This window comes from Megalops cyprinoides, chromosome 8 (genome assembly GCF_013368585.1).
Source record: "Megalops cyprinoides isolate fMegCyp1 chromosome 8, fMegCyp1.pri, whole genome shotgun sequence".
NCBI classification, from domain to species: domain Eukaryota; kingdom Metazoa; phylum Chordata; class Actinopteri; order Elopiformes; family Megalopidae; genus Megalops; species Megalops cyprinoides.
The window spans coordinates 31,098,394-31,242,572 of NC_050590.1; the positions used below are offsets into that span (position 1 = coordinate 31,098,394).

The following is a 144,179-nucleotide window of genomic DNA, read 5'->3' on the forward strand; positions in this document are numbered from 1 at the left end:
TTCGTAAAGACTGCTCACCATATAAATGTGCAAGTAAACAGTCAAACAAGAGACTTTTTATGCTGTACAAATTTTAATAGAATAGCTTAACTGTTCTGCACAAACTGAAACACAGCATTGAGTAACAAACTGTGATGGCTGAGGCAGAGCCACGGCATTCGCGCAGTCTAAAGAGGGCTGAGGTTCTGCAGCTTGAGGACCTGACCTGCTAGCCACAAGCAAAGGCCCACTTTACAAAGGCTGAATGTATACTATTATTGCATAAACTGATGTGGGGTATGAAACCTATACAATAGGCAAAAAAGGAGAATGGTGCTTCCGTTCCCCACAGCTGAGCACCAAGAACATCCGCAGTGCCCTGTTGTCATGGACCATATGAAACTTACACTTGCATGGAGGCAGAACGTGCTGCCCATTGACAAGGAAATTACTGCTGTCCTGGAGTAGAGGGCAGTGACAAAACAGAAGGGAAAAAAAAACGACTCCTATAACGACCATGAAGTTTTCCATGTGGAGACTGTGCTGCATCCTTGTTCTGCGATTCTCACTGAAAAAAAAGTCAATTTGGCAATTGATACTTTTCATTTATGAAGCAAATGCTTGGGCACCAGAGCGATAGCTTTGGTGGGGCTGCTACAATGAGACAAGAGCTACACTGGATCTGCTCTGCATGGTGTGCTTTGTACAGGGAAACAATCACATGCACAGCTCCATCAGGCCACATAAAACTAGTATACATATTTTAAACCAGTTTTAACACAAAATAAACTAATAAATAACTTCTGAATAACTGAAAGTTGCCCTAAAATGGAAAAAAATCCCATTGAGGTCAGACACGGGAAGACATCTCCCAATAGTCAGGCTCTGTTACCAAGGACATAACTACTGCACAAAAAAACTACAAAAAATTATGTCTCACTAGCATTGCAAAGAGACTGGACCTCCCATCATTATAAATCCTGTCCTAGTAAATGTGCACAGGAACTGACACAGTAAGTATTCAGTTATTTTCCCCCTGGAGCATCTGATCAATGTGCTCATAAAACCTGAATACAAAATTGACAAGAAAGCAAAAATGACCCACCTACCACTTCCTCTGTCTTAATAATGCTAATTTTATTATTAATACTAATAATAAAGACTTGTGACATATTATTTAACTGTTTATTATATTGTTATTTTTATTATTATTTTTTTAAATGCCCTTGTACTCAAGCTTTTGTAACGTCATCACTCATGTTCATACTCACCTTTCTCCCCTTCCTCTAACTCCTCTTCAAAATACACAGGAACATGAGTAACAGAAACAGGAGAACATACACACATTAATGCTTCATATGATCAAATGTGTGTTTAAATGGCCATTTTAAAATTATTTTTATACTGTTCAGACAATAAATGTGTTGCTGCTTCTTAATCTTGACTTTTTTGACATAGTTAATAAACAGCATAAAGACAGTAAACAGTGAATGAAATTTTGTTTTCAGTCTGCTTCTTTTGTCAGGAAATGCCTGAACTGCATTTAGCTAATATTGCATTTAGCTAAATACTGCAGTCAGAACCACATGTCTGTTGAAAACGACTCACCAGAATCTATGAGGTACATTTTTTAATTCACAAACTTCTAAATTAGTTCACACTAAAATTTTGACTTTGTTGCCTACTCACCTCATCCTCACTACTGATTTCCTAACTCCAATAATAAAATAAATCCTAATTAATAGGTTGCCTTGAATTTATCAACTGTTCTCTAACTATAAAAAGGGTCTTTGAGTAAACTGTAATCAAGCAAAGGGATTAATGATCAGTGGCTTAAGGCAATTGGCAAGGAGTTGTGTACACTCTCATCATCCTCTAGGACTTCTCTGGTGAAGCAGAGCACTGCAAACAAGACTATCTGCTCATGGAAAAATGGCCAAAATCTGTGGCTAGACTGAAATGAGCTTCTTCATCCTATGGTGAAACAGACATTTAAGAGATGGTGACATCAAAACACAACAGAACAGGGCCCAACTGACTGATGTACAAACACTAGAAACATGCACAACATTAACAACATGCTCACTAGTGAAGGCAAACAACCCTTGGAAATCAGCTGGGAAAATGCTGATTTCATTTATTTTAATGCATCTCTAGTGAGATACTGCAAAATGGCAGTACTGGAATGTGCTAACAAGTTCATTTCATGCATGTTTATTTCAGCATGCATTGCAACCCCCCCCCCCCCCCCACCCCAAACTACATCTGAAACTGAAAGACAAAAAGATGACACTGTTAATCTGTAGCACTTTCCATCACAAATCATAAGCATGCCTGAGCCACAAGTACAACTGATGTCACGGGTCTGCAACCCATCTAATGGGTGTGTCTGAGATTGCACAGTTCACCATTAGTAAGACGTGGAGCACCCTGACATAAACACACAAGAGAGCACTACTCACCATCATGTGTGTCTGCAGCATAGAGTAAGACATTTGATGAATTTATATTCATATTAATATTTTACACTTAACATACAGTTGCAGGAGAGAAAGAACAGGTATGAAAAGTAAAATGCAGCTAAAATATAACCAAACACATGGTTTTATGTCAATGGTTTAACAGTGTCTTGCTTTACATGTAAATTGTATATTGAAGAAGAAATTACCCCTTAACACCTATCTACAGATTTACCTTGGTCCCTCTAACAATCACCACTGGATTATGATCCACTATTTAATACCTAAGCCCTAGTAATGACCAAATTCTTGTGTATTTAGCAGCCCACATTCCCAGCAGTCTCCTCATTAGAAAAAGAAGACCTACACCTGCGGTTTCATGGTTAGACTTGTTCATTGCATCATTCAGGTTTTGAGCCCTGCTCATTTCCCTGAGATTAAATGCGGCGACTGATGATAATGGCATCGCGCCACCAAGGAAAAATTCTGGGCAAGTCACCTCACCAACAGTCAAATTAAGGTGACTGTTCACATCCGGCTGGCTGAGGGAGGGTTTATGAATGGCATGCGGGCGTGTTGCCTGTTACACTTTCCCACAGTCATGGAGCTGGTGGTGCCACATTCCTTCCCCGTCTCTACCAGTAACGTGGGCTGCTGACATTCCCATGTTGCCAACTACGATTTTGTGAATGGGAGGAATCAAGTGAATGGAGAGAATGGATGATAAGGTGACTTTTTTTGGTCACAAAAGCGGTCACATTTTGCTTTCTGGGATCTCGAGATCCTTATCTACCTGGGCTGGGCAGGCATGAATGTCATAATTCCCCTCCAGCGAGCCATATCTTTATGACTTTGTCCAGGAATGTGACTGTGGGGACAGTAGACACCTGTAGGTCTTTTATACGTCTATACTTAACAGGCAACAGTAAGCCTAACATCAAAGACATGCTCAGACAAGAGTTGCGTCAATGGCGTTCCTCCCACTCCCAAAGTTCTAGCCAATGACAGTGTTTCAGATTTTGATTTGAAATAAAAAGCTGTGAGCAGCTACATGGCTCAGGGCTTGTAAGTTAGGAGGAAACAGTTTTGCTCTTGAAATCTGATTTAAAATTTAATAAATGTGTTATATCAGGGGAGCTAATGAATTTCTAGAATAATCATCATCATCATCAAACTTGAATGCTTATGTTTGGAACTAATAACACGGTTGAAGTGAAAAACAGTGAATTTCTGCCCGCAAAGAAATGCACGTGGCATGTAATGTTTGAATGATTTGTCTGATGGCAACACAGTCGTATAGTCTGAACTGCACTAACCCTGCTGCTCATTATGGGAAATGAGCCACAGAACTGGTCTTCTCACCCTGATACACTGCTGTGTCACCCTGCTAATTTCTGCATTTCTGATTCCCCTTTTCATCCTCCACTTAAATCAAACATGCTTCCATCATTTTCGGTTATGGTGAAAAAGTCATCAACCGTTAAGAGAACCCATGCCATTTATGATCTCACCAAGGGCCTTAATTTCATTATAAAACTGTCAGGTTTATAATTCATAAAATGTCTCTTTCAGCAATATGTGATCTATTAACAGTCCCTCTTATATACATCCCTCACTATTAACCATTACCCACTGTAACTTAAACCCTGGCCACAATTACTGTAAAACTTCTATGAAATGCCATGTCTCTTTAACAAGTGCCGGTCTCCTTTAGTGACTTGGCATAAAAGATCATTGTAGTGAATTCCCATAGCTGGGTCCACCCTTTTAACATTATCTTTAATATTATTTTTTACAGTTTTTCATTTAACTGTCTTATATTAAAACAGTTGAACCTTACATTCTAATTTAGCAGCAGCCTACACAAAAAGTATTGGTAGTGATTAGTCTTCTAATGTCATGGTAGAGCTTTTGTTTACCTTGAGAATATTGATTATTGACAACAAATGTAAATGAGCAAGATGTGAACAACAGTATATCAGATATAGAGAAAAATGAGACAAAACATGTTATGCTACCCTACAAAACACCAAATTATGGGAAAATCCAAAATAAAAAGATGTGGTCCTCATGTTCTATTCTCTAAACAGACTATGAGCCGATGATACAGACAGAATGTGAAAATCTATATTTGCCCAACTGGTAGTTTATTCGCATTGGGTAAACTTGTCCAAGAACAACTGATGTGTGGTGGCATAAATGATACAAGGAAAACCGTGGCACTCACACTGGAGAGAAAACGTGACACATCTGTGAGGGCAAACTGGGGTCACTAATGATGAAACATCATGCTTTCTTTTCAGGAAGAGACAGACATAGCAGTGTTGTAACTATCATGATTTGTCTTTTCTAGTCATGATTTCCCCCATTTTAAATGTGAGACATTAAATGCCTGTTTCCAACAGTAACCGGTCTCTTATAGATGGTGGGGCTAATCTGGGCTCTAAACTCCAGGAAACCTCACAGAAGTTTTATGGTAAACAAGAATAACTACAGTCCGTTTTTCACCTCTGGCCTATTTCACTCTTGACCCACTGCAGTCTCCAGTGGAAACACACAGTTCACGGCCATGTACAGTTTCAGACGTGTTTTTGTTTCAGACGTGTTTTTAGTATGGAAAAGTTTAGACATCAAAGTGACGCACTTGGGTTGAAAGCAGATCTGAAGGAATTATTGCACTTAGTGTATGAACTGTGATAGCTTCCCAAAACTAAGTGCATGCAGTTCTAACAAACATCAGTCCAGAAAAATGAAAGTCATCGGGTTGAGCAAGCAGACAAGGCTGATTTCATGACAGACAGCCTACCTACAGGGGAGTGCTGCCCCCTGCTGGTTGTATGGGGATTACTGTTTCAGATCAAGGGCTCCATGTCACCAAGTATCAAATAAGCCACAGAATTTGGTGTCCTAACACATTCATGTGACATTGTCATAAAAGAAAAGCTGGAGGTCACAGTGAAAGCAACATGCCTTTAACAAGGCTGAAGAGGCTGAGGGAGTCAATGGGCACTTGTTTGGTCATGGTCCTCACAGGACCCTCCCCTTTGTGTTTCTGTTTCTTCTTGACGGTTCTCAGAGTCATGTCTTTGCCTTTGTTCATGTCACAGCTGAGTGGAGACAGAAAGAAAAGCCACAGGAACCCTCCTCTAAAAAATGGCCACCATTTTATCATAAAATTACAAGCCAATGAGCATCTCTCAATAGACTTCTACAATATTATTTTGCATCTTAGCTGTAAAAAGACATTAAGTCCTTGAAAATGAGCTCCAGGGAAAGTACTGTGGAGGGACTAAGCACACAAGTCAATAGCCCTTGACATTCTAGGCACACAGTTATGGTTGGCACCTTTTAACACACAATGATCCAATTGTTTTCTGTACAGTAAGAATAGATCTTAAATTGGATGCAATATTTCTTCTGTAGAAATCTGTCCCCTCTGTCCCTCTCTCACCCCCATCAAAGCCCATGATCTCAGGCCCACCGACTCAAAGGACTGGAAGGGTCAACCTCCACTTTCAACTTGTACAGCTTAGTCAGAATAGTGTAGGTGAAGAAGCAGTCAGACTCACAGTGGAACTCTAAAGGAAATCTCTGTCAAGGTAAATAATAACTATTACAAATTGAGTAATGGACGCGTAACCTGGCTTAAAGGTCAGTTTATCGGATAGACTGGGGATGTATCCCCCATCTACTCACCGCCAGCTCCTCCTTGTCCTCTCTGTCAATATGCCATTTGCGCTCCTCTTCTGTAGGTTTCACTGTTCCCAAGACCATATCTTGTGTCTACGAACATGCAGACAGACACGTATGTGACCCATGTGCATTGAAATTCAAAAATATTTCCATCCTGTAGTACATTTAGCAATGTCCATGAGCCTCTCAGACCCACACACAATCACACACCATAATATGCATGCTCAGCTGCCCACTCCCACACTGTGAAGAACCTAAAACAGGTTCTGCATTTGAGTTTGCCATGTTGCAATGCCTGTTTACAATACTGAACTACCAGCTAGCTTGTCCCCAACTTTGGAAGCAGCCATATCTGACAGGGAGCAGCTGGCCGCTCGTTTGCAGTGGCTTGAATATAGCACTGAAACGGCACCCACTGTCCTGAGGTAAAAGGTCAGGGGGTCAAGCCAGTCCGAGTGCAGGGGAACAATTGGACACTGTGCCCAGTGCTATGTAGTGGTGTACCTTGCTGAAAAATGGCTGGTACAGGGAGCTGTACTCTGCAGCTTGTGGACCTCCTTGTAGAATTTGGCTTTGATGTGTTGGCACTACATGTGCAGCTGCTTCAAGGCACTCACGCTTCTCCTACCAGACCTGGGTAAGGTGGAATGGAGGGAAAAACACACAGAAGGAGAAAACACGGCTGCTCACAGTTCCAGGATACCAAAAGACCTTACAGCAGAGTTAAGAGAGATATGGACCCATAGGATAGTGAATACCAACTTAAGATCTGAGTTTAGATGTTTAGGCTTTTTTATATGGTTAAAAACCAATACCATAAGGTTCAGGTTTGCAAACAAAAAAGATATTTTGGACCTCTGTCTTTGGCAGAGAGAGGTACAATGTTTTTTAATTCCATCTTTTTGTGTACGTACTGATAATAATGCCAAGACAACAGAAATGTATGTCTCAATTTCAGCAGAGCATTGGATGTAGATAGGACAGCTCACCTCTTGATGATGGCAGAGGGATTGCAAAATGAGCAGTCCAGTCTTTCCTGAAGTCCTGCCACAACCTGGGGAACCTACATTATCTAATCTGTCCCGCTTGCTGCAAAAAAGACCAGTCATAAATCAACGAGATACTCAGGAAGCAGTGACAAGTGCATCAACAACATCAAAGGATAAATAACTAAGGGTCACACCATGCACTGAATAAATGCACGGAGATTGGGTCATTTTTCCCACTACACAATCCCCTTCTCCCAGCTGACACCTGTGGGAAGGAGCCTTTCCTCTGCACTTGAGAAATAGATGATGAGCTCTCTCAGTCTTACTGGCAGCTGAACTAGAGACCCAACTGCAGCTTGACAAGGGTCAAGTGGTCCATGGTAATGAAAATTTTGACACTCAATACAGCTCCTGCCAGGGTGGAACTGGATTTGGCACATATCAAAAGACAAGGAAGGTTTCACAGGAAAAAAAAAGCAGAACAAAATAAAATATATATATATGGTATATCAAAACTAACTGGCTGCCATGCAATTAATGGGTATATCTCAGCAGACTAAAGATGCAATTTAATCTGGCGCAGATTAAAGGAACACTGTTTAAAACACTCCTGCTTGACTGCTTTTACAATCACACTCTGTTGCATTTGGTGTGGAGGTAGGCTATCTATGCTGTTTCTTGCTAACAAACAAAAGCAACGGCAATTCCTTTGGGCAACTGGCACTGTGAAAAAGACTTGCTCTTCATGGGGACGTGACTTTGAAGCAACCTTGATTCCCAAACTGCTTAAGACGACATGTAATGTTCTTACTGATTTTATCTACCAAGGGCCGTGCCACTTCCATTTACAAGTACTGAAAGATAGCCAGCAAATGAGAAATACAGCACTGCTTTCTCAATGTGGCAGGAAGACTGGATTTAAAGAAGACTCAATTTCTTGGAAAACTGCAGTTTATCAGTATAAAAGCTTTTAAAAAACAATTACACAGTAACAGCTAGGGGAGCTAAAATGAAAAGGGAACAAGGGTGACTACAAGTGAACAAAAAGCATACTTGGCACCTACTTGGCTAGGACCGACAATTGGACATCGAGTCTGAGTACCATGTCCATGGCTTGAATAAATGTATGTGATTTTTTTTGCTCTCTGATAATTGGACCTCAGTCTTTTACTTTGGATTCTAACTGTACCGTTAAGGCATGGTAGTGCTTTTTAGTAGATTTTTACACTAGTAATCTGGTAACGTGCACAATTTCGTTTCACCTTCTTTGTTTGCGGAGTTTCAGCCAAACTGAATTAGACTCTTAACAGACAATATACATCTTTAATAGTTCCGTGATGAGGCAGAAAAATAAAAACAGAATAAACTGTAACTGATGTAAATCGCACTAGATAAGAGCGTCCGCTAAATGCCAATAATGTAATATATGTAATGGAGACATCTGCAGTTGTATCTTGTTTAAGGAGTACGAACAGACTTCAACTGCTATTGATACAACACCGTGCAAGATACCTTCTAATCTTATAAAGTAAACAGGAATGAAAACAAGTTATGGAATATGCACGCCCTTCGAAAAAGTCATTGTTAACAGTAGTTATAGCCAGCTAACGTTTCAAAATTTGTAATCAACATTAGCATTATCCAATGGTAAACTTCTAACATAACGTTATTTTACAGCGGCTGTTACATAAAATTAGCATGCCAACAGGAATACTTGCCAGAGGATTACCCAGACAACTACTAATGTGACACCAGCAAAATAAAGCTAACCAGCTGACTGGCTTTATGACATTTATTTTCCACCTGACCGGTAAGGTAGCCAAGTTGGCTGTCTTGAACCGTGCAACAACCTCACACGACTGACATACAGTTAGCTAATGGCTGATTCAACTGCTGATTTACGTCGGCTCAATAACGTAACCTAGCTGGCTAGTTTTTATTATTTTGAAATAACGACAAAGTTCGATCTGCAGCTGAGACCAAATCACACCCAATGACGTATCCCATCTTCAGGTGAGTTTGTCCCAATGTGTTGACTTTAATTGATCTGGCAAAGTGTGTCATTAGGGTCTCTGGGCCCTCAAACGACTGTGCGCATTGTTAACAATGAGAAAAGAAACTCTCGCTTACTAACACTAACTGACATCCACCATTTTATTGTGATAAAAATGCCGGACTTAATAGCTAATTAACTGCTTCACACATATATGATTGTAAAGTACAAAGCAAAAACTGCCCACATAATTTTGGGCAAGATTCAATGCGTAGAAAACTGGCTTGCTTAAGTTCGGAGACAGACGCATGGTGTTTGAAATGTATGATCTTCAAAGCTTACTAGCACCACATTAGCTCGGTAGCCGCTCCCAATAGTTTGCTCAGTCAGTGACAAGTCCACATGTTGCGCTTGCAAGATACCTACCTCCGAAATTACCAGCCAATATTACGCAGTATTAGTGAGAGATCGTGAGCCGTTTATTTTAGCATTTGCCCATATGTTGATTGAAAAAAAAAATACACGTTTGATTTTAAAAAAGTATCATCAAACTTAACAGCACATTTAGCATAGTTCCGCTGTCTATACTCAGACCTGCCTGGTGCCTGTGTCCTAACCGACAGCTACGCAACTTACACTACTAAATCGACCCCTCATAGGTCAATTTTTCATCATGACCCAGAGCCATGTAGAGCCTCTACAGGGCTCTGTTATGACCGCCCTCGCAGAACGGAAGAACCCCTAATAACGTCTTACGCCATTGGATTCTTACTCTCAAAGGCGTGTCCAAACCAGAGCCATACTAGCCACAGTATGGAGTTGTTTGAAAAATTCCCGGGTAACATACAGTATATCAGTAAATAGGACGCTATTTGAAAGCACTCAAAAGAAGGGCTACTTATGCAGCAGGGTGAAGAGAAGGTAAAGAGAAGAGACTGTGATCGCGAACCCGATGATTTGTCAGAATTCAACACAAAATTATGCAATGACGGTGCGGTGACATGTGATATGTTCAGCGTTGGAAACTTCGAATTGAATTTCTTCATTCAAAATAATTTCTGACTGAGAGCACACAATGGCTTACCCTTATCTGTCAATCGAAGTATAGGGATGGCAAATATACCTATATAGCAAATGTTAAGCCCTTTTAGGACATTACACTTTTTCTGCTGCTCCATCTTCCACTTTTTATCACTACATATCCTCATTACCCCTCGTACTTTCCCCCAGTGGTCCATCCTGTCTGAACAGCCTAAACTTCAGTTTAATTAGCCTATAGCAACATAGCATGGTAAGAAACTGCAGGTTATCGTCTTCCTTTGGCACACAATGTATTATGGGTAATACTACAAATGTGGTTACTGTGGATGTGATTCATTGTGAAAATATTGATTGTTGCATCAGTTTACAAATGTATTTTCCAGGAACAAGAACGCACTGCATTGAAAAAGTGGGGGCCACTTAAACAATCCAGTTTTCTGTAGATAGATATTTCGAGAAAAAAAAAGGGTCTGCAGTGATACTGGCATCTATAACAAAAATGTTTTCCATGTATAAAAATATCAAGATCCTTGCATTAAAATCACACATTCTTCTCATGCCACTACATGCGCAGTTGTAAAACAAGTGCCTCAAAGTATTGATATCAAACAGAGCACCACTTACTCTTTACTGTACGTGTTTCATGTTGTTATTAACTTTACCATGAGAAGAGAACGTGGTCATCTGACGGTTGTCATCTGTTGTAAAGCAGCGGTAGAAAGCACTGGCAATTATGCAGCTAGAGTGTTGCGGACCAGCTATACAGGTATAATTACTAGACAATATGAGTCTGACCCTATCTCTTCCAATCCACAGTCTTATGTAGTACATTCTATCAGTAACATGGTTGTACATATAATACAATGTTTTACATTTACATTTATTTATTTAGCAAATGCTTATATCCAAAGTGACGTACAAAATAACATGATTCTACTGGGTAGTATCATGAATAGTATCATGAATTTTCAACTCAAGCACTGTTAACAGAAGGTATAAGATGAAGCAGAAGAGTGGAAAAAAGTAATAGAAATTAACAACAAACCAAAACAAAAATGAATTCCTGATGTGCACATTTCACATACTATAAGTGTCGTAGTGTCTGTAAGCCACATTTTAGTGGCTATTCCTTTCCTGCCTACCACAAACAAGGACAGCGTTTTATCACACTTCATCTACACATCAATATATAGTAAAATTTTCACTTTCACAAGAGACATGATCTTTTTGTGGTCTTGTGCATTTGGTGTCAAGGTTGATTGAGATTTGTTGTGATTTTTTGGACTAGGTCCTCATCCTTTCTTGTCAGCAGAAGTCCTTAGTCACTATCAAAACAACAACAAAAAAGATTGCCAATGTGCCTGACTCAGGACAGCTTGACAATTCTAATCAGGAAGCTTCCAGAGAGGATGGCAGATGAGGAGGAACAAGTCTGTCCTGTAGACAGTGTACCCTGTCCAGGCTCAGACACACTAAATAACACTGGCAAATAGAAATGTCACTGAATAAATAAATAATTCAATAAATTCTCCAAGAATATGTTAACGCTCAGCAGTCATGATTTTCTCTTGGGCCTGGGTGTTTTGTTAAACAGTGCTGCCGTGCAACCAATTCACTCAAGATCTTTCAATAGCACTAAATCTCGTTCCACTACACTGACAGATCAGCAGTTTTTCTGTGATTGTAATACATACCTCAAAACCACCTTATTCACTGTTCAGACTTGGCTGTGGACAAATTTGTCATGAGTATGCAGATTGATGAACTGAGAGTCTAACACTAAATATCAGTACAAAGCCATAAATATGAGTAAAACATCTCATGGCACTTTGGCCTGCAAGTCTGAGAGTGATGAGATTAAAAAGGGATTGCTGAACCTGCAATGCAGACCACATTTCAGAAATTCACTGATTGCACAGAATAATGACTTTAAATATGTGCACAAAATAGTCAGTTTATTTAAACCTTTAAATTATTGTATTACAAAATAATGGATTGGCTGAGCAAATACAATTGTTTTTCCCTTTTTGGATGTCCGGATATGTACCCAGAACACCAACCCCACCAGTCACTAAATGTCTCCCTCCTGCTCCGTTTGCTGACTGCATGGGACCATTTGACAGTCTTATCTCTCAGAGGTCACAACCCAGATGGCATTTAGAAAAATGAATGTGGGAAAAAAATATGTCAGTAGTGGTTGAACGTCTGCATTTTTTTTAATGCTAGAAAACATCTCCTAAGATACTGACAACTCTGACAACTATGCAATTCACATCATCACAATTTTTACAGCAAAATAAAGGGGGATGATATCATTTAAAAACAGACCCTGTGGGAAGGAGTACCACAAATACCAAGCTCAGTCCGAGGTCCACTACTGGGGCATGTGGGGATCCACCGACCGCATTTTGGACGGACTGACGCTGTGGGCGGAACGCAGGGTTGCCTGGGGGACGGGCAGGAGAGGGGATCAGTGGCCAGGATCATCTCCCAGCAGCCTCAGCTACCATTCTGGCCCATCTCGAGGTATGCCTTGTGCAGCTTTTCCTGAGCCTCGTACAGCTTGCGGAGCTTCTTGGTCTGTCCTTTGCTGATTTCCTTTCCCTCCAGGTCATGTGTAGGAAAACCCTTCAAAAACACACAAAAATGAAACAATGATTTTCACACTGAAAGGACCAACCCATGCTCTGTATTTGAACTTGAGACTGTCTCATATTTGAGGCCCATCCCCTGATGTGATAGTCTGAGAAATGACATCATGGTATCCTTACATTTTCATCAAATCTGGAATACTTGTCTGTTTCCAAGCGGAACATCTCACAGGGTGGAATCTTCATCTTTGCCAGCTTAGCCGCCTGTGTAGAAAAGAAAAAGAAAAAAAGCACATCAATATCCATCCACTCACAGCATTCTGACACCAATGCACATATTCACCCTCCACTTCCCCAGGACTCATGACTTACAAGGGACTTTTAGTGTGTGCACTGAAAGTAATGACAAGTACTACTACTGGTACAACCCTACCCCCATCTTCCTTTAAGAGGGATCACTTAAGGCAACTAATTGCATAATTAGAATCAGATTCAGAATCAGAATTTATTGGCCAAACATGCTTCTACACATACAATTTGATTCTGGTTCCAGTGTCTGTCGTAGTGTTTGCATACAGTGTCAAAACAACAAACACAAAAAAACAGCAGTGTTACAACAAACAACAACAGTAGTACAGGACACATACATGGAATAAGTATGGAATGAATGAGGTATATATGAATACCTATTGCACAATGAACATGAGTTAAACCTTAAAAATTTGACTGCAGGCTATGGAAATATACAACTATTAGTTATGTTCAGCTATTGCACAATAAGCATGAGTTAAAGTGTACCTGATTGTAGGCTATGGATATATACAACTATTAGTTATACAACTACTTCACTGTGCACACACAATAGCAGAGATACTGTGTGGAGGTCCTACTAATCTCAAATTCAGTGGTGAAATTTCAGAGGTGAAAAAGAACGGCTCAGTTGGAGGGATGATGCAGTCAGCAGCTGCAGTGTTTTTGAGCTGCAGTCGGGCACTCACTTCCTGCTCTTCCTTCTTTCGTGCTGCTTCCTCCTTCTTCTTTTGCTTCTCCTCCTCCAACTAAGAGAAATGAACAGAGCAGTGTGAGGCTTAACACGGGTCTGCACTGGGCCACAGAGAAGCATGGACTTGCCAATAAAATGCTGCATATTTTTATATTTATGTTACATTAGTATTTCTGAAGGTTAAATGTCACCAGGGCCTGTTCTCTGAAAGTCAAAAGTTTACCATACAATTATCGTTGAATGAATGAATATTTCATTGAAGGTAAAATGTGTGTAGAAAAATGTGTATTTAAAAATAAATGTCTCAATATGTGCTTAGACAGACACATCATGCATATGTCAATAACCATACAAGTCTTACTGAGAAACATCTGACACATTCAAACAGAAGATTTTCCTTGGGATTAATTCTCTCACAGAACAACCCAGGACACTTTTGAAAATAGTTTCAGTTGTTAAAATAATTTCTTCACTAAATGCATTTTGATATTCTGAGATGTTTTGACACTGTGATTTCACTGCTACCAGCAATTCTTCCAACTGACTCATAACTTGTGTGATGACAATATAATCTGAATCTGCTCCAGTCCATCGGAATTGTCTGCAAATCGAGAGTTATCTGCATCTCCACCAAAAAGTGAGGTTGTGGATCACACTCCAAGATGGAGACATGCCTGCACTTATAGTAACATGCAGAAGAGTGTCACAAACCCTGCTGTTGTTCAAATCAAAATCACAGCTTAAACCCAAAACATCACTTGGATGCAGACTGTGAAAACTGCAAATTCTGCAGAGGGGAAAACATCTCTGCTAACAACAGCAAAGGGCAACCTGAATATCTGAAACTTTTTTCACAACATGCAAGCATCCCCTACAAACCCAGCCCTCTGGGAGCTAAGAGAGTGGTGATGATGCTCCGATGGAAGCAATAGAGCTGTAACTCAAAACAGGTCCAACAATTGATGGACACAACAGGATTCTCTATTTGTCTGAGAAGTACTATCCATGTTGTGCTGCTGGCAAGATGCCACTGAAATTTTACTGACTACAGGAGGAACGGCTTGTTCAATGATGCTGAGGTGTATATTCCAATGAGCACCGCGAATCCACTTACTGTGGCTGAGATGACCTACAGGACAAAGGGCGAGCACTGTTGACAAGGGCAAGGTGCCAGACAGGGTGCCAAAAAGCCGGCACCCTGTCTTTGATCAATGGGCCTGCCATCTCTTACCTTCTTCTTCTCCTCCTTCTCCTTCAGCAGAGTCTCTCTGTCCACCAGCTTGACCACTGTGGGAAGGCCTGGACAGGGACACAGAGGGGGAGAGGGGAAGGGGGGACCGTGTGATCTTCTGCTTTGTACCTTACTGCTCATGAATCAGAGAACAATCAATGGAGTAAATGGTGTAATTGGTCAGACAGAGAAAGGCAGCATTCTGAAACAGGACAGGGGCTCCATTCAATCTCACTTCAACTCTGAGTGCACATTTTTATGGGCCGAACCCTTCCAGTACTTCAAAAATGCTTTAATTCATTGCAAGAACACAAACAGGGCCGCTGTTTCCTGTAAATAGCACCCAGAGGGTCACCTGATAGCTCAAGGAATGAAGCCTAAACCGCCGGGTACTCTACTGCACGCATGTGAGCCAGTAGTCCATTCAACACTGGTGAATGTAGGCCTCTGCAAAACTGAAGCAGCATTGCACAGTGCCGACCAGCGAACACAACCATTGCTCAAGCACAACGTGTGGTTGGCAATGTCACCTCTGAGGGGTGACTGGGCAAGCAGGCAGACAGCTGTGTCCCAGGAAATGGCACAAACCTCCCTTACCACTGTGTTTTCTGGAATACTGTGCGCCAATTCCCTAATAAACGAGTGTCTAGGTCAATAAAGACCTGTCAGCATAAATAAAAACCAGCCCAGAAAGACCACAAAGCATTTAATCACTGTGGAAGACCAGGGATGATGATCCTGGTACACAATATATTCAACAGAAGGCTTTTGGCTGACTGCAATTTGATGGGTAACGTACACAGAATAATCCAGGCAGTACTGATCTTCTAGTTCTGTTCCTCTTTGTGAACGCAGAGGAAGTCAGATCCAGATCCATTCATTAGTGTCCCTTGCAATTACCCATCAACCGCTGAAAGTGACTGGGACTTCAAATAAATGTCATTTTTCATAAAAAACCCTCAATATGCCTTTTTAATGAGCTACAGCTGTGCATGTGAACTCAAAGAGCAAATCAATGTCCTCTACCTGACCTGATTTACTAAAAAAAAAATCTTGGTGTGTCCAGCCGAACACTTTCCCTAGGTGCATTTTAAGAGTAGGTGTGCTGTAGAAGCTGAAGTGGTGTAAGAGCACATTCTACATCAAGACACCACCAACGACAGGAGTGCTGGGGTGGTCGACCAGTGAACACTCACCTTCATGGTCCTCCAGGCGCACGCCCAGCTCTGGCAAGATGTCATCACGGACTGCGTCACACAGCTGCAGGACTTCTGTTACTGCAGAGGCAGGGAGGGATCAAACCACAAACTATTACTCATCTACTGCTCCAGAAACGAGGCAGCACAGAGATCTTGCAGGTGAAGACCACAAACTGTAGCACCACCTTGTGGTCAATCCGAGACAAACACCCTCTGACACACACCTAGCATTTGAAATGATAATGTGGGCTTGTTACAATGTTGACCCTTGTAAGTCACCTCAAAGATCTATGTAGAGCATGCAGGGGCAGTGCTCACCTTTCTGCTCTCTGGAAATTTTCCGGACGCCTTCCCTGAAGTCTGCCAGCACCTTCAAGTAGGGCATCACAGTGCTCTCCAGCTGTGAATAAAGGAAATGAGGTCAACCGAACTGGTGACACACCATTCTGTAATGGCAAGACATCATACAAGAAGTGTCTGTGAGATGGGTCACTCCCCCACGATTCTTCTGACTTACATCCACGCTTTGCCCGTTTCCTACCACAGGGAATCCGATAGGCTCAGCTCCCTCTATCGCTCCGAATGTCTAGAGGAAGGAGAGAGTAACAGCACCTTGAACATATATCTAGAGTGTGCCCAGACCTTTCCTCTGAAAAGTATCTCTAGTTTTCTATATTTACATTATATCTATGCCATGCACATAACATGAGCAGTATTATATGGGGTGTGATTTGAACAGGAATTCAATGTTATTCAATGGCAACACCACCACTTATTCATATGTTTCAAAACTAATTCATATCCTACTCACTTAGCCTTATCAATAATCATAGTGTGCAAGACAGCAAATGCATCTTCGACCAACACACACCATAGTACATAAAAAGCATATCAACTCTTAAGGATTACCCACTTCTCAAACTAGCAATTTACAGGATCAACTCAACACTAATGCACATAGAAAAGATAATAAAAGACAGAGCATCGCCATAGAAAATTACAGAGGCACTATTTGGCTAAACTTTTGTAATTTAAAAAGTGAGTAGACACAAAGAACAAAGCTAACAAGCTGCTAGCCATACACTTTTCCATTTTATGGATTGTTAGCCAAAAATTCCATAATTTCAAGATAAGTTTAAAACCAGTGTTTGGTTGTAACAAAAATGTACCTATTAGATGGGTTTCACAAAAAGCCCAGGTATCTTTTTAACTGGAAGACATTGGCAGCCATACCAGAACCATACATCCAACACAATATTTCAGCTGGGTCTTGTGATTTTGTGTGTCCCACTAATAGCATTGCTGCACTTCCCCCATACCTTGAGAATATCTGTGAGGTAGACAGCAATGCTTTTCAGCAGCATGCGATTGGGCAACAGCTTGGTGCTCTTCCTGCCAGCGATGTAGGTGTTACTCTGGCCAACCAATGCTCGCATCTCATCCAGTGCCGTCCTTGTATCGATGTTGTCGCACAGCGCCTCATGCACAGCAGCCTTTTGCTTGTAGAAACTGGGGGCATGGACAGAAGGATATTAGCCAAGCTAACTGCCTTGGATGAGATATCCCACAGTCTCCCACACATGATTTAAATTATTCACAACCCCAGCGATGAACAGAAGTTGAACAAAAAAAGTTGAACTGAAGGGACATGCCTTTTTGAGTTACAGCAGGGATGCTCTTTCAAATCAATTCCTTACACTGGACTGTAAAGCACACAGTGGACACTAGGGGGAAGTATACAACCAGATCAGCTCACATCAGATCAATTTAGCCCTCTCAACACAGCACACAAATATTCAGTATACCTCTGGTTCAGCTCAATCTCTGCTGCCTCCCACTTCTCAAACTGGCCAGTGATGTCTGTTGGTGTCCTCAGGATATCCTTGACATTGAGGAAGAACTCCTTCATGCAGTGAGAAACATACACGCAAAGACAAAAGCAAGACTCAGTAATGGAAGCAAACTATAACATTAAGTCAAGTGACTTCAACTGATTCAAGAGCGGTCCGTTTCGCTCACATTCATGAACCTCTCATACTGGATGGCCGACTCCATGGTGTTGTTGGAGTAGTCCAGCGTGTCCTTCCAAGAGTGCATGAGGAAGGCGAGACGCAGCTGGCGGGCTGAGGAATGACAGAGAGACTGGGTATGGCCATAAACCGAAGTGTCCTACTCCCACAGGCACAATCACACTTTCACAGGAAACACCCCAGTATTGGAAACAACAGAGCTTCATGCATTATCTCCCGCAGTACTAAGCAATTTAAGTCTGAAAGGTTTAGCCATTTCACACACAACAGCCAGTATAGGCTAATACCACTTAGCTGCCACTGCTGTCTACACTAGGGGCTCCACACACTTGGTATTCTTTGCTGTTCTACCTAAGGAGATTCACTCCCATTCAGACCATAGAACCTAAGGAGTTCCTGACAGATCTTTCAAGCCACCAGTGCAGAGACCAAACTTTGAATGTGAAGTACAGTGTCTGCCATCCCAGCAACTGTACCCTGTTTTTAGGGTTGAGTATTAGTACCGCACAGAGAGATTCTACATTAAGATAATAACCTAGCGCTGGTGAAGTCACCTGAGTGTTTTGCCAGGGCATCCTTGATGGTGATGAAGTTCTTCAGGGATTTGGACATCTTGCAACCAGCGATGGTCAGGTGACCGGTGTGCAGGAAGTAGCGGACCCAGTGGTCATTCTCAAAGAAGGCCTGCGAGAAAGCAAACCCTCATGAGGTAAGCCTGCTGGACAGACATGGAGTTCTTCACCCTGTTTTATACCCCCATCCCTCACTCCTCATTTTAACCGTGACCTTGGAATGACCAAGGAGTACTGAGGCGTCTTGACTGCGACCCACAGCTGGGGTCACCCATCTATATACTTTAAATGAGTTTACCCAATTAGCTGAATCAACACAAGCAAGGGCACAATCTTCACTTCCTTACCTCAGACTGTGCTAACTCGTTGTCGTGATGGGGGAACCGCAGGTCAAAACCTCCCCCATGGATGTCCATTGACTTCCCCAATATGGAGCCAGCCATTGCAGAGCACTCAATGTGCCAGCCCGGCCGTCCCTTTGAGAATGCAAAAACAGGCAGTTCTAGAACCAGCACATAAGCAATTATAGAAAGGAGGTCACGAAAAGATAAGACGTAAATATGACACTAATCGTGGCAGCTGTGTAAATGGATGACCTGGTCTCCTTGCTCATGTGGTTAAGAGGCAGAAGTTCACCTTTCCCCAGGGGGAGTCCCAAGAGGGTTCTCCAGGTTTGGAGGCCTTCCACAGCGCGAAGTCATTCTGAGATCTCTTCTCACTCAGCCTGTCTGCTGAGATGCTCAGGTCTCCTGCAAAACAACCAGAGTTTCAGCATAGCGGCAGCTCCTCTGTACTGCTGCCATCCATCACCAAATAAAGCAACCATTCCCTGTTCCCTCTTCCTTGTTCTTACCCTCTCCTTCCTGCAGGGCCTTCTGGTCCCCCACAGCCTCTGGGACCAGCTTCGCATATGAGTGCTTGTCACTAGCATCAAACTTGGTCGTGTCAAAATATACTGAACCACTGGACACATACCTGCCAGGAAAAAAAGACATTTCCAGAGGCTTCAGAGGCCTGTGAGCAAAGAGCAGGAGACAGACAGAAGCTGAAAGACAACGCTCTTTTGCTCACCCATAACCGTTGTCTATGATCTTCTTCACGAAGTCCACAATCTCAGGCATGTACTCACTCACTCGGGTGAGAACGTCAGGGGGAAGAACCTGAGGACCACAGCATGGGTTTGTCAACCAAATGGGAAACAAGCTGAAATTACAGCAGATGAGAGTCTCTCATAACAGTCTCTTACATTTAGGGCATCCATATCCTTGTGGTATTCTCCTTCCCAATACTTTGGCAGAAGGGAAAAGATGGAGTTTTCTGTGACCTGACTGCCAAACTGAGAATCTAGCCAATCAGACAACAGATCCTTGGCCTCTTCTAGTAACACCTTTGAGGATGAACATCAAAGCAGTGAAATTAGTACACATATTAACACATAAATCTACAAAACACAGATCAAAGTATGTTGATTATTTAAATATATACTAATGATAATAAGATAATGGGAGTAGCACCAAATGTTGGGTCATTGTGTTAAGCCCCTACCTGAGCCTGGCTCTGTAAGACAGTGTCTGTGGCTCTGCTCTGCACTGCTGCCTGTAGGGGGCCCACAGCCATGGTCACTGCTACATCCAATCGCTCCATCATCTGCTTTTTGTCAGGGTCTGTTGTCTCTGCAAGCTTGGCCTGAAAGGGCTGATGATTGAGTGCAGTTCAGTTGGTTGAACACTCCAAACACCCACACAGGGATCTAAACAAGCTGCACTGCAAAACGGTGTATTATAGGCACATCTCAGTCTATGAAGACGCCGTACTCCCCAAGATCACTTCAGAAATCCTATGAACAGATATAAAGATAATGTAATACACCCAGGGATGTATTCTACCAATTAGCAAAATATTGTTACTACTCAAATGTACCTTGAACATGAAACATGCATTTAATAAACGTATGTTTAATATTTATGGATCATATTGACTAACAATTGAACTCATTTCAACACTGCTAATTTGTTTGGGATAATCGACCAATGACTTTGCTCTGGTTCTGTATGTCCATAACCTCTCACCATTCTTGCAGTCAGTACGTCCAGCAGAATCTGGGAGGGACCTGGCTTCTTCTCTTTGTACTGCTCCAGCAGATAGTTCTGTCGAGCTCGTTTGATGATCTGTTGAGCAGGACATGAGGGCCAAAAAGTGCTGAGCAGACCTGTTTGATACATCTCTAAATGATTCCAAACCAAAGCTGAGATGGATGCAATCTACAGACAAAAGAGCTCTTACTTTGTCATCAATGTCTGTGATGTTCATGCAGTAGAGGACATCATATTTGAAATAATTCGTCAGTATCCTTCGGAGGATGTCAAAGGAGATGTAAGATCTGAAGTAAAAAGAAGTCCAGGCTAAGTTAAGGGGAATCATTAAAGGCCTCCTCGGACTGTTTTCTGACAAATGTCTGAGTGCTTTATCAGACAATTCCATTTAACACTTCATGTCTTATAGGTAAATCAAAAAAGGATTTTCAAAGAAATCACATAATTACAAAGATAAGGACAGGCCATCACACATTAAAGGTTTTATGACGGATGCAGCCTGTCTTGCATTAAACCTAACAGCTAAAACACACATACACACACAGGAAGGTCTACACTTGGGATATTGTAAAAATTCTGTTGTTTCTTTTTTAGTTTTGTTTCTTCAAACAAGCGGAACAAGGAAAGTTCTTTCAACACACAGGGAAAGTCCTCTGTCAGAAAAGTTGGTGTCCTTCCTCTTGTGCAAAAAATCCTCTTCTTTGCTTTATATATATAAATGAACCACAGGGAAACTACTTAGTCAGACATACAGTGGCTTCGGAAAGTATTCAAACTGCTTCACTTTTTACACACTTTGTGGTGTTATAGACTTAATCTAAAATGGATTAAACATCTACACACAATAACCCATAACGACAAAGCAAAAACATCTTTGTAGAAAATTTGTTAAAAATCAAAAACTGATGTTGCCTCATTTACATAGGTATTCAGACCATTTGTTATGGCATTCCAAATTGAGCTCAGGTGCATCCTGTTTGCTCTGAATATCCTTGAGATGTCTCTCGAACTTGATTGGTGTCCGCCTGTGGCAAATTGATTTGATCTGTGGAGATACCTGAAGATGACAGTTCATACACTCCCCATCCAATATGACTGAGCTTGAGAGGATCAGCTAGGAAGAATGGGAGAAACTGCCCTAATCCCGGTGCGCCAACTTTGTCGAGACTTACCCAAGAAAGCTATAAACTGCGATTCATGCCAAAGGTGCTTCTACAAAGTACTGAAGAAATGATCTGAATGTTTGAGATTTCATTTTTTAATAAATTTAAAATAAATCTTTTTGCTTTTGTGACGGAGCGCAGTGCGTCCGTCACTGGGATCGGTGGCTTTTCCGCCTCCGTATGAACAATGACACGATGAAACCGCAAATAATGCTTTACCATCGGTTTCTATGATGTTAATGTGTTTGTTGGTAGGTCTGGGGTTTAGTTAGTCTGAGATAGCAATTAAAAGTTGTCATGTATCAGAAACAAGGAAAGACGCAAAACACGGTACATTCATTTAGAATCGCAGTTTATTTAAAGCGGCTATGTAAGAGTTCTTTTAGTGCGCACATTGAACATCAGAACACTTGCTGGTTGCCTGTTTATGCTGTTTCTAAATGTATCGATCTACTCACTGGTGGTTCCTGTACTCCTGTTGTCTTCTGCATGTGAGCGAGCAAACTGGGGTGCAGGACGGGGAAGCTTTTTCTGCGCTCTTTTCGCGCTCCGATATGGAAGCGCTCATTGGTGCAGGGGTGCTCCGTGCGAATTTATTTTAATCGTCAAAGAAGTGTATAAGGGCATTGATAAAATAAACACCTGATTGTTTGTAAGGAAGGTGTTCTGCCTAGGTGCTGTTAGCAATGAAATATGGTGTGTAGTAATTAATTGATTTATCTATGTGCAATGGATGAGACCGGGGTTTTATATGGCTGCTGTGTAGCTCAGACGGGGAGATGCCTCTGAAGTGAGAGGTCATGCCATGGGACCTGTGTAATAGGGCCTAGTTAGAATATGGGCATTGTCTCAGTTTTCTTTTCCTTTTCTTTGCTGAAGTGTTTTGTTTGTTTGTCTAGTGTGTTTGCATGCTTGTAACCCTGCCGGTAGCCTAAAGGAAAATAAAAAAAATTGCTGTGCTTTTTAAATTGTGCTTTTAAATTTGTCTCTTGTTGCCGCCTTTACCCTGACGCTCATTGTGCCGTTTGAAGTTGTTGAAGTTTTGCCGTTCGAAAGTGTATCGTACTAGTTGCCCTTTAGGCTGTAATTGTACAAATCTGATAGTACTGCGTCCTCAAACAGACCTTGCTCTCAGCTGAGAACTGTCTCATTGTGGAACTGTACACATCCTGTCCCCGTACTGTCGCTGTACCTACTATATGCACTTTTGTAAGTCGCTTTGGATAAAAGCGTCTGCTAAATAAATAAATGTAAATGTAAAAAGTTTGAAATTGGAAACTTTTGTCTGCAGTTGTCCCTCCTTCAGTCTTGACCACCTCTCCGCTCGGGCACACTCCGTTACAGCTTTGTCATTGTGTCTAGACTGACAGCCAGGAGAATACAGTCCATTTTAGATTAAGTCTATACAACAAAAAAGTATACAAAACACGAAGGGCTCTGAATACTTTCTGAAGCCACTGTACATTGCCAGCCACACACCCTCATGAGGCCGACTTATGAATGTGTAACATGCCCCAAAAAGCCCACTCTCCTTCAGTTTAGGTTAATAAATAAGCCAGCCTGGATGCACAGGAACCATCTACCTTGCTGTTGTCATGTGTCAAGACACTGTGTGGAGAGGGTCTTGCTGGATCACGCAAGGTTCCACACTCTGCACTTGTAGGTGTCTAATTATTGTCACGTCAGCCACACATATTTCTTGGTGAGGGCAAGAAAACGCACAGACCTGCAGAAACTACCACTATGATTGAGCTGTTCCCCAGAAAGGTCACAGGCAAGCAACGCTCCAAACTCAAGCATCATGACCTTGAATCCTAAAGTTAAATTCTTCTTTCCAGTCTGAGAAATAAGCACCTACACAACACATTTGTCTGCTGTGCAGGCCAATGATGCATGCCATGCGTGTTATAGTAGCAGAGGTGCTAACTTCCAGTAACAAAGAGGACAGCAGCCAGTATTAACTTCCTCAACACCTAATTTCTAATTTCATGTTCTCCAAAAAACTGGCTTTTATGCAACACGTAGCAAAATGGCTACATTCTGAAACACTGCTTCATACCCTGGATGCTGCATTGAGTCTTACCTGGCATGGCCCATGTGAGAGGCGTCATACACCGTAGGTCCGCAGCAGTACCACAGCACCTTCTTCCCATTCTGTGGAACAAATGGCTCCTGCAATAAAACGTTGCATCAATCAGCAGAACCCTCACCTACCACCTCCTGTACCTATTAACCCTTTACATTACCATGGTGAGGACTCATCAAACAGTATAGCCTTGGGGAAACAGCACTGCCTCACCTTTGTTCGAGTAAGACTGTTATAGAGGCGGAGTTTAGGTGGGTCTGTTCCAGCTGGTGGTGACCACGGGGGCTGGGCCCTCTTCCCCTTTGCTGAAAAAAAGGGACCGTTTTCAGCAGCAAGCCAGAGGACATCCTCAAACACATCCAATCGGACACACCATTGCAACACAATGGACTTCTTTAGGACACGTGATTGGTTCAGGGGAGAGGCACACCACGAAAGACATGTTTTTAACATTGCACACCTTTGCCTGGAGAAGGGGTCAACAGCAAACCCACTTTCCACACAGGCATTGCGACCCCCCCCCCAAACCAAACAACATGCGCTTTGTATGTTTAGGAGTAACTCTACTACAGCAAAACATGTTAATCATTAGCGGACATTATGGCGGATTGTAAGAAGCATAGTGGACTCTTATTTAACCCTTTTCGATTTAATCAATAAATTCACTGAACAGCAGATAGACCTGTTAAATCCACAAGCACAGAATTATAATTAAGTCTAAAAGTGAATAAATCGGTAAAAGAGAAAGTGAAACCCCACTGGTGAGCTTGTCCTCGCCTTAAAAATGACAGAGCTAACGGTAAGGCTATTCAGAACAATTAGAGTGCCATACCTTTTAATTTAATTACATCAAATACCTGGCTAGCTATACATTACAACGAATGACAACGGATCGCTAATTTTATGAACGGAAAGCTTGACGAGTCGTTTAATCGAGCTAGCAAGCAGCACAGCAAGCTAACTAGCTGTAGGTACAGCTCCATCTGTCAACGGCTGTTTGAGGCCAAGGCGACACATGAAACGTGTTTTTCATAGTAGAAAAAGGTACATATTGGCTGTAGCATTAAGGAGCCACTCCATTTGATAGGTGTAAGAATGGAAGATTTCCTTCAGTACTAAATATATTCATTTACAATAGCTAATTACAGGGTAACATTCCCAGCTTACCCGACTCTCCTGAATCTGCCATGTCTGTGATCAGATTCTGATGCAACGCAACGTGTCCGGAAGAGGTGTGCGTGTTCATATCCTCCTCCATTCGCCGGCTCCACAACCCCGTAGCCATATTGGTAAGGGCACTGCTGAATGCGTTTTTTAAAAGGAAATTAGTAGTGTAACATGAGATATTTACTTACAAAAACTTAAACATGACCTCTAAACTGTGAAATAACGCTTACTGATATATTTAAAGGTTCTTTGCGTTATAAGTATTTCTGAGGTTTACATAATTATTTACCAACCACATGAAGTGAAAAGCACTGTGTATTGATACAAAAGGGCCATCATTAAAAACAGTTTTGCTATATGCTTGACAAGAAACATGTCTGGAGTTGCATACATTTTTAAACACTTGATTTGACATGTGGCAACTACCCGAAGACTGACCTGGGCTTACCTAACATTATTTTGAAGTTAGATATCTTTACTTGATTGAATATGTACCCAACATATACGTCAAACTATATATTTAACTGCTCAAAGTTAAGGGGAAAAGTCATACACCGACTCGAACATTGGATCAAAGGGTAAACATTTTGTCGTAGTATATGAAAGTATTGTAGAAAAACTGATGCATATCTGTGGACGAAACTCTACGTTGTGTGAACTTTACCTTGGGATTTCATGTACTCCAGAGCCATCTACATGGCTCTAATGTACAATCTATCGCATCCAGTGAGTCTGAGTCTGGTTCCCCTCCCCCAACGTCAAAGCAGGCTGAGGGGAGTGAGTTCATTCTGCATAAATTATAAAAAACATATACATGTGACGTCATTTAAGGGGGCGGTATTTTGAGCGGTCCTCGCGCTCCCATTCATACAGTGGTAGCTAGGGCTCAGTCGTCAGGGTGCGGAACAGTCTCTCCAGTTGAGCAAAAAAATCGCAGTATTATTAAAATACATCAAATATCACCTGTTCTTGGCGTGAATAGACGTATACGGGAAGATACCTGGTAAGTAAGATGCTACAGCACTTTGTTTTAATTTTCTGAAGACTAACGGTACGGACTGCGAAGTAAATAAACATGGCTGCTGTACAATATTGTAGCTCAGTGCGCAGAGATGAGACACCGGCATACGCGCCGCAAACTTCACTTTTGTTGTCGTCTAGTGGTGGCGTATTCAGAACATTGACCGAAGTTAACCTTTATCAATTAGATGTGCAGTCAGCGTAGTTGGGTAGAGGTTTATGAAATAAAATAACAGCTAGCTGAATACTTACTGGTCCAGGAAGCCCCGATCTTCCTTAATACACTTAACACACAAATTATTATCTTAAGTATTAGAGTGAGCAAAACGTTTCAGGTTTAATTCGTAAGTTTTGGCAAGCACACCCCGTTCACCTCTTACTTCTAAACATTCAACTGACCTTATGTCCTTGCTCGGCTTTGTTAGGCTCCGCTAGAGGCTCTGTAAATTATGAGGGTAGAAACAATAAACACAGTTATATTGCTCAATACTTTAAGGTGTAAATACTTTCCTTTACACGGAGCGTACTCGACCTCGAGTTGCATAATCAATTCGAGTCAGCAGGTGTGACCACCACTGTCACAGAAGGTCACCTACATAGCTCGTGGGGACAATTGTGAAACTGTTGCGTGGAGTTACAGTCGTATGAATTTGAGGAAATGAATTCACCTTGTCAAATTAACAATACAAAGTTATTTCGAGATGGAAGGAAATTATCATTTACTCAGGGTCAAAACTGTAAACATTCAACAAGTGCCAATGTTGACATTTGCATCTGAAGCGAGAGGTTATCTTTACAGTTAAGTATCAGATATGGGGTACAGTTATAAAAGAATAAATATTTTATAGCGTTTGTATTATCTCACTTGGTAAAAAAAAATAATGCTGTGAACCCAGTTTTGCGTTACTATGCAAGGTGAACGACGTCACTGACCCAATACATCTGGGTAACACGTGGACAAACCAGTTAAGTAGAAATTATGTATTTCATTATATGTATTTTGGTTTAAATTTACTGGAAGGAAAAATTATTCGTTGTGCAAAGTAGCAGCTAAAATGACGTGAATGTGCAAGTTAATGCATTTCAACAGTGATTTACCTGGCAATTCGAATCGAATCGAATTATTTCGAGACATTGTAAATTTGTTGTTTCGTTTCAAACTTCTGTCTAGGTTTTAATTAGTACCAATGTCAAACCCCTGCTAGGATCGGCCGATTCAAAAACTGATGTAGCTTTGTTTTTACCGTACAGGATGGTTTTCGTTGCATAGTAATCAAATAAAGCCTTGGCTCGAGCCGGCTCGCTTGCCGCGTCGCATGCCTGTTTTGCTGTGACCTTTCCCCTAGTTTCCAGTAGCGCTGGCAAGTCATGTGATCACGCGAGTGCTGGGGGATGGGAAGTAGTTCTGAAATGCGGCTGAATGGGAGCAGCAACGCAGGTAGCGCGGCTGTGAGACCTTCAGATGACATAACTCGGCACATTTACCACGGTTGTAATCAAAGTCTATGATCTATTTAGCACCATGACATAATTATGTAGAAAAACAGCTAAATACATGCAAAATACCGAATTTCTTCACATATCCTGTACACAGTTAATCTTGGTGAGAGCAACGATACCATTATTTTATGTCATAACCGAGTTATGTGGAAACAGATTTAGTACTGTGTTAAGAACAGAACTGTCCAGGTCATATTATTTTTGTCGCTGACCTAATAAGTGGGCAAACAGTGCGCTTTTACGATTTCAGTGTCCATAGTCACGCGGTGGTGGCGTTTCCATGTTGAGGAAGTATGTCGAACCATCTGGTCGATTGCATGCTCGCCCGAATGTACTAAAATACTAACTTTTTTAAAAAAAAGGTATGGCATGCTCTAACTCCATCCAGTGTTACACAGGGTATATAGTACACTCGAGTATGGTATGGATTGATCATCTGGTGAGATCAGCTGTCTGATAAGAGGGTGCAAGAGAAGACCAATGCTTATGATGGTTCTTATCTGCCTTTATAGGACATGTACTATACACTGTGTGGTCAACAAATATAGCTTGTAGTAGGAGTATACATCACTGTATTTCTGAGAAGTCCATCCCTGCGAAGTGTTGTTTACTTTCTATCAACACAATAAACATGGCAGTTATAGATAATTTGAGCAGGCAAGGCACATCTCTTCAAAAAGTGAGTACTGTACTCCTGACCATTGTTCGCATCTCTTTGCACCTCAGTTGTGTCTTTAGGACATTTGTCTTGTTCTTGTCTAACCTGTTTTGGAATTAGGCAGGGATTGTTTTCTCACCACAATTTGGGAATCAAATGTCATAGCATTTGTTTTAAGTTAAGATGGAATTTTTAGTTTTCAATGACATGGTGCAGTTGTTACAAACACCAAATTAGAAAAGCCTGGAAGAGACCATTATTGCTCAGAAGCGCGAGTGTAGTACATTATAGTAGGCTGATTGTGGTGAATTCAAGGATTCTGCAGTTGTATCAACACAAAGCAAAGCCTCTGTTTATATCTGTCTAGTATGTAAATTCTTGAATAAATACCAAGTTTAAAAAAGCTTATTGGGTGCTTCTGTGAGAAGTGAAACTCCTGCTTTGTTGGACACATCACACGTTGGGAAATCAGCACTGGAATGGCCATAGACCTCCCATGGTTATACCAAACTAAACCTATTCACTGTATCTTATTTTCAGATATTTTATAATTACTGCCTTTTCTCAGCAAAGTTAATATTTATTTTAAGGTCCAGGTTTGTGCTGGCCTACATGAGATAATTGTGAAGTAAAAGCATTGATTATTTGTTCTGAGGATGACCTTAGTTGCCCTTTAAGATCACACATTAAATAAGCAGGTCTCTGCATTCCATTGTTTGCGGTTCTCAGATCTGTTTACAGACATCAGAACAGTGACTTTGCAGAACAAAGAGTTTTCTTCAAAGTCTACACTTTAGGAATCCATTAATAACATATTAACCTATTCGTTTGATGCATCAACTCTGGATCTAAATCTGGGTGCCCTTGCCAAATCCCTTCAGAGTGTGAAGATACTGAACTGCTGAATAAATGAGTTGGTGTGACTGGGCAATTTATGGTGCTACCAACTCTTCCTTTTGTGCAAAGGTTTGCACATACCATGTGTCTGTATTGATAAAAAAATTGTGATAATGCCTATTTGGAAGCTTGTAAAAATGTATCAGGAAGGTCTTGTTTTTGAAGTTAATAATTAAAGACTGGTTGATGAGTTGAACCAGGATGTGAAGGGCCACTCCGTCTACAGGAATTGATTTTTTTTTCATCACGCCCTTATTCCTGGAATAGGCTGACTGAAGGGGATTTTGTACATGCTAGCAATTTTGGTAATGCTATGGGTGAACCTATATTAATGTATAACAAGGATTCAAGGTCTGCAGTCACAGGGGTGTGAACACTGAAACGTTGGAAGAGAGCTAGCTTTCACAAGGAATGCATTCTTGATGATACAGGCCTTATTGTGGGTACATTATATAAATGTGTGTTATCATACATGGTGGTAATACTCACTTCTCAGTCCCCATATGAACTGTGTGTGCGCAGTGTGTGGTGGTAATGGTATAAGGAGCACTGAGTCAGCATGTCATAGTGGTGTCTGGCTGCAGTTGAGTCAATAGCCTATTGGTTGTTTGTGGACAATATGAATCATTCAACAGTGCATCCTTATAGGAAGCAATTTAATTAGGTCCTGTCTTATTTGTCTTGCAGCACATGTCTGTTTCAGCCAAATAGCAGAATGATAACAATGCCACATATTGAAAGGGCATTCAGAAAAATGGAGGTAAGGAATAGTTAGAATTTTTGTCTGCCATTGGGTGGTGCTGTCTAAATGTAGATTGTTCTTTTCGGCTTGCTGAAACTTCCCTGGCTTATATAGACACATACAGATATTGGGGAAGAGCACTCTTTTGAATACCGCCATCGATTAAGATACACCAGAATGAAGTGTGCATGCGTAGGCCTTTGCAGGGAGCTAGACTGCAGTGCGCGGACTGTGCTGACTGGCACTGTCGCTGTCCTCTCCCCCTTCTCTTTTTCCAGTGAACCTGCACAGCCAGCATGGCAGAAGCACATCAGGCAGTGGCCTTCCAGTTCACCGTCACTCCCGATGGCATTGACCTGCAGCTCTGCCACGAGGCCCTGCGGCAGATATACCTGTCAGGCCTCCATTCCTGGAAAAAGAGGTTCATCCGCTTCAAGGTGATTGCCTTCTGCCCCCATTTCTGTATCTTCTATGTAAATATTATATTGAGTGCTCAGCTACATCTGTTGGTTTTATTTGACATTATTTTGTGAAGATGGCAGAAGTGGCAATATATTTAACAGTCAGTGAGGTTGCCTGTACATTCAATGCATTTGTCCTCCCTGTGTGCATCTCTTCAGAATGGGATCATGACGGGGGTGTACCCGGGAAGCCCCACCGGGTTATTTGTGGTGGTGGTAGGGTACATGTCTTCAACCAAATACGCCCTCGTAGACCCCACGTTAGGACTGACGGCCAAATTGGGGGCTCACATCCCGCTCAGGTATGGTAACATCAACTCCAACATTAACTTGGATTACTTCTGTCAGTGTGCCCTCATCTGGTCCAGTAGAATGTCAAACACTGCACCATAGTTTGACATTTTGCAACTAGGCCAAAGGGAATGTGTATGATGGACTCATAGCTGCTGCAGCCATTCATTATAAACCTTAGGTCATTAACATCGACCATGAGTAGAAATAGGCTGAACATGGTACAACTCTTTACAATTTTACTGAAGAACTTGTTTAGCATTTGTTGAAGTATACACAAGGGCTTAGCTCAGGGCTTGCATAAAATACCATTTATTGATATTGCCCATGATGCATGTAGGTTGCACTGCTTTTACACTCAGCAAGATTAATAAAGTTATGTTTGTTGGCTGCGAAGAGAAAATAAGAAAGGTTCATGTTAAAACTCAGATGAGCACCCAGGGCTGTAATTAACAGAGCTGAAAATAGCACAAATTCTCACTCACTAACTGATTGACTTATTAAATCAGCATGATGGTAACTTATTTTATTTTAACTTATAACGTGATTAAAGGCACTGACAAAGGGATCCACCAAACTAGTCCAAGTAGCCACAGTCTCAAAGCAGTGTAACGTTAGGAAACGGGCAAACAGACCTCAAATGTTTCTGAAAAACTGACTCCAGAATAGCAGGGTGTAGTGAAACCTGCAGGCAGTAAAGTGTCACAGGATATCTATAACAGCGTGCTTTCTCTGTTGACAAATCTCGTCAGAATCACTGCAGATGTAGCCACATGCTACTTTAGGTCTTCATTAATGCCTTTAATACTAAATGGCCCTTCAATAAAGTGAACATGAAGAGCTTTCAGAAATGTTTGTTTTTGGAAATGTCATGCTTGTTTGTGAGAAAAAAGCTTATTATTAATGTCCTGTTTCATGCAATTTATTTGAATAAGTGCCAGATCAACAGATAAATTGTAACAGAACTGGAAAGTTTTTCAGGTTTTAATTGGTAAGCAGTTTGGGCCATTAACAAAATTAACATCTTATGAATTATTTAAGTGCCCCTGTACAGAAAGGTGAGAGCAGTCATCCCACCCTACCTCGAACCCGAGTCTACGGGGTACCAAACATGCAACTTTGACCACGACGTCAAAGAGCCAGGCTCGTTGGTATGGCAGTCAGAGCGCATGCTCAACCATAGTGACTCCACTCCGTCACACTGCCCTCCCCTTCAGGAAGCGCGCCCATGCACTTCACACATCAAGGCGTCCCTCACGCATCCCCCACCATACTTCTCCCATCCCAGGGTGCCCCACTCACTGGTGCTTCACCCATCTCTGGGGACCTTCACACCATGCTTCACCCATCTCTGGGGTTCCTCACACCGGGGTCAACCTAACCTGGGGGTCCCTCATACGGCTCACACACTGGGCACTCCTCAGATGGCCTCGTGTCCAGCCATCCCACTGCTAACACCATTTGTAACAAAGGTCGAAGCTGCAGGTTGGTACCCCATAGACCCGGGTTTGAGGCCAGGTGGGGTGACTGCTCTCGCCCTTCGCTACAGCCCCATAGAGGAATAATATCTAGAATGATCACATGGTTTTAATTTTGAATCATTAGCTTCACGTACAAACTCGCTGTCTGTTTTTATTAGGTTCTGACCCAAAATCTGAGATAATTGTGCATTACTCCAGTGCTCCCAAAAATGACAATTTTTTTGATCTTCCAGGATCTTTGACAGAGTGTATTGTGGTAGTGCACATAATCTGTTCCTTCCTTTAAATGAGCAGCTGGTCGAGCTCCTAAAAGCGGCATGCCACTCTCAGCACCTGACCCTCTGATACTGTCCCTTCCCCCACTGCAGCAGGTACATGTCTGAGGACAGCCAACGCCTGGTGGGTGGCGTCCTGGTCGGCACGGGGCTGTGGGTGACCATCATCTTCATTATGAGGAATGCGCTGAAGTGCCTGCTGTCATGGCATGGCTGGATGCATGCCCGCCACGGCCAGGTGTCCTGGAAGACACGCATCTGGATGGTGGGTCAGCAGCCAGGCCCCACAGATCATCATAGTACTAGCAATGATTAGGTTATCTCAAGGATGACATGAACATGGAAGAACATGGGGCCAAGTTACTAGAAAGAATAATAAATACATCTGGTAGTGAGTAGTGCTCATTAGTTTGTGCAACGTAATGTGGCCCACATTGTTTAGTATAACTTGGCTTCCTTCTGATAGCAATCATTTTAGTAACAGGCCTGCTTTTGGGATTTTGTGGACTGCAGAGGAAGTCCTTTGTGGTGTTTGTATCTTGATGCTTTTGTACACTGAAAGCAGTTTTTGTGGAGATTATAATATCAAGGGGTCTCATAGATTTAGGCTCACTAGCCCCAGACTACTTAGTGTTAATAGTGGTGACCTCATTCTGGGCTGTGTAACTGAGTAACCACAGCTCTGACTGTTGCAGTAAGTGTTTACGTTGATGTCTGGTGATCAAATTTCCTCAGTCGTGCGCACACACATAGGTCCAGAAACACTCTGTGACGCTTAACAAATTCAATCACTTATCTTAAGTAGCTATAGTCTAGACCAGGATAGACAGGAAAACCTGTCTCATAAATACAGACCACTTGGATGTCTGGACTACGAAGTGAAATGGTCAGTGCTAATTTAATTTCTCCCTCTTTCTCCCCCTCCACCCAGGTATTTGTGAGGCTGTTTTCAGGCAGGAAGCCAATGCTGTACAGCTTCCAGAGCTCTCTGCCTAGGCTGCCTGTGCCCCCAGTGAAGGACACAATGAAGAGAGTGAGTGGCTTTCCTCAGCTTTCTGATTGGTTAATGCCTGTTGTCCATCCAGCATGTGTATCGGCTCTGGGCTGCATAGAAATGGGTGATATTGGTGGTTTGTGTTTCACTTGAGTACAGCCCTAGCAATAACTAGTTTGGGAACTGTCTTGCAAAAAATAAGCTGATTGTGTATGATATCTTGCCTGAGAAGGTAATAACCTGTTCTGAGTCATGAAACGATTACCACTGGAATGCATAAAAAACAACGGTTTATCAGTCTAATCTGTAAATCAGTATTAACATACCATTGCATTGCCCATCAGTACAAGAGAAAACAGGATATGAAATGTGCAATGAGCAAGGTAAGATAAGTGGAGAAAGATTAGAAGTGAAGACAAAAGGCCACAGATTGGTTTGTCTTTAAGCCATGAATCGTGTTTTACAGTTGGAAAGATGAAATTCTTGGACACTTGACTACAGTGAAGCCTGATCAACAGGTTTGCAAAGTCAGGCAGACAGGGTGCTAAGGCTGGGGACAGCAGAACACACTGCGAAATGAAAGCAGCTGTCCAGAGCCCAGCCGTTTTGTCTGCTAGTAGAAACTTAAATCAGTGCTGCCCAATGAAGGGTGATGTTGAAATCATCCTCACACAGCATGCTGCAAGTATAAGCCATTTTGTGTTGATCAGTACTTGGGATTTGATAACTGGAAATAAGATCATGTGAGCTTTGCACCTTTTTATGTCCAGACAATCCTCAAGGTTGCTCTCTCACTGTGGAAAGTTTAAATTTCCCATGATGCTGAGTGACATATGGAGGAAGGTTGGCATGTGTGTATGTCAGAGGATTGCATTTGCTACACCCTGCACTCCACTATGAGCACAGAGGTCACAGTGGGGAGGGGAGCCCAACATGCAGTTGCAGATTACAAAAAGAAAAAGTTAAAAAAAAAATCTGCTCTTTCTAATGGGCTCAGAATGTATTTTTTGTGAACAAGAGATAAGTTTAGCTTATCATGACTAATTATTACCCTGAATTGATTAGCTAGGTGCTTTGCTTGTGCTTGTATGTTGATCAAATAGCCTTGTATTGACAAGTTAGCGCATTGAATATGTAACAAAGGTTTGGCAAACCAGGACATAAATGAGTGAATTTCAAGGAGTTGATGGAAGCACCGTGTTTGCACCACATATAATATGTTATTTGTTATATCGCATGCTGGATGTCAAATTTCATAGCTAACACAGTCAGATTTGTGAAGCTGTTGAAAAACGTGAGTGGTGAGAAAACAGAAATAAGAAGCTGCAGTATTGCTGGTGTTTGTTTTGTACAGTTGACCTATTTTGTGCTTCAGGTCAGTTTTCTCAGTATGTTTGCCTGTGTATCCACTCTAATCTCCTTATGTTTACGATAACACTATTGTGCTGATCAATGGGAGCCCTGCAGCATTCACTCTTTGTGCACAAGTGTTGTTAATGAGGGCCGGTTCTTCTACCACTAACAATAATGCACATGCTCAACCTCCACTGTGGATTCATTGGTTCTAAGGCAGAATTTGCAGCCAGGATTTCCATTGAAGGCTCCATAGTTTGAACTGGGGCCTAACTGACAACAGAGCCCTGTCAACACAGCAACAAAAGAGAATAGTTGTTCTGGCTGCTTTGTTTAGCTTTGGAAATGACGTCAGACATGGAAATGGCCATTTTTCATTGAGTAATCAGTTCATAATCACGTAATAAAATATACTTTTCAATGCACATTTCTTGCATTTCTTGTCACATGAATTATGCAGCTGCACCTGTATAGATTGTCTAGATCAGGGGTTCCCAACCTTTTTTGGCTGGTGACACCACTTTGGGGTCGCTAGAGTTTTGTGACATCAATCATTCATGACATAGACATGTTTTGATTTGTATGGACTACTTTGAAATATTATGTTACGAGTAAACGTTCATTATACATCTTATATTTATCTTACCCTAGTTAATGAGACTGTTGGGCCTGCACATTGCGCTGCAACCTGTCAAAGTTTGGTAGTGTAGGAGAGAGAGCGCATCTCATCTCTGCAGTCACATCCAGTCGGGAACGGCACTTTGACTTCATGCACACAAGTGCACTAAATCCGACCTCACACAAATACGTGCTTCCAAAAGGAACCAAGACTTTTAACACACACAGTGCAATCTCTTACTCCAAACCAGAATTCCTCCACAGCCACTCGCGAATGCAGTCCCTGACACTCACATGATAGTTTGATCAGCTGTTCAACAGCGGGCAGCAGGCGGGTGCACAGAGCCTGCATCACAGTGGAATGGGTCCCTAACCCAGTCAAGCTTTGACATATCCATGTCTGGAAAGAAAGTGGCAAAGTGCTCCTCAAGGTGTTTCAGGTGGTCACTCATCATCTGTGTGGGACATTCATTGATGCTGTTGTCTGTCAGAAAGTTGCACAGCTGAGGGAAAGGGGTGAAGTTTGCCTTTGAAAGGCTTTCTCTCCAGAATGCGAGTTTCCTTCTGAATCCATCAATGCGGTCACTCATCTGCATTATATTCTTGTTTTTCCCCTGCATGCTTATGTTAAGATCATTACGTTTCCCGAAGATGTCGGTCACATATGCAAGGAGACACCTTTTTTAAGCTGAAAAATTCTGTTTTTTTTTTTTTCACATCCATGGAAAACGCCACCAGTTCATTTCTCAGCAGTTGTCTCTCCAGCACCCTGCCTCTAGACTACTACCGTGCTTCTGTGTGAAAGAGCAAATTCATGTGTTCCAAGCCCATATCACTGCATAGTTTTGTTAGACGTGCACGCAGTGGATGTGGCTTGATATAGTTCACTATGCTGATGACCTGCTGCAATGCATTTGTGATTGGTACACTAAGTTCCTTACATGCCAGTTGCTCTCGGTGAATCATGCAATGAGTCCATACCACAGAGGGGGCCACATCCATGATCAATGTCCGCAGGCCTGCTCACTGTGTAGAATCTGACCATTCAGTCCCATGAAATTTTGTTTTTTTCCATGTAGCGATGGAGGACATCTTACATTGCTTTGGCAGTTTCATGTTCAGGAAGAGGAAGGCAGTACAAATTATCCTCATGAATCGCATTCTCCTGCATGTAACAAACAAATGTCAAAGCATGGGCATTTTTTCCTTCTGTGCTGACATCCATTTGAAGAGCATAGGCAGGGGAATTCCGAAGTCGCTCTGTTAGCGAGCTTTCTTGGTCTACTGCCTCTACCCTTCTTTTCACTGTGTTATCAGACAGTGGTATTGTCTTCAGTTTTTGAGCCTCTTCCTCCCCACACACTGTTTTTACCATTTCAACAGCAATATCAAAGTCTCTGCAATGGTGTGTGGCTTCATAGCCTTTGCAACAAGATAGCTCACCTCAAACGATGCTTTCAAAGCTCACTCGTTAACTCGTCATTGCTCTCTTGAAGTACATTCGCTGCTTGTTCAGCTCAACACATTTTCTTTCAAAGAAAGATTTTGGCTTGCCCACATAATCTTTATGTGTTGTCTCAAATGTCTTTTAAGTTTGTTTGGTTTCATGCCCTCACTGGATAGTACAGTTCCACATAGGAGGCATTTAGGCTTTTCCTTGTTGTTTTCCATTGCAGTGGTAAATCCGTACTGCAGGAAGGCTTCATCATATTTTCGCATTCTTTTTTAATGGATGTTTCTCAGGTTCACTTGCAGATGTCGTGGTGGTCGCAGGTGGACGAAGAAACCTCTCCATTTTTACAATGCTTCCTAATTTCTGTCCTAATTCATTTGATTTTCTGTCCTAATTCATTTGTTTTGCTAACTTTGTGCGCCTGCTTCGTGCGCCTTGATTTGAACGTTACATAGCTTGGTCAAGCATGGTTATGTCAATTAGACAGGCCGCGCGATCATTTACCAGTTTATTTTAAGTCGATTTTTATGAAGGAAGATACGATTAGTTGGTTAATTGTGCGTAACATTATTTTTAAATTTAACGTACATATATTTTTTTGTGCGGATCAGTTGTAAGGTATGTTGTTGGATTTTGTTCTAATTTTAAAAGTAAACGAACCGGACCAAAAGCGCGCTTGGAGAAAAAGCTTTATTCGGCGATGGAATCCGGCAGCATCTCTGCCTGCGAAGCTTTAACTCAGGGAACTGTTACCGTGATCGGCCTTTTATACCATGAAACAAATGGCAACAAACAATAGGTTTTACACTGTTGCAGCATCAACCTATGTTCCCAATGCAAAGCGGGATCCTTTGATGCTGACCGCGTCTTTGTGTGGTGATGGTTGCCAATTGCCCACTCCCGGTTGTATGCTAGACTTGATGTCTGCTGCCTGCCTTAATCAATTGCTCTTGGCTCCAACTGTAGCGTGGCACCAAGGTGTGGAGCTTCCTTTGTAACTATGATAATAAGGCCATCAGGTTAACAGTTCTCTGATTCTGAACCATGTCTGGTCAGAAGTTAGAAGCACTATAATCTTACATTCCCCCCTTTGATCATAAAAAAAATATGATCACAAAAATAAAGAAATAGTGGTAAGAAAATACAGGAGCGGAAGGAGGGAAAAGAAAAAGAAATCGCAACATGTACACAGTCTAATACTGAGCACAGGCACCTCTGCTTACAGTATAAAATAAAAGAATATAATTTTGTGATGATACACGGATACATTGAAAGATGTACAGAGAAATGACATTGGTGGCATGGTGGATGATCGCATTCCACACATGCTGCTGGATTGTGCTGGTGAATGAGGTCTCCTGAAGCAGTCTGTGATATTGTGGGCTTGGTTGATGCAGATGTGTCCCGTGTCCCGTGGTTTTCCAGCAGATATCAGCCAGGTGTCAGGTACAGTCCAGCGCAGGTGTCTGATGACAGCCAGGGCACCCTTCTCTCTCAGCTGTTAGGAACCCTGCTCTTCACTGGAACATCTGCAATGACACACAAGAGAGAAGGCGGGAACGCATCTTGCCAAAGTACATAAACATTTTTAAAAAAATGGATCGTTATTCCTAAAAATGCCTAAACTGTCCCTAATGTAGTTTCGGCGGGACGCTACAGTATTTATCAGTGGTGGTATGATGACCTCTTCATCCTCAGACGACAAGCTAGAGCCTAGACAACTCTAGTCCCGTCATGTCTGGACTCTGATAAATACTACCGCCATTCTATCCCTCATCTCTAGGCGGATTTGCTAACTTGCAGTGGCTTACATGGTGCCACTTATCTTTTCCCTGCACCTTAACTGCTGCATTAGTTACTAAAAGAACCTGATACGGACCTTCCCACTTGGCTTCCAATGCTACCTTTTGAGGTTTGTGTATCATTACCCATTGACCAGGCACCAGACTGTGCCCCCCCTCTGGGGGTGGTTGCCAAGCACTGCAAACTTGTTTCTCAGCAGCCTGTACTGCAAAACTGAGTTTTTCACAGTACTGGATCAGGCTGTCTGAAGTTAAGTGCACGTCGGCTTTGCGCAGATCCACTGTTCCGGGTAGGGGCATGGGCCGGCCTGTGATGACCTCAAAAGGGCTTAGTCCAGTTTCCTTGTTGTGTGTTGCTCGGATGCTGCAGAGCACAATGGGTAGAGCTTCGGGCCAAGGGAGTCCTTCCTGGTGGAGTTTGGACAGGCGTTCTTTGATGACACGGTTCATCCTCTCTGTTTGACCTGAAGCTTGTGGTCTGTAAGGGCAATGTAATGACCATCTTATATTTATCATGCGACACACTTCTTTACATACTGTGGATGTGAAATGTGTTCCTTGGTCTGAGTCTATGCATTCTGGCAGGCCCCATCGAGGAATGATGTCCTTCACCAGTGTTTTGGCTGTGTGGGCTGCCGTTCCATGTTTAGTCGGGAATGCTTCTACCCATCTGGAGAATTTATCAACTATAACAAGCACATCCTGAAACCTCCCACACTTAGGCAGGGTTATGTAGTCCATCTGAAGGTGCCGGAATGGACCCGGCGGGGCTGGTGTTCCCCCAGCAGGGGTCTTAATTCTGGTTCCAGGATTGTTCTTTTCACATGTGACGCAGCTTCTGATCACATGTCGGGCTTGCGTTCTGAACTTGGTGTTCCACCACACTTGACTGAATCTGTGGGTCATTTTGTCCTCACCCACATGACCCAGCGAGTGAATTTGTGTTGCTAAATAGGGCAGAAGGCATTCAGGGGCCACTGTTCTTGTACCATGTCGCCAGATGTTGTCATGGTGCAGTTTTGCTCCATTTTCCATCCATACCCATATTTCTTCTCTGGATGCTTCACTTTGCATCTGTTTGATGTCAGAGATTGATTCTCTATCTCTTTCCAGTGGTCTCAGTGCCGCTGTGTGTGCACCCCCCTCCTTTGCGGCTTGTTTAGCAGCAGCGTCTGCTAGGGCATTGCCTTTGGCTTCATTTGTTACATCTTTTGTGTGCGCTTTTACCTTTAGGACAGTGACTTCTTTTGGTAGCCGAAGAGCTTCTAGTAATTCTTTCACCAGTTGTCCATTCTTTACTGGTGTGCCAGCTGCCGTCATGAACCCTCTTTGTCTCCACAGCTGTCCAAAATCATGAACAACTCCGAACCCGTATCTGGAATCTGTATAAATATTTGCAGATTTGTCTTGGGCTAATTTGCATGCTTCAATCAGGGCCTTGAGTTCTGCTTGTTGTGCTGATGTACCTGGAGGCATTGATCCTTTTGCCAAAACTTCTGTGTCTGATGTCACAGCCCATCCAGCATTCCTTATTCCTTTTTCCACAGTTGATGACCCATCTGTGAAGAGGACCAGGTCAGGGTTGTGTAGTGGGGTTTCTTTGATATGCTGATCAATTTCCAGAGTACTGACAATCTCTTCACACTTGTGATCATTTCCATCAACCTCTGCAGGCATCATCATTGTGGAGGGATTGGACACACTGGCTTTCTCAATGACAATGTTGCTTGCTTCCAGCACAGCCAGCCAGTTTCCCCATCTACTTGCTGTTACTTGTGAGGCCCTGTGCATTGTCAATAGGGCATGTACTGCATGTGGGCATTTCACAACCAACTTTTGATCCAGCACTAGACTAGAAACTAGTCCGACCGCCAGATAAACTGCTTGCACTGCTCTCAGACAGGGCCCAAAGCCCAAAGCCACATTATCCAGTTTTGCCGAGTAGTAACCCACAGGCCTTCGCTCACCTCCATGCTCTTGTGCCAGCATTGCTGTCATATACCCATCTCTTTCATTCACAAACAAGGTGAAAGGTCTTCCTGTATCGGGTACTCCTAAGGCAGGTGCTTCACTTAGAGCTTTTTTTAGCTTCTGAAATGCTGTTTGGGCTTCCTGACTGAAAGAAATCTTTTCCTTGGGATGTGGATTTCCCTTTAGGAGGTCGTATAAGGGCTGAGCGATTTCAGTGTATGAGTCCACCCAGGATCTGTTGTAGTTGCAGAGTCCCAGGAATTTTCTCAATTCCTGGACTGTTGTGGGTTCAGGTGTTTCTCTGATTGCCTTAGTTCGGTCCTGTGTTATGGTCCTTTCACCCTTGGATATCTTCTGTCCCAAATAAATGACGTCTCTCTGCATGATTTGGGCCTTTTCCAAGCTGGCTTTGTGGCCCTTGGAGCACAAGTGGTCTAGCAGGGCTATGACATCCTTCTCATGTTCCTGTTCAGTCTCCGAGGCAATCAGTACATCATCCACATATTGTATGATTTCTGATGTCACATGTGGCATGTCTGGGGATGTCAAGTGCGTTCTGAGAGCTTGATGGTAAACAGTGGGGCTGTTGTGGAATCCTTGTGGCAATCGTGTCCATTGATATTGTTGCCCAGCAACAGCGAAAGCTAGCCAAGGTTGGGACTCCGCTGCTAGAGGCACTGACCAGAAGCCGTTGGCCATGTCTATGACAGTGAACCATTCATGTTCAGGTTTCAAGCTGTTAAAGATGGTTGCAGGGTTAGCCACCAAAGGTGTCAGCTTGTCTATACACTTGTTGGCTTCTCTATAGTCTACTGTCAGGCGCCATGTGCCGTTAGCTTTCCTTACAGGCCAGACTGGGCTGTTGGATGCACTCTGGGTTTTGACTAAAATGCCACGTTTTTCTAGCTGTTGGATGATGGGGAGGATACCCTGAATGGATTCTTTGCTGATAGGATATTGTTTAGTACTAGGTGGTGCTTTTCCAGTGAAAGATACAGGAGGCATTTGTAACAGTCCACAGTCATCCTTATCCTCTGACCATATGAGATGATGCTGCATGTCAGTCTTTTCGAGCCTCCTCACATTCCACGTCACCTTACCATCTTCAAAGTTTAGTGAAGAGTTTAATTTCAACAATACATCCAGCCCTAACAAAGCTTGTGTAGTTTTTCCTACCCAAACTTCAGTTGTTACTTTGTGAGGTCCAATGCACAGAATAATGGGTTCTGACTTCCTCAGGGTAATGTTGTCACCCCCAGCTCCACTAGCTGTTATGTGTTCTTGGCTTAAGGAAAATGTCATTTCGCTAGCAAATGTTGTGGGTATAACAGTCAGTTCGGCTCCAGTATCCAGTAAGAAGTCAACATCACAATTGTTTATTTTTGCACACACATAGAGTCCGTCAGCCTTTTGATGGACTGCCGCTAGCAGGTGCTGCAGAGAGGGGTGCTCTAGTTTCCCTGCGGCTCAACAGCATTTAGAAGGGTTTGTTTTTGTTCCGCAGTTAGCTGTTGAAACTTTTTGTCCAAATCATCGCCATGTTTGTTTCGGTCTCTGTACCTCATTTTGCATTTCTTACTCCAGTGTCCTGGCTTGTGGCAGTATCGACAGCGTCCATTTTTTGTTTTGTTTGGGTCGTGTCTCCATCCCCTCTCCATTTCTTTGTGTTCGCTTCCAGTATTGTTGTATTTCAGAGCGTTAGTTTGTAAGGCTCTGAGTTTGGCGTCCTGTGTTCTTTCAATCCTCGCTGACCATTCCACAACCTGATTGAAAGCTGTCCCAACACCATCCCAGTCATCATAACGGACTTTAAGGGCTTTGGATAACTCTGGCTTTAGTCCATTCACAAATGAAGTTTTTAAAGGCATGCCAGTATCCTTGCCTATATCGTCACTGTTGTTCAGACCAGCATGTTCCAGCCAAATCTGCTTAAAGCGTTCCTCATATTCTGCAACACTCTCTCCTGCTTTCTGTGTGCATGATGTGATTTTGGCCCAATTGACTTCTGCAGGTTTAAGTTCATATAAAAAGGTTCGTACGGCCTCCCATCCTGCATCAACATTGTCTTGAGACTCCCCTGCCCTTGTCTCTACACTTTCAGTCAGCTTCTTTTGATCGCTGTCCCTTAAGTTTACATTGAGGATCATAGCAGCATCCAGTGGGTGTAGAGTGTAAATTTTTCGTAAGCGTTCAAGAACTTGCCATGCCTTGCGCGGCTGTTTATATGCATCTGGTAATTCCTTGGACCATTTATCAATTTGTTCTGGTGTGGCTGGTTGGTAAGTCTTACATGGGAGGTATCTTTTGACCTTCTTTGTCACAATACGAGTCCGTCTCTGGCCATCCTCCTCAAACTCCTCTTCACTTTGAACTTCCACTTCAGTTCTACGGTGTTTGATTACGACAGGAGCAAGCCTAGCCTTTGTGCTTGTTGTGGAGGTAGATTTGACCTGTGCACTGCTGTCCTTTGTCACAGGTGCAGCAGCAGGTGTGTCATTGAACAATTCCTCACCGTCTGAGCTGCTACCATGGTCATGTGGCAATTCCTCCAGCAAATGACGGTGTTGTTGTTCCTCAATGGCTCTCAGCTCTTTGAATGGGTAGAGCAGTTCTGGTCTCCTTTGCTTAGCGCCTCCTTCATGTGTATTGGAAGAGGCTGCTGCTTTATCACAGTCTTTTGATTGTAGCTGTTTGGAGATTAGATCTAGCCATTTTTGATTTTCAGCTAATAGTCTCTCTTTTTCCTTTTTCTCTTCCTGTAATTGAGAGGCTAATGCTTTAACTTTTGCATTTTCCGCAGTGATTTCACGTTTCAGTCTATCAATCTCACACTTTTCCAGATGTTGTCGAATTTGTTTGCACAAAATAACAGACCATCCGTCTCGTCTGCTGCTTGCGAACATGCGCTGTGTCTTTCCCCAGGCCTTTTTGATGTCCGGCAAGGTCCAGAGTCTGTCCTCGGAGGGTTTAATGTTGTATTTCCGTTGGATGTCGTCATTGCATTTCCTTAATCCAAGCCGTTTTTTCCAAGTATGAATTTAGGCTGTCCATCATCTGATCGATGGTTGTGCTTGGAGGAGCTGTTCCGTGACGTTCTGTCGTAGGTTTCAATGGCCCAGCCCCATGAACACGGATCTGCGCAGCCGACGGCAACTCAGCAGCCATGACAACAGATTCCCTCAGATACAAAGCAGACAGAGCAGGTGTTAGTGGAGCTGTTTAGACTGTTTATTCTAAGTGTGAATACCCACAGCTATCTTTACTTGAATGCAAATGTTGTGCACTCTACAGAACAGAGTTAGCTAAAGGAAACTGGAATTATTATACTTTTGTCTTAACGAGGAAAAGACTACAGACAATTTTTATCTTCAAATGCGCAGCCTAGTCAAAAATGTAGGCTATTTTTCAAAATACAGAGTACGCCCACAACCAGGAATACTTTGAGATAAGTGGATATGAATATACTTTAAAAATACAAAATCATTCAGTGATATAGACTATTTTCTTTGTCTACTCTTGATTTCCTCTTAATAATATACTGCGTTTATCTTAACACTTTAGTTAAAGAAAAGAAATCACGTGTTTTTTTTTTTTCTGCTTAGCTGCACAAAACAGAAAATTAAACTTTGGCTCGCCAGTTAGAAAAATTGACTCTTTCCGGATCTTAGTCGGAAGGCTTATCACTTTACCGTTTAAAATGCTAATTCTTTCCGAACCTCGGTCGGAAGGCTATGCTTACAGTTTTTTTACGGTATTAAGGAAACAAGATGTCATTCCAAACCAAATTTGGAAGGTTAAAGTGCTTACAATTTCAGCGACTTAAAAACAAATACAAATTCTTTAAGCATATAGCTTTTAAGAAAAGTATTCTTAAGTATGCTTTTACTGTTATAAATTTATATATATAAATTTATACTGTTATAATTTTTCTAACGTTACTTAGAACATTTACGTATTACTTACAGTCGGAAAAACAACGCTCGCGTAACAACTTATAATACTAGTATGATGCACTAATTCTTAACTTTCTCACAATCAAGAAAAGTACAAATTTTAGTTCTCTTACTTAAAATTTTAATTATTCAACCCGTGCAGCGAAGAATAATTATACTTAATAATAATATATAATAATTAACCAACAGCCTTCCTAACCATAGGAAGGTGTCCAGCAACCCAGTTGCTTATACTAGTCTCTCCATCAACCTCCGATTAGTCTGATAACCGGCACGATGTGAGATGACTATATTACTAGTACACACTCCGTCAACCTCTGATCTAATCGAAAAATATAAGCGTGTCAGTAGCCTGTCACAACTAAATATTTTAAGGACTAGATAGCACGACGTGAGCTGACTATCCGAAGCTCAATTAACAACTTACAATACCAGTATAATGCACTACTTCCTAACTCTCTCACAATCAAGAAAAGTACCAGTTTTTAATTCTCTCACACTTAAAAACTGAATTCTCCAACTCTCTCACAGCGAAGAATAATTATATAGTACTGAATTCTGTTCCAGAGCTTACACCAAAAACCTTTCCTAATCATAGGAAGGCGCCCAGCAACCCGCAGTTGCTTACACGAGTCTCTCCATCAACCTCCGATTATGTCTAATAACCGGCACGATGTGAGATGACCACGTTACTATAGTACAAACTCCGTCAACCTCTGATCTAATCGAAAAATATAACTAAATATTTACCGGTTAGATAGCACGACGTGAGCTGACTATACCAAAAACCTTTCCTAACCATAGGAAGGTGCCCAGCAACCCGCAGTTGCTTACACGAGTCTCTCCATCAACCTCCGATTATGTCTAATAACCGGCACGATGTGAGATGACCACGTTACTATAGTACAAACTCCGTCAACCTCTGATCTAATCGAAAAATATAACTAAATATTTACCGGCTAGATAGCACGACGTGAGCTGACTATACCAAAAACCTTTCCTAACCATAGGAAGGTGCCCAGCAACCCGCAGTTGCTTACACGAGTCTCTCCATCAACCTCCGATTATGTCTAATAACCGGCACGATGTGAGATGACCACGTTACTATAGTACAAACTCCGTCAACCTCTGATCTAATCGAAAAATATAACTAAATATTTACCGGCTAGATAGCACGACGTGAGCTGACTATACCAAAAACCTTTCCTAACCATAGGAAGGTGCCCAGCAACCCTCAGTTGCTTACACGAGTCTCTCCATCAACCTCCGATTATGTCTAATAACCGGCACGATGTGAGATGACCACGTTACTATAGTACAATCTCCGTCAACCTCTGATCTAATCGGAAAATATAACTAAATATTTACCGGCTAGATAGCACGACGTGAGCTGACTATCCGAAGCTCAATTAACAACTTACAATACCAGTATAATGCACTACTTCTTAACTCTCTCACAATCAAGAAAAGTACCAGTTTTTAATTCTCTCACACTTAAAAACTGAATTCTCCAACTCTCTCACAGCGAAGAATAATTATACAGTACTGAATTCTGTCCCAGAGCTTACATCAAAAACCTTTCCTAACCATAGGAAGGTGTCCAGCAACCCGCAGTTGCTTACACGAGTCTCTCCATCAACCTCCGGTTATGTCTGATAACCGGCACGATGTGAGATGACCGCGTTACTATAGTTCACACTCCGTCAACCTCTGATCTAATCGGAAAATATAACTAAATATTTACCGGCTAGATAGCACGACGTGAGCTGACTATAAACTTAGGCTTTCCCTAGCCTAGACTTCGGTACCTCGGCCTATTTTTTTTTAGAGCTCTTATCAACAGTGTTAACCAAAACACTGTCAGTTACATATACGTATATTTACTGGTTTGTTTACTTATAAAATAGCTAGGTTCTTCAAGAGGAGTGGTACGTTTCTTACCGAGTTAAGGTCTTTGCGATGTTTGCGGACCCGCAGACTCTTGTCTTGCCGATCTTCGACTGGAAAGTTCAACCGGAAAAATCTCCACGATTCTTCTGCTGAATTGTTCCACTTCGTAGATGTGTCGGTGAGTTTCTCTCGTATCAGCTCCTCCTGGCTGGCTCGCCAATTGTTGGATTTTGTTCTAATTTTAAAAGTAAACGAACCGGACCAAAAGCGCGCTTGGAGAAAAAGCTTTATTCGGCGATGGAATCCGGCAGCATCTCTGCCTGCGAAGCTTTAACTCAGGGAACTGTTACCGTGATCGGCCTTTTATACCATGAAACAAATGGCAACAAACAATAGGTTTTACACTGTTGCAGCATCAACCTATGTTCCCAATGCAAAGCGGGATCCTTTGATGCTGACCGCGTCTTTGTGTGGTGATGGTTGCCAATTGCCCACTCCCGGTTGTATGCTAGACTTGATGTCTGCTGCCTGCCTTAATCAATTGCTCTTGGCTCCAACTGTAGCGTGGCACCAAGGTGTGGAGCTTCCTTTGTAACTATGATAATAAGGCCATCAGGTTAACAGTTCTCTGATTCTGAACCATGTCTGGTCAGAAGTTAGAAGCACTATAATCTTACAATGTCAGGCGACCCCATTTGAATTTCAGGCGACCACACCTGGAGTTGGAACCCCAAGGTTGGGAAACGCTGGTCTAGATAATAACACTTAGGTCCCTTCTCTCCCGCTACTGACTACTGTATCCACTTCGTAGTGGCATGGTTTTGTTGCTTATTGGCAGAGTGGTGAATTACTGAGGGGCATACTCTGTGACTCTCTTTTTCTTGCTCCCCCTCACTCTCTCAGTACCTTGAGTCTGCCCGCCCTCTCATGGATGATGAACAGTTCAAAAGAATGGAAGGTCTGGCAAAGGATTTTGAGAAGACGCTGGGTCCAAAACTCCAGTGGTACCTGAAGTTGAAATCCTGGTGGGCCTCCAACTACGTAAGTGGACGGTTGCCAGAATGACCATTTGGTTATTGTTTTTTAGCTTGAGACTTCACACTTCACTTATTCTCCGCTTATCATTCCTGCCTCTCCGATCTCTTTTTAGGTCAGTGATTGGTGGGAAGAGTACATCTACCTCAGGGGGCGTGGACCCATCATGGTCAACAGCAACTATTATGCAATGGTAAGAGAAAGGCATGTGTGAAATCTCAGGTGGGTTAGCATTGCCATACCCTTCAGCAGAGCACTCAGTTGAATCACCTCAACTGAATAAATACAAACACTACAAAAGGCACTCAGGAAACTGGGGTTTGCCAGAATGGGGTAGTACCCCATCCTTTATTTTTTAGTGACATTCAGGGAAATTTTGTTGGTCAGAAAGGTGACATTAAAAACTGAAGGAACGACAAATAGGGGCTGTGCCAGTAACCAACTGTGACTGGGAGCCTGCTGCAGTGGGACACAGTTGGTTATCCTCCACTGTGGTAGAGTGGGTTTACATGGGCCAGGGTTCCTCTTCCTAAAGCACATCAGCACTCTCCACCACTTGTAAGGCAGATGGAAGTTTCTTGGTTGTCATCAGTGAGAGATTTACTCATTCTCCTGTCAGAATTCATTTTCCTGTAGAGGGGGATATAATGTAAAAAATAAGAAAAATTGCCATGTGTCAGAACATTGTGCTAGGCTCACTCCAACCCTTCTGCATGTGTGCAGAGGGTGCTGCTGCAATGAGGAGAGCTCTTTCCCCAAATGGCAATCCCAAAGCTGGGTTGAAATGCAGGGGCTTGCTTTGCAGTGACACACTCTCACTCGGGTTATGCTGCACCTGGCATTAAAAGCACTTAACTGTTGGATGTCCTCACTGCAAAGCAGCTGGACCCACCTGCCGGGTGCATTTTGGGACAAAGACCACAGGGCTGCTCAGCTGGTGGCTCTTTCCAGAGTGCCTCCCATTCTCATCAAGAGCCAGGCATCCAGCTCCACAGAAGCCTGCCAATCCAGTGGGCACACTTTGGGCATCACTAAACTCACACCATCAGCCCTCTGCACTGAAGTATATAGACTGCTGTCTTCATGCAGATATATTTCATTCACCTTTTTGGTGGAGTTCTAAATACACTTACACAAATACACCACTGTGTTGTGGTGTCTTTCATTTTCATCTGTAAATCTTTCTTTGATTTGCAAGTGCAAGGGGAGCTACCTTTATGTGAAATTGGCACAGTTTTCATTCACTTGGAATAACATTTTCTTCTCTCTTTGTAAATTAATATGTATGTTTAGGGACCCTGTGTTTCAGATGGGGTGGGGAGTTGTAGTTTGGGGTTTTGTGTCCCATGTTTTAAACCATGTTTACTCCTGTTATTAGTTATTTTCATCCCTTGTGCCTGTTTTTGACCTGTTGGATTCACTGTAATAAATCAGCCACTTTCCTGATATTCTTCAGTCTTGTTATTAAAGAAACCATTTATGTGTGGCCAGCTTTTTCACATTTTAGATGTGGCTGAGCCAATAGTTTAAGGTTGGAGTATGGAAATACATATATATATATATATATATATATATATATATATATATATATATATATATATATATATATATATATGTATATATTTGTTGTGGGCTTGGGACACTGCCTTTTAGTGCTCCTGGCACCCTGTGACTTCTCAGGTGCCTATGAGTCACTTACATGACATCAAGGAGACAATTGGAGAATGGATCACAGAAACCCTGAAAGATAAAGGATTTCTTTATGGGAATAAGGAGCTTTAATAGTAATTGCTATAACGCCTGATCTAATATGACTGTGAATTTGTTGCTACAGCAGTGCATGTCTATTTGAATGTTAAAAAAAAAAAATTCAAAGTCCTTTGGTATGAGCTGTAAACTATGTTGATTGCACCAAGTCTGTGATTATTTCACTGTAATACCATCAGGTGTCTTTAGTTAAATGCATGATCATGTCAGCTGGGGATGTGTGTATTTTCAGGAGAATTTTAAGGTCACAGCTGGACCTTCAGTGTGCTGCACAGTAATGAGTATTTTGCCCTGTTTAATGGTTAATGATGAAAGCCCCCAGTGTTGGCAGTCCTTGCTTTGCCCGAGGCTGTCCATGTGCATAGAGAGCACAGAAGAGAAAGCCAACTGCCTTTGGCTCACCCTGCGGAATGTGTGCTCAGAGGGCCATGGCATCTCTGTTCACACGGGTCAGCGCTTGCAAGGACAGGGACACTGCAAGGCTCTGTCCACAGCTGCTGGGCCACCAGTAACCCGGCACAGGCCCTCGGGCATTTGCTTTTGTTGGGAGGAGATTTGTAGTGTCAGGGTAAAGCCGCTGTGGGAAGGTTCTGCAGTGGGCTGGGTCGAATTCCGTCTTGGCTAGCGGGAGCAGTCTTTCGCCTGTATTGATGTTCATCAGTCTGCTTCTTATCTGACTGAGCTGATGGCTCGTGACTGAGGCTGTTGTGGTTAGACATGGTTTCGTACACTTTACTTCTTTATTGGGCATGTCTAGATGCTAGCCACCCAAAAGTAATGACCAGAAAATATTTGTTCCTAACTCCCTCTACTCTTCTTCTTTCTTTCTCTGGCTTTCTCTTTCTTTGCTTCCTTTCTGTCTCGGTCGCTGTCTGGTCTTTCTGGTCTCTTCTGCTCTCTTTTCTCTCTCTTTCTCTCTCTCTCTCTCTCTCTCTCTCTCACTCCTGCTCATGTTTTTTTCTCTCTGCCTTCCTTTCTTGTGCTTGCTTGCTCTCTGCCTTGCAGGACTTCCTGTATGTCTTCCCCACAAACCTGCAGGCGGCTCGGGCTGGCAATGCCATCCACGCCATCATGCTGTACAGAAGGAAGTTGGACAGAGCACAGATCAAACCCGTAAGTGTCTCTCCAGGGTGCTCCTGCTGGACACCTGACCTTGTCCCCTCTTACCTGACCAGTGTCACCTGTGAGCAGGCTGCGATGCACCATTTTGCCTGGAGTGTGTGTCTTCTGCTGCAGCTCTTTTACAATCCAGAGCAATCCTGATTTTGTATGCGAGTAAACACAGATACACTTGGAAATGGATGTCAGATGAATCAAACCTTTTCTCACATATTGCATAAAAGTTGATCTTGGATTCTGCATTACACCAGAAGAGGGTTTCCATAAAAATGCACTACAATCAGATGTCTGATGTAAATTGTAAATTTTTTCATTTCGTTTTCATGTATTGGCATACCAACAGTATAGATCACTATTTTAAAATTCGAACAGAACCAGAGCTGCAAAAGTAAACTCCAGGCAAAACTGTGTATCCCACAGTGGAACGCTCCTTTTATGCTCAACGCCAGTATGGCAGAGGGGGCTTTGTATCTCCAGATTTCCCGCATTTTGCCCTGTGTGTTATTTGTGTCTCACCTGTGCCCCCCCCCACGTGGTCTCCCTGACCTCAGCCAAATGTCCAATGCAGCTGGTGTGTGTGGAGGATCAAAGAGAAGAGGCACAGGGTCTTGTTGCACAGGAGATAATCGCCCACTGATCCAAAGCAATGATCAGTTTTCTAAGGGCAAGCAACAGACCATTACCCTCAAACAAGCCAGTGTATTTATATATAGCATACACATATTGTGTAAAATGCATGTTTGCACAAGTTGGTCTTATGTGCTAGCTGGGATTGTGTAGGAAGCAGGCTTTCTGAATAGCCCTTCTATTTACATATTTGATCCCAGCGTAAAGCTTGTGTCTGTGTATTGATGAGCATGTGTGATTGCTGTGCTTTTAGTGTGATTGGCTTATTCTGAACAGCTGTGACCCCTGTAGTCATGGTGATAATGGATGTGCCAGGTTTTAGGTGAATTTCTTCCATCTCTGTCTGTTTCTTTCTTCCCTATATCACACCTTGCATGATTGCACAATGCCAAAATGCCCCCCATGTAAAAGGTTGTTGTTCTGTTTTGTCTCTTGCCCTTTGCCGTGGTGTTTTGCGTTTGTGGTACAGATTTACATTCTGGAGAACAGAGTGCCACTCTGCTCAGCACAGTGGGAGCGGATGTTTAATACGTCCCGCATCCCTGGCGAGGAGACAGGTAAGAGTAGGGCGTCGCGGTGCCCCACGGGCACAGGAAACCCAGCACCACCCCCCCTCCTCAGTGGCACAATCATGTCTCCACAGATGATTCCCACATACCCCCAAATTGGCTGTTTTCAACTGTTGAGGATACCCTTTAGATTGATTTGGTCAGTTGAAGACTGGGTTCCCCCGAAGAGTAAGAGCTTAACTTGTCCAAACAGGTTTGATAGTTTTGCACCCAAGAAAAAAGTTGGAATCTCTTTTTGATCAGATTCATGTGCTCTTTAGCTGCCTAAAATTGGAGCTAAGCATTGCCTATGGAGGCACAGCGGAGTGCTCCCAACCAAATTGTCCCAGATTACCCCTGCCCCCCTTTCAGAAGTGGGTCATATGTGCTTCTGACACCGGGTACCGCGTGCTGGTTTCTGAAATCCTTGCTCACTCCTTTATGATGATCTGCCAAATCCTCATCCATATTTCTTTTTTTTTTCCTTTTTCCATTTTTTTTGGAAAGTGAATCTTATTCTTTTTCTCCCCCTATAATTTTCATCCTCACTGTGTTTAGATTCCAGGAGCTCTCCAGCCACCCTGCATACCCCTGCCCCTTGCTAACTCTTTTCATTCCCATCAGTCTCCCTCCACCTGCTCCAGAACTCCCCGCCCCTGCTGCTATGTTCCATGTTTCCTCCTTTAGGTGTCTCCATGGCGTCTCATTTGGGCTTGGTCTCTTGTCACTTTATCTACTTTTTTGTTTTGTTTGACTCTCCCTTTTGCTTTTCAGCTTATGCTTCAAAACACTATTCCAATGTGCTCCTCCCAATATGAGCGTATGTTCAACACCAGTCGCATCCCAGGTGTAGACACAGGTAGAGTCATAGTGCCGCCTCCCATCACTCCTCTTCAGCACCTTAATCAAACTCACCTTATGAGTGCTGCATGCGATTTCAGATTTGAGGCCCACCCGCCCGCCCTTTCACACCTCTGGAACATGGAGTCTCCTCCATTGCTCCTCCCCTGCTAAAATGTTACTGTATAAAATGGGCGTACTGATGATAGAGGGTGCACTGGCAGTGAAGGGCAGCAGGGGTATGATGGTGATTCTAGCACGATTGCTTGCAGGGTGAGAAATATGCTGTGGCCTGGAGTCCTTGGCATTTCCAAGGCATCCTTTCACACCTGGATCCATTTTTTTTCTTAAAAGGTTGTTGTTGATTAATATGTATGTACATTAATATGTACACAAAGTGCCACAACAGCACTTGCATGGTTCAAGGAAATTATGTTCAGATAAACAAAGAGGTGGGGGTTCCCACAGAAAGCTCTCAGTCCCTTACCGTTGAGCGGTTATCCCAACAGCTATTTTTAAATGGGCTGGGAAGTGGAGGGTCAGTGACCACTTGCTACTTTTAAACCCTGCTATCTGCCACCAGGACAAAACAGTGAAAGTTGTCCCATTTATAATTCCTTAACTGTACCAGGAACTAACACGATAACAGCATGCAAAGAAAGCCAACAACCTGCTGGCATGACACAGCTTGCAGTAACTTAACCCCAGGGGCGTGTTAATTGGAACCTTTGGGAATGTTTGACACTGTCTCACAGTGTTGCACATTGCTCAATGCATGGAAGTAAACCAAGTTGTAATCAAACCCCAGGTGTATTTATACTGGTGTAACACAATGGCCTTGTTAGAACTATAAAGATTTCACAAATTACAGAACATATAAACAACAGCACTGAATGTAGTCAGAGTTAAACTGGAGATATTAGTAATGGTAATTCGCTATAATGAAATGGTGGCCTGTTTTCAGTTGAAAAGATAGAGTAATAACAATAATGTATATTTATATTTATTGATTTATTTCTGTAAGAATGGAGGCTCCTAAGGTGCTTATGATTAGAGAATGTCATAAGTAGCATGTTACACTTAGCTCAGATGCAAGAATGTTATTTTTGGACCAAAGCTTAAGGGAGAGGTGTCTCAGTATAGATCCCCTTTGTTTTCCTCCATTCCTCTAAGGGCAAGCACTTGTTTCATGTCTTCAGAGCATTGCTGTTAAACCTAGCCATTAGTTGACCAAAATGATGCAGTGGAAGATTCACAAAATCACAGCTCTGGAAGAGTGTTCACATGTATATGAATCTCATGAAACAATGGCTTTGACCTCCTCAACTCATTCCGCCCACATTGCTCTTTAACCTCATTTTATTTGTCACACCTGACCCTAGTTTGTCGATTTCTGGAGTCTTCTCTTCTCTGTAGTGTTCAAACATTTCACATCATTACAAATACTCAAATTGTGACCATTATGCAAACATCTTAAGAATGAATTAGCCTTTAAAGCATGGGTAGCTCACAGCTTGTTTTGCACTATGGTGTTTCCCAGCCTTGATGCTAGGAGGGCTTGGTGTGCTGGCTAGTGTTCCAGGTGGCGTCTTTGTTAGGTTTACTTGAGGTCTGTACTGATCTGGGATGCAGCTCAGTGCTGATCTGGGTTTGCCATCTCTTGACACATATGTGCTGTTAAGTTAGTCCTTTGTGAAAAATGTGTTGTGTGATTAGTGTATTTGTGAAAGATATGTGTCTCGTCTAACCTCAGATCATTTGTACCTGCTCAAATGTAAAAAAAAAATCGTTTAGATTGGTGAATAGTTTTTCAATTAAGTATTTAGCAGAACATCTAATCAAATAGCCACTTGAGCTCAATTTTGTTGGCTGGCCTGATTTAGTTTAAGGGTCAGTTATATGTAGTTATTTAGAAAAATATGTTGAATTTGATCAACACTTTCCATTGCAACCTTCTGTTTTTATAAATGGACATCATACAGCATATGCCACAACAAAATTCAATGCACATCTTGGTCAGTGTTCAGTCATTGTGTCTGTCAAACCTAATTCATTAGAATAAACTAGTTGTATTGTAATTAGAACACACCATGTGCCCCTAGGACCAGGGATGGGAAACACTTATATATATATAGAAGTAGTGTCAAACTCTATAAGTGTTGCCATTGTGATAGTTATTTTTGCCATGTTTGTTTAAGTTCAGATTGATAAAATACTAAATTTGCAGTCATAGTCAATATTTCGAGAAGCTGTAATTCCTGCTGCCTGTTAAGGCTGTACAATAACTCAGATTAATTTATTAGATTTAATTTACAGACTAATGTCAATTTCACCACCCTTGTATACAGATATTACACAGAAGAACATAATGTAATGTCAAAGGGGCTAAGATGTAAGTGCAAGATAACTGTGATTTTTCACCCACCCCACAAAACTGCCCCCCTCCCTTCCTTCCCTTCCCTTCCCCTCCATGAGTGTAGACACCATCCAGCACATGAATGAGAGCAAGCACATAGCAGTGTACCACAAGGGCCGCTACTACAAGGTCTGGATGTTCTATGATGGGCGGCTTCTCCTGCCCCGCGAGATCGAGCAGCAGATGGAGCGCATTCTGGCTGACAAGTCTGAGCCACAGCCAGGAGAGGAGATGCTGGCCGCGCTCACTGCAGGAGACAGGTAAGGCGGGGTGCTGACAAGCCCTGAGCAGAGGGCCTAGTCACGGGGTACCCTGACACCCACTCTCATCTCCTTCCTTGTTTCCTGGTTCCTATGAAATGAGCTCTAGAGTTTGGGGTCTCTCATTGTTCATCTGTGAATGGGGCACAGAAAAACATCTGTTTGACTCATAAGCATGCAGTTATGTGTTTTCGGTGATGCCTTCTGAAATACAAAAGTTTTTTGAGCTTTTTTTCTGAGCTCCAGAGCTTTGAAACCCAGTTAAGGCTTATCCAAATCTCAAGGGAAATACTCACTTTGGATTGCTTGGAAATAAGGTGTGAGTATTTGGAATAGAAAAAAGGCATTTACTGATTACAGGACTTACGGACCTTGATAATTGATGCATTGCTTGGCAATGTGGCCAGATGTGTGTATTGTCATTTGCATATTGTGTAACCTGGGTTGTTGGTTACAATTTAACAGCTTCCTTAACCTGGTAGTACTTTCAGTTGTTTATCAGGTATCTAACTCAGTGATACTTTTTATAGTTTATCAACTTCCTCACCCTGGTTATTAGTAGCGGCACAACAAAGGAATAATTTTGTGATTCACAGGCAACTTGTAAATGGTTGTGGTGTGTTTATGGCACCCCAGTATCAAAGGTTACGGAATGCTTTCTCTAAAGTTGTAAATAATCTAGTTCATTGAAGCCCTGCAATAAAACAAATGGGAATAAATGCTCTGCCAAGCACCATGTTCATTCTCAGACTGGAAACAGCCCTGAATTAAACAACTATAACAAATGACCTATCCAGATACTGTATATGCTATTGTATTGGGAATCCCTTTTTTGAGTTACTCCTCCTCCCCTTTCCACACTTTCTTCACCCAGAGTGCCCTGGGCCAATGCACGAAAGACTTACTTCAGCAGAGGCAAGAACAAGCAGTCTCTGGATGCCGTGGAGAAAGCAGCCTTCTTTGTAACCCTGGATGATACAGAGCAGCGTTATGACGCAGCCAATCCTGTGCGGTCTCTGGACTCCTATGCTAAATCCCTACTCCATGGAAAGTGTTATGACAGGTGAGCAAAGGGAGCCCGGCAGGCAGGCAGGCCTGATCCGTGAAGGGGATGGGTACAACACTTCTCATGCTAAACAACTCGTAACTTAATTATACATCAGAGGCCTCTGTTTATGTGTTTCCATTATTATCTTTGAGAATTCTCCAATAGGATTTCCTTCCAAATATATTTTTCAAAGTGTATTACAGTATTTTAGCATATTTCTGTTCATTGTTAGAAGAAATGCTTGTTGGAGGTCGATATGAATGTAAATCCAAAATGTACTAATCAGGAGAATGGATACCATCAGTCTGAAATAATCTGTCATCAGAGGGTCAGAAATGAAGGAAACTCTTTCATTCATCTTCCAGTTATGATAGCACTGCAGTCCCTCCTGTCTCAACTTCAATTTGTCTGTATTAATGAAATAGTGATGTTTTCTGAACACTGTAATGGGTGGGGCAACCATGGCTTGTCAGTCACTTGTGACCAATTATGCATTTTGTTATAGGGAGCAAAGAGCAAATATGACTGGCTCATATCAGCCATGACTGAAAGCACAAAGTAGCTCCGCTCATTTATGGGTTCAGTTACAATCGATCCCTTGAAATCCATCACTTTCATTGCAGCCTTTACATTATATTTACATTGTTGGCATTTAGCCGATGCTCTTATCCAGAGCAACTTAATGATTTGCAATTTTTGCAATGTTATCCATTTATACAGTTGGAAGTACCTTGCTGATGGGTACAGCAGCAGTGCCCCAGCAGGGAATCAAACTGGCAACCTTTTGGTTACAAATCCTGCTCCTTAACCACTATGTTACATTGCCACCCCCTTTATCGTCTATGTTTGTCTTTCCCCTGCAGATGGTTTGACAAATCTTTCAACCTGATCGTCTTCAAGAATGGAACCATGGGCCTGAACGCAGAGCATTCCTGGGCTGATGCACCCATCGTAGGCCATCTCTGGGAGGTAGGGCCAACATTAAAGGAGACCCGGGACTCCTTCTACAAAATATGCTATTTGGAGTTTGTTTGCATGCCTTCCTTTTTAATGTGTTTCATACAGAAGTATCACCCCTCTTGCCACTTGCAAACCACTAAATCGCGGTAATTTGTTGCTTTATCACCGCGGGAAGAAAAAAATCATTACCGTCACAGCCCTACTATGCTTCCAACTTTGTGGCGACAGTTTGGGGAAGGCCCTTTTCTATTCCAACATGACTGTGCCCCAGTGCACAAAGCAAGGACTATAAAGACATGGTTTGATGAGTTCGGTGTGGAAGAACTTGACTGGCCCGCACAGAGCCCTGACCTCAACCCCACCGAGCACCTTTGGGATGAACTGGAACGGAGATTGCGAGCCAGGCCTTCCCGTCCAACATCAGTGCCTGACCTCATAAATGCTCTACAGAATGAATGGGCACAAATTCCCACAGAAACACTCCACAATCTTGTGGAAAGCCTTCCAAGAAGAGTAGAAGCTGTTATAGATGCAAAAGGGGGACCAACTCCATATTAAAGTATATGTATTTGAATACAGTGTCATTACAATGTAATGGTCAGGCGTCCGAATACTTTTGTCCATGTAGTGTATGTTTATATACAAAATGTACAAAGATACAAAGATTTGAGGAATATTATATTGCAAATGCTAGCAGCAGCAGTAGTTTACTCTGAAAGATGTCAACATTTTTGTCATTAACTTACAGTAACACAGTATAACCATAATTATTTAATGAATTATATATTTACTTAGTTTCTCTTTATATACTGCGTTGTAAGTATATGTGTGAATACAGTTTGTACTGTTCTTGGGCACTGATCATTCAGTCCAGGTAATCATGACTTATTCAGTGTGCTAACATGAATTAAGGTACCTGATTCTTCAGGTAAATACCCAGGGAACAGTACTACCTTTCTGTATTAAGGCACAGTGAATTTTAAGTTGTGCATAACAGTTAGGAAATTGAGTATGAATACTTGCCCTAGGAATGTGCAAGAAGAATGCATGTGGTAGCACAGAATGGATGTGTTGGTACCCTCATAGTCTGTGTTTCATCAGTGTGGAGCTGTAGTAGGTGGCCAGACACCATGTTGTCAGGGGCAGGGTTTGCCTCTCAGGCTGCACTTTAACACCTGCTATGATGTGTGCAGCATGTGCTGTCCATGGACCCTGTGAAGCTGGGCTACACAGAGACTGGTCACTGCAAGGGCGAGCTGCACCCCAGCCTACCAGGCCCCCAGAGGCTGCAGTGGGACATCCCGGCAGAGGTGAGGCGCTGTAGCAGTCCAGTGCACCCTTCACAAAGAGATTGTCACAGAACCCTTGGCAGAATGGATTAGAGACAAGCAATTAAAGATTAACAAAATGCATCAGAAGCTGTTATGTAATTTTAAAAGTGAGCAAATCACCTATATTGATGGTATTAAAAAACTAAGATACATACACACTGCACAGCTGTATCTAAATACAAATCCTGTTTGATCCTAATCGCTTAATATGGAATCCTCTTTTAAAATCTGGCTGATAGCAAAGTTTTAAAGTGAGTTTTAATTCCCATTAGACGAGTGGCCCTGTTTCATGTAATGGCTTTATAAGGTCTGATATAACAGGTGCAGAAATTGGGTGGAGTTATCAGACATCCCCTTGCCATATCTGTCAGATTATGAAACCAAGAACAAGGAAAACTTTTGATGTTGGAGTTTATTTTATTGTATTGTAATACTTATCAAACGCGGTTCAGTAGAAGAAAAAAATGAAATTGGTAAAAGCTGCTGTTTGTCATGATCGCCCTCTGCTGGTAGTTTTCCTTAGTGTCATTCACCTCTGCATGACTCTTCCTGAGTAAAATTGACCTTGATCTACTAGGTCCTTTCTGGGATTAATCTGACAGACAGTTGTTACTACTAGACTTCCCACTTCTGGTACCTCTATAGGTCATTCTTGATTGTCTTCATTCCCTTTTTATTTTTCCCCCTGCTTTCCCTTTTCAGTGCCAAAATATAATCACCAGTTCCCTGCAAGTCGCCAAGGCCCTGTCGGATGATGTGGACTCCCACATCTTCCCCTTCGACAACTTCGGAAAGGGGCTGATCAAGAAGTGCCGGACAAGCCCGGATGCCTTCATCCAGATTGCCTTGCAGCTGGCTCACTACAGGGTAAGCGCTGTGGAGGGACCCTGACAACATTACATGATGCTGTCTTAACATATGTTTGTTCCAGAGGGTCTTACATAGCTTACATTTTTACATATAGCTGGTTGTTTAATGAGGAAGTTTGGTTTAAATCCCTTGCCTATGGGTACAACAGCAGTGTATTGAAGTAGCAGGCTTTGGGTCACAGGACATGTTCATTACTACCACACCACACTGCTGCACCTCATATGAGGAGAGACTGGGTAGTCGTAGCATGTAGAGAATGAGGCGATGCCACTCAAGGGAAATGAAAATGCAGCATTTGAAATATGTGATGTACTTTTGGTTGTTCTGCATGGTTTAAATTGGCACACATATACCCTGCCCCAGAAGAAGACTGAAACTAGTGTTAACAGGGAGCGTGAATTTTTCCTGCAGGACAAGGGGAAGTTCTGCCTGACCTATGAGGCCTCCATGACACGCCTGTTCAGAGAGGGGCGTACAGAGACGGTGCGCTCCTGCACCGTGGAGACCTGTGCCTTTGTCCGCTCCATGATCAACGACGAATCGGTATGGATCTTAGCACGGTGCACTCTGATGACCTCATCAAATCTATCATCCAACATCCGAGCAGAGCAGCTTTATCCATCTCTATCTGTCTCTCTCCCTCTCTCTTTGTATGACCCTCTGTGTCTGTCTCTTCCTTTCTCTGTGAGGTTGAGGATTTTGACAATATCACTTTAGGGGTTATGTGTGTAGGGATCTCAGTGTGTTTGCCTATTCTCTTTTGGTTTGCTGGTTTATTTGAGGGGCTTTATATGCCTTTTTTATTTTACCTTTTTACTCTTTGACTTTGATAGCTGTTCAGTAAAGACCTCTCCCTCTGTTTCTCTTTTGCTCTCGTCTTCCTTCTCTCTCTCTTGCTCCCTCCTCTCACTCATGCAGAGAGAGCAGAGACTAAAGCTGTTGAAAATGGCAGCAGAGAAGCACCAGCAGCTGTACCGCTTGGCTATGACTGGGAAAGGCATTGACCGCCACCTCTTCTGTCTGTACGTGGTGTCCAAGTACCTCGGCGAGGAGTCCCCATTCCTCAAAGAGGTGAGTTGTCCAGCAAGGCAAGCTCTAACTGTCCACCGAGCTCTACAAAGAGACACTATTTACAGCTTCTCACTTCATGGTGGAAGTTCAGGCAAGGAAAACAAACTGTCCTTTCATGTCCTGTCATGCTGCAGTTAAGAGCATTTTAAACCTTGGAAACTCTTTTAGGCAGACTTCCATAATTCCCTGCTAATTGGATTCATTTATCCTCTAATGCGCCACTTAACATTTTGTTTTCCATCACTCATATTTTTCTTTTTCTGTTGCAACAAGGGGTTGAGGTAAGGCTCTTTTGTTTCTCTAACCTCTTGGTGAAATGTGGAAATGTATGGGAACTTGAAGGTGTTTTTATCTGCAGCCCCCAGATGAAATGATGAACACACATCATCTCTGCCCTCTCTACCTGCAGGTGCTGTCTGAGCCATGGAGACTGTCCACTAGTCAGACCCCCCTCCAGCAGGTAGAGCTCTTTGACCTGGTGAGGCACCCAGAGTATGTGTCCAGCGGGGGCGGCTTTGGACCAGTGAGTTGCCTCCTATGAATGTCTAAAGGCTGATATGCTTTCATAATTTAGCTTCAAATTTAGGAAAGATGTACAGAATATCATAATGATGCTAACACATTTAAGTCTGGACTACCATTTGTTTGTGTTTTGGGAGATGTTTTCCTGTTTCATATGTACTTTGGACAATTGTTAGTGCTTGTGTCTCTTTATGAATAAATACACATCTGCTCTGAAGGCAAAATGTAGGCTGCAGGCCTGTCTGGAAAAATCCACGTTTTAGTATCATTCTACCCACACTGTTCCCATCTGTCCTCCTACTTCAGTCAAAACCCCAGTCAAAATGAACACCCTGAGCAGCAGTGAACAGTTGGATTGATCTTGATATAATATGAGTTCATTATTGCTCTTTTTCATTTTTGAGTAGTAGACAAAGGAAATGTAATTACTGCTGATTCCAGCCCATTTTTGGGCCTCTCTCCAGGCATCGGGCTTGATGAATACTTTTTTTACACTTTGTTATATAACATATGGTTTTTTCTTCAGTCTTCAGATTCACTAACTCATCATCCTTGTCATCAGTCAAAATATTTTTTCCCCACTAAACAAATACAATAAGTATGTGTTGAAGTGCATGTCGAACTACAGTGCTGTTGTGTGTTTGATAAGCTGTTCAGTATTCATGATAAAGGGGCATTTCATATTTGTTTTGTTTGTTCTTTCAGGTGGCTGATGATGGTTATGGAGTGTCATATATTATTGTTGGAGAGAACCTCATCAACTTCCACATCTCCAGCAAGTTGTCCAGTCCAGAGACAGTGAGTTAACAGTCCAAATACTCATCCCTGTCCCAGAGAGCCTTTGCATACTCATCCTGCACTCATTCTCTCTGAGAGACCTTTCACACTTATCCTACACTCATCCTCTCCCTGGGAGCCTGCTAACACAGCCCAGCAGTCTGTGTCATTGTAATAACCAGAATTACATGTTCCAAGACCGTGGAAAGAGGGTAAATATTCCTTGAGCTACATGTCCTGATATTAAACATATTGTGTTTCAAAAGGCTGACATTGCTGGTAATTGATTTAGCATTTACTCCCTGGTTATTACTTGGAGTAATACATCCCTGGATGTATACTAAAGCAATTCTGGTTGTATTACTTACCTCAATCAACTGCAGTGACTTACATGAGATTCAAGCCCTAAATCATGTGGATACATTGTCCAAACCTTGAAACAGTAAGCCACACTATTGCCCCAAAATTAGGATGAGCGTTCTCTGGATCAGATCGCCCTAACCCTCTTTCCTTGTGTTGCTCAGGACTCCCATCGCTTTGGAAACAACATCAAACAAGCCATGCTGGACATCCTGGACCTCTTTCAGCTGGACAACAAGAAGGCCGACAAATGATTTCTGATGTCACCGAAAACAGAAAGGAAACAATTTTAACACAAAAGGCTCAGAAACCAGTGAAAATAATTTTATGTAGGCCTGTACAGTTATACTATGGGATTTAATCTAAAATTAATATGTTTAAAAAATGTTGAAGAAGAAAAGTGAAGGATAGGTGGAGGGAAAAAAATCTTTGTGTTACTGGAGGTTTCGTTGGATTTGTTGTGTGTGTGTAAATGAAGATTAGAGGGAGAGCATTTTTTGGCACAGATGGAAACACAGATGTGCTCTGTAAGATTGTATGCGCTGGTGCCTTAATGACCTTGTCTTCTAAAGGAGAGGAGCAAAGAGAGAAGTCAAGAGGGTGTGGCCAGTCCAAGGGAAGCAGGTTGCAGCATTTACAGACCTGTGGTCTTTCACTGTGATGTGTGTACAGTGCTGTATTTTTTAGCTGCTGTTTTTAAATTAAGTAATAAAATAATTTTTTCCCATACTCAGGTTTGTGAGATTATTGTTAGTTGTGGAGCACCACTGAGATAGCACATTGGCATGGAATAGGGACAGAGAGGATGCTGTTCTCGGGCTGGAAGCTGCACGCTCTGCCAGCTTTGTGCTGGTTCTCTGGTGGGGGGGGGGGGGGGGGTGTCATGGTTTAAGGGCAGGGGTCTGGGGTGGGGGGCCTTGAGTGCAAATGTCGGGCACTCGGGTGCTAGGTGGTTAATGTTGTAGTGCTTAGCCGATGGGCTGTGGGATTTCAGGGCTGGTGGATTTACTGCATTACCTTGATGCAGAGCTGGGCGTTCTCTTTGGGATTGCCAGCGTTTGGCCACTCATTGTACGTTGCTGGGGGACTTGATCTGCTTATTGCAGTGTCCTTGATGATATCAGCTTTTAACTCTCCGGCAACCCAGGAGATTGAACCAGTTTTAGAGAAATGGGTTTGCATGCTGTATGTGAAATGGCTGCTTTATAAACCATGTGATTTCTGTGCACAGTGTCTGATGGCATATACCTAATCCAGTGCCAGCTGGTAGACAAGCAGAACGACGATTCTTTAGTGGATAGAAATTCAAGATTTACATAGTAAGAGAGGAACTCCTTTTCTCACTCCTCAGTGCCATCATGGCATATCATTTTTATTTATCATCTTTTATAACTATTTGCTTAACAGACATGTACCACATTTTCTTTTCAGTGCTGAGTTTTCAATCATGCTGGCCCAGTGTCCCCAAGGCTTTTGAGCTGAATGAACTTATTGATGATTGAACAATGAAACTGACAAAGTTGTATGTATTTTACCATTAAACAGAAAGACCATATTTAAACTTTGAAGGAGAGGGTATTCTGGACCTTTTTTTTTTAACTATTATGTATTTGTATTTTTGCCACTGTAGATTTCATGTTTACATTGTTGCACGGTGTTGACGCTCAGGCTGTACATGGTGGCTTATAACTTAAAAGATGTATAAAAAAAAGCTGAAATACCAAAACAAACATTTTAACACAATAAAAGTGAATGTCAAAGATCAGCACTCTTATTCTAGAGCATGTCTCTTTTGCACTTGTTGTGACTGCATGTGTTCTGTGTAAAAGTGATACATAGCCAACTAAGAATCACCCTGCCCTCCTTTACTTGTATGGTATCTGCTGAAAGTGTTTGCTGTTCTGTCACAGAAACATACATATGTAAAATATTAGGGAACTAAAAAATGTTAGATGATTTGTAACAACAAATGTTTGAACTTTTGGTTGTGGTGTGCTGACGTAGCATAATAGACCTTGGCTGCTTATGTATGATTGTTGCACTGACAGAAGTGTTGCACTAGAGGGTGCTGTGAACAAACTCAACAAACTTGGTTGCCCTCCTTAAACTGACAACTTGATCATTAAAATGTTCAAAATGAGTTGGTAACTAGGCTCACTATAATTCACGTAAAAGCATTTTAGCTTAATGTTTGTTCTTGTAATACTTTAAGATGAGATACTTGTAGACATTCAATAAAACTCATACCCCATTTCTGTGTGAGCAGCAGGTGGTTAAAGGATTTTCTCTTTTTCACTGTCAACCATAGTAAAGCAACTGTCAAGTACAGAGAATGGACAATTTAAAAACCATCCCTTCCCTTTGGAAATTTGCATTCAGGAGGATAATTGGATGTAATGGAGAGAAGGGAACCTGCACTAAAGACATCTCCAGTGCAGATATATTTTTTTTAAGTTATGAAAGGCTAAGAAAGACCTGATGGCTGCAGGAGCATTATTCATCCTATGTATCTATTTCATTTCTGTAAGGAGAAAACAGTCATCCAATTTTTGAACCTTCATCACAAGATGCAAAATGGAAACACAAATGTAATGCCTTAATCGTAACTCAGCGAACTACATGTAGTTCACCTTTACCATTAATTCACCTTCACCATGTAAAGGAAGAGCTACGATAAAAACAAAATCTATATTTAAGAGAAAGTCACATGAAATATTGCTTATAATAAAATGGTTAAATATAAGATCCATAAATTGATTGCGTAAAACTTGGTCACAGCTGCTAAATGGAATGTGTCCCTTGGGAAATGATGAAATGAATGCAGTGTGAAAATGGTGTCCTGAAGGAAAGTCACTGGTGGCCTTCAACTTCCTTCCTCTCGTAGTCCCTACTTCCTTGGCTAGCTGTCTTTAGTGCCAGGTGCCCCAGCTTAAATGGCAGCCACCATGGAGACAGTTCCGTTGCGCAGCTTAAAAATAAATCAGCTACTGGATGCCTTCAGACAGTGTCCTGCAGGCACCCGAATTAAACGGTAGATGCTTGAAGCTTTCGCAGGGTGACAGGAGAGGAGAAAAAGGAAGTAGCTTGCAAGCGACAGCGCCCCCTCACCCCTAAATGGGGTCGCTGCCTCTTATTCTACTTGGATTCAATTTTCCAGTCTACCATATGTTTCAGTTACTGATCAGGCTACACCACACGTTCATTAACACAGAGTTTTTTGGCTCTTTTGCAAAAAAAAAAAGATCTGTCCACTGATCCAGATGCATCTTTATTTTCTGTATGAAGGATAAATTATCTAAATATACATATACACCAGTGGCAGCAGGTGAGCTGGAAACAGGGGAAGCCCAAACACTACCCTTAAATCTATCAACCTGTTCCCCTTTATCCTACTTGATTAACAATAAAACAAAAAATTCACAGAATAATCAACACCAATCACGTTATTAGAATAAATGATTATACTCACAAAACAGCACAGATTGTCTGTAGTTTGTGTGCTTGCGAAAGGTACAACGTGAGATTGTTTAATTAACAAGGATGGAGTTTACCGATTTAAATTACGTTAAATGCTCATGACACTTTTGTGAGGTCTGTGTTCTAAACGTTATTGTTCATTGCACTCAACCTAACCTGAAAGTTTATTCTCAGTAATTTAAACCGATTTAACTAAATTTAGCTGTTTTGTAATTTGAATTTTGTAACACAAGAAAGCTATAATGTGAAACATTTAAGAGAAAGCTTTACGATTACTTGCCACTTAATTGATCGAATTGCCATCCTTGTTAATGTTGTAGCTTTCGCAATAGCACACAAATTTCAGACAATCTGTGCTGTTTAGCGAGCATTATCATTTATTCTAATTATGCGATTAGTGTTGATTATTCTGTGATTTATTTGTTTTATTGTTAATCAAGGAGGGTAAAGGGGAAAAGGCTGAAAGTAATGATAGATTTAAAGGTAGTGTTCGGGCTTCCCCTCTTTCCAGCTCACCCGCTGCCACTGATATACACTGCCCTTAAATGTATTCATACCCCTGATTCAGTAAGAACACAAGACAAATATAAAATAAAATTTATGTACTGGATATTTTTTCTGCTTACAAAAGTGAAAAATGTTAATATTTTGATCTTAATAGCATTGTGCAGAACAAAGTCATATTACTCACATTCAACAAATGCAGCTGATCCCAGATAATGTGCCACATTTATTCTTACCTTTAAGTAATCTCTAAAACAAATCCAACCAAAACAAAATCTACACCAACATTCCACTCTGTGGAAGCTCAGTGGAAGTTTCTGAAATTTAAAAAATTTCCTGTGTCCATGAGCAATAAAAGGAGGGAACACACTGAAGAAATTCATTTTTAGCATGCATCATCATGGCTAATGCTGTGGGGAGCTCACCAAACACTGCAAGCAAATGGTCATTGCTCTACCACCTTCCACTGCATTGTCCATTCTTAAGAAATTTAAGGCTACTGGTACATGAGCAACGCTGCCAGGAAGAACATGCAATTGCACCTTACCACTGTAGACCACGAGACAAGTAATTCAAGATGCAGGTAGTCATGGGCAGGCTGTAAGGAAGAAGCTTCCTCTGGAGCCCAATCTCAAAACAGCCAACTTGAATGAGCTACATCTGAATGACAACTGAAATCATATCACATGGTCACTTTTTACACATGCTCATCAGCAGCATGTTTGGCATAAAAAGACTTACAATGTGAAAAATATTTCTACTGTGACATATGGCAGAGGTCAATTATGTTTTATGGCCACTTTGCCTCTTGTTGTAAGGGGAGAGAAAGAGGATTAACAGGGATTTGTAAACTCCAACACATATCACAACATTTTGGTCAAAAGGCTGGTACCCAGGCCAAAAAATTCAAGCTTGGCTGATCATGGACTTTCCTGTATGACAATGATCCACGGTCTTTATCCAAACCTATAAGGACATTATTACCATAACAAAAAATAAATGTTCCAAACAGTCCAACTCAATATACACATCATTTCAGTTGTGGTCCAAGAAAGCAGTTGAAAACCAAAAAATCTGAGGGGCCTAGACAAACACTCCCTTCTCAGAAGCACCTCATAAACCTGACAAAGCATCAAAGGACATGTATTGCCAGTGTAATCCATGGCAGAGGGGGAGTTTCAACTACAGGAGAGTGAATAAATGTGACCCTTATGTTTTCTGAAATAATTAATTATTTGTGAATGGTATAAAGTTACAATGTCAACTGCTTTTAATATTAAAGAACAGTATTAAATATTTTAAGGTCAAAAAATGATGCCAGATGCCATATGTATTTTTTCTGTTATGTAATTTTACTTTTTTCCTGTTTAGGCATGAATAAATAAATGCCCCACAAATACAGTGGAGGGAACTGTATTTGTATATCATGCTAATGCAAAGGAAAGGGGGTAATAGCGTCTAGCCAGTGGTAGCCGATGTGCAGAGACTCACTCTTTATTGCCCCTCACCAGCATGACAAGGGGGTCACTATTGCCTTGAGCTCTCTGTGATGCACTTTGCGTTGCATTTGTAATCAGCTGCCTGGGAAAAAGCCATTCACTCCACCAGATGTTGAAACCTTAAACCTTGACTTGCACTTTCTAAAAGTAGCTTTGGGGGGGGGGGGGGGGGTTCAATCTGCATTCAGGTTGTCACCAGTTCAGCTTCCCTCCCCAGTACACAACACTGTATATAAAAAGAACGGGCAATTGTTTAGGTATGGGGGAATGGGGGGATGGGTGAATTGGGTGGGACTGGAGGGTCCTGCTCATGTAACTTGCTTATGGACAAAATTACTTGACCTTTTCTCTGCATTTGTCATTGTCACACGGGTCACACAATCAAGTAGGAATGTAGAACACCTTCTGTTTGAGCTGCTCTAGGCCTGGCAAAGGCATGATGGGTTAAAGCATTCATTTTCATCACATTTTGGTGTGGGAGCATTGTAACTGTGTGAAGCTATTTAATTAATATCTGAATGTCATTTTAGACATTTGTTAGAATTTTTCATGCCTGTAAAAAAAGATACATTTCACCCAGTTGGTGAGCAGCTGGTGGTCTAATGAAATCTGAGAAAAACAGCATACTTTAAATGCACAGAAGCATCTTTTTATGCATGCAACTGTAATGAGGGTGAAAAAGCACAAGTTTCAGTTCTTCTTCCACTTCAGTACGGGAGAGTGATAGGTCAATGTTATCTACCATTTGCTTTCATTGGAGACTTCGGTCCCATGCACCTGTCAATCACAGAGTGCAGCAGAACCTGTAGATGGCGGGTGAAGTTGTGCTGATCAGGGGCAAAAACAATTCCCTTATGATTCTCCTTGCATGCTCACCACAGCTATTAATATCTTTTATTAGGTTTAACTGGAATTAGTGGAAATATTTGTTGTCAGCACAGCCTTGGATATACAGCTGCTGGGTGAAATGGCTGAATGTGATGGTATGGACAGCGCACCAACTCTTACTCTGCTGGGCACCTCTCAGAGATAGAATGGCGGGTTCAGGAAGTGTAGGGTGAGAAGCTAAGGTAAACAATGTGGACCACTTTCCCAAGTCATTGATCAACTTACCATTTAATCACCCCCCTATACTCTGTACACAAAGAAAGACAGAGCACAGTGAACTGGTAAGGTGCAGTATTGACCTTTCAGTATTTTAAGTGAACAATCAATGCAGTGATTTGGAAACATGTAATGTTAGCATTTTTTCTTGTCTTTTTTGATGATTTTTTTCTCCTTTACATAACCCTGTTTTGGAATTGCCAATTCAGCTCATCTTACTGTGACAACTTCTATGTTTGTTTGGGGAACACAGGGTGAGGTGAATGCAATCCTCTAATTCCAATATAGCTATTACTCACAGGAATTAGTCACAGTGGGCTACAGTGAAGTGGGCGCTCACTGGAGAAATAGGTGCTATCCCACCAACATGATCCAAATAACTCACATGTGTCTGACAAATCACTGGGTGCCAAGAGTAGTATAATGAGCAAACCCTGGCTGACTTTAACCCCGGCAGAACATTGTGGAATCCCAGTCATTGTTGGCAAATGACACAGTCAGATTCAAAGTAAATTCCTTGCCACCTGAACCAATTCGGGACTAGTGTGTTTTTTGTTCTTAATGACTGGATAAAGCTGGGGAATGTTACAAAAAGCCATTAAAGGTGTTCAGATGCCTTCTTTGTGTAAGATTTAGCTGTTCATGTCTGATCATGGCTCATCACATGTCACTCACAAGCCTGGTACTGGTTAATTGTAAATAAACCTTACAAGAAATTGGTAGGCTAGATGTTGAGCAGTCTCAAGTCAGACAATAAAACACACTTGTATTTCAACCTCCACATGAGGTGTACTAAGAAAATGTAAACTTTTATTGTAGTTTATCAATTAATTTCTCTACCAATTTACAGAAAATAATGAACATTCAATGGCACAATCAATAAGGCATATAGGCTGCTGGTTAGTAGAGCCACATGCCTGGCTCCACTGGATGTCTTTCCCATCAAGGCTTAATTCAAAGTAGGAAATCTGAAACACAATCAGTTTTTATGACATATTCGATCCTGGCTTTTCAGAGAAAAAAAGGAAGAAAACAGAATACTTATTCAGAGAACACATTTTCTTAAGAGTAATACAGGACAGACACAGTTTTAATATTCACAACTGCATCTCCCTTACAAAGGTTAAGACATTTAAGTGTATACCACAGAGTGCTGCACTAAGACGTGTACTTTATTTCCCGTAAAAGACCTGAGAGCAATACAGTAAACACATAAAACAAATTAAGTGATGCAGTTCAGGTCCCGGGATGGGCGGTGGGGGTGGGGGGGGGGGGGGGGGATGGTGGGGGGGGGGGTTACAGCAGGTGTGTCCATTATATTTTTTTGTACTTACACAGAATGTGCCTCATGATATCTAGGTCTGAATGTGCTGAGATGGAATTAATTCACCAATCAAATCGCCCCAGTACAATGTGTTCTTTGGTCTGTAAAAGCACATGCTATAATAGAGGGATTCAGAGTTACAAGTACAGTAGATCAGCAGGTTTTTTGTGGGGGCAGACTATTACAGCATATTCTCACTGGCCACTTTCAGGTACACCTGGGCCTACGCTTGTCCACTTGCCCTGTTCAGAATGTCGGTTTGCGTTTATCATTAACTTTCTCAGGCATACCTGACCCCGGAAGGTGTTGAGGGTCGGGTGTCCCTGTCAGCTGTCCCTTGCTCATCCCCACAAGCCTGCTGCTGGTTTGTGCCTGGGTATTAGGCACAGTTTACAGTCACTCTGGCTACATAGCTTGGCAGCAATGGCAAGTCACTGCCATTCTAGTGTAGCTTAACTAGTAGCTTCACTGAAAATAGGTTGAACTGTACTCATTTGGGGAAATCAAGAGCTTACTACTACACAAATACCTTAGTGACTCTTTCCTGGCTGCATCAGAATGCACAATGCCACCATCAAAATTAAACAGTGTGGTGTGACAGAAGCTCCTTTCTCTTTATGCCAGCCAAGCAGCAGCAAAAATGTAGAATGTATTATTTAAGTGGCACATCCACAGAATGCAGCTGTTATCTGTGAAATGCAGATATTAACAGGATACTCCATTCATAAGTTGTACAAGTTGTCCAATGGATTTTCCATACATTTCCCTCCATCCTGATTGTAATGTTTCTCACAGTAATGCAATGAAACAAAATGCAAGGACATTTCTTTCCTGTACTGTTAGCAACACTGACAATGATAACTGCCATTAAAAGTAATAACATTCCATTATTAAGGAAAGCCTATGATCGTTCAGTCTGTTTTGGCCACATTCAGCATTGTGTTGGGAAATAAGCTGAAGATTGCGCTTTGGCCCAGGCTGAGCTATCACATAGAGGTAATGTAAACTCTTCAGAAACCAGGACTATGATGAGGTGCAGCTGAATCTGGGTCTGGAACAGTGGTAACACAGCACTCATAACTTGAGTCACATGTGATTGATATCATGGGGGCAAATTCTATGGCCTTCGGTTCAGTTTTTTTTTTTTTTAATGTGGGGGGTGGGAGGAGAGCAGGGTTAACTTAATCAATATTAAACAAAGACAAACATACTGGTCTTGTGTTTTTTTGCCTGTTCATCAAATTTGGTACATCAAACTGTAATGTAATTAAATGCAATTTTCATGTGATATTAAGTTGAATACAATTTAAGATTAAAGCAAACCATAAGAGCTTACAGCTGTGACTAACCAGGTGCTCCTCTGCATAGCATTCTTATTTCTTCTGGCATTGTGAAGTAACTGGAAGTGACACTATGTATCCGAAGGATGAAGTTTCTGATATTATCTGATATTTTCTGATAACTAAATCACTCTAGGTTTTTCTTTTCTAAACAGACACTGTGAGTCTAATCTGAGCATCTGAGACATTGTTAAATTGATTATTTTCTTCTTCGGGCATGAGGTTTTCCAGCTTTAAGAGGACACAGGACATCTTAGTGGAATAAGAAAGCAGCTTAGAAAACACTGCAGTTATTTCCTGGCCTGTCACTATTGTGAAAAATATGAAAAATGGCCAAAAACTATACTTCATGGAACAGCAGTGTACATACAACCAAACATAGATATTTACATGAAATGATCTGACATGATATGACAAAATGCAACTATATAAACAAAATACCAGGTATTCAATTTCTTGCAGAACCTCCCCTCCAATTCCACAGTAAAAATTGTTTTGTTGTCATTTTTTGGGTTTGTTTGTTTTTGGTGTCTATTGAACAGGTATTGCTGATGGACAAGCTTTGGTTTTCAAACTGGGTGAACTCTGACCTACACAACTCACAGATGACAAGGTGATAGTAATTTTTTCAAGGCACAATCTTTGCTGTCCATGGACTGTAGTTTTGCTATCAGGTGCCTGCACATGTCAGCTTTGGCCATAGGTTACCCACAGAAGGATTGCTGCAAGTCTGAGAACATCCGTCTCTTGCTTTTCTGTTTCTTCATGTTCTCCAGACAAAAGCAGTTAAGGGGAGTGAAAGCTATGGCAAAGGATACCATTGGAGAGACAGTAGTTTGATATTCATATAGAAAGCCTTGAATGTGACAATCATGTTCAATAGCTCTAACCAGAGCCATGTGCGTAGGGCTCAGACATTAATAAGTGCTTTCAAGACAGTTGTCACGTGTTATCTTGTGATAAGCAGTGAGAGGTTTTCCATATAAGATAATGCAGTTCTGAAAGTACTTGTTTGAGGTACATTTTTCTTTTTCAAATATAGGCTCAGAGGCCCGTACAATTCAAGTAAAAGCCGTACCATAGAACGGGCCTGACTAACAAAGCAGCTAGCAAATCCGGTGCATCTGTGCACTTATATTCAGAGTCTTCGTTTGTCAGATAGGGTCTCAGTCATTTGTCCTCCTTGTTTGGTCTTTTTTTTAAAATTCATGAAAATGAATGAGGGCTACACCTTGTTACTCCATTGGATAGGAACCGAGTGATGGTTAAAATTTACAGACTGTAAAAGTTAATCTAATGTAAACACACAGGTGTTTTTTTTTTTATCTGACTGTAAAAGCAAAAGGAGGAAGAACAGAACAAATAAACGAAAACAGTAGAGAAGTGAAACAGTTGAAAAGATTAAAAAAGGAAAAAAACATAGAAATTGACTTGAATCGTAAAGTGCAAGTATAAAAAAACTAATCTCAAGACTGCATCTTGAGATGCTGTAAGTGGTCTTTGAGGAAAGTGCAACTCCCAACAGCATGAATGGAAAAAAAATTGTAACAAAGGCCAGCCCACCAGGCTTCAAGAATTCCTTCGTAAGAAAACAGCAACTTCTTCAAGACCAACTGGGTAATTTTCTAGGAGTGTCCCTCCATCAAAAACATGAGCATTAATTGCATCCTGCCACTGAATATCGCTTCCTGGTAAGTAAATGTCTCTTCTTAGGGCCCCTCTCTCTGTCACTGGAGCAACAAGAACCTGTAAACAAAATAAAAAAAATACCAACACAAAAAAGAACAGAGGAAATTCCATGTCAAGAACAGGCCATTCAGTTCATATTGCTGGTAAGTTCCTCCATGCATTTATTTCTACAACTCTATGCGTGAAGATGTTCTTTCTAGTTTCACTGTGAAATTCAGTTTTAACTGATTGCCACCTGCTTGCAGAACTTAATCTGGAGTGGCATCATTGTTCAACCTATCTGATCCCTGGAGAAACTTAAATCAAAGTCTCCATGTACTTGACAACAATTGCCTTTAGGCCCTCTTAAAAATGAATCTCTTTAATACCTGGAGCTAGCTTTTTTGCTCTTCTCTGTACTTTTTCTTGAGGTTAAAATCTTTTTTAAAATTAAGTGATTGACATTCTCAAAAAATAACTGCTGTAGATATGCCTAAATTTTACACAATGCACAATGTGTGGCTAGGCAGGCAGTGGGTGATCTCATATACATACAGCATGCAATAATATTAACAGCAAAACCATACTAGGCATTGATGTGAATGAGACCCCCAGGAAAGTGTTAAACTGATATAGCAATTATATAATCCAAGGGCTTTTCTCCAAGTTTTTTCCCTTTTTTATCTTGTGATTCTTTAAGCCTCTTTAGTTTTCCAAAAACCAGTGGTGCAGAAATGAAGGGCGGCATTTTTTTTTTTGAAGCCGCTATTGTAATAGACATGAAATCTGCCAGGGAGAGGGTGGGGTGCACTAGGTCAAGGGGCAGTGTTGGTGGTAGGGGGGAGGCTGAGCAACCCTCCCTTTCCTGGCTGTCGGCCCACCCTTGCCGGGGCCTTTCAGAGGACCCACTGCGCCCGAAGTTCAGGCTGAAACCCAAGCCGCCGTGTTTCAGCGTGAAGCTAACAGTGGGGGAACGATGAAAAAAAGCTGCTGGCCTCGGCACAGGCAGGAGTGCAGCGGCCAGCGATCGGACTCCCACCACCCCCCTGGCCAAGGGAAGCCATCCTTCTGAGGGAGGGCGAGAAGCCAGAGGGATTGAATTTCTTGATGTCGCGGCAGGAGAGGGGGACTGATGGGGACCAAGGGAAGAGTGTGCTTACCTCGTCTCCAATCAAAAACTCGTCATCGATCCCGTGCGTGAGGGCGTCGTCGGGACTAATCCACCAAAGAGGCCGGTATATTGGGCTCCCCTGTGCCTTCCATTCATCTGCATACTTCACTATGAGGGGAACTACAAATTCTCGGTGCTTGGATATGTAGAATCGGGTCAGGTTTAGGACCTACAACATATAAGAAAGAATAACAAAACAACAATAAACAAAAAATCAGTTGTCTTGAGTGTTTTCTAACAGTTACTACTTTAACTATCGCTAAAGCCAAAACTCAGCAATCTCACTCATCTGTCCAATGTGCATGCCTGACTTCTTTACACACCCTGAAGCATTTAATTACGCCACAAACAAGTCATCTTGGATTCAACTTGCAGTGCAGAGGACAGAAGAGGACGTTCCAGCTGTATCTAAGCCAGAATAAGTGTGTGAAGGGAAGGGATCGGCTACTCTGTCCTGGGACAGAGTAGGAGCTAGGGGACAGCATGTCAGGGGTATCCATGAAACTTAGTAGTGGTACCACCTCCCAGGGAGCAGTGCACAGACAGACGTGGGAAAACCTTCATTTGTCAGGCCCCGGGCTATTTCAGAGGGTTGTGTCATTGTGGAAAGAAAACTCGCACAGGGACACTTCCATGTTTTCTTCCTGTATTTTTTTCAATGTTGTTGTTGTTAAAATTCCAAGCTTTTGAGCATCTCTGGTCAGAGCCACAATAATGTCAACAAACCTCCAGAGACTTTTATCCAGGCAAGACAAGAACCTGTTGACAGAGACACTGTGTTCATAGACTGTAGGCTGCCACTGTACAACAGGGGTTTCAGGTTTTAACCCATTTTTATTACAGTGTGCTTTGCAAACTTTGGTTAATATATTTTTTTTTTTTGGGGGGGGGGAATCTCCTTCCCAAATATGGTAGAAAGGCGGACCTGCTATGCCTACTCCCTATGGCCTTTGTTTTCCAAAACTTGCTTGCCAGGACCACACAAACACAGTCCAGGGTCTGGGACACCTCTGTCACATGAGCCATTGGTGCAAAAATAGCCCCTTGGTTCCAAGCATACCCCTTTGCCTCGAAATAGAATCAGGGGCCCGGTACGGTGGGGTCAGCCCTGGGCCGCTGGAGCCAGCCAGTTGGTTGCTTCAGTACCTCCTTCACCTCTGGTACTCCTCTAGTGCTCACCTCAGCACAGTACCAACTTCAACACCATTCTGTATGTTCCATGTGGACACCATTACAGGTCATAGGTCATTCCCAAACAATGAGTTACAATTTACACGCACAGCAGATATCCCTCTTGTCTAAGGTAACTTACATAACTTACATGTTACCCCTTTAATGAGCCCCTTTAATGATGGTTGCTGAAACGGGTCACATTAAGTCCCCTCCAGGGTAATTTGAACACTTATGGGACTGTTTAATGCTGTTCCATCGTTATGAAATTGGCAAAAATGTATCATTAAGTTGGAGTATTTATCATGTTTCTTCACAGTCTGTTTTCTTGATTTTTTATGTCTGTCTTAGCAGTGGTGGGATCTTGGCTGAGTTCTTAAAAAGGAATTAAAAATTACCCAGTCTCACGAAAAAAGCAAAACTATCACAAATATGTAGCCATGTATTCCAAATTGTGGTTTAACACTGTGCCCAATCACCTTTCTGGTCTTAATGGAATCTGTCTGACGTTCCCAAAAAAAGGTTCACTTCCCAGAGTTCACATCCTCTCCGGTCTCCCGTAACGGAAAGAGAGTTGAACCACATTTGTAGAAATGTACTTTGAAGGGAAAAAAAACACATTTGAAGGAATGAATTTTGGAAGAAAAAACAAGTTAGACATGATGTTTAATTGAGAAAACAGGCTTGCGGTTACAGCTCTGGTTTCTATTCTTATTTGGACCCACTACGAGCATTGATTTAACGGTCCCAGTAGGAAGGGTGTTGCACATACGAATTGACCGGACCTTTTCAGGCCAATTCAAAGTGAATGGTTGCGTGAAAGAAAGAAAAAAACACAAAGTAATGGAAAAAAGGTAGGCTGAGGTGTTTTTGTCTCAGTTCTATGATGTCAGCCAGAAGTTACTAATTCATTCTTCATATTACACTAAGCTGGCTCCCTGAAATTTCCATATTTTGCAGAGGACTAGGCTATTCTACTTTGTTTGATATAAAATGATTGCTTGCTTCATTTCAGCACTTCAAACATCAGTAGTTCACAAAATCCAATGTAGAAAAAAATGAGCTACACTATGTGCTGTCCAGCATCACTCCAGTCGTAACGCCGCCTCAGCCTCATGAAAGGAACTTTTCTTATCCTTCTAAAGACGTTGATCACTTTTATCCTGTTACCTCTGCTTTGTCCAGACTGGGTACCTCAATAATTTTTTTCACCAGATACACATGTACCTTACCCCCACAGCTTTTCAAGCCTTGCTGTCCAAGTCACGACCATTTGCACCAGAGTGGCTGTCATTCTTCCAAAGATTGACGATGGTAAATTTGAAACAAAATCTAATGCAGAACACATGAGAGTGTAACCACAGGTGATGCTGGGTAGAGGCCAAGTTATTACTCCCCAATGGGTTGGGTAGACTCCCCCCCATCACTCACCCCCACATGATACTTTACTTAGAAACCTGAGCTGTCTTCCATAAAGTCAAACATATCAATATCCGAGAATAGATACACTCTTCTTCTAATTCTCACGAGCATCTATTTCCTTTCTTTTTTCACCCTGCATTTCTAATTACCCACAGGGAAAGTGAGAGCCTGTGCCGTCACAGGCAACAGTGTGGATAGTTTTTCTTATGAGCTAGACCCTATCTGCACCTTTAAAACATGACACATGGCAGTTTGTGCCAAACTCTAATTTATGAATTTCAGCAGTTGTTGCTTTTCTTTTATTTCCAAAGACATTTTTTGAAAATTTCTGGGGCATACAAATCCATAGAATAACACAAGTGATGAAAAACAAAACACTTCCTTGAGGGCAGTCTTCAATCCCAAAAGGAAAAAAGGATGAACTGCTCCAAAGCACTACCTCAGACTTGTTATTCAGAATTAAGAAATGTAGTAGGACTGCATAAAGGTAGAAAGTTCAGAAAGAAATTTCAGGCAAAAAGAAATCTATGATCTATGGCAAAGTTTTACACTCATTAATCTCCATCCCAGACCTTGCTTTGCCAGTGAGAAACTGGATGAGGACACTGCAATCTCTGTATACAGCTGCCTGCTTACTGGTAAGGAAGCACGTTTCACTGCTTCTGTTTTCTCGAAGCACTGCTTCATCCCTTTCCATGTAGCGTCTCAGTCAGATCGGCTGATCTTCAGCTCACTATTCACTAAAGAAATTAAGGACAAACATGTTAAAGCAGTGGTATTGGGTACATACCCTATCCTCACCACACACCCAAGGTGGGGTCTGGAAGGTAATCACTGGAAGGAAGGAGACAATTTCCAGCCAACGGATGAAAAGCTCTTCATCGGTGACAAACTCACTGGACAGAGAGCCTCCTTCAACAGAAAAAGAAGTTGTTTGCACAAATTCACACAACTGTAGCACAAAAGGTAGAGCAAAAATGTGAAGGACCTGATATGAACTGATACAAACTCATATATGCCTTGTTCACGTGCTGCCCATGAAAAAGAAAAAATCACACAAGCAAACATAAGATTACACACAAAGGTGAAGGTTAAGATTTGGGCACAGAATCAGCTTCTACATCAAATGAGGCTTTCTGAAGCTTAACAAAGCTCATTTCTGCAATGACATGCAACTGGTTTAAGTAATTTATTTGCTGGGCTCTGACAACCTTCTGTTCTCTCCACATCAAAGTGAATTCTTGTCTGGAATTTTTGAGAAATATTTCAGGCTCGTCCATTGTGTTCCATTGCTGGAATTCAGATTATTTAGGAATATGCTGATTTTGCCAAGGCCCAGGGCTGTTTATCACCTTTGGGACAAGCGGTCATATAGAATATCAAAAGCATTCAGAAGAAAGTCTCTCATTCACAGGAAAACTCAGGTCAGCTGCTACCATGAGGAAAAAATACAGTTTAGCACTGAGGAGATTTTCACCTTGTTTTTTGATCTCAACAAAGAATTTCCCGCAAAAGCTGCTGAAGTCATTTCAATACTGTTGGAGGCAACTGGTTTCATCTTATAGAAAGTGTAAGTTTCATCTTATAGAATGTTTTTAAATAATGAATGCAAAATGTTTCATATGCATATCTTGAAAAATGGTTTGAAACATGTTCTGCTTGATTTTGAGAGGTAGAGCAAGAATGTAACCAAGTATGAGTAGAATGAAAGCACCAGCGGCCTTGAGAAGGAGACATCTACAGAGCTACAGGTAAGGTGCAAAGGGAATGGAGCAGGGGCTATGAGTATTACCTACTGCATCAGGAATGAAGAAGTTGTACCCCAGAAGACTGTGGTGAAGGACAGCTGGAATTATCCCTTTCAGCCCAGAGTGCGTCCAGTCATCCTGCAGGGGTGCCATTCGAATGAACAAGGGAACATGGCTGGACCTACAACGAAAACAGGTACCTGGCTGATCTTCCACCACCCTCTCTGAAATTAAGAATTCCTTTACTCAGGATACATTCAGCACAACTGATATGCCAGTAAATGTCATGTTTAAGTGCAAGCAAGAAGCTTTTTTTCTTGAAACATGTATTACTCAAATGCATATGATTGCATTTATATTTAAGCACGGCAATGTCATTGTTCATCTGTAACTGTTCAGCTACTCTCAGGTTACAGAATGACATTCGGGTAACAGTTGTCCTTTTGGCAATGCAATGTGCCCAACTGGAGAGGCCAATTCAGTTTCAGTGTAAAAGAAGCTGCCAATATTTTTTATAACGCTAGCACTAAATCCAAGCCAGTGTCAGGGTTGGGAAAATGGAGGCCAAAGAAGGAAGATTAAATTGCCCCATAAATTGTTTAAGAATTTTATTAAAGGGATTAGATTGTCACATTAAAGCATCCTGCAGACTCTGAGGGTGATTTGAACGCTGACAAGGTGGTTGGCTGATTTCCACTCCACGAGCTTGGAGGCAGCTGGTGAGCCGGATCGGTTGCCATGTCGACGCTTTTGCTACAGCGTGAAAACATGAGACACCAGAACTCGCCCTGAGAACGGGGAACGGCAACTGCACGCACCTTGTCCCTGAGGTCATGACAGCTGAATTGCCCACCCTTGTTGCCACACTCGCAAGAAGCCCGACGTATTCATCGCCAGCCATGGCCTTTGGTGGCCGCAGGGTCTTCTCCTCAAACAGGTTCCCTTCTCCACCCTCCAGGAACACGTACTCCATGTCCAGACGGGCTTGGAGGCTGGCCACTTTGTCCAGGAACCAGTTGACTGCGGCTTGGTTGGTGATGTTCAGCTTCACACAGAAACTTCCATGCCACTGGGTCAACAAGGGGACCTGAGAGAATGGTAAAGAGGGGGACAGAGAGAACAGTGAGGACAGATGCTCTGGCACTGTATGAATCAGAGAAGCAGGCCATCCTCAGCACCCACCTTTGTGTCAACATACAAATACAGTGCAGGAGGATTTTTTGGCCCTGCAGATGAACATTACTTGAACACTTAATTGAAAACCATCAGCGGAAGCTGCAGTCATTCCTTAGAGTTGCTCGGTGTGATCTCTATGCTGAGAAATAGACAGGAACAATCTGATTCTAAAGCATGACATTTATGTGATGACATGATTAAACCTGCAAGCCTGACAGTGCGGGTGCACAAGGGATGAGATCACACACTGTGAAGGGGGAGACAGTAATGCAGCTCGGTTTCCCAATACCAAATCAGTGTTTCAACCCACAATCATATGACAAGGGTCACGCTGTTAACATTTGGCGTACCACACTCCATTCCTATTTCATGCGAACTTCCTGATTTTCCTGTCAGTCATGTTGTGACTGACAACATGTAAATCACACCTCTTGGAAAGTACAGGAAAAGGCAGTTCTTACCTTACAATGATGTTTTTTGTCAATATCAACCCAAGGCAAAACAACAAACATCAAATTTGTAACATAGCAGGCCAAACTGAAATGTTATAACCATTTCTGAACTGTTACAAGAATAGACATGCTCATCATTCAGAAAAATAAATGAAGGACCTTCAATGCAACAGAGCCTGTGGGTGTAATGGATAGGCTAAGAGGCACCCCTCCAGAGCCCCTTCCATGACCTTCAGGCTGTTAACTCCTGCATCACTTGCAGGTGGTACTCCAGATAGCCCATTGTAAGATGGCAAGGAGCTGGAATGGGCTGACAGTGGTTCGAGGGACTCACCAGTTGTCCATGTGGGGCAGTGGGAACACTGAGCCAGTAGGCCTCTGTGCCATCCTGCATGGAGATCTGGAACTGCCTGGTGTCCACGCTCAGGAAAGGGGACAGTGTGACGGAAATGTTTAGAAGCTTCACCAGTGGGAGGTCCTTGGTCTGTCTCTTAGACGTCCTTCTCCTGCCTGAGATGTATTCATGGTCCTGCCACAAAGACAGAAAGAAACCTCCTCAATGGAGAAAGTGCAAGAAGAATGCTCCTGGTAAATCTGTTATTTTATCAGCATCTCACTAATTTAGATGATTTGGGTGCTATTAGTATCATTCATGCATATCATTTGTTTTAGTGTGATCATTAAACTACTAATGCACAAAATATAATGAATATTTTCCCCACAGCTTTTTGAATTTTGTTTGACTATGTATTGTGACTGTATGGACTACAAGAATCAGTGTAAATAGTTCAGTTCAAATCCTCTTTGAGCAGAAAACCATTTATTGCTAGCCATTTACGTTGTAAACAGTACAATATAGCCATTTTCATTTGTGAAATCAAAGAACTTAAAGTCAGTATGATCTTTACTTTGGCATTTCCTGCCTTGTATGTTCACAGACATTTTTGACCTGGTTGTTCAAATGATACATGGACAAAGTGACACAGAAAATAGACTAGACGAAAAGACAGCAAATTAATTCCACAACTTTTATGGAGGCTGGAGAAATTGAGAACTGAAGTAATGAGGTCTGTCTTATTAAATCTCCAAGATTTAAATCACATATGATGACTTGCTGTCAGTGAAAAGGCATCTTTGGGTGAACAATTGGGGTATTCTGGGCAATACTTATTTTAATGATATTTTAATGAATAATCAATGCATTACAGTGTCACCGTGAACAAAGGAATTATGTAGCTTTTGATTTATAGGCCTATTCATTTTTGGTTGGCCCATTATAGAGAAAGTAGTGTTTAAATAATAAATTTAGAAATCTGGCAAGCCTATTTATAGTCAAGCTTATTGCATGCCAAGTTGTTGTTCCAGATCATGACTGCATTATATAAGGCTAATATGGAAAAAAGAAGAGAAAACCATTGCGTGACTGATAATTTATGAAGAGTTCTTAAAATGTAATGGAATTGAATACCACAGATTTTGTAGTCATTTGGTATTGCACGGAAGGATATCCCAATGACCCAAAATTTTCAACCCTTACCATTGCACGCAGCAAAATTGAGAATTAGGTACCGCAAATGTACTTTGTCATACCAAGTAAAACACGTCTCTGTCTCTCTTTCCCTCGCTCTCCCTTTCCTAACTCCCACTCTTTAAATCTTGTACTAATCTAGTTTTAGGAATGCAAATGTGTGGAAAGAAAAGTAATCCCCCCTAATGTGACAGACAGGCCGTTTGGAATAATACACTGTGAACTCCTGACTTGTTTCCTTGGAATATGGGTGGATTACAACTTTACTTAAGGATCAAATTAACCTGAAACCATTGGTTTTGGCCTGTTTCCCCTTCCATCTCTGTGTGAGTCCATCTGACTGTTTTCTCTGGTGTTCAGTGGATCTCACTGTCTTTCCTTGACAGTGCTATACAGATGTGATTAATTTTGTTACACCAGCAGGTTGCTCAATGTGCTTTCATTTCTTCCCTGCAAGTAATTTAACACATATTGTTCTAACGTTCCATGGTTTTTGTAAGGGGAAAGAAATATAAATCTAGTCACTTCTTGAGAAATCTTATCACTAATCCTTGAACTTGCACGATAAGAGTGTCCATAGTGGTTATACTTTATCCTCTTTCATAATCTGCTGTTCAAATGAACTGGCCTTGGCTTATGGATATGCTCATTTTTTAACCCTTTTCAGTTTTTAAACATTTTAAACATTTCTCCAGCAAATCAATGTTCCTAATTCTGCATTTTAAAGAACTGAATAGAATATGATTTTTCAAGGTACACAGGGGCTCAATGCACAAACCCCTGGATTCAATCAGTTTATTCTTGACTGGCTCACAGTTGAAAGCAAGTGTTTTCTTCACACAGTTTGGTGATCCCCAAATGAATGATATAAATAACTGCCTTAACATTGCATTATTGTCTTTTACCACATGCAGATGTGAAGCAATTGTGGGTTAAGTACCTTACCCAAGTGTACAACAGCAACAGCAGTACCCTAGTGGGGAATTGAACCATCATTCTTTTAATTATGAGCCTTGCTCCTGACCACTATTGCCACACTACTACCACTGTATTTGACTTTGAACACTTGCATTTACTTCTGAGTCAATGTTAAGGAAAAATCTATGAGAAAGAGTTGTACCACCTTTGTGATTACTCTGATGTAAGGAATACCTATTTCAGTATGGCAGCGCAGCACGTTTGATTCCACATTTAAATTTAAATAAATTTTCTCTTCTTCTCTCTTTGTTTCAGGTAATGAAGTTCATGAACAATACTCATTTTAAAAATCCTGCAAATAACAAGGAAAAAAAATCTTTTGAAAGACAACAGAGGACAACAGTAACTATTTAAAATCCCAAAATTCAGATTATCTCAGGTTGGGAACACAGTCTGGCCCTGGCAGCTCTCTCCCATGGCGGGGAGCAGAACTGTGCCAGCTTTTCTCTCACAGTTCCAGGGCAGCTGATGGTTCTGAGGGGTATGAGACAGGTGCGGAGCCCTGGCACGGGTGTGGTGCTGGGTGGGGGGTGCGGGGGGTGCAAGATTAATCTGCTTGGAGTAGAATGACCCAAGACCCATAGTGAAGGTCACATAAAGGTTTGGGTCAGAGGAACACACATGAAGACGAGAGGTTGCTCAAAGGTCACCATGCTCACTGTGTGTCTTTGTTTCTCTTCATGCAGTGCCATTTTGATATCTCCTGAGTCTTTCAGATATTAGTGCCAAATATACGGCACTTACATGAACAGAAACAACAAAATACTATACCTGTAAGGATTAATCCAATCTTCACATAAATATTTTTGCAATATATTAGACAAAAAATCTATTTATTAATATTTATTTATAATATTTATTAACATTTTTCATCATCATGTTTTGAGTGCATAAAACAGAAATATCACCATGAAGTCCTAAAGTGTTATATAAAGAATCCCTGCACTGAAAACTTCAAGCAAACATGATTGAAGGAGCTTAAGCACAATGCTGCCTTCACATGTAGATTACATCACTACAGAACCCTGAATCTCGAGAAGAACAGTCTTGGGTCTTGATGTGTTTAAACTGCGGTTACATTAAACTGAATGACTTGGATCACGTGTGTAGTTTTTGAGATCAGCCTTAGGAGCAGTAGGGGAAAGGACTATGACTAACCATGTCAGAGAGAAGAGACGTGGAATGTTCATTGAGGCTGATAACGCTCTCCCCCAGACGGTGTCTTCGGAGGCGGTTGGAGAAGGTCCTGAGCTCCCTCTCCACCTTCGCACCTGAGTCCACCTTCGCCAGCAGCTTCCAGAAGGGTAGCCTGAGAAGACCATATTGCACAAAAACAATTGCTATGTTCACCAACAGGAGTACATCGGGCCATTACTGTGTATAATATTGAATGTGGAATGGTTGTGCTATTCACTAAGTAAACACCCGTATTCACCTTAATTTTTGCAGAATGTACATTGACACAGGTGGACATCTACATTTTAGCACAAGTGATTGAAGTACCTTCCTGAAGGGCAAAACCGCTCTATCACAACAAGGATTCAAACCTGGAAATTCAAGTTTCCTAATAGCTCCGGCATTATGTCACGTGATATCATAAAAAACACATTCCACATGCAAATCTACTGATGGAACTCAGCAGCTATAAAACTCACATAAATACCAAGTAAAAAATACACTATTTTCAAACTAAGGAAATAAATGGAATTTACTGAATGTGTGAAGATTAAAAAAGAAATACCAGATACACTCCAAATTATTATGCTAAATTATTATACTACGACCCCCATTCTGGCTGTCACTGTTTTTTGCTTTGGTTAGTTGTGGCAGTTTCATTTCTCAGCCTCGTTGTTGGAAGACTCAGTACACATACAAGGGAGTCTATCAATGGGAGTCCATCTAGGGAGGCCAGTGGGACAAGCCCTGGGTATTAGTGCTGCATTGAAATGGTACACTCATGTTGGGCATATTGTGTGCACTAGTGTGCTGGAACAGGTGTGCATTTCTCGTCACAGCCTTGAGTGTCTGACATCATTTGCGTGTGGATGGTGTTGTCCTTGTCTGTGTAAAATTTCATGTCATTTTGTAGGATGCCTTTTGATCTTGACTTTTGGAACCACCCTGTATAAAAGCATCTGTTAAGTGACAAAATGTAATGTAATGTATTGTACAAGTCTGAGAAAACTATACAGACTTTGACAACAAACTTCTTTGCTATTGCACAACAGACTTTTTCAGATGTCCAGATATATTCAGCCTGAAGTATATATTTCACAGAGGCAAGAAAGCTGCATTTTTGAAAGATGAGGTAACTTTCTGTAGGCCCAGATGAACTATGGAGGTGTTGGTTACCGTAAGATGTCCAGGTTGGGCAGCACTCGTTCGTGCAAGGAGAGCTGACGCCCCACCTCCTGGTGGACGGCCTTGAGATCGTGGCCCACACACACTGCATATTCCAGTGGTTGGAGCTCCATGCTGGGTGCGGTGCGAAGGCAGAACTGGCGCCTGCTGTCAAAGCCCATCTGAAGGGGAACCTCCGGTGCTACCAGTACGGCCACACCTACCCAGAGGGGAAGGGCATGGTGAGACGAATCGTATAAAAGTCACCATTTGAATAAGAATTCATTTCACTCTAGGTAAAGGTCATAAGCCACTGAGGACGCAACAGTGCAGAAGATGGCAGTCTGCTATCCAGACTGAAACAAAAAGGTTAAAAAGGTCCCTCTGCAAGAACATGAAACTCAAGGGAAGTGTTTCAGCTGACCATGCATCAGCCTTGTGTGGGCCATTGGAATTGGTGTGTGTGCTTAACTGAACACTTCCTCCATTTTCTCATTTTCAAAATTTACCGAATTATAAAATAAGAAAACTATTTTAATTGGATATACATGTTAAATGATAACTGATATTGGGATACTACATATTGATCATTTTTACCAGTGGTTTTTGCTCTCCTGGTTACTCTTTAAATCAGAGTGCTGGCGAGGAAGAGGCGCATCCTGCAGCGCGCTGACAGAGAGTGAGGGGGCTTGAAGGCTGTGTCAGTGCAGACGACCACATTCTGAGGTGTGGAAAGCATTCACAGAATGTCCCGGTGGGTATAACTCTACGTTCAGCCCTCTGTAGGAGTCTGTATTTATAGACACCTTCTTAGCTAGCGACTTAGTTGCATGTTTCCAGGAATAACCCAATGGTTTTCGCTAGTGTCTCTTGGAGGGGCGTCATTGTTTTAGCAGTGGTCAACAAAGTGAACATGCATCCTTTGACCTACGATTCCCAAAAACTGCTGTCCCCTCCTCTTTGTCGTGTCACCAGTAACTCTCCTGTTCTCTAAAAGCACACTGTAACTGGTCACGAGAAGAACCAAACAAGCAGCACAAGATGGAAATATGACACATTTTCAGTGCAGAGCAGTATCTCTTTACAGGTGAGAGAAACACACACTTCATGTGAAGCTCCTGATCATGCTCCTTTGGGTGTTCACATCTTCCACTGGGATGTCTACACCCATTTCATTCATCCCTTCCTTTTTCAAACAGAGGGTGACATGACATCATTGGACAGGACAACTGTTTTCCTTTTTACTCTTTGTCTGCCATTCATTTTCAACACGGTGACCAAAGAATGACTACAGTTTGGTTTGCTACACCAATAAAAAGGGGAATTCTTTCTCTCTGAACATTTCTGTTACAAACCCACCTGCAGAACACATTTTGTTCAAAATCCCTCTGCATCAGACAGTTTTTAAATGCTTTGGTCCTACAGCAGACTACACAGACATGAAGATATGAGGAGGATATAAGGAGGATTACTTTTAGATCCCTTTTGGGCTCATGACTGTGTGTGTAAAAAATCAAACTCGGCAGAAGGACAAAGATATAAAGATGTGAGTGTGGACATGGCAAAACGATGCTGTGATCAGCATCTTGCCCAGTTCTCAATGGCGGACATACGTTCACCATTAATTCAGCTGCTGGCCTTCATTGCGCGGTCAGGTTATGTTGCGGGAGGATTCTGTGGTGTCCCAGTACCCGTGTGAAGGGATGAGAATATGTGAACCAGATGATTGTGTCCGCAGATGTAGCTGCCCTCCCAGGAATTTCTCCTGCCTCTCAGGTTTCCCTGCTGTGCCAACCCCCCCCCCCCCCCCCCCACACACACACACACACACACACACACACACACACACACACACACTACATCTGTCAGCTCCCCCCTCCATGAAGCTGTTTCATCTCCTGGCAGATCAACAGTCTTGCTGCCCACACACTGCCATAACCCTTAGTGGGCTGCTCACACTTTTAACCCAAAACTCCACATTCCCATTATTCCTGTTGTACTCCTCCAGCCACATGGGGGTCTCACAGAGAGAGATGGTTCAAGAAGGGAACAAATCAAAGGTACTAAAAAATTTAATGATACTGTAAACTCAAAATAGCAATGTAATGTGTATTGTGGGACTGATATATACATTGGCAATCACAGTCTTACTAAGCTAACTGATCATACAGACAACATGCAAGAGAAGTCTTGCCAATCGTCCCTCTGGCCAGCTACACTGCTGCATTGTCTTTGACAAAATTGTCTATTCCAGGAAAATTTTCATGGATACATGAGTACAACAACAATTGATAGGATTATTAAAATAAAATCTGAATCCACCCTCTGAAAAATGGTCTGTGATACTTCTAAAAAAATATCAATGGAGTGAGTGTGTTCACACGTAGAACATATTTAAAAGGGACGTTTGCATCATGTACAACAACCACACCACAAGGTATTAACTCACAATTTCCTTTTTACCAGTAAAAGGGCATTGAGGGTGGCTTTCCATTTTACAGGAGGCTTCTGGGTAATCCTCATAAACACCATTAATTTCAGTGTTTATGGATATAGCTGCTGTATACTTTTGCATAGATCTAATCTGGTTCTGACTCAGTAAATGTACGCATACAAAACCAGTCTAGGGTAATACCTAAATTTACCAATTCCGTAGAATATATTCCATGTGAAAAACACATTTTACAAATTAAAACAATCACAGGTCAATCCAGGCATCCTCATATGAAAAGAAGAAAGCATGGAATAGAAAAGAAATAAGAAGAGCAAAGACAGAAATAAATTCAAAATAAAATCTGCTTTCTGAGATTATCATCTAAACTACCAGGTTTCTTGTATTTGCTTAGGTCTAGAATGGGCTGTCTGCTAACAGCTCACAAACATTTGGAGAGCGTTCCAAGAGGCAGGTGCAAATATAAGAATCCTCTTAAAGGAGCAAATCAATAACTGTCATTTTGTAAATTTTAAGACCGTGTCAGGTCTTGAATTATGGCCAAGGTGGATTTCCACAGAGTTTACAAGATATGACCCAACCACTTATTTTTAGAACGATTCCCTGGATACTACCAGCTTCCCTGCAATATTTTCCATACGCTCTTGAAAGAAAAGTCTATGCCATCCACTTATTTAACATGATTAAATTGTAAAAGCTGTAAAAAACCCATGATGAATTTGATGAATGAAGCATACAAGAGAGCTATGATCTATTTACTTAACAGAAAACTCCATTTAATACTTGCATAACATTTATACTGCATCAAAAAATGTAGTTATTTAGTTATTGTACATATTCCCTATTGTTTAGGCGGATATTTACTCAAGCAACTTAGGCTAGGACCAGGTTCAAAATTTCGTTTCCTTTTAAACCCTCCTCGAGGCCACCTTCCTCCTCTCTCACTGAAGATGACTTTGCAGTTTTTTTCAAGGACAGAGTGTTAGAAGTCCATCATCTCTTCAAGTCTGCCACAGCACACCTCCATTCTGACTTGAGCTTCCATCCCCTTTTGCCATTTCCGACTTACAGACTCTCATGTCTGCTGGTACCTGCTGTCACCAAACTGGACCCTCCGGATCCAGTCCCCTCTCCTAACAGGGTTTCCCACATGTCCTCCAGATTTAATACTGACCCTTCCCCTGGCTCCTTCCCTGCTGCCTCAGCCTGGAGCCTCAATGCCCTTCTCAGTAAGTCTGCCTGGACACCTCCGTTTTTCAAAGCCATCACCCTGCTCTTCTTTTTTCCTTGCTCTGCAAAATCTTTTGTATGGGATGTACTTGAACAAATGTCATGCACTTAAATCCTGCCTTTTTGCATAGCACTTTAGGGGTATTGTAGCACTTAGTGACACTGGGTGTGTTGTTCTGATTATTGTAGCCCTTTGCCTTTTTTCAGTTCACTGTAGCATTGATTTATTGAAACTTGCTCTAATGTGTTCTCACACTTTCACCTGGCTGGACTCTCCATGGAGAAGGCTCCCCACTATCTCTAAGGCACTCCACTAAGGCACTCCATTGGGCCAGAGTAGGCTTGCTGTCCTTGTGGACCTATCAGCAGCATTAAATGGGTCATCCTGCACACTCTGTTGAAGTTCAGAATCTTGGGAACCACCTTGAGCTGGGTCACCTCTTCTAGCCCTTGACCTCCTTCTACAAGACCACCTACAGAGGCTCCTTCTCTCGAAACAGAAGTCCTCCACGGCTTAGTACTTGGCCCCTTTCTTTTCATCCTTCATGCCAAACCACTTGGATTAGTTACTTTTACATGTGGTTTCTCCCACTTCTGCTTGTTGTTTTTTAGGATTGTGGGGACCACTTAGTCAGACTTAGGGGTAAATGTCAGTCAGTAGGGTACATAGCAACAGCTCCAATTGGACAAAAGAGAAAAGGCTGAGGCCTGATGCTGCTCCTTTATTTGTTATATTTATAAATTCATTTACGATCCTGGTAGCCACTTGGAAAGAATTACGCCAAATGTTTTACTGGGTAAATTCTGAGCTACAGAGGAGAGAACACTCATTCCAAGGACTCATAATTAATTTGATCACCACAATGGCAATGTTTCCATGACACTGTGCAAGAAGGCAGGCATGTTTGCTTGCATTCTGCACGCTGGCTCACAAACATCTCCAAGTGAGCAGAATTATGGAGACTGGTGTAAAACGCAATCGCCACCTTTTTCCATTGCTTTTGCCGCATTCCTCTCCCTTTTCGTCTCTCAAGAGTTAACTCTGATACCTCTGAAGGAAACAAAATCAATGACATAGATTATGCTGCTTGCTTTCAGTACCAAGCTTTTTGCAAAAAGACAACCACAAGAGCAGTACGAATGGTGCCCCACATGGTTACAGACATCAGGTGCATCCAAGGCAGAGTGGAACTCAATAAAACAATGTGGAACCCTGCTGTCCACACAAACAGGACCTCTTGGGGTGTTCCACTGGAGAACTCCAAGGGAGCTAGCAGTCAAAACGATGTTAGCTGCTTTGCATTAAAGTAAAACTCACTAACAATACGGCTGCCCCCAGTCTTGCTTTTGACCACCTTTGTCATGCTGTACTTAGCAGGTGATATGTTTTTCTTTACACTGGAGAGTAAAAATATAGGAAAAGCCAAAACCCAAACAAAGAGAAATCAGGTGTGAGGGGTTGTGGGTCCTGGGTCATTTTTAATTTTTAGGTCCTGACTCCCAGTTTGCTCACACAAATAGAAAAAAGATATACATAAATCTGTGACAGCCCATATATTCCTGTTATTGGTTCCAGATCCGTTCCAAGACAGGTGATGTCTTTTCTCTTTAGCACACTAAGCACGCCATCCTTTACAAGTGATCACTATAAAAACAACAAAAGAAGACAAAATCTTTCCAGGCCATATTTGTAACGATGAGCTGAGGAAACCTCTATGCCTGCCAAACAGTCTGTCTAATTTAAGTCTGTCAGCAGACAGGATTTTCAAAGAAAGCCTTTGTCTGTTTCTCACATTCTCAGAGAAAGGAGAATAGAAAAAGGCTAATCACTCTTACCACAGTAGCCTTACAGTAGCCTTACTACTGTCTTCATAACTCTGCTTAATTTTGCTCAGTTATGAAACTACACTGACCTTCTATTGTGAGTCTGATATCAATGTTAACTGACATGATATAGATGCCAAATTGTGCCTAATACATGTTTTAAGCACACTCAAACACCATGCAATTTAATTGGAAAGAGGGAACAAACAGGCACTATGCCTGTGACACAAGATGTTCACAAAACAGCCGATTCAACACATATTTCTAGAGGCACAATAAGTGATAAAAGGTTTGACTGCACAGTAAGTACCAAGGTATCAGACCATGTGTACTTCACATGCTTGATAAAAGCACAGCCAGTGGGTAAAGGTTCAACCAAAGAACCTACAGTATCAACATACGGATCTGTACATACTTCACATTGAAGATCCTGCCCCTGCCACTTATTGTTTCATCATTACGACTCTTAAACACCAGAACTCTTTCACTGCTAAACAGAAGCTTCTGCTCCTTAACCAAACTTGGGAGGAACAAAGAGCACACACCCTTCCAAAAAGATTCCAGTCAAACAGTCAATTCTGAAATATCACTGGAACCCTTGTGCCAATTCAGTAAGGCCTACACTCTCAAAATCAGACTTTAAAATATTCCAGAAATACTTAAAATTGTATTCTATGACCCAATAATACATAAAACTCAAAGTTTTTTCATGATTGTTCCTTCTGTACCTGTGAATGTCCACTTGTGGTCAATTTGCAGTGTAATTTTTCCAAGATTTTACTGTTTTTTTTCCCAATGGAGGTACAGCAGGGGTTAAAAAGTGCTAGTGATTAAGGCTGTCCTTTTGGAAGGTGGAAAAGAGATTAAAGTCAGGCTGCCCTTTCAGATAAACCTGTTACAGTATTACATAAAATCATTAATGCCTGTGAAAACAACCATCTAGGAAATCACAATACCGCTCTGTTTTTGTCACATGATAGTAATTATGCCCTTTAGATCCTGTCATGCCTCAGGCTTTACTCTCATTCAGTACAGCTGTTGGGGGTCACAGCTTACCACATTCACCTTTTCACTGGCTGCCGAAGTCACACAAATTCACACACTGTGGTATTTTTTTTCTTGCTTTCATAATCTGCCCTCTGTTAAGATGTACGAGCATAGATTTGGCAACCCTGCTTATTGCATGTACACTACAAAGTAGCCTCTTTGTTTCTTCTAAATGCTTAAAAAAACAGGTAAGGTGATGTAACTAAGTTGCAATGTACCTTTTCCTGCCCAGAATTACAAAGCCCATAGAATTTTTTCAGTATCTCTGTGATGCTACAGTGCGTAAGGCTTAACTGGCCATGGTCAGTCACAACTACAGTGGAGGGAATTCAGCATTCAGAGGTTTCATACCAGCCTTTGGGTGCACCAAGCATATACTGTATAAACGTCCTGCTATACAGTATACCTTGATCCACGGAACCAAATGATAACCATATGTTCGACCATAACCAAAAGATATCAAGATTCCATAGTTAGCTGCCATGTTCTGTGGCTACAGTTCACAGAAGAAGTACATGTATATTTTGTATTTTGGAACCAAGGGGATACTGGGGCACTAGGCCCCCAGGTCCCTTCAAGCACTGGCACGCAGCTCCTTGCCAGGAGCAGAGTGGTCAGCCCTCAGCCTCAGCTGCCCAGTTACACATGCCTATCATGGCAGCCCTGGAGGTCTGGAGTCCCGAGGGCCATTATGACGCCCCACTCAATGAATTACATTAACCGCCGGCATCTGTTTGTGGCTGCCCCCATCACCCACCCCCCCCCCCCAACAATGCTACAAACAGAGCCCAAAAATACCCAAGCAAGTTATTAACGCTGCAGAGCTCCCAACTTGTTCTGTTTCTCTGTCCTTTTTATAGCAGCACAATAGCAACCTGCAGGGCAATTCAACAGACTTTATTTAAGATGATCTGTGGATTGCTGCCATTTGCTGCCTAATCCTCTGACTAACATGCGCAGGGCCTACATCCAGTATTCTGTTATGAAGCTATTTGGGAATTAGATGCCTGTGCTGTGTGTTGAGGGTGGGATAAAGGTTGCCTGTGAGCACTATCAGACACATGCAAATATGTAAAATGAGGTGTGATAAAGCCACTCCCCTGCAAAAGTGTCCTTACCTGAAGACCCCAGGAAGTAGCGCTCTAAGACTGAACCATACCCTGCGGGGTTGTCTCTCAGGTCACTCACAGTGAAAGGTTGCATGGAGACGTTGGCGCTGTTTATTGGCCAACTCTGCGCCTGGACGCCAGCACCTCCATACCAGGACACATTGGCCATAGAAAAGCAGTCCTGAGGGAATCAAATCAGCATGATGTCATGAATGGGGGAGGTATAGTGATTTGGTAATCATACCGCAAAAACTTTACTCCAGATAATTATCAGAAGAGGCAGTGTAGATTGACAGGTTGACATAGATACAGTAGACAGTTATACTCATACTCGTACATACTTATATACTTATATATATTATACTTATACTCGTACAATCATACTGACTGACAGACAGACAGACAGATACATAGACAAAAATACATAGTTTGAGGGTGGTGTACATTTATATGTAGTTTAGCCACCAGAAAGATGATGTTTGCACTGAGAAAGAGAAAAGCAATGATTGCAGTCTATCTGCTTTTTTTTTTTTTTTTTTTTTGCAAAATCCTGCTAATATGCGCATCACAGGATTTTCTCGGACTGCGGTCGTCCTTTCATTTTTCCAGTACAGAAGTGCATCCATGGACAAAGGAAAAAATGTCACTAGTGAAAGTTCGTAATTCAGTCTGGAGTCACAAAGTTCTATGCATTCAGACCCACTTGATTATCCTGATCCACTGTAAGTCATGGCAGAAAAATCCTCTATCCTCCTGACATTTTGTGGAAAGGTTCTGTGCCATGGCAGCATAGAGCTAATTTAGCTGAGGGAAGTGGAAAAGTGGAAATACGATACATATCGCGCTGAATTGTCTGAATTTTCTGGAATGTCTGCAATTTCAGCGCAAACACAGACTGACCATAATGTCCGTCAAATAACAGCAATACTTTAATACATTTTTATTAAGGAAACATTTTAACTATCCACGCCACAGTGAATTTAATATTCATTTGGATGTGGGAAAAATTAGTGGATGACACAAGCAATCCCCTTCTCTCTCGTCCATTGTAACAATTCCTTCGTGGTTTTTTTCTACACGTTTTCTTCCTCCCTCAAAGGTAGAAGCTAATGCTAAGCGGTCACCTGAGAAGGCACTAATAGGATTTGAGATTCGCCAATTTAGCCCGCCCCCCCCCCCCCCCCCCCCCAAAAAAAAAAGAAAGAAAGAAAAAAAAAACAGCTTTACCGGAGTTTAAACGAGCACATGACAGAATTCTTTCAGGAATGTACAAAACTTAAGGATTTGTTCCAGAACATCCTAAATGCGTACTTCTAACGTAACGTAACGACGTTTAATAGTACTAAACAAATCATACAAATCTCCCCCTAAGACTATTATTCAAAACGTTTCAAATGAAAATTCACGAATTTGAAAGAGTTTGACTGAGAACTGTTCGACTAGCTAACGATTGTTCAGAACGTTTAACCCTGCCTCTACAGCACGTTGTAGCTCACCTGTATATGGAGGTAGCAAATTAATACTGATATTACACATAGCCTATAGGCCTACTTAGTATATCCAAAAAGCTAACAAAACGTTCATAGGAATTATGAACACGCTATAATAATCATTCACTAAATGATGTGAAGAAAAATTGTTTTAGTTTGGCATAAACGGTATTTTCGTAGATGGGGCGATTAACGACATATCAATTAATTTCACTTAATCCTATCCATATATTATGATTTACTTCACTTACAGGTATTCTTAGCTACTATGTGGGCTTATGTTTGAAAAGACGAACAAGTAACTAAACACACATTTCAAAACTTTATATTGACAGATCAAAATAGCAATAATTTCAACGGGTTTATGGTGGGGACTTGCAGCGCTGTTAAGCATTCACTAGCGGAATGACAGCGGATTGCGACGTTAACTCATGAGCTAAAAGGGGGGCTTACCTTCAGGTCCACATGACAATGGAGGGCAGTCCAGATGATCCTGTAGCACTCCGTCCCAGATGCGTCATCCGATTCCAGAGATATCTTCACATCTGCAAACGAATCCCATGTATAACAGAACTCGGTCTTGTTAAGCCAGCAAAGGTTTCGGACGAAGGGCACCTCTGTATCGGAGTTTCCCACGTTTCCGACGTCAATCTCTACGAAGGTCTTGTCTTCTGTCAGTGTTTGTATCACGAGCGAGTTTGTCCGTCTCTCCCATATCAGTCCACTGAAACTCCCTCTAAGGATCCAGTTTTTATTGGGCTGATCCACGACTTGCCAGTAGATGATCCCAATGGTCATAACGAAGAAGACAGCCACGCCGAGGCAGGCGATTGCTCCCTTCCAAGTTTCGTTCATTTCCTTCAGTCCCGTGTCCCATGTTACTTCTGGGATGGGGCTAGGGTTCCTATTTCGCGCGTGAGGCATATTGTTTTGAGATGAAAAAAAATCAAATGAAATCAAAAAATGAAGAAAAAATCTCCGTGAGTCAAAAAGTGTAAATGTCTCATAATGTCATGTTATTTCACCTGTGACAGAAGTTAGTAGTAACTTATGCATCCGTTATTCATGCGTATTCCAAACTACTCAAACCAGTCATTTGAGAAAGAGAGGCACCATCCCCATTGCTGAAATTTGGAGAAAAGACATGACTTACCACATGTTGCTATATAGGTTTTGCTTTGTAATGGCATTGATCGTTGAGCGGTGAGCAGTCTTACGCGGGTTTGGCAGTAATGCCTGCGAATAGCTCCTTAGCAGCTTATTTGCTTGCCGTGCACTTTTCCGCTTGTGTCTGACGTAACCTCAGACCGCTGTTCAAAAAGGAGAGGAGAAAGTGTTTAGGACACGAACCGCTTCGCAATTCTTAAGCCACAGGTTGGGGCAGGTCACCGACAGGAGCGAGGGAAGGTGCTTACCTCTTCTCCTAAAAGCGCTTACTCCTCTGATTTGGTCATTCTTTGTTTACATGAGTTTTTTAAGAAGCCAGATTAGTTTCACGCCGTTAAATACGGGTTGTCAGTCATATAAAGAATGAAAAATGTGAAGTCTTTCAAATGCGTAACATGTTTGAGACTTGAAGGACGTGAAGGACCCCCCCCCCCCCCCCCCCACTCCCCACTCTCCACTCTCCACTCTCCCCACTCTCCCCACTCTCGTGCCTTTAAATGTAGCGTTATCATGATACGCATACGCATAACATTTACATTAAATAGTAGCCTAACATTTTATCAATGTGAGTTTTCACGTTTAGAACGATTCTGTCAGAAGCAGGACTATCAGATGTGTAACAATGTATAACATTAATAAAATTCATGATATAGCATGATTAACCAAGCTCACGTTATGGTTCATATTCAGTCAAAATTATGCTATTTTGCTTAATAAATGATAAGAGAACATGACATTTTCTGATGGAATAATGCCTATTTTAAAACGTTCGGAAGCAGTCAGCGGTAGCTTCATTAATTAATGCAAATGAAGTCTGTTGTCTCGGTTTGGTGGTTCGTATAAAAACGTGTTTCTAAGTATTCGTCTACATGGAAATCAAACCGCCAAGAAGACATTAAATAACTACAAAGACACTACCGTAAATACCCCCCAACATTTTCTTTTTGTTATTTCAGTTAACCATATAGCCTAAAATCGATGTTCTGTTTTCAATTTTCTGTATAATACACATTGTAAACTATTATTTTATGTTTTATTACTTTGTGCCTGGAATTCCTTCGTCAGGCTACCCACTTTGTTCATATACAAAACTGAGAAAACCGAATGGAGTGAACCGTTGTTGTTAAAGCACTAGAAAGCTGAGAAACACTTCAGGCTTGCATTCAAGGTAATGCCGCTATATTTAATCCCGTTATGTGGCCCTCGCGCGCACCAAGCAGTTATAATTGTCGCATAGCCTACTACATATTTGAAACCACATGTCCTCTTGACAATAAATTTAACATCCTTTGTTACTTGTTGACACAGTCATCAACAGGAGGAGGACCACCTAACAGTTTCAGAACAATTTTAATGTTTTCTGAAGTGAATAGCGTTTGATCTGAATGAACGCATTTGGGTGCGTTTTAGTCTGCATTAATGCACGTAAAATAGTAATGGAAATACAGCACATCTACTGCATTCCTAAAACAATACATAGTGACAGATATCAACAATGCAAATCATCAAACTAAGCAAATAAGATTGAAACTTGTGAATGTATGTTCACATGGAGCCACGTTGTTATGTGTTGGTCCGTCTGTCCGTCACCAGAGTCGCATGATCTGAGTGGAAAACTAAGTGCAAGGTGTTGGGGTATTAATCGTACGCTATTAGGAATGTTGTTTATGATCGTTTGTGGGGACATGGGTTCAGAACTGGGTTGGCAAGAGAATGCAATTATACATTGTCTACCCGGGCAATTATACACTGTCTACCCGCGGTCTGTGTGTATGGACTCACATAGCTATGTGAAAACAGACAGGACCTCTCATTTTGTTCGGAGCACCAGGCAAAATCAGCCTATACGCTCTGTATTTTTAACTGATAATTTGTATTAATAGTTATGTTTTCAACTGTTAAGGCTCCCATCCCCATTGTAGGAAAGTGCGTCACCAACAGGCTGGACCAGGCACGTCACTTAAGAAACTGTTACGTTTGCACTCTCTGGCCTCAGGACTGGAGGAAACCGCAGAGTTTGTCCCAGGCTGCAGAGACACACACCTCTGGGGCCCATAATGGAAAACGTCATTGTCACTTCTCTTCACAGTGGCCTGTGACAAAATAGCTGACCAGAAAGGCATTTTTCTTTCCCTCAGGAAACTAGTCGCTAGTTGTTTTGTCCACTCTGCCTGAGAGGACAAAAAAGGGTCACCATTCCCCAAAACAGCCGCTGCAGGGCACTGTTCCCTTAGATCACCTCCGTGTGCCACCAGCAAGATGGGAGGACTCTGCCTCCTCGGAGTCTTGGTTTAAGGAAGGAGGAGGGCCCTCCCACTGAGACTCATGAAGGTGTAAGCTGAAGGAACAGATCTAGACTGAGAGCAGCAGCTGCCCCAGGCATTACTGATGCCCTGGCTTCCCAGTGCAGTCCCGCTCAGCACACACACAACTCGTGGAAAGGACACAGCAATGCCTGTTATATTAAAAATACCAGCAGACAGATTTACAGTATTCCCTCTCCCAAAGCGTTTGCAATTGAGACTGGAACGGCATTTGCATTTTGGGCCAGCCACATGAATGAAATGTGCAGAGAATTCACAGGTACAGCAGGCACATTGGACCTGGGCAGATGCAAGTTACTCCACCACCAGCTCTGTACTGCACAAAGCTCTGTGCATCCGGGTGTGAGTGTGCTTGTCTGCTACTGATCTGAGTCTCCTCACATTGGAAAACAATCATAAATAGATTCCCCCCAAAAACAAATTTGGTAGTAAATTATAAGGAGAGGAGTTGCATTGGTGGAGGCAGTAAGTGCCTGTTAAAATGCCTGAGGGATCAGTTGCCTCTGGCTGGAGCTCCATGGGTCATCCCCCTGATCCCAGACATACCTCTGGCAGGGGGAAAGTCATCGGATAAGGCTGTGAAAATTCGCCCTCCCTATTCTTCTTCCTAATAGTCCTGCTACCAAACAGCAGCACCCGCAGCCACGCAGCTAAATTGACCCTCCAAAGCTTCTTGCTACTGCTCCTCATGTGCCACACGCATGTGTGTGTGTGTCCACATTGCGCTCTCTCTATGCTTCAAGTTCAACACCAGGGTAAAGGTGACTCTTTGCGATGCATGGGTGACATCAGTGCATCATCCAAGGTGTGGTCTAAATTTACGCTGTGACCAATGTTGTCCTCGTTCCATTCAAACCTATATATAACAACTTTGCCTATTCAGTGGCAAACAGAATTTTTTCCCAGGGAGTGTGAACACGGAATATAAAAACATTGGAATGAGACCAGTCTCTAAATCAGAAATTGCATGTTATCCGGGGCAAGTCAAAGGACTTTGGTGCCCAGCATCTTCTGTTTTAAAGGCAAATAAATCTGAATTCAATCAAAGAAAATTAAAAACCCGCCCAGTCCCAACTCACATATATCATGCTTTTTGATCTGAGCTCCTTGTCTGTGATGCATTTCAACAGTGATTGAGAATGGTAAACTGCACATCATCAACACAACTATCTCTGCCAGCAAAACATCTGCTACAGATTGTCAAGGACTTACAAAAAAACTTTTGTTACCAGCTGCCAGAAAAGATAATTGTGTCAAATATTTCTGCCTCTTCCAAGGTGCTGACACATCACATGGACCAGTTCTCTTTTATTGGGAACCAGAGCCCCACTGTCTTTTAGCTGGAGTAGTGACCTCCACAATACTGTCAGACCTCATGTCCACATCCCTGTGGAGGACATCTTCGTCTCTAACACCTCCATCTGATTCTGTACAGGAAGTCCTTGTTTAACACAGCTATGATATGCAATTGGTACTTACCGTAAAACTTCCAACAAATGCCAAGGCGTTTATTTGCTTTAATTGCTTAACTTTTCCGCCATTTATTGGAGACTCAACAATTTTTCCCAAGTAGCCTACTTAACAAACATTATACAGCACTCTCTGGTAGCAACTCAAACAGGAATTACTTATAAAGTAAGTTAAACATTGTCATTGCAACTTATGATGGGAGAGCACAGTCTGTAAGAATAGCAGTATCACTGTGAATTTAGGCTACCATGATCCAGAAGACATCTTGTTTTGTTCGGTTATGTTTAATTTAATTCATGCATAAGGCAAACTGAATTCACTAAAATAACTTCATTTAGCCTAATGTAAAATATTTGTTTGTGCTGCAAAGTCATTAAGAAATAGGCCTAAGGCATCCCCAACAAAAGACATAGGAAACACATTGGCTAAAATTATGCTTGCAAATCAATTTCATTTACAAAAACCAATTTCCATTTAACATTTCAGCTGTCAGTGTTATGCTGTAATGTATATTTTCGCATTTTAACCCCCTGCTCTTTCATTTTATAGTATTGAAAAATAAATATAATTTTCCCCGGTGTTTATTTGAGGCGGGTGTTTATTTCACTGAAAGGGTCGCGCATACCAGCGATTATAAGAGGCCTGTGTTTATTGAAGACTCGGCTATTATTGGAGGTTTTACGGTATGTCACCTGCCTGATTGTGAAAAGTTATTACAGTTCAAACCCTTTTTTTAACAGAACAATGGTCAATCACACTGTGGCATATATAGTGCACTTGTGTTGTCCACCGTGCACTGGACACTGGGACGTCTGTAGGGTTTTTGTCATCTTTGCTTTCATATGTAGCACAAGCAGGATTCCTGAACCAGCTGCTACACTGATGAAGTTGGTAGTCTTTCTCTTCCCTGAACCTTCTCAACTGGCTGACTGATATCAATGCTGATGCTGGTGCCAGAAGTTCACAGTCAGTTACTTGGTTGGTTAATTCTCTGGATTCCCCTTTTGTCATACATCTTTGATGTATTCAGACCTAAGATGTTACTTTAAATCGTGAATTGGGCAATATATTCAGGTGCAAATGCTCATAGGGATGGGAATTACAGTACAGTCTGACAGGGAAAAAGCACTGCACAGTTAATGCACACATAAATGCTGCATGACAAAAGCAATGAACCCAGAGACCTTTACAAAGTCGACTACTTGCTTCGGCAGACAAGCAGTTCCATCTTCCTGTCTGGATCTTCTATTTCCAATTCCCCTCTCCTTTTGGATATTTAATATCTACCTCCTCTCAGAGCCCGAGAGCAAGGGAAAGTTTCCACAGCTCTTACATTGCTGCATTTCTTGGCGGCAGGGTCCCCGCCTTTAAACTGGGCAATTTCCGTCCACCTCTCTCCTTTGTCGTGCCATACAACTGCTTGGCACAAACCTCAGGTTCCAGTGCCTCCCCCCAACCCCCTCAGCTCTTTCCACTCCCTGCCCAGTTAGGAAAGTAAGCAAAGCACAGACTAAATAGAGCATATCTCAGTACATTAAACGCACTGAGCTGCCATGAGGAATTGAAGTGATTATGGCTTCTGTAACATTTTTAACTTTCAGCATGATGGCACCTGATGGAAGGGGACAGGGGATGGGAAGGGGGGGTGGTTTGGGGGGAGCAGGAAGTCTCTCAATGTCAGTTCCAGAATCCCCAGTGCTCATCCTCATCAAATTTGGCTTGGCAGCTCCTTTCTCATGTGCGTGAGCCTGTGTGTGGTCTGTGCTTCCTCGTCACCAGTGACCGAAACCCACAGAAGAACAATTGAGATTTCCCAGTGGGAGTGGGAGAGTTAGTCATTGGCTGCCCTTAATGCATCTCATTTAAGGACAACAACCGACAGACTAACAGAAATCCTGGAAAGATGATGAGCAGCAGTTTTGGGAAACCAAAGTGTTGTGGAGAAATGCATGCTTGCGTGCATGCACGCATGTGTCTGTGTGTCTGCTGGGACTGTGATCTCTTTAAAGTAGACAGTGATTTAGTGAGTTCAGCACTGAGAAATAAACCCTTTAAACATAACCACAGCCAAAAATAGTTCTATTATTTCATTACCCTACTTCAAACTGTTAAAAAGAGATAAATGGTCACATCTGAGTATCTGATTACTCTCAAATGAAAAGTATTGCAGTCATAGTCAATACATTTGACTTAACATCAGTTGCATCCTCATGACTATTCTCTGCATGTTAGACACTGTGGGGATCTACAATGTGTAATGCACCAGGGATGGCTGAGGGCACAAACAGTCTGACCACTGGGGGCTATAAATGGTAGACCTGGACAACAGTGTGTGACCAGACCTTTGGCTGAAGGTCGATTGGGGTTGGGTTTCGCGGGAGCCCTCCCCAGACATCTCACTAAACATTGGCAGCATGGCACAGCGCTCACACGCCAAAACTCTGTGTGTGTGTATGTATGTGTGTTTGTTGGGGGGGGGGGGGGGGGGGGGTTGGTGCTGGGGTCATTGCTGGTCCTCTTTTTCATTGATCTTCATCAACACTGCTCTTCTTCCTCTACTCTGTTCCTGAACTGACTGGATTCAGTTCTCTCCATCGCCTTGTTCCAAGAACAGCTTCATATCTGATGCAGAGACAGTTGATAGAGAATGGTGCTGGGGTGACACATTAGCACATATGTTTGTTGTCCAGCCAACCATCAGTGCTTCTTTTGAAAGCCTCCAAACAGATATCACAATGCACTCACAATATTGAATTGTGTTTAACCCCTATCAGCCAGCCTCCCATAACCTCACAGCATGTGGAAACTTTTTTGGCATGTTGTGGGCCTGACTGAAAGCAATCTGGGCCTCTGAACCCTGTGAGATGCTGAAGTAGTGACAAGCATTGCTTTCAGGAGACTGTTCGTCATTTTTACACCCGCTGTAACTGAAGATTGAGTGATGATCAGATGTGCAGCTTTAATCCCTGGCTTTGCCCTGTCCTCCTTTCTGTCTGTGGTGTGGAAGGGACCTAGTCTCTCTTCATTTACAGACTGGCTGCTCAGCACTGAGGGCCCAGATATGGCCACAGAAGCCCTAGCCTGCATCTCTGAAGGCACCAGATAACCATCAGTAAAAGGCGACAGTGCCTTATTATATTACAAGGAATGGGTCGGCAGAGGAAAAAGGAGATTAGGAAACATATGGAAATGTGCACAGCAATCACTTCCAACTGCGGTTCCACCATCCGTGTGTTCCATGTGTCTGTGGCTTCCTATCTTTATACCATTTTGTCAGAGAGAGTTATATGTATGGCTTAGTGCACAGCACAGCAGTCAAAACCTAAAATCATGCAAGTCCATAAGAACAAATTTGAAGTGCTTGATCAGCTTGCTGGTGGAGAGAATGCAGCATCAGTGGGAGCTTCATTGTTTAGAGTGCAAATACACTGAACTTTGACCTGGTTACTGACTCTCTGCTTGCTCCCTGGAAGCTGAATGCAGGGCAACAGTAGGCCTAATGATGTAGTAAGCTAAGGTTTGCCAGTCAGCCTTATCTGTGAAAATGAAAACGTAAGACTACTTATATGTGAAGAATCTGCTTCATTTTATTACAGGTTGTCCATGTCTCTGTGCCCTTGATGGGGCAGATTGCAACAATAAATTAAACAAGGTAAATGTTGAAGGTTGAAGGACGATGTTATATAAATCTATGGTAATGGCAAGCACTGCAGTTGGCAAAGTAACATTTATTTTCCTGTGTTTGTCACTGGGATATTAGTTCTATTATTATCTTAATTGATCATGTACAGTTGTTTTAAAATTTGTATTGTGTGTTTTTTTGTGACCTAAAGAGTAATGTAGGCTTTAAATGGCATCCCTACCACCAACTGCATATTTGCCAAGCATGGGGATTTTCAGGAATGTAACCTCAGTGGTTGGCAATTGCTGGCGATTGCTGTGTTAGCTTTCAATTCACTATGCATAAATCAGAAATAGAGAAGACATACAATGAAAATGCTTGAAGAAATCAAAGATACAACATGAAAGTGGTGACAGCCACTGTATGTAGACTGAGACCGAGTGTCAGTGACCACATAGGTCTGTACATTGTGCAGTGTATACGATGTCAGCTTTTTTTGCATTTTCCTATTGTCTTGAATTGACGTGTACAGCAGCCTTTAACAATTAATTAAGCTTAATGCATTATGGATTGTTTTGGGGAAAACCCACAATGGCACTCATAATTCATATCATGTCATATTTACAGGAATCAATGTCAGTTGCAGAACTGACTGGCAAACCTCTCACCTTATTACCTTCTAACCAATGACAATGCATGAAATTTAGACTTCTTCAACATGGGGGTGGAAAAATCAAAAGCTAAACAAACACACACACATACAGTGCCCTCAATAAGTATGTTAACAGTGGAGTGGAATTTGATATTTTTGCTACTTTACACATTTGCATTTGAGATCAAAAAATTACCATGAGACCAAAGTAGAGACTAGCCTTTAGCTTTTATTTCATGTTATTTACATGCACATATGTTTTTATCATTTTATGGAAAGAGCCATTTTAATGTGGACTCTCCTTTTTTCGGATCTGCAAAAGTAAGTTAACAGATGAATTTCAAAACAAATCAAAGTGATAAGGTCTAATATTTGGTTGAATAGCCCTTTGATACATTGACTGCATCAAGTCTACGACCCACTGACATTACCAAACATGTAGTATCTTTTTTGGAAATGCTTTTCCAGGCCTTCACTGGAGCTGCTTTAAGTTGATGTTTGTTATGTGGTCTCTCTGTCTTCAATCTCTTCTGGCTCATCTCTATTTTTTGGCGAATTCTAATCTAGCCTTTTGATTCTTGCTGCTGATAAGAGGTTCGCATCTTGCAGTATACCCTCTATAATTCTGCTGTCAAAGTCTTCTGTGAACAGTGGATTGTGGTACTTTCACACCTGCACTCTGTAGACTGGTGGTGATGTCACTGACCATTGTTTTAGGGTTTTTCTTTCACAGCTCTTTGGATTTTTCTGTCATCAGCTGCAGTTGTTTTCAATGGGCTACCTGCTCTGTGTTTATTTTGAAGTCCACCAGTGGTTTCTTTTTTTTCAGAACTTTCCAAACTGCTGTACTTGATATAGCCATTTCCTGTGCTATGGTTCTTAATGACTTTTTCATTCTCTTTTCTTACAGATTAGCTGTTTTTCTGCCATAGTCAGTTCTCTGGTTTTCATGATGGTGTATGCCTCTTGCTCCAAATGCAGTCTCTACAGATGAAAATATGAAACTAAGGTTAGGCACCCAGTGCCCTTTTATGTGTGAACAATCCATGCAAAAGGAAACACCTGAGCAACAAGTTACACCTGTCAGTCATTTGTTAACTTAACACCTGAAAATGGGGGCACTCAACACAAAAACAGTCATTTCTCTAAAATGGTAAAATGTATGTGAATGTGAAGACCATTAAATAAAAGTTGATAGTTTCTACTTTTATTGCACATTCATCCTTTCATTTCAAATCCAAATACCTTAAGTTAAGGGCAAAAATGACACATTCCACTCTACCTTTAACATACCTTTGGAGGGCACTGTATATACATACTATATGCAGGTTCCAGTCTGAAATGCGTAGTCTCTGTAGCACCTAAACTTTGTTTAAAAATTGAAGCATTTTCATTTTTCCAGTCTCTTCAGAAGATCAACTGAGAAATTGCTCTTCTTTGCTGTGCTGACTTCTGGAATGAATCTAAGTTTGGGAATTACTGTGGATTACATCATTCTCATGGTAATATCTTAAAAAACTGAGCCAGGATCTCATCTAATGACAAGTATTAAACATCTCATCTTATAGCCTAAAGACAGTACTTGTGAGAGCTGGATCCAGACCACCTGCTAACTGGTGTTTTTTTTTTTTAATTTTTGTATTTTGACCAGGGAAAAAAGGGACAGACATAACGTTCAACTTCCAAAATGAACTTCTTGTTGAGCTGACTGTGTTTGGGTGCATGGAAACTTAGTTTAGCTGCATTCCACATGGATGGCTGCTACGTTTATGTAACGGGTGTAGTCTGCAGAGTTCTCACTGCTCACTGCCAACCCCTACGGCCAGTGCTGTTACCTGTTAAGCTAAAGGCAATTTGCCCCTAGTCTACCGGCAACAACGCTAACCTACCAAGTGCTGTAGCAGTCTAATGGGTCCAGTCCCACCACCTGCATGGCAAGCTTTGCCTTGAGGGCTTGAACCATGGCCCTGGTATGTAGGAATGGAACATGATGAATTCAGAGCCACACAAAGATAAACTAGCTGGCTAGATGGCTACTGCAGAACAGGGAGAGATATCCCGCATTCTTGCAGAGAATAAATAGTTGATTATACTCACTTACTGAATTTGTTCCTACATGACTGAATGTAAGTATTACAACTACAGTACAAAATGAAACAGCATCCAGAAAGTAATACAGAAAGAGAAAGAGGCACTGGTTTCATGTTACAGACAGCTAGTTTGCCAGAAATGTACAATTTGACAAAGTAGATGGACTTCTTTCCTGTCATACATATAAAATATACACTGTAATTGAAGGCATCATTAATAATGCCCAATATAGCAGTTTAATAGCAGTAGGTTGCTGCCAGGGATGCTTTCAGTGTCATTGAAAGGGATTAGGTAACTGCTGGTATGCAATAGAAAGTTAAATTTGAATCTGGACTGGGTCTACTCCAACATCCAACAGCGGAGCAATAGGTGATAATTGCGGTTGGAGAGTAGACTGAAAGAAATGCTATTTCTTCTTCTTCTTCTTCTTTTTTTTTTTTTTTTTTTTAGAATTTTCCAATATGTAAATACAGCTAATCACATGTGTTTTCAGTTGTGAATGTTTTTGGAGTCAAAGTGAAGTGCACATCAGTTCAATCCCTGAGCATGATCTCGGTTTTATTTTATTTATTAACCTTTATTTTATCATGTTAGTCTCATTGAAGTTGAAAGTGTCTTTCTGAAGAGACACATGGCTAAAAAATTAGCAGGACATAAAGTTTCAGACAATGACACAATTAAGACATGAGAAACAAGGCTTTACAATTTAAAAGAAAATATCAGTTTACATGTTAAGCACAGTCATGATGATCAGTAGAAGTGTGGTGCCACTAACGTGCACTAACATTTACATAATCTCACTTCAATTTCCACTTTAAAATCATTCAGAAAGACAAGTTTGAATGGTTTCATTCCTTTCTGTAATTCATTCCAGGTGGAATAGGCAGAGAACTGGAATGATTTTTTTTTTTTTTGACCAGTTTTGTAAAGTTCTTTGGTGCTGTCACACGTATACAGTTTTGTGAGCGTAGACAATAGTTTGCCTGGTGGACAATGTGAGTACACATGTAAGATGAGAACTGTCTCAGTATGGCCTTATAAATGAAAATAGTTCAGAATAGGCAAACACAGTAGTTGCACATTGTCTAGTGTTTGTAAACTTTGAAATAAGTCTAAATGTGTTACAGTTACCTGACTCATACTGCAAATCCTTCAGACTCTGTAAACACGTTCACCGAAGTGATTATTCTGACATGACCCAATGTCCCTGTGATGGTCCAATTACATGTGTGTTGAAGGAGCATGGAAGATGCAGCTCAGCTGACTGCTTTTCAACCAATGGGTGGGTGGTGATGCCGGCTGCAAGATTATTGAACAGGAAATGGTTATATATTTGAGTTTCCAACAGTGGCTGTCATTGATAGTTTCCATAGGTTTGGTCAGTGAGTGAGACTGTTGAAACAAATGTTTTTAATGTTTCATTAATTTGTTATTTTCCATTCACATATTTTTCTAGACACTTGGTCTTGTTACATAAGAATTCTGTCCTTGATGGCAGTGAAACCTACAGGTGAGAGTGGCACTGATGCAACTGATACTGAGAAAGTGATGCCACGTGTGTAATTAAACTGATCAAATAATGTTAACACATTTCAATTTGTACATAAATTGAGTGAATTATATATTATACAATATACAATATATAACAATTTGCAGAACAACAACATGTGAGGGGGAAATGGTTAATATATATTCACATATTTGGAATTTGCTGGAATATTTAAGCACAAAACAAAAATACATAGAAGCTGTAACTGATAAACCATAACTTAAAGGTAATTACTGGTTTTAAAAGTTTTCATTTGGACCAATGCTGCCGACTAGTGTAAAAAAACAGCTATTGCACCATGTGTGTCCAAGTCACCAGAAAGCTCTACAGAGACAAAAAAATTGGGCTGTACTTTCAGTCTCACAAGATGATATGACAACAAAACTGTTGGTGGCTGTATCCACTCTATCTAAAACGAGTGCTTCGGAGTCTTTTCATAATCATAATAAGTATAATAGGACTGTGACATTGGGTATTTCAAGGTCTGTTTTTCACTCATTTTTATTGTTTGGGGTTACTGCTTGCTTTGTTGTCATAGGATCAACACCACAGTTCAATAGCAACAGCAGATTATTAACAGTGCATGTGTCTGTGTGTATGCATGCAAGCTTGTGCTGCAAATAGGCCTTTTTATTTATAGTATTTCAGGATTTTATTTCTATTATTTTAGTTGTGGTAATTGATATAGCCTGGTGCAGGAAGATTGTCAATGATGAGGGATTCTTTAGAGTCTCCAAGCACATTTAGGGAGCAAGCAAAATGAACAACATTTTCTGTAAGTCAGAAACTCAGTGCTTCTGTGTAGAACAAATAAATGGGTATTAGTCACTACCCCCTCATGGATTATAAGGTTTGGAGCACCTGTATTGAGTAGTGGTGTGACCTTAAAAATTGTGATTGATTGTAATGTTAAGGATTGCAATGCCATCTCTGACAGTATCAACTGAGAAGCTTTTGAAGTGTAACTGAATAAGTAATTTAATATTGAGACACTTCCAAAGTTCCACAGATGTGATCGTTTTATACCCAAGTATACGAGTATACCCAAGTAATGTGACATGCTTCTGCTGTACATTACGTGTTAATACAATGTCATACTGAAAAAGTTTATGGCCAAAGTTAATGTTTTACAGAGGGTTGGAAGGATCTCCAAAGGGTGGAAAATCATTTTCAGTTTTAAGGTTTCTTCAAACATAGCCATTTTTACATGTAATTTGCACAAAATTGCACTGAGGAAATTACAGCAACTGTATTCATATGGGACACATAATATGCACATGAAAACTGTTACAAGAGCCCTAAAAGTTATTAAAAATTTAGAAAAATCCCAGTTTTAAGAAATACTTTACCTTCATAACATGTTCTCTACTGTAAGAAACTATTGCTCCTCTCTGTAGAATTGTGAAAAATCATCATTGACCACTGGGTGGAGCACTTACCTCAAGATTAAAAAGTGACATCTCAAAAGACAAGAGAGAAACATTCACATGTAGCAACTGCAGATGTGCCGCTGTTAGCTTGTAAAAGCGTGCATTCATACCACATTGGCCTGGCTTGTAAAGTAGGACGTGTGTAGAAATGACAGTTAGGGCTATGAGTTACTTCAGGATTAGCCTACATTGACAACTCTTCTTCACCATTACAAACTGCAGCTGATTGGCTTGCCTCTGAAAGGGTGATATCACATGTTTTCATTCAGTTTCTTTCTTTTTTTCCCATTCCATCCATTCTCTTTCGCTCCTTTACAGATGCTTAGCCTGGTTATGTAAGCCTGTTCTTCCTGATGGTACTGATAAGTGCAGCTGGGAGTGGTGCTTGATTGATATGCCACTGATACTAAGAAAGTGGAACAACATTTCCTTCCGTGTAATTTCAGTGTCTTCTTTGACTTTTATAACTTTTGACTCATTACAATAAATAAATTCATAAACTAACCAACAAATAAATAAACCCATAAGTATTATAATGATGCAGAAAATTTGATAGAAAAATTAAAGCCATCAAGGAAGGCTTTAATTTGCATTTTTTTTTTTACATGGGAAGAGCGCAAAGTTTGCTTTGTTTTGGTAATACCTTGAGATTATCATCAAAAAAGTAGATAGTCAAGCTCAGTATCTTGTCTGCCTAAAAGTTTATTAAATTCTTTAGACCGCACAAGCTTTGCTTCATGCAGCTTTATAATATATGCAAATTCTACAGGTTTTCCTACATGCAGCTATTTTTTATTGTTTTGAGACCTTGAGGTCTTGAGTACTTCCTTTTGCTTCAGAGGCATCATCAAATTACTTGATTTATGCTCCACCTCCAGTATCAAATACTGTCAATGCTATAATTGTCAGGAATGGCTGGTGGGTGTATTTCTCTCATGACATTTCACTGGGTCAGGAGGGATCTGTGCCTGGTGCCAATTGAGGTCAGTGAGTCCAATTAATTACATGCACCTTCCTCCTGTTCTGGTCTCTGCTTGGCGATATATGTTAATGCTTTCTGGGGAAGGACTAGGTGTACTTTCAGTGCTGGAGGATTTGAAAATGTCACAAAGCGCGCCAAAGATTTAACTCCTTGGGGACGCCCTCTTTGCGGGCTTGGTTGTTTTAATTTCCCACAAAGAGGAGAGCAACAGCACACTGCAGTAATTGTGTTCCAGGGTGAAGTAAATAGTTTTTGTGAGTTTGTTTGTGTGTGTGTGTCTGTGTGTGTGTGTGTGTGTGTGTGTGTGTGTGTGTGTGTGTGTGCGTGCGTGTGTATGTTGTGTTTCCTCTCCAGTGAATTTTCATGCTTCTCTCACGTTGCACACTGCATTGTGGCCATATGGAAACAGCTGTTTTCTATAGAGAGAGGGATCACATTGAGGTCAATTTGAAACCTCTTTGATTCTGATCTTCCTGCTACTAGATTCACTGAACATACAAGAGGTGGAAATGAATAACATTTCCAAAAACATTTCCAAAAAACATCACCAGGAACCAAATTTATGCATTTTCCCTGCCTTTTCCCTTTGAGAGAAGCTTGACTGGTGGCAGCTGTTGCCTGTCCTGTTGCCTATTGTTTTTGTCTCTCCGGCGCATCTGAGTGTGTTCTTTGAGTCTGTCCTCTCTCCTCACTCCCTTTAATCAAAGAGGTGTTGTGAGTGTGGCACAAAGCGGGTGCTGTGACGCACAAGCCTGCAATGCCGGCAACTCCCTTTTGCCTTTCATCTGAAACAAGAACGTTCTCTCGTTTTGTTGCTTTTGAGTGCTTTCGTGATTCACAGTCCCTCAACAGACTAACAGGGGAGCATTCTGTGTGTGCGTATGTGTGTGTATTTGTTTGTGTACTTGTATTACAGGTGCACGTGTGTATGTGTGTGTGTGTGTGTGTGTGTGTGTGTGAGGGGGTGCACAGAAACAGTACACTTTAAGGGTTCCAGTGCCAAAACCAGAAGAGGACGTGACCGTTTCCGAAGCACCTCTCCGGCACAGTACATGCCCCGGGCCGCACAGCTCAATTCCATCCTCTGGGCTTGGATCATTTCCGTACCTGTTGCGCGGCATCAATTTCATGCCGGAGGGTGGGAGGAATTTGCCAGCTGCCGACCTGCCTGCTCTGGGACCGGTGCTTGCCCACCGAGGCACTCAAAGTTGGTGCCAGCACAGGTGCAGCTGTGTTATCCTCCTTTTCATGAGTGCAATGAAGGCCAGTGGCAAACTATTGAGAGATTCCTTGTTACTTGGCACAGCTCATGCCCCTGTTCTCTTCTGGGGACAATAGGAGAGAGTCCTATTGCCAGGAAGCTGAAATCCCGGAGGCCTGCTTGCTTTCAAGCAATGACAAAGGGAAGCAGTGCTGACTGCCTAGACAGAATTGACACTTTGATGATTTTATTATTTGCATAATGCCATGATTTACTCAAAGTGGAGCTGTGCCAAATGTGATTTAACACATTTCAAACTATTTCAGATGGCCATGGCTTATTGGGTTCATACCTAGCAGATCAGCTGTGATCCTAGTACCTGACAGTAACTTCACATCTGATGTCGCCCTCTCACGCTGCAAGGCCAATAAATGGATCTTAGGCCTTCAGGAGGTACTGGGCTTTCCCGTGCTTTATTTACATGGATTCTATTTCCATCACAACCTAAGTGAGTGTGATATATGTGTGTTTAGATATAAATATATCATCTCCCGCGGTGATAAAGTGTTTACACTTGGCATCTGCTTTTTTGAGTTAGAACAGAATAACAACTACAAGTTTACATTGAGCAACCAGTGTGTGGTTTTGATGATGATACGATGTGCACCCAGTGCAGCATTGGCTTGTTTTTCTCAGCATGTTAGTAATGCTGTGGATTTCCACTTGTGGCTGATCTTAGTGCAGCATCGTGTTGGCCACATGTGCCTCCCTACTGCTGTGGTGTTTTGTCTTAAGCTCCTTGGTTGGAATGGCCCCTTTCTCAGAATGACCCTTTAGTTGCATTGGATTGGTATATGACCATACCAAGTGGTATGTTTTCTTTCACCCTTTCTTATTTTCAGTTTTTTTTTTTTCAGTGGCATGTTTGCTTCAAGGGCTCATTTTCTGCTTGTTCCAAGACTGTGCAAGTCTGAGTCTGTCAGGTTGATCATGGGATTTCAGCTTCCTATTTTGGTGAGATCCTAAGATATGGCATTTTTTGTTTGTTTATTTCCTTTTAGCTACTGTGTCGTATTAGCCTCTCATAACTTGTAATTTACCATATCCCCAACCTCTTTTTCTGAAATGCCATGATATTGAATATAGTATATCACAGCGGAATATTACCGCTGATTACCTAGATGACATATTTGTGGCCACGTGCAGTTGGACTGGTAACGCACGTTAATGTGAGGGGGAAAATAATGCACCACTGACTAACCAGATTTACCACTGGGGTCTCAATAGGATGATGAATTGGAGGCCTGATTGAATCTATACATGTGACGTTTCTCCTAACCTCATCTTGCAATTCCCTGCCTACATAAACCACAGAATTGACCTGGCAAGGGCTACCAGTCTTGGGTGGCAGATGGGCAAAGCTGAGACAGGCTCAGGGAGGGGGAGGGAAGTGTGGGGGTGTTCTTGCCTTTAATCAGGCTCAGCTTTTCCTTTCTAATGACATAAAAGAAACTTTGTTCTGCTATCCATTCTGCTCATTGGCACTGAGCTTTCTCTTTCTAGGAATTGCTCTGTCTCTCTGTCTCTCTCTCCCCGCCTTGCACGCGCTTTCTCTCTAAACAAAAATGCAGACTAATGTGTCTCTGGCTCACTCCATTGCGCTCTGGGCCTCCAGGTCAGGCCAGGAGACTAGAGGATGCTGACGACATGGAGATTGGAGCCACGTCTGTTTGGTTCGTCTCTAAGGCGACTGTTGTTTAAAAAAACTGATGGACTCCATCCCTGAATTAAGAAATCCCAGGGACTTTTCTCTTTTTGGATCCCTTGTGGGTTTTTTACCCTGTGGTTTCCTCGTCTTTGTGTCTGTGTCTCCTCTCCCCCGCTCCCCTTGTTTACTGACTGAAAGTTTTAAGAGTCTTTGTGTGGGGAAAGGTTGCTCTGTGGAGCTGTCCGCAGGCACACCCAAAGTGCAGATTTTGTCCTGAAACAGGCCGTACTCAGGGGCAGTTGGTCTCAGCGGGTCGCCCCCTTAGGACTTCACCCTGCTAAGCTCCACTACAGGAAGACATAGGACTCAAACCTCTCCTGTGGATGTGGTGACAGGGTGGTCATAATGGGTAATGCTCTTAATGCCTTCCGGGGGCCTGATCAGACCCTGACAGCCTTTGTGAAAGAACCAGGGAAGGCATTACACAGGACACGTGTGTGAGCACGACAGTAGCCAATCATGTTTCATCTGACTGTTCCCACAATTCAATGCTGTGTGTCTCTTGTGCCTCTCTGCCCAGACCGAGCAAATATAAGGGAAGGGCTACCTGGTGTCCAGTGTGCTGGTGAGAAAATGAGACTTTTATAATCCCCATTTTGAGTTTCTGTGGAGGGACCCACTATTTGGCATTCCCATCATCAGAAGTTGTAGCCTCCCTTTGGAAAGCTACACAGTGTTCGTAGTGATGTTTTGCTTTCTTTTAACAAACATCAAAGTCAGAGGCAAAAGGGGAGGGTTTTGGAAGGGGGTTTCCTAATATCTGTGCTCAAATTAAACAGGACCCACCCATATGTGGAACACACATTTATAAGGGCCAGTTTTGAGTGAAGGGATGTTTGATTGATTCATTTTCACACGCACTGAAAAACACACACATACACACACACAAACACTATCCTACAAAAAGCTTTGAACTGTCCTGGGATGCCCTTTTCACAAGTCTCTGTCTTCTAGACAGGCAAGTTGGCCAAGCCGGTGCCACAGCCACAGCTCCACTGTCAATGCAGCCGAGTATGAGATGATATTGAAGTGATCCTAATGCATTTTATAGGGGAAATGACAACATGTAGAGCCCTGTTTACAAGAAATAATGCCTAAGCTACATAATTGGATGATCAAAGGTCTGAAAGAAGTAAAGATTGTGGTGGTGGTTTGGGGTGGGGCGGGGAGGCTACTTCAAACCATTTTGTTGGTCGTAAGCCAATAGGAAGCCTCTTTTAGGGGCCAATAAAGGATATGTGTTCTGTCTGATTCACACCTGCAGTAGCACTTTAGAAAACCAGTGAGCATGGCAATCTTCCTTAATGAGGGAAAAGAAAAAGGCAGACACGCACACTCATGTACGTGAGCATTAGCACACAGACACACTCACACACACTCACACACAGAAAGCCGAGTAGCTGCGGTTGGGCGGTGTGTCAGAGGTATAGCAGGTATCCCTGCCTGCGTCACAGAGGTTCCATTTGGCTGGAACCACACAGAGCCGAGGGGGAAAGGGAAGCGCACACCACACCACCACATTAAAGAGCTCCCATTGTTTCCCCGGGCACGGGGTATTTTGGAGCAGGTTTCCATGACTACCCTGTCGTCCTGGGATCCGTAACATGATAGCTGCTGCCCAGAGTGCAATCTGAAACGGAGGCTTTTGGGGATGACGAGAAGGAGGGGGGGCATGAACAAAAACAGCCCTCCCCCCCGAGCTGGGGGTCCTCCTACATCACCCTGAACAGACAGAGTGCAACTGCAGGGTTCATGTCCCAGGGTTCTCACCAGTAAGAGCAGCACACAAAATGTGTTGGGTGGTTACAAGAGGCAAGGCCAGCATTCCCTGCCCAGGCGCACACCTGGGCCCTTGCTTGAGGAGAGGATGAGGTGGCGAGGTGGCACTGTCATGCGACTCTGTGAGGGGTTTCCCTGCCTGTTCCACACCAGTGATTACAATTGTCTGCATGCCCATAAACCCTCACATCCCCCATGACTCATTAAGGTGGAACACATCCCTCTGTGACTTTATTTTTTGCATGCTGCCATTGAAACAATCTGTGGATAGGCCACTGCAGTGAGCATGCCAGCACAGTCTCAGCTTACATAACACTCTGTTTAGGTTCAGGAGAAGAGTTTTCTTCTCTGGGTTCTGGTAGTGTTACCCAGAATGCCAGGATGAGGTGACAGCAGCACCAGCTGCTGAGAAATTAACACATATACCTCAGTTAGAAGGTGGGGCTGGGGACTGTGCTGTTTTATTAAAAATTTAAACAAACGGTGCAAGGTGTAGTGGCTGACTCTGAAAGTGAATGGGCACACATTAGCACACAAACATGCAGCAGACACAGTTCACTTTCCCAGCACAGGGGCTCATTCTTTAAATACCCCAGACTGAAGGATGGAGTCATCGGATGGAGTCTCCAGTCTGGCCAGAGATGTGTCACACTCCATGAAGTATACAGCATTGTAATTCTTTGCTTGTTGAGCTGTATGTGTTTTTTTTTCATCTTCTTCATTTGGCTCCCCCCCCCCCCCCACCTGGATAAATGTGTTTTTCAGACGGTGGCTTCCCAGATTGTAGCTCATACACTTACACATGCATGCCGTTATGAGTGATCGCACACCAGCTGATTGCACACTCCAGTTTTGTGAGTGCCTTTGGTTTGGCTCCAGTAAATATTAGTAAAAAAACTGCAGTCAGAGTAGATGTGGGCTTCCGATCATGCCTCTCCATCTCTGCTGACGGAGGGAGCTTTCTGCTTCTCTCAGGTACCAACAATAGGCGGAATCGCTTAAACCTGCGGGCGGTGAGGCTGAATTACAAAGTGGCATACGTTCAGCTGGTAGGTGCTAGTAGAAAGGCAGGCCGCGTCAGGTTACCATCTGCATTGTGAAAAGGAGCTATTATACATTGTTGACGTGCCTCTTTCTCTCACCGCTCTCAATGACTCCAAAAAAGCGTTTCCCACAGTGACTAACAGCTAACAATACAAGGTGGGGGAGCAGACCATCAAAATGACCTCCAACAATGTCTCGATTTCATGTTCACACAAGGGATGTTTTTTTTTGAGCTTGGGTTATTAAAACACACAAAAACTTGAGAAAATAATACAGGTTGACCGCTTGAGTCTAGAGCTTTTGTCTTTAGCTCCTCCAGGGCTGGCAGCAGTTTATATTCCTTGGAAGGGGGACCCTGGGGCACAGGTAGTCTTTGATGCAAAGCCCTGGCGTTATTGTCACTTAGTCCCTAGATTCCAGTATCGTTTGTTTACCCTCTGCGTCTCCCACACACTCTCACTGCCCTTCTGTGGTCTGCTTCTCAGTCTGGCTTAGGGGCAATAGGTCACATTTAATTGCATGCCAGACTTATTACAGGAAACACTGTATAGTACAAAGTTCCGATAGAGGTATGGTTACTATCTGGGGAAGTTGAGGATGCACCGTGTTGGCAGGGTGTCAGAACATTAGGAGGTCACTGTGAACTACGATTGCCCATACCACCCAGTTCACGCCTCTGTGTGTGTGTGTGTGTGTGTGTTTGGGGTTCTGGACACAGCCATTTCTGTCACTCAGAGTTTCATAATGTTTGTCCTCAAAACATGAGCATGCAAAAAATCTGACCAAAAAAATTCTTGCTTACGTTAAGAGTTCTTTCAACTGACATTAGAATGGACTGCTTGTTTCCTAAAATTTGAACTTCATGAGATAAATGCTATCCTTTAGGGTGTTGGTACATCTTTTAAATTGTCATTTTTAAGAAGGAGCGCACAGGATTTGATTCTCATACTCATGCCAGGAACCAATGTGTGCGTTCCAGTCTCATCCTATTGCAGGCAGTTAATTGAAAAGCAATAAACATGACAGTCTGAAATATGATGTGTGTGAAAATTTCAAAAGGAAACCAGGCCCAGACTTGATGAACTTCCTGAGTTTCTTGTTGTCAGGAGTGACTCCCCACTTCTCAGTCTGATCACAAGCCGGCTATGTGAGCTGTGGCACACATAAAGACAAACACACATTCACACATATACACACACACATGCACACATGTTCATGCATGCACGCACACACACACACCGGCACATACACACGCATGCGCACACACAAGCACACACATATAGACACACACTCACACACATGGACACACACTCATACACACGCATACAAACAGACAGACAGACACACACACGCACACGCACACACACACACACACAGACACACACACATCTGTGACTGCACACATATGCACGTAGCCCCAGCAGGAATCCTTTACGAAATCTACAAATTATTATTGTTTCGTGCGTCATCATGCCATTATTATGGTGTGTTTCCGTGGTGTTTGAAGTCACGCTTGTTTAAGTGAGAGTAAACAGCAGGAAGACTAGCATGCTGGAACTCTGTTTAAGTATGTTGATATGAAATTGAATTTCCGGCCTTTATTCTGGCAGGTCTGCAGACAAAAAAAACCCTCCTTTCTTTTTGGCGGTGGGTAAAAAACAAGATTGTTCCTAATTGACACCACATGTGGAGGAGTGTTCTGTGGTCTGATACCCACAGCGGTTCCCCTGTGCTCCCCCTCCCAACCCCTTCCATCAGCTAATATTCCAGTGGATGGTGTTCTTTCTTCCTCTTTTTTCCCTCTTTTTACAATCTCCAGGCTTTCAGTGCGAGGCAGCACAACACATTGGCGGCCCTCCTCATGAACCACTCCACACAGCCGATCCCAACGTGTGGCGGAGCGGGGTGGGGGGTGGGGGGGGGTGCTGGCTGAGGGGTGGAAGGTGACTGGGGGCAGCATGGATTCCTGCCAGAACAGGGAGGTCTGGAGATGGGGGAACAAAATGAAAGCTTTATAAAGTCCTTAAACGCTTTAACCTGGCCACACATCAGAGGCCCCCTCAGTGGAGCATTCTCGTCCCATAAGGCGGCTCACAGCAGGACCTCAGGGAGGAAGCTGTCAGGGACACCATCAATCGTATGCCCTCAGGAGACCAAGGCTTCACAGGAAGTTTTAAGCTCTGTTGAGGCTCCCATTGATGGTGTGGGTGCTTGGTTTATCCTGCTGTGCAGCGTATTGGATCTACAGATGGATCAAGTGCCACTTGTCAGTGTTGCTTTCCTCACTCTCCACACTTCATCATATCCTGATACAACCCCAAGCTGACTGTGGTCTCTCCCCACCTACCTGCGGTGCACTGTGTTCTTACACATAATGCATTGTGTTTTAGGAACTGTGTGTGTTATACATGGCTGTACCAGAAGAGTTCACATTGACTCGACCAATAGGGACCTGCTATGATGTCATGTGATGTGCAGAGGTTTTGGCAAGATGGTGTCAGAAAAACACATGTTGTACTCTTTAGCCCCATGTCTTTATTATTTGGACACAAAATAATATATGGCAAAGAAGTCACAGACTGCTGTATGCATGGCTGAATGAGAGGATCACATTTACATCTAGGCATAGGAGGACTGAAGTACAGGTCCAGACAAAAGAACCACTGTGGTTTCACAGGACTCTCCTTGCCTGCATTGGGGTTATGACAGGATTTGGCTGGCATGTTTTTTGTTGTTTCTGTTGCTGTGTCAGAATAAAGCATATTGTTGTTTTGTCTGCCTCAAATGTTAAATAGGTCGACTTCAAGGTCTGACCAAGGTGTTATGCATGAGGTTGTGTGTACACTCAGCTCAATTAGTCAGGAACAAAAGAGAGGAAAACAAGATATCAGTTAGGCCAATTTTTTTCCTCATTTAATAGTTTCCTTTCCTCTTATCCCTGGTGCCCCTGGGCAAATTTAACACCTTGGCAGCTCTGTGTCTGGACCTCTGTGCCAGTGAGAGAGCCAAACGGCCCTTATAACTAACACTAGGTGGCAACGTTTTTCTACGACATTTGGAGTTTATTTAACCCTGGACCCCAGTTTCAGTTTTTTTAAGTGTTACTTTTCATGAATCTGACTTCTCCACAAAAAAGGGGTCAGCAGATTTCATTGTCTAGCTGTCCTGTCCAGGACAGGAAGACTCCCCCCTCCCACCTTCCACCATGCCAAAGGTGTGTCCCTAGCTTTTTGCAAGGCTCAATGCTGATTCAGGAGGTTCTGTCACAGTGGAAATCCTGCTTATCTGTGTGGAATTTTATTATTTTTCATTATTTGGATTATAACAGCAGCTTTTTTTGTCCCCTTTCCTTTGTCTTGCCTTGTCACGCAACGGCAAGGAGCTTTTTTATTTTTCATGTCTGGGCACATGCCACTTCTCTGCTGAGCTGCATCAGGCCAAATGTGTTTAGTCTCTCACCTGGCCTTTACTGAAGCGCATATCCGAGGAGGGAAGGAATTAAAGGTCTGGATGCATGAAGTGAGGTCTTGGTGGGGACTCGTGCAAGGAACGAAGAGTGTCTTTGCTTTTCCATCCCTCTCTGCTGACTTTGGTGCTACACTGTCACCATGCAAAGCATCTCCTGCTGGTTTTGGCGAATTTGTCAAGCTCACCTGGAAGAACTGGCCTATGCAAGTTTCATAAGAAGACGGAGGACAAAGAAACCAAACATTAATAATAAAGAGTCAGGGCAGCATCCCTGGCATCCTGTTTGAGTTTGGCAAATGCAGGCCCCAGTCTCCCACGAGTGACTGCTGAAGCTGCTGTGGATAGCAGAGGACAGGAAAAAGAGACAATATTCAATCCGTCCTTTATAAAATTGCGTTATTTATTTACTCTCTTCTTTCATGCCAACTTCTTTGAAACAGTATCATAAACGGTCCTGTGGTTAAAAATAAAAACCTTTGATCACATTTGACCTGTTCCCTTTCTTTCCAAAGGCGCTTTGTTCAATCCTTTAATGAGGGGCCACACCACCCATCTCTTTTGAAATGAACGTCATGCTGATCATTTAAACAAATACCAGTAATTGATTTCCTTTTCTTTCACCTTTTTTGGGGTGGTTGTTATATTTGTCATCGTTTCTTGACCCGGTGCTGTCTTGTTTCAGTCAAAAGACACGCCCTGATAGGCGGTGAATTTTGACACTTGATGGGTCTAACTCCAGCCTCAGTTGCTGGGGTCCAGTATCCACGGGAATAGCGTTGCGAGTCAGACATGGCAGAGCAAGTGGTAGGTCTGTCTGTTGTCAGGCAGAAATGCCTGGCCTGAGTGACACCACTGATTCTTGATACCAGATAATAATTTCAGTCACCAGCCCCTGCTCTCAGGCTGGCCCCTTGACTTCACTATTTGTCTTACCCATTGGAACCCATGCCAGCCAGCTGTCTACAACAACAACAGAAAAAAGCAGTGCGTGTCCTTATGGAAACAGTTTAAGTTTTTATTTTTTATTTATCCCTGAGGGGAAGAAGAGATAGTGGCCTATGGCAGGCCTCAATGATTTAATGTGAAACTTTTTTCTCTCTTTTGACACTGCCACATTTCCTTGGCTTGGAGGATGCATTAGAGTGGTTACAAGACTGAAGAGTGAGCTCCCTCCCTGACACAACCCACACATACACACACACACACCTAACCACTCTGATGAGAAGAGCAGTATCATGGTAGAGGGAGTGCCCATGCATGAATCATGTATTTAAAGTGTTGCAGGCAGTTGGTTTTGACAGATGGGTCACACATTAACACACAGAGGAAGTGCACCAGACAGATCCTCAACAGGCAGCATCAGCCAATCATGCAGCTGAACAGGGCTCAGACATACCTGTTCTTCTGTCATCCCCAGGATGTCGAACAGCTGTGCCAGTCTCTCCTCTGCAATTCTATTGTGTAAAGAGAAGGAAACAAATTTATTTTTCAGAGTTTTCTAATTTCTAACAGTCATTATGGATTTTTTCAAAAAATGCTCAGGTGACAGCAACGAGAACAATGGCCCCCAGAGGTGTTCCATTCCATGGGGGAGAGTTTTAACATAAGGCCCTCAGACTGTTTATCAGTAATTCATAGTGTAATAAGGATTGGAACAAAGTCATGGCCTGGCTAAATGGTGGAAGTGATTGGCTTGTGGCCTGGCTGACTCTTCCCAAAAAACAAACACCAAAAAAGTAATTTTGCTTACGTATCTAGTGACAATTTCATTCCTTTTATGGCTTCTCCACCCAGAAAGGGTGTTTTATGCACAAACATTCAAATTAACTCTTTATTTTCATTGCCAAGGAGAACACAAAATGATTTCCCATCACCTCAAAATCCACCCACATTTATTTAGTTCTCCTCCCTGATTAAGTCTAATTTCTGGTATGGTGTGTGTAAAGACCCAGAGATATGACACATTTGATGCTGGCCAGATATCTGTGGCTTTTGTATATCAGCAGACAGAGGCAGCCGGCACACTGAGAGGGAAGTGGCCCAGACCACCCAGGCAAGCTGGCAAGAGGAGCTGTTTACAAGCGTGTCTCTGCACTTCCTGTCCCCAGCTTTGCTAACGCACTCTTTAACAGGCTGCAGCATCACCCAAACTGATGTGATCATTCACTTAAAGGGGGGGGGGGGAGGGGGGGGCGGTGTGGGAGACAGGGAAACGTTTCAGATTTTCATTTCCCCTCAGCTAGCCTTCCCTTGGCAGCGCAGGCATTGCAAGTGGTGTTGGTGTCCTCCTGGGCCAGGCTGTGAAATGGGCCGATTGCAGCAGCCCGGAGTTCAGCAACTCTTTGAGGACAGCCCTCTGTGTCATGCCAGTTCACCCAGGCAAGGTGGTGGGGCCAGGGGGGAGTAGGGTTCTGCAGTTGCTCGGGTGAAGGTTTGGTTGTCAGAGAGGAATGTGCCTCTCATCCTAATTGTTTTAATTTACCGCTGCCCTTTCCTTGTAATCCTTGGACCCACCAGGTTCTCTCCACCACAGTTTTTGGCAACCGCCCTCCCCCCCATGAACAAGCTTATCTTTCCCACATGAGAGGAGGGCAGTGGGAGCAAGGTGCAAAATGCCCTTCCCTTACCTTCTGGCAGGCCGGAAAGCTCAGTCAAGAAAGAGCAAGGGGGAGGTCAACATTATCAGATCAGCGCTTTTCAGCAATTCCCACAGTCCTGGTAACTGGACCTGGAATCCCATTCCTGGAAGTACCTATACACCATCATTTGCAGAGACCCATAGCTCTTTATTGATTCAATCATGTGCTGCCAACTCTTTGTGACTGCTGTGTAAATCTCCATTTTTATAAACAACCTGTGTGAAGTTGTTTATGTCCATATTGTAAGTATTGCCAGCTTGTTTCAAAATAAACAGCACACAGTCACTCATGTTGACACAACATTTTGATACTAGGAAACCTGCTACTCTAACCAGTCTGTTACTGTGTTTAGAGTTACACTCACTTCTGTCAAAGACCATTTTAAATAAAATTACTCCATACTTTCCATTATTTATGTTTTTGTTGTGAATTAATAGAAACAGTTCCCCCTAAAGCTTACTACTGACTTTTTACACATGCTTTGTCAGTTGGGTCCACATTGGACTAAATGACAAGCTTTGCAATGCACTATCAATCTGCATGTTTTTTTCTGTTTTTTTTTTTTCTTTTTTTCTTTTTTTGAAGAGGAATTGTGTTTTTCAGCATATGTCACTGGAATCCCTGGGGACAAGCTCACTGGTGAGATAAATGACTCCATATTTTTTCAGCTAACCATACTTCAGATGCAGAGGCCCGCCACTGGCGTAAGCTGCAACCGCAGAACGTACAGAGTTTGGAACAGAACAAGCCTGTGAATGTGAGTTTAATACGCAAAGGAGAAGATGGAGAGGCGCTGGGTCTGACCCAATAATAACATTTGTGTGCCACGTTTGACATCCACATTCAGAGCCCACCCTTCCCCACATTGAGAAGAAAATGTCATCATATTTAATGAGACATGCCAATGTGTAAGCCGCCGGTCAGGGACCTCCAGGAAAAGCTTCTGGAGCATTCTCGATGAAACGCTCTCCAGCAATGCTCTAGCTACTGGCACTAAACCACTGGATTTCTTTTACAATCCTCTGGTTTAGTTTTCAGGCTCTCTTAAACAAGGACGTTATTGCTTTGAAAATGTAATGTACTATGACTCATTGGGACTTCTCAGTGTAATGTATACAGCTCAAATGAAATATTAATGCTCGGTTCCAATATTCTATCAAACTGCGGAAAGTTCCACTGCAGTTGCGGACAGAGTTTGTACACATCGCATATAAATGTGCGTGCAAGCCCTAAGCCGCTGCCAACAATAAGAGAATTGTTTAATGTGCGAGAATGTGTTGTTGATCTCAGCCGCTAGGGTTGTTGTTTTTGTGAATTGGTTCTTTTTCGGCCAATATTAATCTTCTTCCCCCCTGTTTACACTGGGTGGCCAAACTCTTGTGTATAACTGTGGATTGTCATGCGAAAAGTTCTCCCGCAGGTTCAAATGTAAATTTTGGACTTTTGTTTTTCTGAACTGCGTGGAGGCGTGGTTTACTACAGGGATGGACTGGGCCATTGTCTGGCGTCGCTCTTTGACTCCTTTCCCGGGACCCGCTTCAATGGTTTCTCGTTGCTTGTTCCCGTTCCTGGCTTCTCTGTTTGTTTAGAGTGTGGGGTTTCGCGTTCCCAGAAGTTGGAGTTGAAAGCAATACCGTCGGGCCGAGGCCACCCGACTGTTGTTTTAGGAGCTTCCCTCCATGGCGAAGAGGAGGGCCCCCACGCAAGGGCCACGCCGGACCGCAAGAATTCCTGGACGTGGCCATGTGATGAAGCACTGCTTCATGTTAGCCACAGCTCTCGCTGACATCTTTCTGTTTTGTGCTGTTTTGTCTCTTAAACAACAAGAAAAAATAGTAAAGGAAAATCCTCTAAAAAATTATGTGAGCCGAAAAAGAACAATAACGATGTGGGCCCATCCCCCCCTTGTGTTTGTGCGGGTGTCGGTGAAATTCGGGGCCAACTCGGATCACATTTCCGAAGGAACTCTGTCCACCCCTCCCCCATCCCCATGGGAACCAGCCTTCGGAAACGGATAGATGATTTTTCTTCTTTGTTCAGGGAAATCAGGCAGCGTCTCTTGGAAAGGAATGTCTGGTCACAGCAAAGGGACCAAGGCCTCTGGTGCTGGAGAGGGAATTTAAGGCTTTCGGGCTGGATGCTTGGTTGCAAGATCACACTCAATTGTGATCTGACCGTGGTACTGCAGTCACTCCATGAATGCTTCTGTTAATACTAGATTTACCAAGCAGGAAATACAGCTGAATGTTACACAAAAAAGACAAATAAACCCTGCCAGTAATGTATCCTGTCTCAGTAGTGTTCATCTTCAGTTCTGTCTATTTAAATTCTTCTGATTAGTCACAAAGGTATCTTGAATGCTACAAAGGGCTAAATGCCACCTATGCCCCTAGTTTGAGGACAGCACCACATTTTAATGTGTAAGATCCATCTCAGGTCAAAGGTCAGTTGTGCTGTGGTACAAAGGAGCACACATTGAGAGCATGCAGTTTCACACATGAGTGTATGTCTCATCATTTTATTTTTTTTGGTGTGTCTTGAAAACACCTTTCAGGAGCAAGACTGACGTCTGGTAGTCAGCATGAACAGGGAGATCTGAGCTGCCCCATGCACATGTATGCACACACAATAACACGCACATACACATGTATTCTGTAACGACAGCCAACTTTCTTCCATTCTGAATATGGAACGGTGGTGGGGACGATGCTCCGTGGGCCCTTAGTGCATTAAGCTGAATCAGGGGATGTGGTGGCTCAATCTAAATAATAGATACCTTTCTCAAGCCTTGAATAAATGACGACCCATGCTAACTACAGCTGGCCCACTCTGAGAGGCAAGCTGCAGGAAGTCTGGACACAGCAAGAGTCTCTGTAAGCAGCCACAGGTAGTCTGTGTCCTCGTTCTCTCATGTACTGTACGTGGGATGCACATGATCAGCCCACCCACCCCCCTACCCCCACCTATAAGGATATTAGAAAGAGCATCCTTGATGGTTCTGCTTCTCCATTATCATGGCCCAGTGCCCAGGAACAGCTCACATTTGCGTGCCACTGCTTTATACACAAGACCTTTTCTAAATGGAAGTGTTCTCTGAGCCTGGATGTGGTGTTGTTTTTAATGGCGCTTGGCTGCAGTCCAGCCACAGCAACCGTTCTCTCCCTGTGTCAGTGCGAGACATCCGGCTTGTGTCAGGAGAGCTGGCTGTGAGAGTGTGTCAGGGCACAGGGGGCCTGGGGGGATCCTCCATGAGAGAATCACAACGCTTTGACCCTTGTCCTTGAAGTTGTGCTCTAGGACTCCCCTTTGCTCTTGTTGTTTGCATGGGACATGTATCCTATTTAAGCCCCGGTATAAAAGGGCAGGGATCAGGGACATGAGACACCTGGCTGACAAGTTGCCTTTTGATTGATTTTCCTTAAAAGGGGAGGCAGGAGAATTAATCTTTTTTTGTGCTTGTCTTGGTTTGGGCTTGACGGCAGATGCTTCAGTTTCCCCAGACACCTATTCTTGGAAGGACATCACATCAGCGGAGGGGCTGTTGGAGGAGATGCAGGGGGAGGGTCAGGGAGGACAAGTGATGGGGGGAGGGGGGGGGGGGTGGCTGACCCCAGACAGGGCAGATCAGCAGAGCGGACCATCCTCTGGGGGGGATCCGTCTGTCTGAGAAAAGGGGAGGTTACGAAGAGCCATGCGCACTTCGCACGCACAAGGGAGCGAGAGCCACCCCCTCCCTACCATCACACTTGCTGGTTGATGGCACGGGCTGAGCAAGGCCCCACCTTCATGGGGGCCGGGCAGGGGCGGAGCGGTCCGGCTGAGCTCCTGTCACCTCAGACGACCCCCAGAGGAACCCTCGCCACCCCCGGGCCGCATATCAAGTCTCGCATCTCCGCAGCACTTGCCGGGCCAAATTCCAGGCCATTTCATTTAAAATAAGCCCCCTTTTGTTGTTTTCGCCCGATCTGTACAGCGCACGTCCGAGAGGGAAAGTGTCAGCCCTCGGTCAAGCTGAGCGGCAGACACACTCAATTTGTCTTTCTCTTTCCCTCCCAAGAGCTTGGTTTGGCCTGAGGAGGTAATGAGATACCCTCTCCCACAGCAAAGTCCGGATTTAAGAATTGAAATGGATAATGTTAAGAGATGATATTTTAATAATGTCCCTTGCACATGCAACCAAATGGGTGAAGTCAGTTCACGGCTCTTGGCTTGAAAGACAGTAGACCATATTTAGCATTAGAATTGTGGACTGGCTAAACAAGTCTACGCTGGTCATCTGAAAGCTCTTTGTGTGCCTTCAGAGATGTAACAAGAAGGAGGATGAAGTACAACACAACAAAGACTCATTATTCTCTATGGTGTTTTTTTCTTGCAAACAGATGTAAAAAAAAAAGCAATTGGCAGGAGTTCTGAAAGACCCAATAGCAGTATGAAATGGTATGCCATTGTTAGACCCATGGAGAATGTCAATGAACAAAGGTGGAGTACACAGTAACACCAGAGGAGGATGACACTGCTTTGAAATGCTGAGCAGAAGGCAAATAATCATTGTTTGAGGTTTAAGTCAACAATGTTTTAATATTCTTTATTCTTCCTCCCCTCAACATTCCTGTGTGGTATTTCTTTAGTTGCAATTTGGAGATTGTGATCTAATTTATATGTGTTCAAGGCATTCCTGTATGTTAGGCATATATTCTTATAGGTCTATAGGCTGTTTGCATTGGAAAACCTCTTTATTATAATTATTATAACAGATAATTGTTTTGGCATTACCATTGACTTTTTGCCAGAAGGTGGAATTGCAACTGACCTCACTATTGTTGATTAGAGCATGAAGGCATATACTGCCTGTCTGTGTGTGTTTATGTGTGTGTATGCATGTGCATGTGCAGCATAGGCTATACAAAGCTCAAGAGTGTGCATGGGTGCAGTTGTTTTTCAGCAAACTTCCTGAAAGAATGTGGAGCCTTATCCCTGCCCAGCTCTCATGCCCCAAGTGCTGACTTCATAAGACAACCCCGATGATCACCATGAAGAGTGTCAATATTGATACCACTGTTCTCCCCTCCGGGAAATGCAAACCCTTGTCTACATCACTATAAACTTGGTTTGCTTTAGAAGCGACAATCTGGCTCTTTAGAGGGCAGCCAGATGAAGGGCCGAAATGCAAATTCCTTCTCTGCTTCCTCACAGCCTGCGGAGACCCCACATGAAAGTAGGGAAATCTGGCCCAGCGTTTGCCAAGCAACAGCCCACCACCCCGTACACCCCCCCAGAGCCCCCCCCCCCCCCCCCTCAACTCCTCCCCGCCCCCTTCCTTCTACCCAATAAAAATCTGGAAGCACAATACGTTTCCCTCCACTATGGCCAAACAGCTGCCACTGATCCCCCTTGACTGTTCACACAGTGTTCTCTGTGCCTGTCAGCAATGCGGGTCTTTTTGTTTGGGAATATTAAGGAACCCGAGACCTCTGTTCCAAAGAACCAGTTTACAGAGGAACATGTCTAGCCCAAGGGTCAATGGATTGCTTGAGCTAATGTTCTTTTACAGACAAAGTAGAATCAAATCAGAAACCAGAAAAAGGGTGGTAGTGCAGTTGGGGCGCTTACATGTCTGTGTTGCTCTAGTCCTTGACATCTGCCAGCAATGTGCTGAGCTGGCTTTTGAGGAGGAAAGGAAGACAAATCCGTCCGGAATTCACTCTCAAAATGTACAAGTCATGTTTTCATCCCTGTGTTCAAGGCTAATGGAGGAGGAGTGAATATTTTAAAGATCAGAGCTCTGGTTTTTACTTTACTCTTCATTCAAGCTTTCTCTGTATGCATATGGATGACCTTAGTGTTCCTGTCAAAGTGCAAAACATCTGTTCTCTTATATATCTACAAACAGTGTATGACAGACTTAAGTGGGGACTGATGTAACTTGCAAAGATGTGCATCTATCTACCTATCTATCTATCTATCTATCTATAATATCTTTTGTATATTAGTACAGCATCTCTCTCTCTCTTTCGATCTCTCTTAGCGATCTCTCTTTTTCTATTGTGTATATATGTCAATCTGTTTTATCTAATCTTTGTGCATAAACATGACCTTAGTGAATATATTTGCTTGGCAGTCATCCATGTCTGGGGCGAACAACCTTTCAAACAGTTTAGGTCCTTAAACATTCTGCGTCACATTTATGCAGTTGGATTGTTCTAGAGAGAATGCATTGAAGTGTCTTATTTAAGCTGTAGCAGCATTACTCTCCCTCCAGGGATTTGTCAAGGTGCAGAAACTCTTAAGTGATGCAGCCTTGACTGTTTAGTCATGTAAATTTATTATGACCGATCTCAACCGAGTCAGTGTTGTTCAGCTCCTCCTTCTCGTTTCCCCCTCTTGAGATTAAACAGGTTTCATGCCTTACCACGCCTCACCAAGGGTCAGGTGGCAACCATGGTATTTTGAAAGACTGGTCTACAATTTCACAAGCTTCTACGGCTTTTGTGTGCCAGCATCAGAGTTAACAGGTTATTAACTCTGTCATTAACATTAAGTCTTTTAGTAAAGAATGGCTTCAAAAGGATCAATAAGGCAATGATTCCATGAGACTGAAATCCCAGGATGTGGACTACAGTGCCCAAGATTCCTGAGGGAGTAGAATGAATGTCCCTCACCTCTGAAACAAACCACCTGCATCCAGCAAACTTTAACATTTTTGGGTATGTAGATGGGGGGGGGGGTTTGGGAAACATGTAGAGCTTGTAATAAAGTACTTGTAATGAACTTCCATGCTTGCTATGTCAGGCTTTGTGAAACAGGAAGACAGAAGGAGCCTCTTAAGGCCCCACAAACAATGCAGGGCATTGCGTGTGTAGTGAAGATGTAGCTGTGGCCTTGGCACTGGTGGCTGCAAGGAAGTGGCTAGTTTCTCCGACTGCCTCCACGCCGATTGGGCATAGGGCCTGTTTGGGAGGCGGCCAGAAGTGTAGGGATGGTGAATACCAGTCCTATAAATAGCTGCGAAACGAATCTTTCGAAAGTCCAGGACAAACAATGGGTTTTAGTGTCTTGCAGTGTTCGCTAAGAAGACGAGGCAGGTTCCCAAGGACTTGGGCTCTTGGATGAGATCCACTGAAATTCCTCTGTCCCCCAGGTTGCAGGAGGTTCATCCGAGTTCAGCCAATGCACTCCCTCACCCCACATCTCCCCTCGGCCCAAGTCACAATAGCCTCAGCGCTCATGCAGGGGGTGGGCTCTAATTCCCATTCAGCTCAGGTGTGTATGTGTGTTTGTTAATACCTACATTATGATCTATAAGAATCACTAGTCAATCAAAGAGGTAATGCTGTCACATTTCTGTTAAGCTGCTGCAATACCAGACAACCCACCACCCACCCACCACAACTGTGTACTGAAACATTTGCAGAGCTGGCCAGAGTTTGTGAGGGTGGTGAGGTGGTGCTGTTACCTAGAACACTGAAGGAGCAGGCCTATGTGTGTGTGTGTGTGTGTGTGTGTGTGTGTGTGTGTGTGTGTGTGTGTGTGTGTGTATGTGTGTGTGTGTGTGTGTGTGTGTGTGTGTATGTGTGTGTGTGTGTGTGTGTGTGTGTGTGTGTGTGTGTGTGTGTGTGTGTATGTGTGTGTGTGTGTGTGTGTGTGTGTGTGTGTGTGGAGGCCAGCTGGGGAGACTGTGGGAGGGTAGGACACATCTGTTGTGATGCCTGAGGAGTGACACGGGCACCCACGCTGCCATGCCTGCAAGCCATCGCTCAGACATTCCAGCCGTCTGACGGACCTTCCTGGGGTGCCACCCCGCAGCCCTGGCGCCGGACCCCCTAGCTGCAGCGAGCAAATGCCACGGGTCCATTTTCAAATTAAAACAGATAAATGAAAAAAGATACATTTAAAAAATGCAAACAGGCAGAAATTAATCCAGGGCAAAAAAAGGCACTCTGTCTGTGCCTTAATTCCACCCCACAGACACAGCAGTGTCCCTTCAAGGACAAAAACATTCGCCTGACACCCTATTTGCTGTTTATTTGCAATCAACAGTGCCCATTGGGTGGTCTTTATCTGAGGCACCCTTTCAAGGGGCAAATTTGCATTTCCAACAAGCTTATGAAATGATGCAAGTGATTTAATGATGCAAAATGAGGGGAAGGGTTGCTTTCATGTGCAGGCAACAGACTGGCAACTTCCCAATGATCCCAAGAGTCATAACAGAAATTGGTTTTAATTTGGCTAAATGGATCTCTGTGTCTGAATCTGCTATTCACAGGAAGCCAAGGAGCCATGATTTAGCAGCTATATGTAATATATACTTCACTCGCAACACCAGACCATGCCTTGTCAGTGATGTCGTTGATTCGGCTTGATCTGAGTTTATAGTGCCAAAACATTTAATTTCCTTCCCTGCTTTGGCTGCCACTGTGTGTCCATGAATCAGACCTCATTTCAGCTGTCAGTGTTCAGGGTGCTCACTGACAGCATTCAACTTCTTCTGGCAGGCTTTGACCAACGTTCTTGATGTGGGTTATAGTAACAGCAAAAGAAACATTGTGTGCAATGTCAAATATACCTCTTGAATGTGAAATCAGTCCAGCAGAGTCACACCTTGGATAGAATTCATTCAACATTTGTTCCCAATCAACAGAGTGTTTCGCTTCTGTTCTCCATGAACGCAGTTCAGTAAGTCTGACAATCACAAAAATGAATGAGATAAATTTTGTTTATTTATTAACAACAAAACACCCCAACAAAAACCCACTTGCATTTATGTCTCTGTCAAAGTTGAAGGCAAATACTGATTGAATCAAAGCCGCTAAGTGTTGCATCTCTGTGTTTTTGCATCTCTGTGTCTTATTCACGCTGCAATCAGGCTGGGGAGTATCCAAGGCTTTAGAGCACAAGGAAACACAAAGGTTAATTGAATAACAGGACTGTAAACTGGAAGACCAGGTTAAAGCAAGCCCAGAGGGGAACTGCAACACTTTAAAAATGCTTCAAGATTACATTTGGCCATTCTTTTGAGTGTCTGAGAATGCTGTGGTTTCCAGTTTAATGGCTATCTGACGCCCCCCATGGCTGACTCAAACTCAGATTGGAAAGAGAGCCTAGAGAAAAGCACAAAAAGGGTTTATTCTGATCGACGAGTCAAAGGAACGCAAGTGCACATTCACGCACCCATGCATGCAGTCCGCCCTCCTTGAGAATGTGGTCAGGGCCAGATTGATGCCAAAAGAAATGGGGGAAGAAAAGGGAAGATTTTTATGAGGTTGTAAAGGGGTGTTTTCATTGGTGAAAGAGGACATTTCAAAGCAAGTTTTTGGGTATTTGCATCTCTTGCTCAGTCCGATGGCCAGTATTAAGGGTGGCCAATCCATCTTCTGGGGAGCAGCTGTGTCTTCTGGTTCTCATTTCATCCAGATGCATATTTGCTTTATTGGATCAATGATTAGCCTTAATCAATCATGTTACCATGTGTTAAAGGTATTCAGTGACTCATGTAGGGGGAGAGATTCCAGGTCTAAAGGAACAGAGAGGGGTACTTGTTGACTGTTTGGGGCTGATTGGAGTGGACGTGCTGATGCAACTGATTGGGGGCTGAGAATCCTCCATAGAAGAACAAGACAGGCGCAGATGAAACTATTGCAGATGTGTGAATACTGTGGAGTCACTGATGTCTCGGCCTGATGACAACTAGCGAAAGTTAGTGTTAGTGTGTTTCTATCACGGTAGGGGAGTCTGAGGATGATGTTGAGTGGCCTGGGGTGGCTCAGGGACAGACAAACAAAAAACTGAAAAACAAAACACTTCTGGAGTCCCTGCTGATCTGACCTTGCAATCACTGTCTAACAGGTGATGGCTGTTTTATCTGTTTATTTGGCAATACGCCATTTTGGCCTTAGACAAGAACTCTATTATCCCTAATGTGATACAACACACTAGTGATACCTATCAATGTTTATGAGAAGAGGGGGGGTCTTGGAGTAGAAGAACTCTTTATTCAAGTGATATCTCTCTTTTCCCCTTTATTAACAGCCACCACATATTTAATTACCTTTTGGTAGAGGAAGGCACAACAAGGTTATGGAGTGGGTGAAGCCTGTTGGGGGGGGGGGGGGTGAGGGGGGGGGTGCTGACAAAGCAGTGCATATTCACAACACAGTAATGAATGTCCCATTGGGAGGTTTTAGGCCCTGAAAATGCTTTCCTGAGATGTTGATTGTGCATTTGATTTGCGCTTTGAGGGGTTAGTGTTATTCTCAGGAGAAGAGAATCTAGCACGCTTTCATTTCCGTTTAGCAAGCACAGAGTTGGCAGCAAGAAGCAGTGGGAGTGTGATGACATGTTTTTGCCTCCCTGAAAGACCCCCTTTTTGCATTTTGTTGTTAAGTAATTCCAAACCTACACTATTCTCCCTTTTCATAGGCTTGGGGGTTTTCCAAAGTGATTTAGGATGACAGGTTTTCTATTGTTCCTTGGCAACAAAAAAGATAGATAATAAAAAGTCATCTGAAAAAGTAAGGGAAATGCTTTATTCCAGGGATCCCTGTTGAAAGAGCTGTGCGCTAATTGTGCACAATGGATCCTGGATGGGTTAATGGTTGTGGTGCAATTGAGTGCAGGTTACGTTGTTGGTTCAGCTGGGACTTTGTTATGTGGGAACGCTTGTGGTCCTTATGATTGTTGAATGGCACTCAGCATAAATTCAAGTTTCTGTAACAGGGGTGGAGATGTTGAGTGTGTGTGTGTGTGTGTCTGTGCGCATGGTGGGGGGGCGGGGGGGGGGGACCTCACTGCTGTCACCCTGAGGTCAGTGTAATCCCACCACGTGAAAGTAGCCTTTGCTGCAAAGGCACCAGTGCAGTCTTACCTGGAGTCTTTTAATATGATGTGCACTTCTCAGAAAGTTCACCAACCACCAAGCATGTAGGCCCCCTAAGAGTCATAAAAACCCTGGGAAGACTGGGCATTAGTGTGGCTAATGTTTTTGTCCGATCAGAAGAGGGGAAAAAATAATAGTCCTGTTTTCATAAGGGGTTGTACCTGTGCAATCCCACATCAGTGTCAGCAGTTATTTCTCATTCCTCATCACGCTGTTTTCATTTTTTCTTTCTTACATGCGTAAGGGATTGGAGCCCCTGACAAAGATCTATTATCGTAACAAGGATTGTACTGTCTGATGCCTATGGAAAACTTGATGTATGCAAGGCAATTTTCTCAATAAAGTTATGTAAATACTCACGATAAAATAGGATCACTTCCCTATGAACTCCAGGCATATTTCTGGCTGAGAAGGACTGCACATTTTATTCCCTGCAAAAAAAAGTTATGAACTTTATTGGCACGGAAAAATTTAGTCGGGCTGCAACACAGAAGTGAGGGTGGGTGGAGTAGATTCCACCATGATTTTTAATACTCTTGATTGCCATTAAATTAAAAATCAGAACACACAATGTTTTGTGCAAGCAACCATATAAGCGAGGGTTGAAGAAAAGTACACTCGTTGGCACAAATGTGCCATCCATATCCGGTCACTTATTGACAACAGATTGGTATTGCAGGTATTGTGTGTCACCGTGCCAACAAAACTGGCTGTAAACATTTCTGTTTATTATTGTTTGTAATAAGGATGCTCTATGGTGCTGCAGTTGGTGTTTGACAACAGAAATGGTAATTGCATCAGTAAGATCAAGTGTTGTGTCAAAGAAGTTTCTGCCTGAGGGCAGTCCCTGGGTTTGTAGCCCTTTAAAAATGTGGGTCTGGTATAGTGGCACACCATCTTGTCTTTTGGAAGGGTGAAAAAGAACGTGGAGCTCTGCAGTTTCAATACAAATCTGGGAGATCACAAAAAGACCACACAACAATGTAAACTCATTTAACTGCAATTAAAACATTTAATTAAAACTGTTCTGGGGACATGAGTCTTTCACAGTGTCTTTTTTTCTAATGTTATTCTTTTATTATTGCAGGTCCTTTATGTAACAGAGAAAAAAACATTAGTTTGCAACTGTCGCAAACTATTTCCTAGATATCTAGAACTCTAAACAGCATGGATTTTCAAAAACCATTGATGTCGAATACAAAGAACTATTGTCTTTCTGTTGATATAAAAAGAAATGGAAGCCATATGGAAGTGAACAAGGTCAATGCATGAACAATGCATCTTTTGCAGCTCCCATTCTCCCATATATATATATAGAATAATGTATAGGGTTCTTTTGGTCCCTTGGACGTAATATCATGCTATATATTCCTGTCTGATTCATCTTACCCCTTTAAACAGATGTAGAATGGAACCACTGAGTGTTTTAAACCCCACGTCTTACTGTTTTATGGAAGATCATTCATGGAAAAATCAAACCAGCTACTGCTTCCCATGACACAAACATTTACTCACCAGTTACAGTGAGTAACAGTGAGACAGAGAACAGTCATATTTTCAATGCACAGGTCAGCAGCTGTCTAATAAGTACTTTTTCATCATTGGAAACTTTTATGGCTGCCTGTAAAAGCTATATCATTTACCACAATGTCTTTGCCCCCATTCTCCACTCTAACCTAACCCTGAGAGAAGAAAGGGTTATGCATTTGTAGAAAGGGTATCCTTTTCTCTTGTTTCACTTTAAAAGCACTTGCTCTCTCCTTGCAATGGTGGGAGGAAAAAGTGAGGTCAAGGAATTGCCGTAAAGCTGAAGGACTGGGCAGAACAGGTTTCTGAGTTTACTAACACGATGCTGGCCCAGAGAAAACAATCAGAGGAAGAGTGCCATGTAAAGATCATTAGATGGGATCACATTCATGCAGGGGTACTTGTAATCAAATTTACCTTCCTCTCACATAGCCAGGACCTTGTGAATGAATTATTGTAGCTTGGCTCAGAAGGGAAAATGTATGATGGGGGGTGAGAGGTTGGCCATCTATTTTTGAGAACTCCACAGCAGTACTAGAGGCTACAATGTACTGTGGTCTAGAGCTTTCACTGACTAGAGCTCGGAGGAATGTTGCAGAGATGCACACTCATCTGCAGTTTTATCATCAAGTCTAACCTGATGACATTTTCTCCTCATTTTTTTAAACCTTTCTTGAAATGTGCTAATGCTTCTCATATTTCTTATTAACGGAAAAAAATACGTAAGAGTGAATGCATCGGACATGACATAATATCTGACTGAACTGTTCACCTTTGTAAGTGATAAGTGGCTTACATGAGGCAATGAATCATACATGAACAGAATTAATGTTAATTAGTTTCTTCAGACAGTCATGGAACATGTCTATGGACACTTCTGCAGACCGAGTTGTTTTCCTCATTCTTGTAACTCTGGTGGACCTGTTCAGTGAAGCTGTGTGTATGGTTGTTTGCATGTATGTGTATGTGTGGTGGCGGTGGAACATTCATTCTGATTTTCCACTGCAGTTGTGAGCTGTCAAGTCATAAAAGCCATGCTCATTCACCTTGAAGCTATTGTTTTAGTGTTAAAGTTTCTGTCTGAGTTGGAAGAGAAGCCATATACGGTCTTTCTGATTACTGGTGACGATCTCATCATCTGTGTGATGTCTCTCTCAACAAGTAAAGGTCACGGAACATCTGAGGAAGTGATAGGAGTGTAAAGGTTTATGATCCCCATAATGGTTGCAGCTACATATGCTGTCACTGGCAGGTTTGTACCAATGGACTGACTTTGCTCTCTATAGCAAAACATTATTATCGATGACACATATAATCAATGATGGCCCATTTTGGGGTTGATGAAGCCTCACTTTCCCATCCCTGATCTTGTGTAAGGTAAACAGTATTGTGGAACATTGAGTCACCACTGCAGTGTCCAGCACAGCTGGACAACTCTTCACATCAGCATGTTTTACTACAGTGCTGATAATCTGTGTCCACAGATACCATGCTCCAGAGCTTTAGAGAATTCCATAGGACGCATTCATTCTGAGCAATGTGGCAATCGGTCCATAAGTTTGAGAGTCAACCTTAAACCATGTGTTTTGTCCATTTCTCATGGTTACAGAAATTTGTGAAAACAATTGTGCATATGTAAAATATGATACAGTGCTTGCATAGATTTGTTACTCCAGACAAGGACAAATCACCATAGTAGCAAGGTTTAACACCCCCTGTATTTATTAGAAATATTACAACATTGTACAAATGTTTCAGAGATACAATAAGAGCCCTTTTCCGTCAAAATGAGTGTAGCTGGAAATTTCTCTGTGTTACAGATGTAATAAGACACTGTGCTATGATTAGGTATGCATATTGCTTTTTGGATTTAGAGCAGAAAGCATATCAGATTTGTGAATGTCAGACAGAGCTTCTTTTAAAATCATAGAACTCTGGAACTGCTCTCACTGTGCATTTTAGTATAATTTATTTTCATAGATTGATCCATTATTGAAACAACAGGAAAAAGGTCATTCCCAGAATTATGTAAGGGAGGAACAGAGGGATTCACCTTGTGAGAACTATAAAGGGAATGGGATTGAAACACGTGGTGTAATACAGTCTGACAGTGCTAAATGGCTGCTTCCTGGAGTGCTGTGTCTGTTGGCTGTAGTTTGTGTTTCTGTGTAGTCCCTGTGCCAGTCTACACTAAGCACATTGTGAGATGTGTATGCATAAGGCCAGCCAGGCTCAGTGTTGCAAAAATACAAAACAGAGCATGTGCATTGTTGGAGTTTCCTGGCTTTTACTACAGTGATGGTGAAGTCAGTTTGGGTTTGGATGTCATTTTTGCTCTTTTGTTTCCTGTTGTGTCACTATTTCTAGTATTACGTGTACATGAATGAAAGGACTCTTCATCTTTTGGATGGCTGTAGACATTCCACCATGGAAAAAACAGTGATGTTCCCACAATCTTCATTGGGGACCTGTGCTGTAGGACTTGTTCATTGAAGGCTATGCATTTGTGCATTGTGTTTATAATGAGTATACTATTGTTAATACATAGGTTTTTGCAATGTAAGATGTGAATACGACATATTTCAAAAAGTAACATAAACTAGCATTTTAAAATGAAGGACTAATCGCTGTAGGGTCAAGAACAAAACTGGCAGGTAATTTTATAATTGTAAATGCAATGTTGTGTGGGTGGGGTGATGATTAGGCAGGTGTTTATGTATGTATATGTTCAACTGTGTGTGTGTGTGTGTGTGTGTGCGTGTGTGTGCGTGTGTGTGTGTGTGTGTGTGTGTGTGTGTGGGTGGGTGTGCATGCATGCTCTTTTCCTGTCCAGGAGAGTTGCCTGCCCACAATTCTCCCATACTTGCTGATTTCCTACTCACATTAAAAGGATTTCCTATTAAAAGTGATCTCACAGCTGGCTGTTTCAAGGCCCACCTTCAGCTCACCTGCTTCCGTTCCGGCACCATGGACACCAGAGATGTCAGGTTTGGCCCATTGCTCCTGTGGGGGATTCATTTCATCCTTGACGATAAAAATGTGAAGCAAAACAAAAACTCCTGGACTGAACAGGATCAGCCTCTGTTCATTCTTTCCTTTTTTTATTATCAACTTGCTCAGTGGACATCTTTACCCTGAGTGACTTAGCTTGCCCTCAGGTAAAACAGTGGTGGTATAAGGATCCAACAGCCATACATCACCTAGCAATCAAGACCGCAGCCTTTACACAAAACTGCTGTCCTTCTGTTTTTTTTGTTTTTTTTTTTAACCGAAAACAATCATAACAGGGGTGCCCCCGCAGAGGTTAGACTTTAGTAGAGTGGATCGCAGATGGTGTTTTAGCGTTTTACCACTTGTCAGTTGGTGGACATTAGAAATGGCTGCATTTGGGCTGCCTTTGTGGAATATCAATCCCCTCCTCCACCCCTGGTTGAACTCCAGCTGGTGACAAGGTAACATGGCTAGAACCACAGTCAGGCTTAAAAACTGTGCCAGGATGGGTGAGGAAGAGCAATGTGGTCTCTGTTTCAGTATACTGCTGTTGAAAAGAAAAGAAAAAACCTAACAGCCATTGGCTGGAAAGTCCAAACCAGTGGGTCAGCAGCCTTTCTGCTGTCAGCAAACTTGAAGACCTTTATTGTAAGGGAAACCTTAGGTGGGGGGTGGGGGAGGACCGGAAGGAAATAACAGGGAAACTGTCTCTTTTTCTGTGTCTGTTTCCTCATGATCTGGTGAGGCTGAGAAGCCATCCAAAGGCCTTTTTCCGATTGTCACACTGAAAATGTTCATCTCTGTCTGAGCTGTGGCAGTCAAATCAGTTGGAGCCCAAATGTTATGGGGAGTTACAGTTCATGTGTGTGTTAGGCAGATGCTACAGTGGGATACATGATATTAGTTCCACAAATGAACCTTTCATGAAACTAAATTTTTATTAAGGTGATACAGATTAAATACCTCAAGGGTACAACAGCAATAAACTTGCACAGACTTGAACCTGTAAATGTGTTGTTACAAGTCATGTTCCTCAGTGGCTGCTCTTCAATGTCACCCCTGCCCACTGCACAAGAAAAAAATAACTGAGCACCTAGGGCATTAAAAAATCTTAATTAAATCTTCAGTGAGTCTTTAAATCATTGCGAAATCCCCTGACTTGCAACATAGGATTCTATCAGAAATGACATCATTCAGGGAGAACAAGATGGTGCATTTAATACTTTATGGTGCATCTTGAACTTTCTTGTTATTTCTGTGGAGGCTTATTCATGTACTCAGTTATTTTTAATCCTAATTCCCCTCTGGGCTTGCATCTGAACACTTAGAAGCAATGCTCCGCACACTTCCACTTGCAGGGTCAGTGCTGGGCTGGAGACGGGGACATGAGGTGAGCAGGAGACAGGTCTCTGGGATCCCAAAGGGTGAGGCGCTCAAGCGATTCTGCCTCCTGGATGCACGCGAACACGTACACAGACACGTACTTATGTCACAGATCCAGTCTCACCACTTGCTGAAATATTTTGTCACCACTAAAAGAGAGGAGGCTGTGCCAGAAAGGACGGCTGCTTGTCTGACAGGACGAGTTTACACATCGAGGTCATTGATGTTAATTGCAACTTTTCCCGCTGGACACTATTTAGCTTCAGATATTAACCTTGCACATTCTTGATTCAGAATGTTTTTGTTTGCAATTGTTAGGTTTGAATTCCACTCCAGTCACAATGAGGCAATGGGTTATGAGAAAAGTATATATATATACTGTATATATATATACTATATATATTTAAGAAAAGTATATATATATATATATATATATATATATATATATATATATATATATATATATATATATATACACACAGACACACACACACACACACACGAATATGAATAACCTTTGGAAAATTCCACTGTTGCAGAATGAAGATCAGAACACCACCTCTGAATAGTACATAATAAGTAAGGCTTTACTGACTTTGGGTCAGACCTGCTGCGAGTCTGAGTCTGTGTTCAGGACTCCCTTCTCTACTTGCGTGTGCGTGCTGGCTCTGTGTTTGTTCTGGAGCCCCTGTGTGTAAGCGATCAGACCCCAGAGGAAATCAGTTATTTCCTAAAGACGTTTCCAAGTGGTGTGCTGTCTCGGGGAGGTTCCATCGTGCTGTACTTCATCACTAGTGTTTGTTTCAGAGCAAACAGGGCAGTCACTGCATGGAGTTTCTCTGGATTGCTTTGTTCGTTGTTCATGGACATCGATCAAATTCAGACAACAGAAGTGGGACACCTAATATATATAATATCCCTATTGTGTTGAGGTAAAAGAAACATGCTTGAGGAATGACTACTGAATCTTCAAGTGGAAATGGAAGTAGTTTTTGAAGCATAGAAATGCATAGCCTGTGTAGTGACTTTATTTATTTTTTTTTTACCAAAATGTAGGCCTGGATTCAATTAACAGTTGTCCTTAAATTTAACTCCCAATTAAGTACAAGTGCTAATTTTATTCTTGAGAAAGAACAGTTTTGCAGATCCAGTGATCACTGGAATGAATGAACTGAATTGTGTTTTTACTGAAAAAAAACTAACTCTTGCATTTATGTAGTCATCAAAGTTAAGGACAAATGTTGACTCAATCCAGACCTTAATTCTTCCAGATTTCAAATCACTCTCCAACACAGCTCTTTATTTTTTTACATAATATTTCAGATATCCATCTAACCAGCCAACATTTATGTGAGAAATAGAGCATGTGTGACATACTTAAAAGACGCACCATGGTAGGTGTATGTGAACTAGTCCATGTTAATAAGAACTAGTTCGTGATTAATGTCCGGTCACACAGAGTTTATGGATTCCACTGTATTTTATGTGGCTTTAAAAATGTTCACACTTATAAGGAACTTGCATCTTCAGAACTCCTATTTGGACTTTTTTCACTGTGCCTGTTGGTGTGGTACCATCTGTTCCTTATTGTGCGAGACTGATATTTGTTACAGGAGGTTTTGTGTTTATCAAGGAACAGAGAGTGCTTTTTCTGTTCCTTACAAGCAGCTTGTCCGTGTCAGCATGTACTCTTGGAAAAGGGTGAATGCGTGCGTGGGGGGTGGGGGGTGGGCAGGCAGGGCTAGCCTTGTTCCTTGTGCCACACATACACACACACACACACACACACACACACACACTGCTAACACTGGTTCCGTATCTGAGAATGTCAGCAGGACAGGAAAACATGGCTTATGGAGACGAATGCGCAGACTGGGAGGGGAGGTGCCGCATGGGATACTGCTATCTCTTCCTCATGAGGGCCCCATAGTCACAGCGTGGCTGTTTCCCCGGCCCGTCGCAGGGTTGTCCAGATAAAGTTAGCTGTTGCTTTCCCCACTCCCACATCCTCTTTGCCCTGGTGTCCCTCTCTACACGAGGATTGACATCGCCATCCAAAAGCTGAAAGGACTGTCATCTGAAAAAAAGTCTTGCCCTTTTCTTTAGGGGGGCAGGGAGGGGTAGCATTTTTGTGTAAGGATGGGGATTGGTTTGCAGTTTTAATAACATCTTTGTTTTTCTATTTTTTTTTTTTTTTACACATCTAAGTATTTTCCACATTCCACCCCCCTCATCATCCCCTCACCAACACCTCCCAAAAAAAGCACCTCACCTAAATGTTTTGAATCACAAAACCAGCAGCTGTGCTTTATTTCTCTACCGTTTTGGTTAAATTACACGTAATTACAATCCAGCTCTCATCTAGACCTTTGCCTGACCCCAGATCAGTCGTGTGAGACCCACACGCAGACACACACACACAGTTCTCTCTGCAAGAGTTGAGCAGGGACCAGAAGTAACAAGGTAGAAATGGACATCAGACACATACTAGGATTCTGGAAAGCAGAAGGGGACCTTTGAAAATAACCCGAGACCCTCTTACCCCACCCCACCACCCCCCGAGGTTTGGTCTCCATGTTCTCCTCTGCTCTAATTGGAAACGGTTGCGAATCGGTCGTTCAGCTTTTTTTTTTTTTTTTTTTTTGGTTTTTCCTCTTGGATGATGTCATGGGTTTTCCAGCCACTCTTCGGAGGCCCTTTCCTTCAATTAACAAAAAGGGTTTCCCCACATCAAACCCACACAGTCGTTTCCCTCTTAAACACCACCCTATTAAAGGGGATTGCTTTGAAATCCATCCACCAGATGACTTCTGTTTTTTTTTTTTGTCCTCACAAACAGAAAACACTGAATGGTTTTCCTGACAGGGAGAAGAACAGGAACCAGAAACCTAATGTTTGGAACCTGAATCTGACCATGCTATAGTCTCACCACTGAAGGCACTGCAAATGTTTGCTCCATCCACACTGTTCCCTGGCAAGAGCCAAGTTGAAAAATAAACTAGAAAATTTGTGCAATTTTATTGTAAAATGTAGAATTCCCTCTTGCTAAAGCAACGACCATGTTAGGACTGATAAGCACATCCTCTGATAGGTCATCCTGAAACAAACTGACATATTTTCTCCCATTCAGTTTTCTCTGGTGATGTAGACGCATGAATATGGCTTATAATTTTTACTTATTTCAAAGCACTGTGCTTTTTTTGAATTCGAGTCATCTACAACTGTCATATCACATCACACTAATTTTACTCCAGGTTTATGATGTACAAACCGCAAGCCACAGCTAGGAGTATCACTTTTATAGTCTGACAGAAATCCAGCTTGCAGATATGATGGGAAAAGCCATGTGGCCATAACACGCAGCTATGACAGGTTTCTTAAATTTTTTTAAAATTGTCACTGAAAGCTGACAGTTTTGACAAAACTGGAATGTCTCAGAAGGAGGAATGCTGGAGTACAAAGGCAGTAACATTGTTTCTTTTGAGCCTGAAATATTTCAAAAGGATGTATACTTTGGCAAGCCTTCACTTAGGTTTTTAATGCATTAATTCAGTCTAATTGTAATGTTCATGCAGTATTATTCCAATGGAACAAATAACTGTACCACTATCTAAAATAGACCTTACAGGAATGACCTCATAGTTATTTTCGTTTTTTGCTTCCCTTCTACCCCTTTTTTATCGCAGAGTTTACCTCATATCCAGTTTTAACCAGCTGGCATGGTTGAATGCTCATTTTTGATGGTCATCTTGGTAGACCATTAGTTCTTCATTTTAGGGAAGATGAAAATGCATTTACCTGTCTGCAGTTCTGCCCTGGATGGAGCTATTTCAGGCGCTGGTACAGTAGAACAGGCAGTTCCTGAACTCTTAGAGTCCATCACTAAATCGCTTGTGACAGTAACTATGGAGGCTAAGAAGTGAATCAGCACACACACAAGTGTGTGTGTGTGTGTGTGTGTGTGTGTCTGTGTGTCTGTGTTTGTGTGTGTGCATGTGGTGGGAGGTGGTAGCATTTGTTGCTAATGTTTCAAAACAGGCATGTGTATGGGCACGCGTGTGCGTGTGTGTGTCCGCATGTGTGTGTGTGGGTGTGTGTGTGTGTGTCCGCATGTGTGTGTGTGGGTGTATGTGTGTTTATGTGTGCCTGTGTGTGTGTGTGTTTGTGCACACACGTGTGTTGGTGTGTGTGTGTGTGTGTGTGGTCAGGTGGACAGGGTGTTGAACAGTGTTCAGAACAGCCAGTAATGGGCCCTTTTGCTTGGAGAGTCATGTTGAAAATGCAAAGTCATCCAGCCCAGAAGTGTCGCAGCACCACAGGGCCCAGCTAGGAGCTCCAAGCCAATTTAAATGAATGAAGCGTTATGTAAGCGTTTATGCGATTGCTAAATTGCGTTAATGACGCAGTTGCTGCACAACAATGCCTCTCCTGTGGAGACATAAACAGCGGCATTACAGGCCAAACATTTAGAGCAATGTAATGTGTCAGAGGCAGTCTGTCACGCCGGTCACCCGTGGGGTTTGTGTGCGGCTGTGCGCCGATGATATATTATGTTAATGGGGCTAAACTGCAGGGGAGGACTGAAGGGGCAGACTGGGGCTCCTTTCTGCAGTGACTATGACAGTTCTTGTACTTCTGTGTGGGATCCAGGAGACCGGTAGCACCCTGGAGGGAGAGAGAACACTGAGGCAGGGGAGACATCCAACGGGAGCAGATGCGTGCTCACATGACTGGGCTCTGTCCGGGCCAGCCAGGATCCAGATTTCAGCTGCTGTCTAAGTTTTCTCTTTTTTGCAAGGGCGAGGAACTAAATAACTTGACATTTTAGACGAAGCAACCAGCTGGGACTGAGTGTAAACACCCGCCGATGCACTGACGGTTTCGCAGAAATACCCCCCACATAAGTCAACAGAGGACTCTCGGAACTTAAACACAGTTGCCTCTGTCTCCCCCAACAGCTGCTCAGACGCTCACCCCCCTTCTAATTATCACATCTCTGCAATCTGTCAGGCCATGCTGAAAGTGGCAGGATCAAAGCCCCGAAACAAGCAGCTTAATTGAAATTAATCGTGCAAATGATATTGTTTTAACCTTTGTGCAATCTGCTGTGCCTCAGCGCGTTTTTGTTTGTTTTAACGTGCCTGAGCCTTTGCCAGGGCTGGCCTGGGTGAACTTTTTCATGCTCAGTCCCTCCGAGGGCTCCCATCTGGCTCACCCGGTCAGGGCCCTTCTCCGTCCTCGGCTGACCCCTACCACCACCCCCTGACCTGGTTCCCGTGATGTTTTGCCAGCCACCCCCCTCAAAGACTGTTCTTCTTTTCTTCTGGAGGACTTTTGTGAACGGGAGTCACAGATACAAACAGGGTGACAGCCCCCCCAGCCAGTACTCAGCATTTGGGCCTGCGGCCTGGCGCAGCACTGTGCTGTCAGACTGTGCGGTCAGCAGCGTGTGCATGTTTGTCTTTATTCTGCATTACATATTGGCACTGTCTGAGCTACGAGAGAGGAGCAGAAATGCTGCGGGTAACTGAGGATAGAGTCTGATTCAAATCAAACATAGGAAGAAGGGCCTTCCACCACTGGGGCTCTATGGTGCATGCGGTTGAAAAGGCACTCTGAGGCCTCTGGGAGCCTTTCATGCAGTGTTGCAGATGTCATATTTGTTTTGAATTATGAGTGCCATTGAATAAGCTAGGGTACATTGCGTGCATGTCCATCATCAAAATAAATATGAATTCCTTTATCATTGCACTAATTTTAGTGGAGGCTTTCAGTCTTTGTTCAGTGTGTATATGTGTGACTCACTGATTTAGTGCCTTGGTCACTTTGGATCCCTCATATTGGATCCCTCTACTGATCTGGTTCCAGGTTCTCAATCTGTGTTGCTTCAGCTGCACAGCTAATTCTCTGTATTGGACAGGCATATGGATGGAATTTATGCTGGTTTTGTAAAAAGTGCAAAGGGGA

General features: G+C 42.5%; 3 protein-coding genes and 1 long non-coding RNA gene across 7 annotated transcripts; 1 reads left to right on the forward strand and 3 right to left on the reverse strand.

The window, feature by feature from the left end:
• Positions 1 to 4,508: 4,508 nt before the first annotated feature.
• LOC118782343 lies at positions 4,509 to 9,753 on the reverse strand. Its single transcript, XR_005005131.1, has 5 exons — positions 9,540 to 9,753; positions 7,121 to 7,220; positions 6,636 to 6,764; positions 6,135 to 6,221; positions 4,509 to 5,545 (listed from the first exon to the last, which is right to left on the reverse strand). It is a non-coding gene; the product is annotated as an uncharacterized LOC118782343 (long non-coding RNA).
• A 2,341-nt stretch (positions 9,754 to 12,094) lies between these two features.
• On the reverse strand, positions 12,095 to 26,005 carry LOC118781749 (cysteine--tRNA ligase, cytoplasmic-like). Of its 2 annotated transcripts, none has more exons than XM_036534786.1 (23): positions 25,954 to 26,005; positions 25,290 to 25,420; positions 24,336 to 24,427; positions 24,120 to 24,208; positions 21,064 to 21,160; positions 20,850 to 20,948; positions 20,326 to 20,475; positions 20,027 to 20,167; positions 19,852 to 19,940; positions 19,634 to 19,755; positions 19,417 to 19,529; positions 19,128 to 19,256; positions 18,763 to 18,892; positions 18,198 to 18,301; positions 17,984 to 18,081; positions 17,498 to 17,687; positions 16,696 to 16,764; positions 16,497 to 16,578; positions 16,176 to 16,256; positions 14,980 to 15,047; positions 13,744 to 13,803; positions 12,926 to 13,009; positions 12,095 to 12,782 (listed from the first exon to the last, which is right to left on the reverse strand). In XM_036534786.1, exons 2-23 carry the CDS (start codon positions 25,405 to 25,407, stop codon positions 12,654 to 12,656), a joined length of 2,334 nt encoding a protein of 777 aa, XP_036390679.1. In that variant the 5' UTR covers positions 25,408 to 25,420; positions 25,954 to 26,005; the 3' UTR covers positions 12,095 to 12,653. The 2 variants fall into 2 exon arrangements, with proteins under 2 accessions (XP_036390679.1, XP_036390678.1); XM_036534785.1 differs by having other exon boundaries at positions 25,290 to 25,423; positions 25,954 to 25,974.
• Positions 26,006 to 26,149: 144 nt separating this feature from the next.
• On the forward strand, positions 26,150 to 63,027 carry cpt1ab (carnitine palmitoyltransferase 1Ab (liver)). Of its 3 annotated transcripts, XM_036534788.1 has the most exons (20): positions 26,150 to 26,292; positions 30,052 to 30,124; positions 30,385 to 30,543; positions 30,727 to 30,869; positions 32,708 to 32,879; positions 33,546 to 33,647; positions 47,552 to 47,689; positions 47,799 to 47,876; positions 50,456 to 50,563; positions 51,666 to 51,753; positions 55,065 to 55,260; positions 56,135 to 56,323; positions 57,172 to 57,277; positions 58,462 to 58,578; positions 59,302 to 59,466; positions 59,881 to 60,012; positions 60,388 to 60,540; positions 60,950 to 61,063; positions 61,768 to 61,860; positions 62,364 to 63,027. In XM_036534788.1, the coding sequence occupies exons 3-20, from the start codon at positions 30,403 to 30,405 to the stop codon at positions 62,451 to 62,453; spliced, it is 2,325 nt and encodes a 774-aa protein (XP_036390681.1). In that variant the 5' UTR covers positions 26,150 to 26,292; positions 30,052 to 30,124; positions 30,385 to 30,402; the 3' UTR covers positions 62,454 to 63,027. The 3 variants fall into 3 exon arrangements, with proteins under 3 accessions (XP_036390681.1, XP_036390680.1, XP_036390682.1); XM_036534787.1 differs by lacking the exon at positions 30,052 to 30,124; XM_036534789.1 differs by lacking the exons at positions 30,052 to 30,124; positions 51,666 to 51,753 and adding an exon at positions 52,519 to 52,603.
• A 9,989-nt stretch (positions 63,028 to 73,016) lies between these two features.
• On the reverse strand, positions 73,017 to 95,176 carry si:ch211-236l14.4 (SITS-binding protein). Its single transcript, XM_036534490.1, has 10 exons — positions 94,706 to 95,176; positions 92,772 to 92,943; positions 85,113 to 85,320; positions 83,919 to 84,069; positions 80,589 to 80,783; positions 79,445 to 79,713; positions 78,671 to 78,807; positions 77,669 to 77,790; positions 74,276 to 74,455; positions 73,017 to 73,193 (listed from the first exon to the last, which is right to left on the reverse strand). Exons 1-10 carry the CDS (start codon positions 95,174 to 95,176, stop codon positions 73,017 to 73,019), a joined length of 2,082 nt encoding a protein of 693 aa, XP_036390383.1.
• Positions 95,177 to 144,179: the final 49,003 nt, after the last annotated feature.

Excerpts from the sequence above, each read along its gene's own strand:
- LOC118781749 (XM_036534786.1), bottom strand. The coding sequence starts at position 25,407 with ATGGCTACGGGGTTGTGGAGCCGGCGAATGGAGGAGGATATGAACACG. Across the intron at positions 20,949-21,063 it reads TCACAGACATTGATGACAAA|ATCATCAAACGAGCTCGACA; the intron begins GTAAGAGCTCTT and ends CCTGCTCAACAG. Across the intron at positions 17,688-17,983 it reads GAGATTGAGCTGAACCAGAG|TTTCTACAAGCAAAAGGCTG; the intron begins GTATACTGAATA and ends CCATGCCCCCAG.
- cpt1ab (XM_036534788.1), top strand. The coding sequence starts at position 30,403 with ATGGCAGAAGCACATCAGGCAGTGGCCTTCCAGTTCACCGTCACTCCC. Across the intron at positions 56,324-57,171 it reads CATGGAAAGTGTTATGACAG|ATGGTTTGACAAATCTTTCA; the intron begins GTGAGCAAAGGG and ends TTTCCCCTGCAG. Across the intron at positions 60,541-60,949 it reads AGTCCCCATTCCTCAAAGAG|GTGCTGTCTGAGCCATGGAG; the intron begins GTGAGTTGTCCA and ends CTCTACCTGCAG.
- si:ch211-236l14.4 (XM_036534490.1), bottom strand. The coding sequence starts at position 95,176 with ATGCCTCACGCGCGAAATAGGAACCCTAGCCCCATCCCAGAAGTAACA. Across the intron at positions 92,944-94,705 it reads ATTGTCATGTGGACCTGAAG|GACTGCTTTTCTATGGCCAA; the intron begins GTAAGCCCCCCT and ends TGATTCCCTCAG. Across the intron at positions 84,070-85,112 it reads CCCAACCTGGACATCTTACG|GCTACCCTTCTGGAAGCTGC; the intron begins GTAACCAACACC and ends TGGTCTTCTCAG.